This window comes from Alligator mississippiensis, chromosome 8 (genome assembly GCF_030867095.1).
Source record: "Alligator mississippiensis isolate rAllMis1 chromosome 8, rAllMis1, whole genome shotgun sequence".
NCBI classification, from domain to species: domain Eukaryota; kingdom Metazoa; phylum Chordata; order Crocodylia; family Alligatoridae; genus Alligator; species Alligator mississippiensis.
This window is the reverse complement of record NC_081831.1, coordinates 22,045,030-22,164,460: the sequence shown is the minus strand read 5'-3', so window position 1 is coordinate 22,164,460 and position 119,431 is coordinate 22,045,030. Positions and strand designations below refer to the sequence as shown.

Sequence of the window (119,431 nt, the reverse complement as noted above, 5' to 3'; positions counted from 1 at the left end):
TGTCCTTGCATGTGCGAGTGCATATGTGTGAGTGTATGTGTGTGTGTGTCTGTGTGGTGGGAGGGGAGCAGAGATAGCCCCAGGGCTTCCCCCTGCAGGCTGAGGTGGGTGGAGGGAGGGAAGCAGGGGGACCCCACAGGAGCACAGGGCAGATGCTCCGGGCTGTGGCTGCTGGCAGGAGGCTCAGGTCTTGGTTGGGGGGGTGGGAATGATGCGTGGCAGGCTCCTGCAGCCTCTCCTGCCCCCCTAGCCCTGCCTGGCTGGGTGCGGGTTGTGTTAGTTCAGCAATGGGTTAGACAAACCAGTCTGGGAACCTAAGGTGCCCCCAGGGAGGGGGAAAATGAAGCCCATGTCTGTTCAGCCAGAATCAGGGGTGTCAGGGTTCCCTCTGAATCCCCCGTGGGAACAGCAGTCCCAGGGTCTTGGGGCACACGCTCCCTGCTCTTGGCCCGGACACAGTCGGGGCCTTTGGAGCTCTCTGCACAGTGAGTACACGCACATGCATGTCCACACATGCTCCTGCCCAAACACATGCATGCACTGGGGCTGCTTCTCTCCCGCCCTCCCTGACTCACACCGCTCTCCCCCTCCAAGCTTTCCACCGGCCGGCAGCCCCGGGGTTTCAGCAAGAGTTAAAATCAGTGCTGCAGGCTGCGTGGGGGGACATGGCCTGACCGCATCCGCCTGAGTCATCCTGAGGAGGAGGAGGGGGTTGGGGGGGCTGGGGGGAACTGGGGTCTCTGGAGCCCTAATGGCTCCAGCTCCAGCACATTTGCCACCCCCCAGTCGATGCTTCCCAGATGTGCTGAATCCTGCCTGGGGCTACTGAGTGTGTTGGAGGAGGGGGAGCTGAGCAGGGCCTGTAGGAGATGGGGCTGGTGTCTGGGAGCTGGCCGGGAGCCAGGTAGGGGGCTGGCTGGGGTGGGGGGTGCTGGATCTGAGCTCCGGAAGGGGCCCGTCCATCCCGGCTGCCTTCTCAGCGGCTGCAGCTTGATTGAAACCAGGAGGGAGCTGCAGGGCAAGCGCAGCAAGCATGGGGCAGGGATTCATGGAAGGAGGGGCCTGGTGGGGTGGGGAGGGGGGCGCACTGCAGGCTCCAGCCAGACTGAGGGCTGGGGCCTGGCTTCTCCTTTCTGCATCAGTTCCTCCAGGCTTCCGCAGCCAGAAGCAGAAATCCCAAAATAGCCTGGGGGGCGGGGGGCACGGGGGAACGGGAGCAGGGATATCTGGCTGCCTGGGGAACCCCCTGGTCCTGCAGAGCTCCCCCCCCAGCCCCAGGCACCTGGAAGAGGACTGCAGGTGTGAGAGGGAGCAGCGCCCCCTGGTGCCTACGAGGGAGCCCTGCACCCCCGTGTACCCTGCACCTGACTGGGAGGTGTAGGACCCCCAGTCCGGAGCACCCAGGGTTACACCCCCCACCCCAGCATTTCCTGGCTGGGGGGAGGCTGCAGTGGCTCTTTAGGTTCCTCGGGGGTCCCAGGCGCAGGACCCCTGGGTTCCAGGCCCTGCCCAGCTGGAGCGGGGGTGGGAACCTGGATTGTCCCCCCTCCAAGAGGGTGCCCACCCCAGCAGGCTGGAGGTTGGTCTTGGAGGTGATATCTCCTCTCCCTTCCCGTGCTCTGCAGAGACAGTGAGCAGGGCGGCCGGCCGGCCAGTGGGGCCTGGGCCCATTTGCACTTTTAGATGTTGGTGACATTCAGATTGGGAGCACGTGTGCAAGAGCAGGTGGGAGCATGCATGCTGGGGGGGTGGGGTGTGCATGCTCATCTCCCCCTGCATGCCCGGCTGTGTCATGTGCATGAGTGGGGGCACAAGTCTGAGTGTATAAGGGCTACACGTGTGTGTAAGGAGCATGTGCACATGCCAGAGCAAAAGGGCACAGGTGCTCCCGTGTGTGCACAACGCCTGCCACCTACCCCTGTCCCCTGCACACCCAGCTGCCTGCTAGAATGGTACCATCTGCCCTCCTCCGTGTGATTATGGTACATTCCAACAGCCCCGCAGCTCTCGGTGGTACACCCGACACCTCCTAAGGATGGTATGTCTCAACTCTCCCTGTGTTGTATGTGAAAATGGTTCCTCCCAGTCCTCCTCAAAAGAATGGTACGTCCCATTTGCCCCCTCTACTCTTGGCACACTTGGTACATCCCACTCCCTCCCTAGGGTACAGCCCTTCAGTCCCCCTTTCCCCTGGACGCACATGGTACATTCCAAGCCCCGCCCCGAGGAGTCGAGAGCCGCCCAACTGTCAGCCCGTAGGCAGGGAGGCATTTGGTACGCGCCGTTTCCCCCTGGCGTGTGAGGTTGGTACGTCCCAACGGCAGTCCGACCAGGTATGTTCCAAAGCTCCTTATAGACCTTTTGGGGACGTGGTACAGCCCACCCCGTCCCTAGGAAGAGGATGGTACATCCCAACTGCTTTTCCCCTGGGCACCCCCGTTCTCCCGCCCTCAGTGGTACGTTCCACCTCGCTCGGCCACCCCAACCCCGACCGCACCATCATCCTTCACCCCCCTCCCACTTGGGTCCTCGTAGTACCTCCTTCTCCCTATGAGATTGGTTCCGCCCATCTGCCCCCCACCCCGCGCGTGGAACAGTCCTGGAGCCGCTCTCCCCCCACCCTCATGGAACAGCTCCCCCCCCTCAAGGCAGTGGTAGTGCGCTCTCCACCCCCCACGCGTGGAATAGCCCCCCCCGTAATGGTATCGCCTGCCTCCTCCGCACGCGTGGAACAGCCCACCCCCCCACCCAGTAGTGGTATCACCCCCGCGCGTGGAACAGTCTCCCCCGGCAGTGGTAGCGCCCGCCCCCCCCGCGCGCCGGATGGTCGGCGCCGCCCCTCCCCCCGGCGCTGGTTTCCGCGCGAAATCGCCGCCCGCGCCCGGCCTCGGCTCCCGCGCCCCCGCCCCGAGCCCGATGCCGGCCCGGGCCGCCCCGCCGCCGCCCGCGCCCGCGCTCGCGCTGCCCGCCGCGCTCCGCCGCCGGTGAGTGCCGGGCCCCGAATCGGGACCCCCGCGCTCAGGACCCGGGCCCGGCCTCTGCGCCCAGGATCGGGTCCCCCGGGGTCTGGTCCCCCGCCCTGACTCCTGCATCGTGCCCCCGGGGCCGGGACGCACCCCCAGGATCAGGCCCTTCGCTTCAGCAGGGTCACCCCTGCCTCGGGGTCACCCCCGCCAGGCGCCTGGCCCCACGTGCTGCCCCGGGGCTGTGTCGGGGTGTGCTTTGTCGGCCTGGCTGGCCGCGGGGTGCAGCCCTGGCACAGGGGCACGTCCTGGAGCTGTGGGAGGGGGTAGCCTGGTCCCAACTGCTTTGAGCTGTGCCCCCTGCCCCCCCAGCCGTTTGGGACAGGAAGTGGTGCCGTGTCCCATCACCTGGTGGCAGGGCTGGGGGGGGGGAGCTGCAGCTGCGCTGGACACTCTCGCCATCCTGGCATGGGCGGGGGGGCAGACATGGCGCCACGGCCACCCCCACCCAGCAGGACCCTGCTCACAGGCACTCCCGCCAACCGTGCCTGTGATCATCCCCCCAGCAGCTGCCTTTGTCTTGGTGCTGGGGCAGCCCGCGGGGCCCCTCAGCTTGGCAGCCGGGCCACCTTGAGCCCCTCATTTCCCCAGGCTGCAGTGGGGGGAGGGGCAGGGGGCTGAGGACAGTCCCAGATGTCCTGTCCTCCCTCACCGCGCACGAGGAGCTGGCCTCAGAGTTCGGCTGCACTTGGTTTGGAGTTAGCTTGGCGCTGTCTCCCAGCCCAGAGGCCTGAATCGCACAGCCGGGGCCATGCCAGGGACAGACTGGGGCCCTCTGCATCCAGCCACAGGGCAGGGTGAGCGCCAGCCCGGGTGGGCCGTCCAACTGGCAAGGCTGGTGGTGGCAGCAGCGGCACCGGGAGCTGCACGTGGCGCGTGCTTCCTGTAAGGCTGCTTTGCCTCACTGCCATTGTCCAGCCGGCACCGCTGAACGGGAGCAGCAGGGGCATCTCTGCTGCCTCCCCATGCTCGACCACGGAGCAGCCCCCAGGCAGCCTTGGCAAGTCAGACCAGGGCTGCCTGGGCCCCATCACACCTCTTCCGGCCAGGCAGTCCTGCAACCCTGGCACTGAGCACAGCCCCCATCCTCCTCGGGTTCCCTGCATGGCTCCTCTCCTGGTGAAGAGGGTGGGACATAGGACCTGCTGTCTCCCCCTGCCCCCCCCACCCACTGGGGCCAGGCGTCTGTGGTGGGCTGTGCTGCTTGGCCCATCTGCAGAGCTGCTGGCAGGGCAGGGGCAGGGGCAGGGGCCGGGAGCAGGCGCGGTGGGGAGTGCGCGGGAACGGGGAGCCCACGTGGCCTCAGTGGCTGCCGGCACACACCCGCTCCCTGTGGGCCGTCTGCCAACTGGGCCCCTGGGCAGTCAGGCAAGGGCCCAGGGCGTCACCGCTGTGCAGAGGAGGTGGTATCGTGTGAGCCTTCCAAGGAGGGAACACGGGAGCTCATCCGAGGGCAGCAGGGAGCGCCATGGCGCCTGAGTGAGGAGAGATTGGGGCGCCAGCATCCCCGCTGCTGGGCCCGCCTGTGAGAGCAGTCAAGGCTCCTCCCCTTTGGCCTGTCCCTGCCGGGCTCTGCGGGGCAGACCTTGTTCCCCACATGCCCTGGATGGACTGCATCACAGCACAGCGAGTGGCGCTGGCCCCTCGCGTCCTGTCCTCTGCCAGACAGAGGTGCTCCATGGTGCTCTCCCCATATGGAGGCAAAGCCTGGGCAGGCCAGGGCCTGGGCCTCTTCCTGCCTTCCCTCGCAGGAGCCTTGTGAGTTTGTGTCCCCCTGCAGCCACTGCCTAGTCTCCTTGTTTGTCCCTGCCAGGCACAGCCACAGCCTGTGACCTCATTGTGTGTGCCCTTAGTACCCATCCCTAGCACATAAGGGAGTTCCACCCAGGCCCAGGCACTGGCACTGTCCTGTACTCATCCTGGTGCTCCTTGTCTGGCCTTTGCTGCGGCTGCAGTGGGATCTCAGTCTCTCTGATGGCAGCCCCAGACTTGCAGGCCCTTGGCCCTGACCATGGGGGTTTGTGGAGCTGCAGTAGGGTAGGAAGTGTGTGTTGTAGCCGGGAGCTGTCCTAGAGGGACCAAAAAGTCCCATGGTGTTGCACTAGCTTGTGTTGGCCTCTTCTGGCCAGGGCAACCCCCTCAGGAGGGAGATGGGCTAAAGTTCGTTTTTTAAGTGAGCAAATGCTGTGGAAGCCCGAGCCCTCAGGCCATGTTGCAAGTTTTCCTTTCGTGTCCAAGAGTGGGACCTGGGGTTTCCACAAAGAAGCCCAGTCTCCATGCTTGTCACCCTGGCTTGTTTACAGAGCATCACTTCCTGCATCTCCCAAGTGATCAGGACCCGTCATGCAGTTGGAAGCAGCCTCAGTCCTGTTTTCTATCAGTCTCCAGTGGGACTTAGGAGCTCCCCATGTGGCATCAGTCCAGTCTGGGCTGCCAGCACTGGCAGGGCACAGGCCTCTGTGGGAGGTGTTCCCTATCCCTTTTCCTGCTAGTGTGCCTGGGAAATCTGCCCTGGTACTTCCAGCTGGTTTGCAGAGAAGCATGAGATTGTTACCTGGGGGAGTGAAACACCTGGGGTTGTGACAGCAGCTTATCTGTCTTGCAGGCTTCAGGACCTAGAGAAGGATGAAGATGGCTTAAGTGAGAAGGTAGGGCTCTGCTGTCATCCCTATGCTTTCCTGCCTGACAGGAGCCTTAGTCCCATTCACACCTACTTCTGTGAATATGACTACAAGCTGTCCTGAGATTTCATTGCGTTCTCTGCAGGGGCTTTCAGTCCTGTGCCCACAACTGTTCTGTGCTGCAAGCTGCTAGTCATGCAGCAACAGATGGGCAGGATGGGGATCATGGGGCAACCTGTGACTTCCCTCAGGTGCCCCAGGAGACCTGTGGGGGGCAGAGGTGACTGTGATGGCTTATTCCCAGCAAAGTATTCTCTTCCTCTGTGTCCCTGCAGGAATGTGTGCGTGAGAAGTTGAGCCTGGTCCATGGCTTCTTGCAGGCAGATGTGCAGAACCAGTTGCATGACCTTGAGACCCAACTGCTCCAAAAGGAGCTCTCGGAGGTGGGCAGTAGCTGCGTGGCCACAGGACATGGGTTGGGGAAGGTCTGGGGCAGGTCATGCTGAGTGCACTTTGCCTTGCTTTGCAGGAGGGCTACCTGGCCCTGGTGAAGGCCGTGCTGCGCCGGGAGCTTTCAGTAGGGAATGGGGACACTGCAGTGCTCGGCCAGAAGTCCAATGGGTGCTCGGAGAACGGCACCTATGGCAGTGATGAGGACTCCGAGCGGGCTGGCCCTGAGGGGGAGGAGGACAGTGCCATGGAGCTGGAGGAAGCCACAGCTCCCTCCTCTTCCTCCTTCTCCTTGGGGCCTGCAGCAAAGGCTCGCAAGGCACGGAGGAGCAAATCCAACGGCGAGAGCAAAAGTAACTCCTGAGCTGCCCCTGCCCCTACCCCTGCCCCTGCCACTCTCCCCCATCACCCCACCTCCCTGCACGGTGCCAATGACACGCCCTTTCCTTTGCCAGAGTCCCCCGGCAGTGCCAGGGTCACACGGAGCTCTGGCCGGCAGCCCACCATCCTGGCCATGTTTGCCAAAGGGTCAGTACATTGTGTGCACACCATCCCCCCATGGAATATCCTCTCCTCCTCCCCCCCCCCCCCAAAAAAAAAACAAAAACAAAAAAACCTTTCCTTTCTCTTCCCCATGTGGTTTTGCCTGGCTGCCCAGGGTGTTCAGAGTCCCTGTGAAGGTGGCTAGGCTGGGTCCTGGCGGCATGGGGCTGCCTTCACCACATGGCCAGCTTTGTTAGAAGCCAACACCCTCCAGCCCAATCCTGCCTTTGCCCCCTGCAGATCCAACAAGCGCAAGTCAGATGAGGTGAATGGAGAGGTGAAGCAGGAGATGAGCACGGAGCAGGAGGAGGAAGAGGAGCCAGATGAAAAGGTGCACAGGGGAAGGGCTTGCTGGAGTTATGACAGAGGGTGGTTAGACTGCGGTGGAGACAGAGCTTCGGGCTGACCAGGTTACTGTGGGGGCCCCCCTGCTCTGACACTGCTTTCTCTCATCCTCTTCAGGAGCAGGATGAAAAAAGAGTTAAAATTGAAACCAAAGAAGGGTAAGAGCAGCTGATGGCCCCCTAGCATCCAAGCACCTGGCTGGTTTCTGCACTTGTGTTCAACCATCTCAGGCTCCATGCTGTGTGGTCCTGGACATGGGCACCTGGCTTTTACCATCTCTGGAAGCACAGCAGGAGTCTGGGCAGTGCCTGGGGCTGCCCATCCCTGCTGGACAGGGAGTGTGAACACTAGCCCTCAGGTCTGGGCCTGTGGGAGCAACTTGGCTTGGTTGTGTTTGACCCCCCACCTTCTGTCCTTGCCCCTGTGTTTTGTGCCCAGGTCTGAGATAAAAGATGAAGTGACTCAGGTTAAAACACTGCCGCCTGCTAGAGTAAGTAGGGGTGAATACACAGATCCTGTCTGTGCAGAGTGTGAGGGTTTGGGGTGACTGGTCCCCTGGGGGGCTGGCCTGGCTTGGCCTGGAGTGGCGGGGAGGACTCATACGTGATAGTGATGCTGAGGCTGTTGACTCATGACATCTTGTGTTGTCTCCCTGGCAGACCACACCCCCCAAGTGTGTTGACTGTCGGCAGTATCTAGATGACCCCGATCTCAAGTTCTTCCAGGGGGATCCCGCTGATGCAGTAAGAACCTTGTGGGTGGGCTCAAGCTTGTGGCCATGGGGCTGGGAGCTGGAGCTAAAAGTGGCATGTGCGTGCCTCCCTCCTTTCGCTTCAGCTGGAGGAGCCGGAGATGCTGACGGATGAGCGCTTGTCCATTTTCGATGCCAATGAGGACGGGTTTGAAAGTTATGAGGACCTGCCCCAGCACAAAGTCACCTCCTTCAGGTAAGCCCCATCCAAGTGCTGAGTTACAGCTGACGGATGCTGCATGCCCATGGAAGCAGCACCTGTGGGTGCTGGGCGTCAGTCCTCTCTGCCCTAGCTGGGGAAACACGTGGTGGTTCCAGGCTGGCCTGGGATGGGTCAGGGCAGGACTTGGCCTGGGGGATGGTTGGGATCTAGCATTGAGACATTGTTGGCTATAACATGGTTGGGGCATTGGATTGGAGTGCTATGGGAAAACAGCCTGTTCTCTTGCCATCCAACACAGTGTCTATGATAAGAAAGGGCATTTGTGCCCGTTCGACACGGGGTTGATTGAGCGCAACATCGAGCTGTATTTCAGTGGCGTTGTGAAGCCCATCTATGACGACAACCCCTGCCTGGATGGTGAGCACCCTTCATGGGACGCCCCTGCGCATGCATCTCCGGGGTCCAACCAGAGCCTTGAGGCCTTCATGGCTGCATCCCATTAGCCTGGGCTCCTGGCAGGGATGGTGGTACTACCTTTGGTGAAGCAGTTTGGGGGGGCTGAGATGGGGCAGTCTCTAAAGCAGTGGGGCTCTGGCTGGGCCAGCATTTGTGGCACACAGACCTGTGCTGAATGTTGGCTGCTCTCTGAGTGGCTGCAGTCAGAATTGGCTCAGGCCCTCTGATCCCTTAATCCTCCTGTTCCCTGGTGCCAGTGGGACAGGGGACACGGGGGGGGGGGGGGGGGATCATCCCTTCCCTGCTCACCAAGGCTCCCCATTCCCTTGTGCAGGTGGCGTGAGAGCCAAGAAGCTGGGCCCCATCAACGCCTGGTGGATCACGGGCTTCGATGGAGGAGAGAAGGCTTTGATCGGCTTCACAACAGGTAGGTGTGTGAGGAGCTAGCCAGCGAGGCCTGTCCTTTGCCCCTGGCACTGCGGCCAGCCCACGGGCCGTCACTGATGCCCTGCGTGCTGTCCCTGTGCTCAGCCTTTGCAGACTACATCCTGATGGAGCCCAGCGAGGAGTATGCACCCACCTTTGCCCTGATGCAGGAGAAAATCTACATGAGCAAGATCGTGGTGGAGTTCCTGCAGAACAACCCTGACGTCAGTTATGAGGACCTGCTCAACAAGATCGAGGTGTGGCCCTGGCCCTCGCCGGCCCCCTTGCACCAGACTACCTAGACCCTAGTTGCCCCAGCCCTTCCCACTCTTGCCCTTCTGCTGCTGGAGCAGGGTTTGGCCTCAGGGAACAAACTGCCAGCCCAAGCATCTGTGGTTACTCACAGTGGTCATAGACCAAGCCAGGGGTAGGAGGGGAGTTGGGGGCCTCAGATGTCCAGCTGCAAGGTAGCCAGTGACGCTCCCCCTACCTCCTTCCTATGTTCCTGCAGACCACGGTGCCCCCAGCTGGGCTGAATTTCAACCGCTTCACGGAGGACTCGCTGCTGCGGCACGCGCAGTTTGTGGTGGAGCAGGTGGAAAGCTACGATGAGGCAGGGGACAGTGACGAGCCACCTGTCCTTATCACGCCTTGTATGCGAGACCTTATCAAGCTGGCTGGGGTCACGCTGGGGAAGAGGTGGGATATAGCTGGGGAGAAGCTGAGCAGGGGTGGGCTGGGACATCCCCATGCTGTGCAACGAATGGAACTCCTCGCTGTCGTCCTGTGAGCTGGGGCCAGGAGTGGGAGCTGAAACCCCCTCCTGCCCCAGTTGCTGCCCCTAACCTAGCTTTTGGTGGCAGGCGGGCTGCACGGAGGCAGGCCATCCGGCATCCCACCAAGATTGACAAAGACAAGGGTCCTACCAAGGCCACCACCACCAAGCTGGTCTACCTCATCTTCGACACCTTCTTCTCGGAGCAGATTGAGAAGAACGAGAAGGAGGATGACAAGGAGAATGCCATGAAGCGCCGGCGCTGCGGCGTCTGTGAGGTACCGGGCTGGGGCCACAGTAAGGCACCTTTCTTTCCCCCCCCGAGCTGGGAGCCAGTCACCTGGCAAAGGGAAAGACGCAGTGCCACTCTGGGCTTTGTGCCACATGTGAGCTCTTCCCTGTCCAGAGCCGCAGGCTCCCCAGGCCCCTCTGGCCCCAACTGTCCCCTTTGCTGCCAGCATGATCCCACGGCCCCCTACTCAGCCACCCCCTTCTCCCCAGGTCTGCCAGCAGCCGGAGTGTGGGAAGTGCAAGGCCTGCCAGAACATGGTGAAATTTGGTGGGAGTGGGCGGAGCAAGCAGGCCTGCCTGCAGCGGAGGTGAGCAGAGCCTGGGGCAGAGTAGTGGGGCAGGAGAATGCAGGACTCCTTGGGCTTGGGCTTGGGCTTGGTCTTGGTCTGCCTGGGAGCTGGCAGCTAGGACCTAGCTGAGCACCTTGGTCCCATGCAGCCAGCTCCAGTAGCTGCTGGGGAGGGTGGAAGAGACAAGCTCAGCTGTGTTCTGGGGATGAGGGAGGGGGAGGGCTGCTCCTGGACAGAGTTAGGGGGGTCCTCACTGTGGGTCACTAGCTGTCCCACTGCCCTCCCAGGTGCCCCAACCTGGCTGTGCGGGAGGCCGATGAAGACGAAGAGGTGGACGACAACATACCTGAGATGCCATCGCCTAAGAAGATGCTGCAGGGCAGGAAGAAGAAACAAAACAAAAGCCGCATCTCCTGGGTGGGGGAGCCCATCAAGGTGAGAGGAAGGGGGAAGAAGGGCTGGCCTCTGCCTTCCTGCTGCCACAGGGCTTATGGGGTGGTACCTCAGTGTGATCAGGTGGTGATAGCTGCAGCAGTGTGACTGCAGCACTGGGTCCCATCTGTGGTCGGGTGGCACTGCTGAGGACTGGGACCATGGTGGCCATGAGCATGTACTGGTTGCTCTGGCATCTTCCTGACTTCGAGCCTCTGCCTGCAGAGTGATGCCAAGAAGGACTATTACCAGAAGGTGTGCATTGACTTGGAGACCCTGGAGGTGGGCGACTGCGTCTCCGTGAGCCCTGACGACCCCACCAAGCCCCTGTACCTTGCCAGGTCTGTCAGGGCCAGGCTGAGGGAGGGGCCTGGGTGGCATCGGGACAACTTATGGGTCTCCTGTCCGTGGGGTGGAGTGGGCTCCCCTTCTGCTGCTGTTGCCATAAATCCCAGAGGCCTTGGAATGGTTCCAGGCCTGTTATGCTGAACATGGCATGCACCTTCGGGGAGTGCCCTGAAGGTCTTGTCCCAGACAGTCCAGGGCGAGTGGGCACAGGGGAAATGAGCTGCCCACAGTCTTCCAGTTGGGCAGCATCACTTCCCCTGTGCTGCCTTTTGGCCCAGGGTCTCTGAGCTTCATGAGGGTGCCTGGGCCCTTCCCTCTTCTTGATAGTATCAAGATGGCACTAACTTGGCCCCTGCACCTCCCCCCATCCCCTGCAGGGTGACGGCACTGTGGGAGGACAGCAGTGGGCAGATGTTCCATGCCCACTGGTTCTGTCGAGGCAGCGATACTGTACTGGGAGCGACCTCGGACCCGCTGGAGCTCTTCCTAGTAGACGAGTGTGAGGACATGCAGCTCTCCTACATCCATGGCAAAGTGAACGTCATCTACAAGCAACCCTCGGAAAACTGGGCCAGGGAGGTGGGCATGGCACCCTCTGCTCCGGGTTGGGGAAGGGTGTGCTCTGGAGGGAGATGGGCTGGCTGAGCTCATGTCCTGGTGCTTTGAGCCCCAGAGAGGTAAGGGAAAGGATCCAGGAGTCACTGGCTCCAAGCCTCCCAGCAGATCAACAGCAGCTGGGGGTAAAGAAGCCAGGCATCCAGTGTCCCACTGCAGTTGCCTGTCCGCCGACTGTCTTGCTTTAATGAATGAATAAAACCTAAGTTGTGGCCAGTTGCTGCTGGGGAGCTCTGAAAGGGTTCCCTGATGCCACCATTGGGGCAAAAGCTGGCAGGTCCCGTGACCCTGCATGTCCCCGCAGGGGGGGCTGGACGTGGAGATCAAGATGGTGGAAGATGACGGCAGAACTTACTTCTACCAGATGTGGTACGACCAGGAGTACTCACGGTTTGAGTCCCCGCCCAAGACCCAGCCCTCTGAAGACAACAAGTACAAGTGAGGGCACAGGGTGGGGTGGAGCAGCTGGTAGGGGTGTCTGGAAGCCAGCTGGAACCCAAAGGTCTCTCCAGGGAGGTTGACATGGAGCCATGAGTTACCCAAGTCCCTCAGCACTGCCATCATGCATGTGTGTTGCTCAGCTTCAGGATGGCACCACAATGGGCTCTATGTGGGCATAGAGCCCTGGCCCTGTTGGCCCTGCACCTCTGGTTTCCAAGTGGGGTTGCCTGAGTGATTTGAGCACAGTGGCGGCATAGCGGATGTTGTGTTAGGAGCTGTACTTGCAGAAGGCGGTCGCTCCCCTGAACAAGCCCCAGACTCCTTCCACCCATCCATCTGCCCATGGCATCCTCTTTCCCCACCCCTCTGCTTGGTCCTGCCCTCTCCCGCTCAGCCTGTGGCCTCTGTCCACCAGATTCTGCATGAGCTGCACACGGCTGGACGAGGTACGTCAAAAGGAGATCCCCCGGACAGCTGAGCCCCAGGAGGAGCTGGATGGGAAGATGTTCTATGGTATAGCCAGCAAGAATGGCGTACAATACCGTGTGGGCGATGGCGTCTACCTGTTGCCTGATGCCTTCTCCTTCAGGTGGGTGACTGGGATAGGGGTAGGGGCTAAGCAGGGCAGGTCTTCCCTTGCCCGTAAAGTAGCCCATAAGAGAGCCAGGTGTGTGACCCAGACCAAGTCAGGTTGGTTGGGTTAGGCAGGAGGGGGTCTACATGGGGCTGTCCCTTGGGACAGGTGGGACAGCAATCCAGTCTCTCCCGCCCTAGGCCAGGGGTCCTTAACTCTGGCTCTGCTCCCCCTCCCCCAACCCAGCATGAAGCCGGCCAGCCCAGCCAAGCGCTCCAAGAAAGAGGCAGTGGATGAGGAGCTATACCCAGAGCATTACCGCAAGTACTCAGAATACATCAAGGGCAGCAACCAGGATGCGCCCGACCCCTTCCGTGTGGGCCGCATCAAGGAGATCTTCTGTCACATGCGAAGCAACGGCAAGCCCAATGAAGCAGATATCAAGCTGCGCCTCTACAAGTTCTACAGGTGAGTGAGCTCGTGGGTCAGACAGGAGCTGTAGAGGACCCCATGGGGAGCCAGGGCTGCCTCCAGCATGCCCAGGAGCAGAGGCCATGTGCCGCACAGGTGAATACCAGCCTTGGTTTAATTCATATTGGGGTGACATAGCCAAGCTTTTCTCTGGCTCGCTCCCTGCTGGCTTAAATCCACCACAGGGGCAGGAAAGCCAAGCTCTGTCCTCCAAGGAGCCTGACCGGGGGAAGGTGGAAGCACAGCCATGGTGCGAGGGGCATGGTCTTTCCCCCAGTCATCCTCCCCACCATCCTGGGCTAATATGTGATCCCTGCAGGCCCGAAAACACCCACAAGTCCATGAAGGCCAGCTACCACTCGGACATTAATCTGCTGTACTGGAGTGATGAGGAAGCCACAGTGGACTTCCGGGCAGTGCAGGGGCGCTGCACCGTGGTATACGGGGAGGACCTGCCCGAGAGCATCCAGGACTACTCGGCCAATGGCCTTGACCGCTTTTACTTTCTGGAGGTAATGTGCACGCAAGTCCAGGGACCATCACCGCTGGGGCTGTAGGAGAGCAGCTGTCCAGTATCATGCAGGGGCTGCCCTGAGCCTTGGGCCCCGCCACCCACCTGCTGCCCAACCTGGCTCAGGGTTTGGAAGCTTTGGTACCTATGAGCACCACATCCCAGCCGTGACTTGAGGGGCAGATGGTGCCAACCAGGCGAGTGCAGCTCTGGCCCCTACTTTCCTTCAGGCTTACAACGCGAAGACCAAGAGCTTTGAGGACCCCCCTAACCACGCCCGCAGCTCCGGGAACAAGGGCAAGGGCAAAGGGAAAGGCAAAGGTAGTTTCATGTTGTGGCTGCTCTGGGCTGTCTTGCTTCTTGGTCACAGCTGCCCCTGGCCTCTGCAGGGAATTTTGGGGGATGGGATGGAGCATTGGACTTGCCTGGGTGGATTTGAGTGAAGGTTTGTACCAGAACCTGCATCATCTCTCAGGAGCCTGGGACCAAACTTGCTCCTCCCCGAGGCAGGAAGCAGCTTCCCTCAGAGCAACACTGTGAGGGGCTAGCAAATCCCCATCGCAGCCCAAGCCCCTGATGCTGGCGCCTGCCCCAGGAAGCCATGTGTTGGCATCCGCTAGGCCCCCATTCATGCTGGCAACTCTGCCCTCCCTTATCTCAGCATCCTCTCTGCTGGTGGTCAGCCAGGCAGGGAAAGGGCATGACTCCAGGTGGCTTTGGGGCTGGAGATGAGACAAGGAGGCTGAGAGGTCCTTGGGTGAAGTGAGGGGTCGGAGGTCCACCTTTTCTGAGAGTCTCTCCCCTCCCCTTGCAGGTAAAGGCAAAGGCAAGTCACCGTCAGCCTCAGAGCAGAGTGAGCAGGAGCCAGCTGAGGCAAAGCTGCCCAAGCTGCGCACCCTTGATGTCTTCTCTGGTTGTGGGGGCCTCTCTGAGGGCTTCCACCAAGCGGGTGAGTGGTGGAGGACTGGGAGTGGCGGGAGGAATCTCTGCACATCCCACCCAGCCTGACCTCCATGCTGCCTCCAGGAGTCTCAGAGACACTGTGGGCCATCGAGATGTGGGAGCCAGCAGCCCAGGCCTTCCGCCTGAACAATCCGGGCAGCACAGTATTCACGGAGGACTGCAACGTGTTGCTGAAGCTGGTGATGGCCGGCGAGAAGACCAACACTCTGGGCCAGAAGCTGCCACAGAAAGGCGATGTGGAACTACTGTGTGGTGGCCCCCCCTGCCAGGGCTTCAGCGGCATGAACCGCTTCAACTCCCGCACCTACTCCAAGTTCAAGAATTCCCTTGTTGTCTCCTTCCTCAGGTGGGGGGGCACTGAGGCTCTCCTGGGGTGAGGTGGATGGGAGGAAGGAGTCTCCAAGCTCCAGCCCGAGAGAGGCTGGAAGGGGACAGATGTAGCATGTCCCTCGCAGTCCCAGCACAGCTGCCAGCAGTGCATCTGAGTCTGCAGCACGGGAAGGTCCATGTGACATGAGAGCTTGGCCTGGGGAGAGCCCCATGGCCCTAGCCCCTGCACATTGCACCCATGGCCTAGCACCGCCCTGGGGCCTCCTGTATAACAACTGAGCTGGACCCCTTGGTGTTGTAAGGGTCCCTGGCACTGTATGAGCCCAGAGGTGCTTGGGGGGTGGCAGGGTGTGGGGGCAGGTGAGGCTACTCACTGGTCATGGGTCCCGGCCCAGTCTCCCTGCTGCACTGTCCCTGCTCCCACCTGTCCCTACAGCTACTGTGACTACTACCGGCCCCGCTTCTTCCTGCTGGAGAATGTGCGCAACTTTGTTTCCTTCAAGCGCTCCATGGTGCTCAAGCTCACGCTACGCTGCCTCGTGCGCATGGGCTACCAGTGCACCTTCGGCGTGCTGCAGGTAGGAGTCTGGGGCCTGAGCAGCACTGGCAGGGCTCCATGAGGCTGCCCTGGGTAGAGGCTCTGTCAGGTTCGAGGCCCTTCTGCTTGGGGCGTAGGCTTGGGTGGAGATGTCATGTGTCCACTCAGGCACCTGCTTCCCTAGGGGGTGAGTGGGTGTGATGTGTAGGGGTGGAAGAGCCCAATGCCCTGCTGGAGCTGGCTCTGGATGCCCCCTCCCCACAGGCCGGCCAGTATGGTGTGGCCCAGACGCGCCGGAGAGCCATTGTCTTGGCTGCGGCCCCCGGAGAGAAGCTGCCTATGTTCCCTGAGCCACTGCATGTGTTTGCGCCCCGTGCCTGCCAGCTCAGTGTTGTGGTGGATGACAAGAAGTTTGTGAGCAATATCACCAGGTGAATGTGGGTAGCCATGGGGGCGGGTGGAGTGGGATGGGGCCCATGGAACCAGTGCAGATGCTCCTGATTTCCCTGGATATCCAGGGAAGGGCATGGCAGGTCCATAGCATGGCACCTTCCCCAAGTCAGAGTTGTGGGGCTGAGGGCAGTTAGGCCATGACTGGTTGCCTGACTGGCCCCTCAACCCCTCCGCCACAGGACGTACTCTGGCCCCTTCCGCACCATCACGGTCCGGGACACCATGTCTGACCTGCCCGAGATCAGGAACGGGGCCTCAGCACTAGAGATCTCATACAATGGGGAGCCCCAGTCCTGGTTCCAGCGGCAGATCCGGGGCTCTCAATATCAGCCCATCCTCAGGGACCACATCTGCAAGGTGAGGACTTTTTGGGTAGCTGTGGTTGTGGGGCAGTGTCTGGGGGTCACTCAGACCAGAAGCCCTGTGTGGGATGGTGCTGGGCAGCTAGTGTCAGGCTGCAGGGAGGTAACGGGGCTCGAACTCGCTGCTGCAGGACATGAGTGCACTGGTAGCAGCTCGAATGAGGCACATCCCCCTGGCACCTGGCTCAGACTGGCGTGACCTGCCCAACATCGAGGTACGGCTGTCGGACGGCACCAGCACCCGCAAGCTGCGCTACACGCACCACGAGAGGAAGAATGGGCGCAGCAGCACCGGCGCACTGCGGGGTGTCTGCTCCTGTGCCGAAGGTACTGGGGGTGGGCAAAAAGCAGACGGGGCTCTGGCCCCATGCCCATCTTGGCTTAGGGGCAGGTGCAGGAGGCCTATCTTGGCTTAGAGGCTGCTTGGCAGGGACAAGGGCTACTCCCTGGTTTTCTGCAGGTGTCTGTGCCCTCTGCCTTAGGTAGCCCAACCCAAGTATGTGCTGCTTTTCCACCTCCCAGGGAAGCCTTGTGACTCTGCGGACCGGCAGTTCAACACGCTCATCCCTTGGTGTCTGCCCCACACGGGCAACAGGCACAATCACTGGGCCGGGCTGTATGGGCGCCTTGAGTGGGATGGCTTCTTCAGCACCACGGTCACCAACCCCGAACCCATGGGCAAGCAGGTGCGTATGGTGGTACCTGGGCAAGCAAGGGTGGGAGAGACGGATGTAGTCCCTGTGGGGCTGAGAATTGCCCTTCCATGGCCCATGAATGCAGCAGGAGGCCTCCAGGCCTTGGCCCTTGCCCTGGGGTGACCACAGGGCAATTTGCACAGGGGCAGGTGCTGCTGGGCAAGGTGCAGTACCTCTCCTCCACAGCCCTGGCTCCAGGGCTGCCTGCCTTGTGGCTGACCCCTGTCTCCCATCCCCCCACAGGGCCGTGTGCTACACCCTGAGCAGCACCGCGTGGTGAGCGTGCGGGAGTGTGCACGGTCCCAGGGCTTTCCTGACACCTACAGACTGTTCGGGAACATCCTTGACAAGCACAGACAGGTGGGTGCCTCAGATTCTCCCTCCCCACGGTGTTGTGCCCCTGCCCCCTGCAAAGGTTGTCAGGGACACAGTTGCCGAGTGGCTACTGACACTAGGACAGCTGAGCTGCTGCTGCAGCAGCCTCAGGCACCAGAACTGCAGGCAGGGCAGGGTGTGGGTGAGCTCACAGTCCCACATTCCTCTTTACAGGTTGGTAATGCAGTGCCTCCACCACTAGCCAAGGCCATCGGACTGGAGATCAAGATGTGCCGGTTGGCCAAGATGAAAGAGGAAGCCATGGGTACATGCAGCACTGGGTTGAGGGGGAACACCCCTGGGCTTGGGTGGGTGGCCCCCGGGCTTGGGTGGGTGGCCATAAAACTTTGCAGCTGCTGTCCATGTTCTCTGAGGGCAGGACTGTAGCTTCCAGGTCTGCCCACAAAATTACAGGTCCCTTAGAAGCCCCAGACCAGAGGAAAGACTTTTCAAACTCCAGGCTTGAGGGGTTAGGGGGGCTGGCTGGCACCAGAGCCAGTCCCTGGTGGTGGCCATGCCCAGGCCTCACCTGCTGCCTCACTGGCCTGACCTCTTTCCACAGAGAGCAGCAAAGTGGAGAAGATGGAAATTGCGGACTGACACTTGCCCTCCCATCTCCTTCTCCAGCTCCAGGACTCCCAAACATGCACTGATTTTTGTTTCGTTTTGTTCTGTTCCTTGTTTTGGTCCGACATGCTGAGTCTGTTGTTCAGCTGTACCCGTGAGCAGTGTTCGTCTCCCCGGCCAAGCTCAAGGGCTGTCTGTGACAGTTGCGTTCTCAACTAATCATCATTTTAGTGATCAGCTGTGCAGTGCCCCCCCCGCCCCGCCTCCTGTGCATTCTGGATTTAAAGGATGATGTTTTTATTATGCCTTGTATTGAAAATAATCGACCACTTTATACAAGTGGAAATTAATACTTTATGTAGTTTTTATATGTTGTAATATTTCTTCAAATAAATCTCTCCTATAAATTACATGCTGGGGAGAGCTCTCTTCTTCTCTCCCCCCCTGGTTTTTCTCAGCATCTCCCAGCCCTGTGGAGGAGGCTGGGGCCTGACTCCAAGTTGGGGGGCAATGCTGGCTCTAGGCTGTGCTGCTGAAGACAGCTTCTGGGCTACAACCTCCTTTCTGGCCATAGTGGGTGCCATGGAGCTGCTAGCAGAAGGGATGTTCCTCCAGCTCTTGCAGGGTGCAGGGCAAAACCACCCCCAAGTCTCTATAAGAACATAACTGCTGTTTACTGGGTCAGACCACAGGTCCATCTTACCCAGTATCCTGTCATACAGCAAGCAAAGGCTGGAAGGTGGGGGTGAGCAGGTCTGACCAGGGTCTTTTTCCACTGTTGCTTTCTTGTAGCCTCCAGCATTAAGGTCCAGGAAGGTCTGATTCAGAGGCTGTGCCAGTTGCTCTTGGGTTCAATAGCGATCAATGCCCCTTTCCTCCAAGGATATCGCCCCTTGTGAAGCTCAGCTAAACTGTCAGCTTCTGCTGCATGTGTTGGCAACAAGTCCCACCCTTTCATGACATGTTGGGTGGAAAAGTACTTGTTAGTTTTAAACTTGCAAGCGGCTCGTTTCGCATTGTGACCCCTTGTTTCTGTCTGCTGAAGATGATCCCAGTACACCCCCCCCCCCCCCCAAGTGAGCAGGCCTAGCCTCCTGAGTCTGCCCTCACAACGCAGTCCCTCCAGACCTCTCATGCTTACTGCCCTTCTATCTCGTATTTGAGGTGCTGGGACAAGAACTGAGTGCACAGTGAACTTACGCAGGGATCCGATGACACTTCCCGTTCTAGGCACGATGCCCTCTTTCAGAACCCCTTAAAAAATCCTCTGCAGGGGTCAGGACTTGCCTGCACCTCGGGGTGGTTCCAGCTGTTGCCCCGGGCCTGGCTCTAGCTCTGCCCTGGGCTGCAGTTGCCTCCTGAGGTTCCCAGTAGCCCCGGCTCCTGGTTTGTGCTGGCTGGGCCCTGAGCCTGCCCCCACCCCCCTTTAACCCTTTCGTGCCGTGGAAAATAACATTCACGTGGGCTGAAGCTGGGGCGGAACCTGGCCTGACCACGAGGCCTGCCAACGCGCGGGGGAGAGAACTACAGCTCCCAGTATGCAGCGTGGCCCGGGTGCGGTGCTCCAGTTCCCAGAATGCATTGCGACCCCGGGGTCGGATGCTAGTAAGCGTGAGATCCTTCAGGACTACACTTCCCAGAGCGCACTGCGAGAATCCGGCAGTTCCTGCAGGCCCCTCAGCTCCCAAGGCTGCCGCGGTGATTCCTCCCCTATCTCCTTCCGGCCTCTCTAGGAGCGTGGGCAGTGCTCGCTGGTGAGGCCCTTCTGCTTCCGGTTTGTGGCGCGAGGCGTTCGGCGGCGGCTATTGCTGCTGCTGCTGCACAGGGCGCGCGATGCCGACGGGAGACTACGAGTGAGACGGGCGGGGTGCGGGCTGGGCCCGGGGTCCGGGGTTGGGCCTGGGGCGGAAATGAGGGAGGGGCTGGGGGTTGAGGGAGATGTGGGGGGTGCGGTGGCCTAGTATGGGGTGGGAGCGGGGAGGCCGGAGGATCGTGTCCGCGCGGCTCTAACTCTCGCTCCCGCAGCTCGAAGCCTAGCTGGGCCGACCAAGTGGAGGAGGAGGGAGGCGACGACGGTGAGAGGCTGCACCCGGGCTGGACTCCCCTCCCTTTCCCCCCGCACATTCTCCTCCCCCCGGCGCGGACCCCCCCACGGGGCTGTGGGCCGACTCCACCTCCCCCTCCCCCAGCAGACACCTTCGGTCATTGGGATCCCCGGCTCCTTTGCATCTGGCCTCGCAGTCTCCTAGTGCTGGTCAGGTTCCAGCCTAGCCCAAGGGCCCGTGTGTTGCTCTAAGGCCCATCGAGGAAGCTGGGTGCCTGCCCCTGCCCTGGCTCATGGCCCGTCCCTGTGACAGGGCAAGAACCCTTGCCCCCACAACACACAGCCCCCACCCCAGGCCCCTTATCTGATCTGGTGGTGGTCCCACAGTACAGGTGACCTGCTGGGGGGTGATAATCCCCTCCCCTCAGACCCACTCTCTGCTTCCCTCCAACTTATTTCCTGGGCAGCCTGCATTTTTGTAGCTTGTTGAGACCTGGGGGGGTAGGGGGGGTAGATCCTGTTACTAGGGCACCCCAAGCCCCACAGAGCTAAGAGTTCCTGTTATTGCAGTGGCACCCTGTAGGATCTCCAGGGATGGGGCATGAGCACACCTGGCGCTGGGTAGCATTGTGGCACCCTGGCCCTAGCCCATAAGAGTTCCCTGTTCCTTCCCCCAATAAGTGACTGACTAGCAAGGTCTAGCCCTGCTCCTCTTCCCCAGACAAATGCATCACCAGCGAGCTGCTCAAGGACATCCCCCTCACTGCGGTGCTGGGTGGGGACCTGGGTGCCAGTGTTGCTGAGGCAGAGGCCAAGGCCGAGTCAGAGCTGCTGAAAGATGGTAAGAGCCAGGCTGGCTGAGGAGTGGGGATTGGGCACTGCCCCAGGGAGCCCCATGGATCCAGTCATCTCACTGCCTGCCCTGTCCCCTTAGGTCCTCTTCCATCCCCAAAGGAGCTAATCAATGGGAACATCAAAACTATCACTGAGTACCGTGAGGAGGAGGATGGGCGCAAGGTGAAGGTGAGTGCTGGAGGGGTTAGGCTGGGGCTGTCTTGGGGACTTTTTCCCTGGCTGGGGCAAGATTCCCCCAGCCTGAGCCATGAGGGGCATGTTAGAAAGTGTGTGATGGGTCGTGGCCCTTGTGTCCACTGCTCCTGTATCCTGCATGTGGGGGCAGTCATGCTGGTGGGGCACTCCCTGTGTCCTTGGGGTGAATGCTACCCCCCTCATTTCTCATATGGTGAGTGATGGGGTCTTTCTCCCTCAGATCATCCGTACCTTCCGTATTGAGACTAGGAAGGCTTCTAAGGCCGTGGCCCGCCGCAAGGTGAGTGGGCTCCTTGCTGGGGCAAGAGGGGTTAAAATGGAGGGGGTGGGCATTGGAGGGTTGGAATGAGACGGGACTGGGCCTTTCACATACCCAAGCTGCTTGTCCTGCCTTGCTCCCTTTTCCCTCCCACATCTGTCCATGTCCATTTCCTCCCTTTTTGGTGGCATCTCTGCCCCCACGCCCAGGGCTGCTTCTGGTTTGGGTTGAGCCTGTTACATTTAACAGATGCCACCAGGGGGCACTTCTGCCCAGTCTCCCAGTTAGCTGGGTGGGATGAGGTGGAAGGATTTCCCAGCTTGACACCTCCCCTGCCTGCCTCTCCCAGAACTGGAAGAAGTTTGGCAACTCAGAATTTGATGCGCCTGGCCCCAGCATCGCCACAACAACTGTGAGCGACGATGTCTTCATGACTTTCATCACTAGCAAGGAGGTGAGTAAGGGTTGGGGTGGGGTCCTAGGGCAGGGGGAGGGACCATGGGCATCCAGCTGCTCTGGTGGGGGCTTGGGAGCTCCCTGCAGAGGAGTAGTTCCAATGCTGATTCCCCCACGCCTGCTGCAGGACCTGAACTGCCAAGAGGAGGAAGACCCCATGAACAAGCTGAAGGGCCAGAAGATTGTATCATGCCGCATCTGCAAGGGCGACCATTGGACCACACGTTGCCCCTACAAAGACACACTGGGGCCTATGCAGAAGGAACTGGCTGAGCAGCTGGGGCTGTCCACTGGCGAGAAGGAGAAGCTGCCTGGAGGTTTGGGGGTGGGGGCAGTGGGGTTTAGGGGTTCGGGTCCCAGAGGCTCTGGGCTCTTCTAACTTTGCTTCCCTGCCCTTGTAGAGCCAGAGCCAGTGCAGGCAGCACAGAGCAAGACGGGGAAGTATGTCCCACCCAGCCTGAGGGATGGGGCCTGCCGCCGTGGGGAGTCCATGCAACCCAACCGCAGGGGTAAGTCCTGGTAATCAGACCTATGGGCCCCTCCTGGCCCTGACTCGGATGCCTGGGTCCTGCTTCCTGCCTCGGTTTGAGCTCCATCCTGGCAGTTCTTTGCCCAGCAGGGAAACTCTGTCCTGGGGGCTCATTCCCATCGCCTGGGCCTGGCCCTGACTCTCCTCTCTTTGCAGCTGATGACAATGCCACCATCCGTGTCACTAACCTGTCTGAAGACACACGCGAGACGGATCTGCAGGAGCTGTTCCGCCCTTTCGGCTCCATTTCCAGGATCTATCTGGCTAAGGACAAGGCCACTGGGCAGTCCAAGGTGCAGCAAGAGGCCCTCTGGGGTGGTAGGGAAGGGCTTGGCTCAGTTCAGCTCTAACCATGGGCTTTTCACCCAGGGCTTTGCCTTCATCAGCTTCCACCGGCGGGAGGATGCCGCCCGTGCCATTGCCGGTGTCTCTGGCTTTGGCTACGACCACTTGATCCTCAACGTGGAATGGGCTAAGTGAGTCTGGGTTCTGCTGGGGGGTGGGGAGAAGGTGCCCATGGGGAAAGCTGGAGTTAAGGCTGCTAGGGCTGCTCCTCACTGTCTCTCTATCCCCACAGGCCATCCACCAATTGAGCTGGTGCCACACAGGCCCTGGCCAACGGCGCCTCTGGAGGAGACGCTGATCACTAATAAAGGTTTATCCCAGTCTGGCACCACGTGGCTCCTCTCCTTCCTCCACCCACCCACGCACACCCCAGCTCAGGCTGACTCAGCGTGGCAGCACGGGGCAGGCGCATGGGCTGTGTGGATCAGCCATTTACCCTGGAAATGGGAAGAGCTGCTGCATCTAGATGGTGGGAGGCGGAGAGTGCTGAGACACACAGAGCAACACCAGGTAGCTGCTCAGTTGCTGCTTTAATGCCTGGCTCTGAGTGCTGCCTGCCCTTCCCTCTTGGTCTCATGGCCCCTGGCTGAGCGGTGGCTGCAGTGGAGCCCTGGGCCAAGAGAGCTGTACACTCAGGGCATACGCCATCCCTGTTTGCTTACGGGTCCTTCCTGCCCCCCTGCAGCTCCAGAGCTTCCCCCTGGGGGGGACCATGGGGGCACTGGGCACAACAGCGGCGCAGGCTGTTAGCCAGAGGGGCGTAGAGCAATGGGTGGGCACAAATGTGGAATGTGACCAGCACTTTGCTGAGCTGCAGGGCAGCATGCACCTGCTGTGAGAACCTACAGTCCTCCCTGGCTGGTGCCCACAGCCGGCGCCACAGGTTGAGGTTGCGCAGGACATGGTAAGGCAAGTAGGAAACAGCATAGAGCCCCGCACCTACACCCACCAGCACCCATGCCTGCCGCCTCTCCCCCTGTGCCAGCCCTGGGCTACGTAGCACAGCACGAGCCACAGCCCCACAACAGAACAGTGTCAGCAGCCCAGGCAAGCCACAGCCAACCCCTGCCAACACCAGGCTGTAGGGCAGGTAAGAAGGCAGGAGCAGGAATGGGGCTGTGCCCAGGCACTCAGTGGTGTTGCCTGGGTGCAGCTGTAGTCCTGAGAAGTGCAATGTGGGTGCTGAGAGCATGGCTGCCAGCAGCCACACAGCCCCACTGAGCAGGTGGGCGCGGTGCAGGCCTAAGCGGCCACGGGTTGCCAACGGGTGCACCAAGGCAGCATAGCGCAGCAGGCTGAGGCAGGCTACAAGGAAGATGCCACCATAGAGAGTACAGGTGAAGAGGAAGCGTTCAAGCTTGCAGAGGACTGAGCCGTACCGCCAGTGTTTGGGTGGGTAGTAGTAGGCAGCCAGTGCAGGCAGCGCCAGGGCATACAGCAGGTCGCCAGTGGCCAGGTGGCATGCAAAGATGGTGCCTGCATGCCAGGGCTGTGCCTGCCTGGCCAGTCCATGTAATGCTGCTCCGTTGCCCACCACAGCTACCACGAACTCCAGCACCAGCACTGGCCACAGCTGCTCCTGAAAGTCACTGAAGCTGGAGAGGCTGCAGTTGCCCTTAGTGGGGCCTTTGGCCACAGCTGCCATGCTGTCTGGGGGAGTAGGGGATGGGGTTAGGGAGGCCCAGAACAGGGCCATATCATGTGCTTCTGCACCCTGCCAGGGTGCAGCAGGGAAAAGAGGGGGGTGGGGGGCCTGCACAGGGGCCCTGGGGCACTTTGGTGTGACCCGCTGCTGGGAAACTTGCTCCTTTCCCTGGGGAATAGGACAGAAGCCTCAGTTGCTGCAGGTAAGTTGCTGTCCCAGGGCCATGTGGGGATGGGGTGGCCCATGTTTTCTCCCCAGGATCTCAGCTCCTAACCCATGGGCCCAAAACTACCCCAGGGCTGAGCCTACAGCAGGATACGGGTCTCCACCCCCACCCAATTAACAGCCCCTTACCTGGCACTGCAGATCTTGGCCTGGGCACTTTGATCAGTGCAGCTGCCCGCTGCAAGGAAAGGAAGAGGCCCCTGGAGCAGGAAGTGACTCCTCCTCCCTCTGCTGCAACCACAGGGCGGAAGAACAGGGCTTATGCACTATGCCAGCCCCGCCATGCTACTGCAGGGGGGAGGCTTTCAGCTCCCCACTTCTGGGAGCTGCAGGCTTGTGGAGCTCTCAGGAGCTGTAGCCCCACACTCAAGCAGATGCAGACCATGGACATTGCTGCAAGTGGTGTATTGTGCATACAACAAAGTGGGGTGCTTTCTCCCCCCACCTCCATGAACAGAGGTCATGCTAATGTCGTCCCCGTCCGGGCTGTCCAGGCCTCCGCCAAGCGCTTTTCCCACGTTGGCCCAGCAGTCCTGTCCTCAGCTTCACACTGGGGAGCTTGGGGCCCTGCTGCCCCAAATGCCTGGGTCTTTTCTGCTTTGGCCGCCCCTGGGAGTCCTGCTGCGGCCAGGGCCCTGGAGGCCTCTTCCTCTTAGCCTTGGGGCCAGCTCTGCCTGGCGGGGTTGTGGATAGGTGCCCTGGGGGGCTAGGGCGGAGTCTCTTATTGGGCCTGTGGGGCCGCAAGAGCCCCTGCTTCCTCTTGGCACTTTTTGGGAACAGCTCTAGAGAGAAAGAAAATTGGCTAGTCAATGCAGGGCTGAGATGGTCAGGGCTGAGGCCCTTCTTTCGCTGTCTAGGCACAGATGCATCAGTGCGTTTACTTTGGACTGAAGTCACTGCACCTGCTCAGTCACTTTAGTGTCATCAGCTGCATCTAGGGCAGTACTCTCAGTCCTGGGGGCAGTGTAGTGTAAGGCAGCTCTCACCTTTGTCGGGTTCCTCACCCACAGCCTCCCGATAGTACTCAGCATCATCATCTGATGTCCCAGCCCTATCTGGGTCCTCCGATATCCCAGGATCCTCTGCATCACTGTCACTGTCCTGCGCCTGCTGCTGTTGCTTTTTCTTCATCCCTTCCAGGCTCTTCTTCCTGCAACCAAAGGGTATGAGGCTCAGCCTCTGTCCAGGCCCTACTCCTGCTCCCTCCCCAGAGTCCCACCCCACCTGTTCTCCTCCCGCTGCTGCTGCTTGCGGTCCACATCAGCCTCCTGCTTGCGGCGCCGCTCAGCCTTCAGCCGCAACTTCTCCTCCCTGCGGGCGAGCATCTCCTGCACCTCAGCTTCTGTCTTGTGCACTGAGGAAAGGAAGGGGGGGCAGAGGTAGGTGAGACCCACATTCAGCCCTGCGGGGCAGAGGGAAGTGAGGTGTGGAAGGTGCACTCACCAAAGCTGTGGTAGAGCACATTGCCTTGGCCCAGCCCCTCCTCCACCTTAACGAGCTGCAGGGTCAGGCGTGGGCCGATCTGTGGGGAGGGAGCAGAAGCCATCAGATGAGGGGCCCCACAGCCTTTATCCCAATGCTGCCAGCCCCTGCCCCCCCAACATGGAGTCCCCAGGGCTGCATGGCCAGATCAGAACATTTACTTTGAAGATCACAGTTAGGTCAAGAGTTCTGCTTATCACAGCTGGCCATGCAGATGGCCCTTATTTCCCCCTCCCTGCCAACCTCAGTGAGGCGCACAGCACTCTGCTGTGCTTTCATGTTCCCACGTCCAGCGTAGGCCTGGGGTAGCTCCAGGATGTTATGAGCCCCATCCTGCTCAGCCTCGCTCTCTGACAGGTTCACATCCCTACAAGTGGGGAAAGAATGAGGACCGTGAAGCATTATTGGGTTGCCTGCACCTCCACAGGACCCCAGCATCCTGGCTCCCAGCCCCTCCACCTGCCTCTAACTGCTCCCGTCTTGTAGAGGTGCAGCCCTGTGAGGCACGCAGAGAGCAGAGGCTGTGGGAACTACCCAGGGCACAGGTGACAGCAGCTAGGCCTGGCAGCAACTTGGTAGGTTTATTGTACCAGCAGGGACCCCATGGCCCCCCTCCCCCCAGGTGCACTCACTTTACCAGCAGTTCACTAATGTCCTCCAGTCTGCTCAAGTTGGGAAACCGCTCCTGCAGCAGCTTCTTCATACCCTTGCTCACCCCCACAGGCACAACCTTCAGGCTGCTGCAGGGAGAGTGGTAGTGAGTCAGTGCTGGGTCCCAGGCAGAGTAGGGCCCTGCCTATGGGACACTGCAGTCTCCCACCCCCCACAATACCAAGTGGATGAGAAGGTGCCCCCTTCCCCCCTCCATCATGATATGAGACCAAGGCCATGTCCCATCCCCTCTACCCCAACTCCCACAACTGGAAGGCATCAGAGCGTTTACTGGACAAATCACAGATGCATCAGCAGACTATACTCTCATCACTGCCTCCAGCTGAGCAAAGTCCCCAGGCTTGAGGTCATAGGGCAGCCCCAATACCTACTAGTGTCGGACATCCAGGAGCTGTGTGTCGGTATTGTAGCTAACCAGCACACATCGCTTAATGGTGTTGAGGCTGACCTAGGGGCAGAGCCAGCTGTAAGCCACAGAAATGAGGACCCCATGCCTCCCCCGGCCATGCTCCACACCCCTTGGCCCCAGCACTCACCTTGTGGACATTGATGGAGGGAAACATGTTCTGGAGCATGGTGGCCATGAGCTTGACATGGATCTGCGGAAGCCCAAAGTTGTTGAGCACCAGCAGTGGGTGGTGGGTAAACTGCTGCTCGTGCATGCGATGCCGCTTCAGTGATGACACTACGTCCTTGATCAGTGAGTACTGAGAAGGGGAGTGGGGAGGCTTAGTAGTGCCAACAGGGGCAGCAGAGACTCCTGGACAGCTGCAAACGCCTGGGAGTTGCTGGGATAGTTCCCCTCCCGCCCAAGCCAGGAGAGACCATAGTAGCTGCAACTCCTCACCCACCTGAGTGACTCTGAATGTCAGGGTTGGGCCCCCGGGGAGCCGGAATAGCTTCTGCGAGGAAAGGAGACACGGGCAACGATAGTGGGAAAATACTATGCCCGGGCCCACTTGCTACAGGTCGCACAGGGCCCTGGGCATGTGGGCGACAGCTCCTGCCCCAAATGCATCAGTGCGTTTACTTTGGAACCAGCATCAAGGAACATGCTCAGCAAGGCTGGGATCGTCATCTGTGCTGGGCAGCACACGGAGGCGGCACTGCCTGCCCAGAGGTGGGTCACAGATGCCCAACCCGATGCAGATGCCTTCCCCATGAGCTGAGTGTGTGTCCCAACTTGGAGCAGGGAGCTCTGCCCCTGACATAGCCCAGGGTGGGGCCAGGCCAGGCCAGGCCAGGCCAGGCCGAGGTCTCCCAGCCTGCCCCCCCCCCCGCACTCACGAAGTTGATGCTGCTGGGAGACTTGGTGAAGACCAGGAAGTGCGTCACGCCCAGGGGCCCCGCCACGGCCACGAAGTCCTTCAGCGCGTTCTTCTTGCGCACCTGCGGGGACGCCCAGTGAGACCCGAGTGACCCGCGCGCCGGCGCGCCCCGCCCGCTCGCCCGCCCCGGGGCCCGCGCACCTTGAGGGCCCGGGCTGTGTACGGCTCCATGGCGCGCCGCACGTCCAGCACGAGCTGCCGCAGGCTCCGGCCCACGCGGCCGCGGTGGAAGACGAAGGAGTGCGGGACGGCGGCAAAGTCCTCCTGCGCCCGCTGCCGCGCGGCCGCGCACTCCGCCTTCTGGCTCCGGGTCTGGGGGCGCGGGGAGTCAGTGCCACGTGGGGCCGGGCCCCCCCAGGACCCTCTCCCCAGACCCCCCCCCCTCGAGGCCCCCCCCAATGTATCCTTAGGGCCCACCGGGGATCCCGGCCCCCACCTTGCCGGCCCGCCCCATGCTGCCGCCGCACGCTGTCCTCTGCCCCCGTGCGGGACGCGGGCACTTCCGGCCGTGCGCCGGCTTTAGCGCTCCGCGCACTTCCGGTGGTGTTTTCGCCTTGGTGCTCCGGGAATTTCCCTGGAGGCGGCTGCGGCGAGGCCCGGGATTAGGGGCGGGGCTTCGCGGTGGTCGTGGTGTCTAGCGCCTGCCGGGGCCGGAGCGGGCTCGGCGGGTGCTGCGGGAGATCACGCTGGCCCCGCGGCTCCACCCCTGCCGCCGCCAGTGCACGCCCGACGGGTGGGGCTGGCGCAGGGTGTGGGGCTCTGTTGCCCCCTTGTTGCTGGGGGTAAGGTCCAGAGCTGGGCCTGGGCCCCTCGTGCGTTCTCCCGCAACCGGGCGGCCTCGGGGTCTGCCCTGGCCTGGCACTGCCTTCTCTGGAGCAGGAGACACGACACAGCACAGCGTGGCACAGCAAGGCTTTATTGGGCATCTTGGGGCAGGCGGGGCGCGTCTGGGGTCCCCACCCCTGAGGCTCAGCAGCCTCGTGGGGTGTGCGGGGACAGGGGTCCAGCCACCCTAGGTGCTGCAGCCCACAGTTTTCATGTGGTTGGAGAAGTCATCCAAGGCTCCTGCCAGCGCCTGGTGTCCAACCTCCCCCTGCTGCGGCCAGGCCAGGATGTAGCTTTTCTTGCCCAGGACATAAGTGAAGCTGTAGCAGAGGGAGGTAGAAGAGGCTCAGCTGTGCTCTGCGTGTGGCTGGAGACTTGACCCCCCTCCCCTGCCCTGGTGATGAACGGGCCACTCATGCATTTGTACCAAGCATGTGCAAGCCTGGCATGTGCTGGGACAGGGACCTCCTGGCATTACAAGGCTGGAGCTCCTTCTCAAGTTTTTGGGGCCTGGGGCCAAGTATGGGGGTGGCCCCTGCCCTGTTCTAGCTTGGATGCTGGTGCTTGTAGGAGTGAGAGGGGCACAGGCTCCCTATGCAGCTCATATTCCCTCCCTGCCTCCAGCTCCCCCCACCCAAGGGGCTCCAAGATGAACCTGTCCTGTGTGAGCCACAGGTCTGAGTCCGATGTCATGACCAGGTACTGCTCCCCATCCTGTAGGCCCAGCAGCTCCTCACAGGCCGCGTGCAAGACAAAGCGCCGGGGCTGGCCACTCGCGTCCATGTCCGTGCCTGGGAGAGGAACCCCCGTGCCCACCACATGATGCAGGTTGGTACAGGAACTGGCACAACCAAGCGTGAAGCGTGTGGAGGCAAAGGGCTGCTCCCCATTGAGGGGCCTGGCTCAACCCTCTCCCCACAAAGCCCTGCTGCCTGCCTGGGGAGTGCCTCTCCTTGCCCCCTGTGGCACAGCACCCCTGGTGCTTCTCCAGGACATTGCAGACAGCCCTGCCTGCCAGGGAAGGGTGCACCCTGCTCTGCCCCCTACCCCCTGGGACTCTAGCAGCCCTGTCGGCCCCGCACACACCCATCTTGATGACATCTAGCACCCTCATGGTGTAGTACACGTAGCTGTCCTTGGCTGTGTGCTGCTCCAGCTGCACCTTGTAGGCTGTGGGCAGGCATGTGGGGAGTTGGTATCACAGCTTGCCCCCCACCCCTGCTCCAGGCCCCTGCAGCTCCCCCCTAGCAAGGAACATATGCAGCACAAGACCTTGCAGAGGCTGTCATCCCCACCACTCCCCACAGTATAGCTGTTGCCCCTACCCTCCCCCCACCCAAGCCCAAGACACACCATTGTCAACCCTGGCGTAGCAGGCTGCCTCCATGAGGTCCTGTTGGCTGACTCCACTGCTAGAATGCAGCTGTGGTCAGTTCTCTAGGGATGGAAAAAAGGGGGAACGGGTCAGCATAGAAGGGCTGAGCCACTGCAACGCATGGGGGCCCATCTCGGGGCACTGGGCAAGCATTACCTTCAGCACACTTGCAGACCTCCTTCTGGCAGATCTTCTTCAGCTGCCCACTCTGTGCTGGCAGGTTGTAGAAGCGGCTGCAGCGCCGTGCTGAGGAGCACGAGGAAGGCAATGGCAAGGGCACTCCTTGCCTCTGCCCCTGCCCTGCAGCACCTGGTCCTGGGGTCTCTGTTCCCTGTCCCCCCTGCAGCCACAGTGACACCTGGGCTGCATGTCCTGGGGCACTCAGTCCAGACCAGGTGGATTCTCACAGGTCTGGCTGAGTTTAGGAACTGGGGCAATACTGAATGCAGGTGCCTGGAGAAGGGCTGTTAGCTGGCCTGGGGGATGGTAGCCAGACCCCATTAGTGCCCCCAGCCCCTCCCACACCCCGGGTGCTCACAGGGTTCATAGTACTCACAGGCGGTGACAGCAGCCGGCTGCAGCAGCCCCACCTCCACATGCTGGTGGATGCGGAACCAGATTTCAACCTCTTCTTCACTGGACATCTGTAGAGAGATGGACAGATATGCAGGGAGTCCAGCTCTGCCTCCATCGTTGAGCTCTGCTCCATGCCCCTGCTGCCTCTCTGGTTGCTTAAGATGTCACATGGCAGCAGGTCACAGGGCAGAGCCCCCCTCCTGTCCTGGCCTGTGCTGAGCAGAGCAGCAGGCAAGGGGGCCATGCTGGAGTGTGGTTGGAGCAGCACCCCAGGGCCCCTATTCACAATGGCTGGGAGGGGAGACACTAGGGTGCCTGGGGCTGGCTCAGGGGTGCTGCCAGTAGAGGGGGGGTGGGGTGACACCTCACCTCACTGAAGTAGAGGATGACGGAGCTGTTGCTGAGCGTAGACTTGGTCTCATAGAGGAAGATGTATTGCTCCACCACATTGGTAAGCTATGGGTAGCAGCAGTCACAGAACCGGCCATGGTGCAGGGCAGCTCCCAGAACTGGGCCAAGGCCCGAGAGCATCAGAGACCCCTCCCTCCCCCGCTGGGAGCTCCAGGTAAGTTAGACCCCACAACAAAAAACAAAGCCTGTCACTGTCAAAGCCAGTCACTGTCTGGCAGGGACCTCTCAGCTTGAGGCCAGTGCAGCAGGGGGTAAAGGTCACTAGCAGAGAGTGTCCTGCCAGCCCCACTTCCACCCACCCCCACCTGCCCTTCCTAGATGGCCTTAGCCCTCAGGTACCTTTTTGAGGTCGTCCAGGTCGGGGTAGAAGCCAGTGAGCATGGAGATGTCCACGATGGTCATTGTGGCATTTCGCCCCCCCTGCGCCCTGGGAATAGGCTGTCTCAGCTAATGGGCAGGGTCTTGGGCTGGGGAGGCCTCTCCACTCTGTGCCCCCTACAGAAGGCGGGGCAGGGGGCCCTCTGGCAGGGACACCAGGGCAGGGGGCAGGGGTTTCCACCAAGACAGGTGCTGGGACATCTGCAACATCTCTGGGCGGTGAATACAGCCCCCTACCCCCAACCCCTCCACCAACTGGGCATGGTGTCCAGGCCTCAGAGGCTGGTGGGGGGAGGATGGGGGTGTTACCTGGCACGGATCCTGAGCCAGAAGGTGTCTATAAAGTTCCGCTTCTTCTTGTCTGTAAACCCCTGGGGTCAGTGTGGCTGCAGGAGGCAAAGGCATGGTGCCCGGTGGGGGGGACTGAGGGGCACATGGGTCCTGGCCATACCTTTGGGGGTGTCCTGAACAGCCACGTCCAGGTGGAAGGCCTGGCAGGTGCCTTCCCTCTCCGTGGGAAGTGTGTAGTAAACCGTCAGCATCTGGAGGAGGCCGTGGTATGTGTCCAAGAGCTACCCCCTGGTCCCACACCAGGTAGGACCCAGCAGTCCTGGATCACCCCTGCCCTAGAGCACGAGGTCCTTCCAGAGCTAGGTGAGAACCCCTGTGTCCTGGCTGCCTGCTCTAGGCTGGGAATAGCTTCATCATCCTGCCCTGGGCCTCCCCCCTCCCCTGCTAGGAGCCCCCAGCCACTCTGCACTCACCGTCACCGTGCCAATGCCCATCCCATTGGCGCTGATTTCCAGGGTGTTCTGGGCCAAGAACTGCAAGGGAGGGGCTGGTGATGAGTGGGGGGTGGGGGTCTGATCCAGCCCAGCATCACTGGGTGGGGAAGGGGGCCACTGACCTTCTTGGTGCTGGTGCGGCTCAGGTAGGCATTGGAGGCATCGATGGCCCAGTGCTCGGTCACATGCTGCTTGGGAGCACTCACCTGCACCCTCAGCTCCATAGCGGGCTGGGGGGGTAGTGCCAGCTGGTACCCAGCCAGTGCCTGCATCCCCACTACTGTGGTCTGAGGGGCGGGAGAGACCATCGCTGCAGCGTCTGGGCCCTGCTGCCCTTTGCTGGCCTGACTAGGGCCTGGTCCATCCTGCCCCAGCCCTGTTGCCCCCAGCAGGGCCTTGGTGTGGCAGGGGGGGCTCCAGGCACCCAGGAGCAACTGAGATCCAGCCAGCACACTGTGAGTGTCCCTGAGCAGCCCTGGGGGGCAGAGGGCTCTCACCTGGGTGCTCTCATATCCACCACCATAGGCGCGGGCCTGAACCAGCCAGCGGGCAATGCCGTGGGCCTCCTCCAGCTGCCCCAGCTTCACCTTCTGCAGGAGGGCATAGGCAGTGGCCTCCACAGTTGTCAGGGAGTCAGAGTCCTGCTCATTTGTGGGCCAGTGTGTCCAGTCTGACGGCCAGAGGCAGTCACACTTGGCCCATGGGCAGTCACACTCATGCCTATCTCTGACGTGTATGCATGGACCTGCGTGTGCCATCACACACGTGGCCCCTTGTGCATGTTCACACCCCCCGCATGATTATACCTGGTCGTGTTCCCATGCATGCCAGCGCCTGCCTCTGGCATGCCTGCACACTTGCTTGTTTGCAGGTACAGCCCCTTGCATACACTGATGCCAGCGCAGGCGCACCCGTCCTCTTGTGCATGCAGTTACACACACACCTGCTCCCGTGCCCTCCCGTGCATTTGTGCACACTCTTGTGCACTTGCATACACTGTCCCTTGCACATGCATGTGCAGCACATGCACTCACTGCGGGAAGCAAATAAGTCCAGGACATCATTGGCCTTGGAGCTGTTTACCAAGGTCAGGGCGTAGGAGCTGATGGCAACGCTGTAGGCCTGGGTCAGGCTGCCCAGGTGCTTTTCCAGGAAGCACTGGGCTCGCTGCAGGCTGGAGGACAAACCCTTGAGTGGGGCAGAGGGGCAGCATTGGGGGAGAGAGTGCAGCCGCCACAGGCATCCTGAGGAGCCAGATACCTGCCCCCCAGCACCCCAGGCAGACGCTTGCTGGGAGCTGGCCCAGCCCCACAGCACAGAGCAGGGGATCCTGCAGGTGCTCACATACATGCACATGCCCAGCACACATCAGCTCAGCCTCCTTGAGTGCGATGAGGATAAAGGCAGTGAGGGAAGTTTGCTGCTCAGAGCCCAAGTATCCGCCCTGCCAAGGAAGAGAAGGGTGGGATGCTGGAGCCAGCAGCCGAGACCTGAGGGGGACCCCACCCAGGCACCACCCACTGCTGGTAGGAGCGGAGATGGTCAGGGATCAGGTCTCTGCTGGGGGCTGGGTGGTGTGGATGGCCCCCCCAGCCATGGATAGGAGGTGTAAGCCCAGAGGAGGGTTGTTAACTCTGTAACCTAATGAAGGCAGCAAGTGCTGTGTTATGGTTTGGCATAGCCAAGAGAGTGTAATGGGACTACATTAGTTTAACTGTCAAAGTATATTTTGATCTGTCATGTGAACCACAGTGGTTGCTTGACAGGTTGTTAGAGGTAGTTATATATTTTTATAGAGAGAGAGAGAGAAAATATATATTTTTGCAAACAAACAAAAATTTTGTCAGCTGTGGCCTCCTTCCTGCATGGTCTCCTGCTCTCCTGGTGGGGGAGGGGGTCATTTCCCACCCACTGCTAGCCGTGTCCCCATCCAGTGGGAGCTGGATACCTGCATCGCTGGGGTGTAGATGGGGGCGTTCTCAAAGAAGTGGCCTTCAGAGCCCTGCTTCTTGCGGATGAGCCAGGCAGCGCTGGAGCACAGGGCCTGGAGGTCTATGGTGTTCACCAGCAGGTGGGCCATGGTGAACACCTTGAGGATGTAGGCAGTGAGCCTGCCAGGATGGAGAGTAGTGTGAGGAGTAGGGCAGCACTGTCTGCCCCAGCTGACCTGGGGCTGGGGCTGCTATTGTGCCTACCAGGTGCTGCCAGTGCTGCCTCTGTAGGGGAAGTAGGAGCCATCCGACTCGCGGTACTGCATTTGCCTGGCATAGCCTGTGGGAGCCCAAGGAAGCCCTGGTCAAGGGCCAGCTGGGGGCACAGGAGCAGGGCCATCCCCCACCACCATCATCACTGCACACCATGTAGGATGTGCTGGATGGTGCAGTCCCGGTGATCCACCCCGATACGGTGCCACTGCCTCATGGCATCCAGGTAGTGGGTGAGGAGGATGTTGGGCGTCACTCTGAAGATGTTCTGCTCCACACAGCCGTTGGGCAGCACCACCAGCTGCTGCAGCACATCACCCCCCAGCTCCAGCCCCCCTACCAGCGTCTCCCCAAGGAGGTTGCCTGTGGGGAGAAGCAGACAGCACTGGGCATGGCCCCCATACCCCTGCCCCAGCCCCTTCCCCTTCCCCTGTCTCAAGCTGGCCATGGGTGGGTCTCTCTGCACCAGCCGCTGTTGCTTGTGTTGGCATTGAGCCCGCTGGGTCAGCACTAGCCAGGTCCAGCCACACTTGGGAGGACAGAGTCCAGGCTCAGGCACACGTGGGGACTCATGTAAGAGGCCCCGAGGGTGGGGGATAAGAGCAGCACCAGCATGAGAGCCTGGGGGGGTGTTTGCCTGGTGAGTGTGTGCACGTGAATGTGTGCAAACAGGCCCACATGTGCACTGAGCTGCAGTGTTTGTGTGTGTGTGCAAGGATATGCATGCAGGGGGACTGGCCTGGTGGCCACATGCTATCCGATGTGTCCACCTGGAGCTGAGCCTGCAGCAACTATTCCTCCACCGTCTGCACACACCTTGCACACTGAGGAAGACCTCAGCCTCTGTGTCGGGCACCAAGTTGTCTAAGTGGCGGCCTTGGATGAGCTCCACCTGGGGTTTCCCTGCCAAGAGATGCTGGTTGCTACCTCCAGGGGGGCAGGGAGACTCCCACTGCTGGCTTCCCTACCCCACTTCCCCCAGAGACCTCCGCTGCTGGCTTCCCCTGGTACGCTCCCAGGGGGGCCCTACTGGGAGCCAGGCACCTGCTGCCCAGGCCAGGGACCAGCTACAAAGGGCTCCAAGGCCAGGCTGAGCTGAGGGGGAGGGGGTTTTCCTGGGGCTGGTCGTAGACTATGGGGCCTGCAAGAGCTCCTGGTTGCCCAGGGTGTGGCAAGGCAGGGCCTGGCACCCTTAGATGGACAGACAGAGCGAGCAGATCGATGGATGGGGTGAGCACCAACCTCTCGGGTCCAGGATGATGCTGCGCTGGAGTCGCTGCTGTTCTCCCCCTGGTTGCAGGTTGGAAGACAGGAGCAGAAGGCAGAGATCAGGACCCAGGGGCAGAATTTGAGGGGGCTGGGGCAGGGGATGGGGACAGGCACCTGCACAGTGAAGATCTTCCTCACAGAGTCGTACAGGCCATGGGTCAACACGGATGCCCGCACCTCGACCATGACACTGCCCAGTGCCAGTGGTACCACCACAAAGTGCACAACTTGGACAGCACCTTGCGGCACCCACACTAGCTGTCGGGCTGACTTCTCGGGTTGTGCCGCACTGCACAGCCCCTCCTGGAATGGGAACTCCACGCGTACCTGCAGGGCCCAGGCCAGCCATGTCAGCCAGGCCGCAAGGTAGCCAGGCTGGTGTCCTCCACCAAGCTCTGTGCCCTCCTGGCCATGAGCTCACCCGCACTTTCTCAGACAGGTAGTTGTAGAGTACAGCCCGCAGCTCCAACTGTTCATTGCGGATGGCAGCTGGAGGTAGCCGCAGGTCCACGAAGAACGGCAACTTCACCAGCACCGTGTAGGGTGCTGAGACGTAAATCCCTGCCGGGATGAGCAGCAGAGCAGGGACCACAAGCACCAGGATGCATGAGTGCCTGCTTTACAGTGCCCCCCACCCCAGCCCTGCCAGTGCCCCTCACTCCAACCCTGAAGCTCCCTGCCCACCCCCCAACCTCCCCTCACCAGCCCTGCTGGTGTCTCTCACTCCTGAGCTGCAGCCCCTGAAGGTCCCAGTATCTCTGTCTTTCCTCATGCTGACAGCCAGGATGTGCCAGGTGGTGATGGAGTGAGGCAATTTGGTTTTGATCTGGTGCTTCACAATGCTGATGGGGCAGGGGGGGTCATAAGCCAAGTCCATCCAGGCCCTGCGTGGGGCTGCGCCAGGGGCTGGTCTCAAAGCCCCCCCACCCTGCCAAATCCAGGCTTCCAGGGGTGCCCTCAGCCCTCCCCCCCCAGCTCTTACCCAGAGCTGTCAGTGGTGTTTGGCAGGACCTCCTGCACCCAGAGCCAGCTCTCGGGGAAGAAGCTGCACACCATCATATTCATCTCCTCAGAGCAATCTTCCTCCCAGCACTCCTCCTCGTCCTCGTAGTCAGCAGCTGGGGGTACAGCAGAGCTGGTGGCAGAGGCCCTGCCCTGCTCCCTGGCTGGCACAGCTCCCTACTCCCTGCTGACTGGGATCCCTACAAGCCCTGCCCGCCGCCCCCCACGCCAAGTGTGCCCGTTACATTTCCCAAGCAACAGCTGGGCCCTCTCCTCCTGGCTCAGGTCCTGGCTGAGGCGGCAGCAGTCAAGGAAGGCAGCGCGGCAAGAAGGGCCTTGGTGCACACGGTGCACACGCTTCTCACATGTGTGTCCCATGGGGCTCTCCTGCATCCCGGCCATGCAGCACTGCCGCTCCAGTGGCATCTCATACCCCTCCACTGCAGGGGGGCAGCAGTGTCAGGTCGAGGCACCCAGGCATGTGGGTGCCAGCCCCCGCCCATGTTCCAGAAGGGGCATGGGGAGCACCTGGGCCAGGCCAGGGCTGTCCTAGTCAAGCGCCAGCATGGGCTGGAGCATGAGCCAACCTCCAGCACTGAATGGTCCCTGCCCCCAGCTGACCCCAGGTCCCAGGGTGGGGCTTTGCAGCCTCTGCGCCTACTCCCCACCTTTGGTCTTCCTTTCTAGCTTCTTCAAGGATCGGTGACGGCGATGGCTCTGCTGGGGACACAGCAGCTCTGCCAGGGGAGAGGCAGTGGTGAGGGGATAGGGGGACACAGCCGCTGCCCCCTTCCCCATGGCCTCGCTGGGACCCCAAGCTTGAGCAGCAGGATCTGGACCCACTGCAGGTCAGACCAAGTTGAACCAGATTCCTGGGTTCCATTGGGGTCCCCTGGGGACAGGCTCAGCCCCCCCATCCCCATCTCAGCCAGTGCTACCCATGCATCCTGCCCCCACAGATGGTACCAGTCCTGGCCACAGTTCTGATGCCAATGTTGGTGACCATGTCCAGGCCAGCATCCGTGAACACCCCCACATGGTTCTGGCCACTGCCCGCACTGCAGGCGATGTCATATCGCTCCACCATGTCCCAGATCTGGGGATGTGGGACATGCATGGGCTTGGACATGGATGCATGCTGGGGAAAATACTCAGGTATCTGGGGAGGGGCAGGGGGGGACTCACCTTCTTCTGTGTCAGCTTGTTCTTCTTGCCCAGGGTCAACAGGGCCTGGTCCACAGCCACCAGCCCCACCAGGGCCCTGGCATCACCCGTCACCATCAGCCTCAGCTCACCATCCGGGCGGAATGAGCGCAGCATATCCATCAGGTCTGTGGGGCCCACGCGGAGCTGGAGGGAGTGCAGGGTGAAACCGAGCCCCCTGGTGCCCCCCCAAGGCCTCCCCCACAGTACTCACAGTGCCCATGCAGCTGTCCTTGATCCCCAGCCACATAGCGTCGGCCACAATCTCTCCACTTGCCAGGTAATAGAAGGCCACGACACGGAAGGATGGCAGCATCGATGGCTCCACCTGCAGCCCCCACCCCGTGACAGTGCTGCCCTGGCTGCACGGCTGCACCCAGGCACCCACAATCTGCCCCTTGCTCAGCACCTGGGGGAGGTGGAAGAGAGGGGAGGGTGGAAGGGCAGAGAGTTAACAGATCTGCCTGTTGAGGGAGGAAGCGATAGATAGATAGATAGATAGATAGATAGATAGATAGATAGATAGATAGATAGATAGATAGATGAAGGGAGTACATGGAGATGGGTAGGTAGATGGGAGGGGAATGGCAGGGTAGATGGATACCAAGGATCTAAGGGAGGGACAAGTGGAGGGATTGAAGGAGGGGGCCTAAGGTCATGGACGGAGGGGCAGACACACGGGGCCTGCACAGTGGGGACTGGCAGGCAGGAAGTAGGCATGGGGAGGCTGCTTGCCCAGTCGGGGGGACAGACAATGAGGGGGCACCCCCGCCCTGGCCCACAGCCTCACCAGGATGGTGAACTGCTTGATATTGTTGTTTGGTTGCCCGATCTGGAGCAAGAGCTGCAGGGTAGAGCCAACACTGGGAGGCTGCAAGTCTGCCTGGATGTGCAACAGGTTCCCCGAGCCACTCTGGGTCTGGTAGGCATGTGCCGTCATGGTAACCCGGGCCTGCTGGTCTGGAATGAGCCCCGCCTCACATGTCTGCACCTGTGGCAAGGAGCAGAGCAAATTCCTGGGTGCCAGCAGGGGAGAGCCCAGTGTTTGGGGGGGGGGGCAGGGGCTGCGGGTCAGGAGTGAGGGGCACTGGCAGGGCTCTGTGTGGGGGGGGGGCTGCCCCTAGACCCAGCAACCACCCCACCCCCTTACCCCCCAGTACCTCTATCTCCAGGACTTTCTGGCCAGCAGCTGTGTTGAGGTTCAGGAAGGCCAGCCCTTCCTCTGTTGTCCTGCTCTGCTGGGCCCCACTGCAGATGCACACGCCCACAGCTGGCGACTCATCCACATTGGTGACATAAACCTGGGGAGGGTGGAGGTGACCCCAAGCTCCTGCTAACAGGCTGCAGCCCCCACACTCTGAGCCAAGCCTGCTGGGCCTCTCCCCTGCACCCAGCACCCACCCAGCTTCTGTCTCTCCCCACTGGAGATGTCCCCGTGAAGCTAGGAGCAGCCGCACACTGCTCCTTGTCCACAGGCATGAGGCCTGGTGCTCCCACAGGCTGGAAACCCTAGCTCTGGGTAGCCAGGGCCAAGCCAAGCATGTACCCTGATGCTGAAGGGCATCCCTGGCTTGAAGAACCCTGGCATGCGGAAGAACTGGATGCGGTAGGGCGTGCGTGCAATCCTGACGCCTGACTTCTCAGCCAGCGCCGTGTCCCCACCTGCAGAGGTGGAAGCACTATCAGTGCACATCAGTGCCTGCCGCCTGAGGGGAAAGGGGGCTCAGGTGGAATGGATATGGCCCTGGCGTGGTTTGTGCTAGGGGGTAGATGGATGAATGGGTGGATGAGTGAGTAGATGGAGAGGTGGGTAGATTGATGGATACGTGGGTAGGTGGGAGGATGGATGTCTGGGTGGGTAGATGGATAGATAAGTGGGTGGGTGCATAAGAGGGGAGAACAGCAGGGTAGATGGATACCGAGCATCTAGGGAGAGGGACAAGTGGAAGGATTGAGGGAGGGGGTATAAACCATGGAGAGAAAGACAGATGGATGGGGCCTGCACAGTGGGGATAGGCAGGCAAGAAGTGGGCACGGATGGGGGAGTAGGGGAGTGCTGCTTGCCCTGACAGGGGGATAGACAGACAGACACAGTGAGGAGGCTATCCTGGGCTCAGTGTTCAGGCCTCCTGCTCCCTGGAAGATCCCCATCAGGAACCAGGAGGCCTGGAGGCTGCCACCCGCGGGATCTGTCCCTCTCTGTGGCTGCTTACCTGCAGAGAAAACAGTGACATTAATGAAAATGATGGCGTCGACAAGCTCCTCAGGGTTCTTGAAGGCATTGTGAAGCACGTCCAGCATCAGGGTTGCAGTCCCCATCCCCTGTGTGATCTGTGGGGAGAGGCACTGTGCTGGGCCCGGGCAGCACCTGCCACAGGGCCCAATCCCAGCCAGAGCCTGGTGGTGCCTGAGTACCCCCGCCCCCACCCTGCCCCTCCCCAGGTGAGGACTCACATCAACTCTCTGCAGTGATTCCTGCAGGAAGTTTCTTTGCGTCTCTGTGCGGATCCCAAAGATGGCCAGGGCATAGCCATCCACGGGCTCGTTGAACATGAACCAAGGCATAGAGAGGGTGATGGCATGAGGGCAACTGCTTCACCCCAGAGGCAGCTGCATTTCCAGGTGGGCAGAGCTAGGAACACTGCCCCACCTGCTGTCCATGATGCTCTCCAGGTATGTCCAAGGCACAGCGGGATCCCCTGGGGCTTGCAGGGGCTGGTATACTTGACCAGGCTGCTCCGCCAGGTTCTGTGCCCATGGGTGGGGACAGGCCAGGCTGGACTGAGTGCCACTCACCTGGCATTGATAGTGAAGGTCAGCACTTCCCTGTCTCTTTTCCCATCCAGGTAGAGGAACTTTCTGTCTGGGACCAGCTCCACATCAAAGGCTGGCAGCACTGTGGGGAGAGGCAGCGTCAGTGGCCAGAGCTGCCCAGGGAAGCTGTGTGGCTCGAGCACTTAGGACCAGTGTGGAGAGGGGCAGGCCACACACCATACTCCTTGACCTCAAACTCAGTGCTGTAGGGCTGCTGAGGTGATTGCTGGAACCAGGCCACGATCTTCCAGGTGCCAGTTCTGCAGGGGCAGAGAAGAGCAGGCGTGGAGCTGCTTCTGCCAAGGACAGAGGACAGACTCTGCCAAGCCCCTCTATCCCCCACCACCCCATGTAGCTCCCCCAGCTGCTGCCCCCTCCCCACCCATGTCAGAGGCCCTGGGGCTGGCAGCACCTACGTGCTCTGCTCAGGAATCCAGAAGGTGGCAGTGTAGAAGCCTTTCACCATTTGCCAGGAGTTGCTGGTCAGGGTGATGCCCTCGGGGTTCTGTGAGGAGGAGCTTGCTGAGGGGTGCCTTGGCTCCAGCACAGGCTGTGAGTAGGGAATCTGGCCTCTTGTGCCCTGAGGAATCCCTGTTGGGCTGAGCCTGCATGACTAGGCCATGCTGGCAGTATCAGTGGGATCACCAGCTCCATACCTGGATAGCAATCACACAGGTTGTCTCCAGTGGGTCCATCATATGGTTGACAGACAGGATCCGGTATCTCACTGTAAGGAAAGGCACAGAGGTGGGCAGAGTTGCTCCCCTGCCCACGCCTGCCCCCACTCCAGTGCCACCTGCCCATACCACTCTGCCCAGGGGTGTAGATGGCCTTGTCAGTCTGGAAGAAGAGATACCCAGTGTGTGGGGACACCAGGATGGTCTTCTCCAGGAGGAAGAGGCTGGACTGGGCCTGAACCACCACGTACTGCTTCTCCGCTGGGTCAGACGAGATGTAGTTGGCCGGGACCTGGAGCACAGCAGAGCTGGGAGGGTGGGGACAGAGCTGTGCTTTGTCCCCCAGGGGCAGGAGCAGGGGCAGGAAGCCGTGGGTCTGTCCCTGGCAGTGTTCCCTTCCCACCATATCATTCATCTGGGGGTCTGTGCCATGCAGCAAAGGCACAGCTGCAATGGCTGCCCCCACCCCCAACTGCCTCCTGCAGCGCAGCACCCCCTGGTGATATCTCAGGTCATGGCCTGCCCAGGAGAGCACCCCCTGCTGCCCCACTGGCCCCTTGACAATGTCCTAGCAGGGAGCAGGGGTGGTGGCCCAGCTATCCGCACCTGCACCATGGCCTTGGCTAGGAAGCTGCCAGTCAAGGAGAGCGTTGCGGCCGCCTCACTCAGCAGCTGCCTCCGTGCAGGGAAGTCAAAGATCCGGATGGTGAGAGCCACATCTTGCAGCAGGCCCCCATCTGGGTCCTGGGCTTGGACCACAACCATCTCGTGGCTGCCAGTGCGCAGCACATTGGGGGCTACCAGCAGGTACCTGCAGGGTGGGGGCACTCAGCCGGACACCTCATGCCTCAGTCTGGTACCCAGCTCTGCCCCTGGCTACTCTCAGGGCCTTGGGTGCATCCTTTTGCCTCCCCATGTCATGCAGGGCAGGTAAGTGCAGGGACAGGGCTGTCAATTGGCCCTATTACTCTGCCAGGCCCTTATTCCCCACCACTGCCAGGCTTGAGCTCACAGCTCTGGGACCAACAAGCTGCAGGTGCTGGTATATGCCCCCCACCCCAGCCCCCTCCATCCCCCTCCCTACACTCACAGGGGCCTGCCCTGGGCCAGCTGTGGCCCCAGCAGCAGCAGCAGCAGTAGGCCAAGGACGTGCAGTGCTCCGGTGCCCATGCTCCCAACTGCGAGACTGGTGGAGCAAACAGTGCTGCCCTTGTGTGGGGTTACCCTGGGTTAATGGTTAACCCGGGGGATGAGTGTGACTGCCCGGAAAGGCAGCAATCCCTAGTTCATGCCAGCCCCTTTGGGGTGGTGCCAGCAAGGGGTGGGGGGCTGCTCAAGGAGCCCCTGTCCTAGGCCCAGCTCTGTGCTATTCTAGACCTGTCCCGGGCTGTTCTACATTCCCTGCATATGAACACCATGGGACCACAGTCCAGCTGGAGGAGACCCAAGAATCGAGGCAGTGAGGGACAGCAATACCAGGCCCACTGCAGTGCAGAGATTGGCCCCCACTGAGCAGAGACTAGGCTGCAGCCAGAACCAGGCCTGCCCCCCTCACATTTGGGTTCAGCATTAGTGTTTGTGCCCCAGACCAAATGAGTCTTTACCCCTTTCTCCCAGCCCGTGTCTGCTAGCTCTCCAACCCTGGGTGATGGTGCCCCTTCCCCGCACATGCCCTGGGGCTTGACTCAGCCCTTTGCAAGGGGAAGATTCCTCAGTGGCATAGGGGGCATGTGTGCATGGAAGATGTGAGGGCACAGCAACAAGCATTGGCAGCGCTGGCCCTGGCTCTAGGTCTGTCTGGATGGTGTCAGCTGGGTCAAGTGGGTGAGATGTAGCCACTGCATGTGTTTGCAAACAGGCCAAAGTTCAGGTCAATAACATGCACGCATGCACTCACATACATGCCCACATGCATTTACATACATGCACGCTCCATACTCTGGAGGACCTAACTTCCCACCACTGAAAGCGACAATATTTTGGAGAAAACATGGAATCTAGGACTGGTTTTATTGGGTTTACAGAGTGCCTTGATCTTGCCGCCCCTCCCCTCTGCCACCCTCAAAATGGAGGAGCTGGTTCTGGAGAAGTGGGAGATCTCTGGATTGTGAGCTGGGGGTGTCTCAGTGTATCAGAAGCCAAAGCAGCTCCAGGAAGATCTTTGGCTCACTGCTCAGTAAAAGAGCAGGGTCAACACAGATGCAGCTGTTGTCTGTGTTTTGGGCTCAGGGAACCCTGAAGATGGGGGCCACACACCAGGAGGGCAATGCTTTTGGTGCCAGCAGCTGCTCATGAGGCAGGAGCATGCTGTGGGTGATGGATGGTTTTGTGTCAGCAGGTCTAGGTCACTTTCAATCAAGAGTTATACAGGAGTCAGCTGAGGAGTGATTGGGGGCTCCCTGGGCTGGTGCTGGGAAGGAGCTGCCCAGCACCGCAGCCAGGAGAGCAAGCTGGGGTCAGGCAGGGACCACCTGGGGTCGGCAGCAGCCACAGGCGAGACACTGGAGGAAGCGGAGGCCAGGGCCAAGGAGGCGGCCGCCGCAGCTGAAGAGCAGGTGGTGGGAGGCATGGACAGACAGGGTCCCCGAGGGGTCCACACGCTTCAGAGCCACCAGCACCTTGTAGCCTCGGTTCGTCTGTGTGCGGAGGGGCGGGCGGGCAGCCCCCAGCACCCGCACCACGGCCTGCAGGCACAGACCATCAACACTGCCCCAAATGCCCATCTGTCTATCCCCACCAGTACATATCCCACTGTCTGTCCAGGAAATTCCCCCTCCCAGTGTCTATCTGGTCTGGACCATGCTGTTGGGGGAGCTAGCCATGCAAGGGAGTTAGGGGCTGCAGATGAGGTAGGGGTGCTAAATGTGGGTACCTGTAGCCCCCACGCTTTATGGAGGGGCCCCTAGCTCTGTGAAGGAGGCTGGAGGGGTCTTGGGACACAGGGCAGGGTAATGAACCCCTCCACCCCCAGGTTTTCAGGCTTCTGGGGCTGCCCTGGGCCCCACGCACCTCAACTACATCCTCAGGGCTCTGGCCCAGGGCGGCGAAGAGGCGGCGGGTGGCTGGCACGTAGGCATCCCGAAAGGCGCCCAGCGTGGTGGGGTCAGTGTCCGGAAAGTCACGGTGCGAGGCCTCGTCCAGCAGCTGCTGCTCAAAGGCTGTGTGCACTGGGCCGGGCTCCACTAGGGACACACTGTGGGCACAAGCAACGTTCATGGAGGTGTTGGACTCCAGTGCCTCCTGCAGCCACCCCCCACCCCACCCACCTGGAAAAGCCCCTGAGCTGTACAATGCCATTCCCCGCAGGGCTCCAAGCAGGACCCAGGGGCACCTCTGTGGAAGAAGGCAGAGGCTGAGAATCCAGGGCAGCCCCACAGCCTCTGGTGCTGCCCCACTATTCCCCCTGCCCCTCCTCCCCCCGCCCACTCACTGGATGTTGAAGTGCAGCAGCTGTATGGCCAGGCTCTCACAGAAGCCCTCCACAGCGAACTTGGAGGCCGCATAGATGTCATTGAAGATGACGCCTGTAAAGGGCAGAGGGGCTGAGCCAGGGGCAGGGGGCAGCTGGGGGACTGGGAGGTAGCTGGGGTTGATAATGATTGAGGGGAGCAGCTGGGGAGTCACAGCACCCTGCTGCCTCCCTGCTCCCCTCTGGGGACAGCTCTGCCCAACTGCTCTGTGCCCGCCACACCCAGCTAGGTGGGGTTCCCCTGCCCCCTGCCCCTGGCCCTCACCCTGCAGGCCCATGACGCTGCTGATGACCACAATGTGCCCAGTGCGGCGCTGCTTCATGCCGGGCAGCACAGCTCGCACCAGACGCACGGTGCCCAGGAAGTTGGTATCCAGGACACGCTGCATCTCAGCCACTGAGAGCCCCTCGAGTGGCCCCGCCAGCCCCACGCCTGCATTGCTCACTGTCGGGCAGGCAGCTCAGGACCCAGCCCCCACAACCTGCCCGCCTGGGTCCCCTCCTGCCCCTGCGGCACAGCACCCCTAGGGACCCCTTGCCCCTTGTCCCACAGCGCCCCTAGAAGGTCTCCCTACCACCCCACAGTGTCCCCTACAGGTGCCCTCCCCTTTCCTCAGTCCCACAGCACCCCTTAGGGCCCCCCTGCCTGTCCCCTCCCCCATACCACAGCGCCCCCTAGTCCCCCCTGGCCCCCACCACAGTGCCCACTACAGGTGTCCTTCCACTTCCCCCTGTACCACAGTGTCCCCCAGAAGTCTCCCCTCCCTCTTCTGCACAATGTCCCCCAGCAGTTTTTCTACCCCTCCTGTACCTCAGTGCCCCTAGGGAGCCCTCTGCTCCCCCTATCACAGCGCCCCCTACAGGTGCCCCCCTCCCCCCTGTACCACAGCGTCCCCCAGGGGTCCCCTTCCCAGCAGCGCAACACCCCGCAGGGGTCCCCCTGCCCCCCCACCACAGTGTCCTTTACAAGTGCCCCCCTCTCCCGTGTACCACAGCGCCCCCCAGGGGTTCCCTACCCCCCTACAGCGCCCCTCAGGGGTCCCCCTGCCCCCCACCACAGTGCCCCTTACAGGTGCCCCCCTCCCCACTGTACCACAGTTCCCCCCCCAGGGGTCCCCTACCCCCCTAAAGCGCCCCACAGGGGTCCCCCTGCCCCCCCACCACAGCGCCCCCTACAGGTGCCCCCCTCCCCCCTGTACCACAGCTGCCTCCCGGGGACGCCTCTCCCGGCAGCGCAGCCCAGGCCCCCCCAACTGGCGCCCCCGGCGGCCTCCGGCCTCACCCAGCACGTCGGGGCCGCCGGGGAGGCCGCGCAGGCACTCAGCCACCGACTCGTCGCTGCACACGTCCAGGCGGCGGATGCTGAGGGTCCGGCCCAGCGCCGCCCCCGCCGCCCTCTCCAGCGGCTCCCGCCGGCCCACGTCCCGCATCGTGGCGATGACTGGAGGCGGAGCGGCAGCCTCAACCCCCGCCCCTCCCCGCCCGGGCACGGCACAGGTCGCGACGCCCGGAGAGGCTTTGCAGCCGCTACCCTCGAGCTCGGCCGGGCGGGACGGGCGGATCCCCCTTGCCCCCCGGGACCCTCCGCCCCTCACCCTGGAAGCGCTGACGGGGGTCGGCGGCCAGGCGCGCCGCGAGGTGCAGGCCGATGCCCGAGGAGCAGCCAGTGATGAGCACCGTCCTGTGCCCCGCGGCCATGGCTGCCCCCGCCCCAGCTAGCCCGGGGATTAGGGCCCACGTGGGAAAAGATCCGGATCAGGATCAGGACCGCGATCAGTGCCAGCCCGAACAGGGCGGGCGGGGGTGGGGCGGGACCCGAGGGGGCGCCCGGCCCGGGGTCTCGGTGCGGAGGGGCTGCAGCTGTGCGGCCCGGCGGGCAGCGGGAGGGGCCGCCGGCCGCGGGCCGAGCCCGTGACTCACCGATGAGGCAATGGATGAGTCAGGCGGCCCCGGGGGGCCCCGCAGCTGGTCCAGGGGCCCAGCCAGGCCCCCCGTCCCTCCCCCACCCCGCCCCACACCCGCACCTCCCCCCCCAGTCGCAGCCGGGAGGTGCTCGAGGGGGCCCCGGGGTCCAGGCAGAGGGAGCCGGAGGAGGGTCGGTGCCCCGGGCTGGGTCCCAGCCCCTGCGCTTGGGGTCCGGGAGGGTGGGCTGCACCTGCCCGCGTTGAGCAAACGCTGCCGCCGGCCCGGAGCCATGAGCCGCAGCTGCTGCCGGAGCGGGACCGGGGGGGTGTCGGGGCCCGCGGGGAGGGGCCGGGCCGAGCCGCATCGCTCGCATTCCCCGGCCCGGCGGCGCCGCCCCGACTCGCCCCGCACACCCGGGGGGCGGCACCGGGGCACCGGGGCGGGGCGGGGGGGCGGGCGCTGTGGCCTCCCCAGCGCACCCGTCCAGACCAGCCGCGGCCCGAGCATGGAGCGGCGCCCGCGCCCCGCCGCGCCCCCCCCGCTGCTGCTGCCGCTGCTGCTGCTGCTGCCCCGGCCCCCCCCGGCGCGGGCAGGTAGCGGGGAGTCCCGGGGGGGGGGGCGGGCGGGCAGGGGGTCCCGGGCGGGGATCCCGCTCCTGGCGGCGCCGACACCGATACCTCCCGCGCCTTCTCCCGCACCCACGCGCAACACGAGCACGTGCCCCCTCCCACCCACCTCACGTGGGATCCAGGCATCCGACGCCGCCAGGTGCGACCCACCTGGGCCGGGAGTGGCGGCTTCAGCACCACGGACAGAGCGGAGCGGCGCCGCCCGCACCTGGCCCTGGCCCGGGGAGCAGGAAGGAAAGGGGCGGAGGGGGGGAGGGGCGCGATCCCCCCGGCTCCTAGTCACAGAGCCCCTGTTCCCTCCGGGGCCCCTCACTCCTGACCTGCAGACCCCTGCCCCCCAGCCCCGTGGCGCCCCTCACCCCCGACCTGCAGCCCCCTGCCCCCTCCCGGCCGCGCTCTGCCCTTCACTCCCCACCTGCAGCTTTCCCCCAGCCCTGCGGTGCCCCTCACTCTCGACCTGCAGCCCCCTGCCCCCCCAGCTCCGCGGTGCCCCTCACTTTCAACCTGCAGCCCCCTGCCCCCTCTCCCCGTGAGCCGTGGGAATCCTGCCCCCAGCCGAGACCGCTGGGAGCGTGGCAGGAAGCGGGAGCCCCGGCGGGGTCAGGGAGCCTGGGAGCGGACTGGACGGGGGGGCGGGGGGTGACTCTGGTCCAGCCCCTCCCGCCCCCGCCTGCACCGACAGGCCCCGCCCGGGGCTCCGTTGCCCCTGAGGTGCCCCCACCCCTCCCCCCTCCCGCACCTGGAAGCTCCGGATTAACCCCCGCGATGCCGAGGGCTCCTGCTTCCCCCACTCTCCCCCAAGGCTTCGGGCAGCGGCAGAGCCGGGCCAGGGCGGAGGAACGGGGTGGGGGGGTGGGGAAACTGAGGCCCTGCGCGGGGAGGCAGCCGGGCGCGCTGGCACTGACCCCTGGCTCCGGGCCGCGGGGCAGGGGCGCCCGTGGACGTGCTGCAGGCGCTGGGGCTCCAGGATGGCAGGGACGGGGTCTCCATCGCCGCGGGCATCTGCACCCAGCGCCCCGGCGACCCCGACAGCGACTTCGCTTTCCGCGTGGACAACCGCACCCACCTCAGCGCCCCCACGCGGCAACTCTTCCCCGGTACCGGCCGGGGCCGCGGGGCGGGAATGACGGGCACCGGGATGGGGGCGGGGGGGGGGTTGTGGGTCGGGAGTGAGGGGCACCGGGAAGGGGGCCGGGGGACTGCGGGGCGGGAGTCAGGGCGCGCTGAGCCGGCCTGTCTTGCCCTGCCCCTGGCCAGATGACCCCTTCCCCGAGGACTTCTCCATCCTGGCCACGGTGCGGCCGCGGCGGGGCAATCAGGCCTTCCTGCTCTCTGTGTACGACACGCGGGGAGTGCAGCAGCTGGGCGTGGAGCTCGGCCGCTCCCCCGTCTTCCTCTACGAGGACCAGCACGGGCAGCCCGAGCCCCCGCAGTACCCGCTCTTCCGCCAGGTCGACCTGGCCGACGGCAGGTGAGCGACTGGGAATCCAGGCGTCCGGGCCCCCCGCCCCCCCAGCCCAACAGACTCTCGTCCCCTCCCAGAGGCAGGATGGAGCCCAGGTGTCCTACCACCCTCACCCCCTATCCCATCTCCCCTCCCAGACCTGGAATCTCTGGAATCCAACAGGTTGACCTGGCCCAGGGCAGATGAGGGCTGGGCAAGCAGAGAACTCAGGTGTCCAGGCCCCCTGCCTGGGCTTTGACCCCCAGCTCCTTCCCAGAGCCGAGCTAGAACCCAGGCATCCTGTTCCCCTGCAGGTGGCATCGGGTGGCACTGAGCGTGGAGGGCCAGGTTGTGACGCTGTGGCTGGACTGCATGCCCGCGGCAACACTGCCCCTGGCACGGGGCCTACGGCCCGTGGTCAGCACTGAGGGCATCACAGTCTTCGGGGCACGGCTGATGGATGAGGAGGTCTTCCAGGTGTGGAGCCTGGGCAGGGGAGAGGGTGTCTGTGTGCCCCTGTTCATGGGCATGCAGGAGAGGCCATGTGCAATGTGTGTGAATGCGTGTGCAAGTATGTGATGCATATGTGAGTGTGTGTGCAAGTCTGTAATGCATGTACAAGAGCATGTATGAGCATGCCAGGGTGTGTGAGCATGTGTGCAAACATGCAATGTATGTGAGCATGTGTGCAAGAGTGTGGTGCATGTCTGAGTGTGTGTGCAAGCATGTGATACATGTGCAAGTGTGTGATGCTTGTGCAAGCACATGTGCAAGCATGCCTGGGGTCTGTGAGTGTGTGTGTAAGCATGTGATGCGAGTGTGTGTGGAAGCATGCAATACATGCGCAAGGTGTTCAAGTGTGTTTGCAAGCATGCCTGGGTGTGCATGCCGCCCTCCACCTGCACCCTCCAGGGCTCCGCCGCCCCCCACATTCCTTCCTGCTGATGCTGCTCAGGCAAATGTCAGGGGTCACTGGGAGAGAGAGGCCCTTTCACAGGGCCACGGGGGCATCCACCCCCACCCCTGGGAACAAGGGCCCTTTGTTGGGGCTCCACCCAGCTGGGGCATCTGGGGGGCCAAATCAGGCTGGGCCAGGCTGGCCTGGGCTGGGCTGGGCCAGGCCAGGAGCCAGGCAGGGAAGGCGATCTCCCTGGGAAAGCAATGGCGGGGGGGGGGCATCAGGGCTCTACATATGTGTCCTGGCATGACCCCATCCCTGTGCCATGACTCACCCAGTGCCAGCTGTGCCCAGCTGATGCCAGCTTCCCCCCACCCCGCCCCCACCCCTGCACAGACACCTGCCCCTTCCTGTTTGCCTGGCAAGCAAGGGACTGGGCCAAGCCAGGTCAGCCCAGGGGTGGGGGGGAAGGGGGGGAGGTGTCCAGAGGCAGTATTTGAGACAAAGGATGAGGATCAGGATGGTTTCACTCCCAGACAGCAGTGCCTGTGCAACTCCATCAGCCCTATCTACATGGATACACTTGTCCCTGCCTATGCACACACGTGTACAAGCCTCTCCTTTCTCCCTCCACAGGGCGATGTGCAGCAGCTGCTGATTGTGCCAGATCCGGCAGCCGCTCAGGTGTACTGCGAACGCTACATGCCTGGCTGCAATGTGCCACTGGCCTACCCACTGCAGGCACCCTTCCCGGAGCAGGTAGGTGGAAGACAGACCCACCTCCAGCGGGGCAGGGGCTGGGGGCAGCATGGGTCCATCTGTCTGTTCCTCATGCTCTCCTTGCCCCTCTCCAGCAGAGTAGGCCAGAGCCAACCAGCACTCCACGACGGAAGGGAAAGAAGGGCAAAGGCAAAGGTAAAGGCCAGGGCCGGCGCAAGGGCAAAGGCAAGAAGAAGAGGAACAAGGAGCAGCTGGAAGTGCCCACGCCCCTCATGGCACTAGGCCAGGTACCGGATCCCACCCTGATCCCTGGAGCCCATGGCTGAACCTCAGCCCCCAAGGTCAGGGGAGCCCCTGGCCCAGCCCCGGCGCCGGCACCCAGCCCAGGCTGCAGCTGACGGCTGTGAACCGGGCTGGGGGCCAGAGCATGGTTGGCCCCAGGGCGATGAGTCATGGTGGGAAAGGGGGGGCGGCCGGTGCCTGCCCAGGACCATTGCTTGGGTCCCCTGATCCCAGCCCTGCCTGGGAAACCCCAACCACACTGGGCCCTCTGCCAGCCCCTCCCCACAGCCAGCTGCTGACTCCTGCACCCATTCCCTACCCCTCTGCCTTCTCCAGCACCCAGGCCAGAGCCCCCTGCCCAGCCTGTAATGCCCCGTAGCAGGAAACAGCTGCCCCACACAGCTCCGCCAGCCTGTGGCACCCACATAGGACTGGAGTCAGGCGTGGGCTAATCACAGCACCATCTGGGACCTGACACAGCTGTGCATAGCCCCAATGCCTCCCTGCTCCCCCCATCCCTGGGTTCCATGCTGGCTCTCGGCAGGCACCTGATACATTCTTCTGTCTCCGTGTCTCCAAGGATGAGTCACTTGTGGCCCCATCAGAGGATGAACGCAGTACTCCAGTGCCCACTACCAATCCTGACCCCACTGTGACCACCAGCCCTGGCCACACCAACCCCCATGAGGTACCACAGGCACCAGTGAGCATCACCCCCACCCCCATGCCCCTGGCCTGATGACCCCCAATGAACAGCCTTTCCCCGCAGGACCTGGTGCTTGGGCGTGACGGGAACCCCAGCGCCACTGGCTCATGGCCACAGGAGTATGAGGAGTATGAGGAGGCCACAGAGCCCCTGGGACGTGGCCGCTTTGGCCCTGCAGAACCTGATGACACCATGGTCTGGACCATGCAGGTACTACCCACCTGGGGCTGCCAGACTAGGGGACACAGGCAGGGAGCCCACAGGCCATACAAGAGCATAGCATCTGTGGGCCATACACTAGCATTGCACCTGTGGGGTGCGTAGCTGGGGCTTCAAGGGTGTGAGGCATGGGACCTGTGCTCTCCCTCCAACCCCACACCGCCCCTCATGTCTTCCAGAAAGGCAGTCTGAAGGGCAAGAAGGGGGAGCCGGGTGCTGTGGAGCCTGTGAGTATGGGATGGGACCAGCATGGTGGGCATGGGGCTGGGCCTTGGGGGATGCACCTCCACTCCCACTGTGGCTCTAATGGGCTCCTTTTCTCCCTCTCCACAGGGCCAGCAGTTTGAGGGGCCACCTGGACCTCCAGGCCCTTCAGTAAGGAGCAGGCAGTACTGGAGGATTTATTGTCCACTTGCCCCTGCAGGCATGGGACAGGCTGGATTTGGGGGGCAGACGGGGGGTGGAGGCTGCAGCAGTCGGGGTCAAGTTGGGTTTGTGAGCATCTGGGAGGGGCTGGGGGGTTTCTGCTGGGGTCTGACTCTCTTCTATGCCTTCCCAGGGTGAAATGGGCCCTGCAGGGCCCCCAGGGCCTCCAGGGTTTCCAGGGGACCCTGGCGACTGGGTAAGGATGCCACGGCACAGGGAGGTAGGGATGTGGAGGCGGTCTCTCTGCAGCTGCAGCCCTGGGCCCTGCTGTGCTGGGGGCTGCAGGGGCTGAGGAATGAGCGGCTCACTCCCTGTCAGTACACGTCCGCCTGGCAGCAAAGGGAAGCAAGGGGAGGGGGCTGAGGGGCTGCAAGCCCCAACTTGATGCTCCATGATTGACGGCCGCCCCCTCCTTCACAGGGTCCCGCTGGGAGGCCAGGGCTGCCAGGAGCCGACGGGGCGCGAGGGCCACCAGGCACAATGATCATGCTGCCGGTGGGTATGGGTACAGTGGGGGAAGGCAGGTGGGGCAGGAAAGGGTTGGGGACCTCCAGCTGCTTTGCAGGGCTGTGAATTGCAGCTAGAGGTGTGGAGGTGCAAGGGGAGGTGGTCAGCTCTGAAGGGTGTGAGGGGTTCCAGTTCTGGGGGTCAACTCTGGAGGTCACAAGGGGCTGCAGCTTTGTGGGGTCATGGGGACATCATGGGGGACAGCTTAGGGGGAGATTACAGGGGGATGTTTTGGGGGGTCACAGGGGCCTGCAGCTTTGGAGGGTTATGGGAGCCAGCTCTGGGGGTTCACAGGGGATCAACTCTGTGAGTGTAGAGAGGTTGCAGCTCTGGGGGGGTGTCCAGTTCTGGGGGGGTCACAGGAAGTCAGCTCTGGGGGTCACAGAGGGATCAGCTTAGGGGGGTCATAGGTCAGCTTTGGTGGTCATGGGAGGTCAGCTCTGGGGGTTGTGGGGGGTGCAGCCCTGGGCCCCTCACTCACTGCCCTCCCCACCTCCCTCTGCCCCGCTAGTTCCAGTTCGGTGGTGACACCCACAAAGGCCCAGCAGTCTCGTTCCAGGAGGCGCAGGCCCAGGCCATCCTGCAGCAGGCCAAAGTGAGTCCCCCCCTAGGCCCCCTGACCCCCAGCTGTTCCCCAGCCCCTGCCTCACCCCGCTCCCTCTCCTCTTCCCACAGCTGGCCATGAAGGGCCCCCCTGGCCCCATGGGCCTCACTGGACGCCCTGGACCCTTGGTGAGTAGCTGCATGGGAGGGGTGGAGCTGGAGAGGTGGGGGCTGGAGAGGGCTGGGCTGATCAGGCCTGGTCACCGTGCTGTGTCCCCAGGGTCTCCCAGGCTATCCGGGGCTGAAGGGCGATGCGGGTGACATGGGGCTGCCGGTAAGTCCTGGGGTAGGATGTGGGTGTTGGGGGTTGCCCAGGGGAGCTGGGCTGAGTCGGGCAGGGTGGGGGGTACAGCTGAGCACTGGAAGGGTAGGGGACCAGGTCCAGGGGGACGGGGGGCATGGGCTGAGCAGCCAGGTGCTGGGGCAGCAAAGAGGATGGGGGGGGGCAGGTCCAGGCTGGGGGTCATGGGGGTGCAGCCGGATGCTGGAGGAGGCAGGTGTCAGCCCCTCTGCTGTCTCCACAGGGTCCACGGGGGATCCAAGGCCTGATGGGGCCACCAGGGAGGCTAGGCAAGAGGGTAAGTGTCGGGCCCTGTCCCCTCCCCACCACAGTGTGCACACCTGGTGCCTCCTGGCTTCCCTGACCCACCTTGTCTTGCAGGGCCGTTCTGGGGCCGATGGTGCCAGGGGCCTTCCAGGTGACACAGGACCTAAGGTGGGGCCGGGCAGTGGGCGGAGGGAGCCTGGACACCTGGGTTCTCCCTAGCTCTGGGAGGGCAATGGGGCCTGGGGGCCTGGAGCAGGGGGGCTGGGAACCCAGACACCTAGGTTCTCTACTAGCTGTGTGGGTGGAGTGGGGTCTGGGAGCCCCAATGCCTGGGTTCTCTGCCAGCTCTGAGAAGCAGTGGGAGTCCAGATGCCTGGGTTCTTTTCCTGCTGTGGGAGGGGGTCTAGGAGCTTAGAGCTGGGGCTAATGGGAGCCTGGATGCCTGAGGTCTATCCCAGCTCTGGGATGGGGTGTGGGGCAAAAGTGGAGCCAGGGCAAGTGGGCATCTCTGCCTCCTCCAGGGCTCCTGCCTCTCTCTCTCTCCCTCTCCCCACCCTGTCTTTGCCCCCACCAGTGCCTGCAGCATCTGAAGCTGGTCCCTTCTGTCCCCACAGGGTGACCGGGGCTTTGATGGGCTCCCGGGGCTGCCAGGTGAAAAGGGCCACAAGGCAAGTGTGAGCTTACACCCCCTTCCTTGCATGCCCCCCCCCCCATGCTCCCCCTCACTTTTGGCTCTCCCCCACAGGGCGAAGTTGGGAAGCCGGGGTCACCGGGCCCCCCTGGGGAGATGGGCCCCAAGGTAAGTGCTGGGTTGGGGTTGGGGGAAGGAGGAGGACTCTGGTACAGAGAGTTCACTGAGCATGGCTCTGTCTCCTGCAGGGTACAGATGGCCTACCAGGGCCCCGGGGGCAGCCAGGGGAGCCCGTGAGTACCAAGGGATGGGGGAGGGGGTAGGAGCTCAGATGCCTGGGTACTTGCTCCCTCTGGGGCAGGGGGCTGGGAGCCTAGATGCCTGGGTTTAGCAGCAGACTGCCCTGCTCTTTGTTGGTATGAGCCCCTTATGCTTCCCCCCATGCCTCAGTTTCTCGGTGGTGGTGGGTCACATTTGTTGTGGGGATGGGACAATGTCACCCCAGTGGTAACATGTCTATTTTGGCCCCAGGGCATGAGAGGCCTGGCAGGATCGCGAGGTGTCCCCGGCTCCCCAGGACCGCCGGTAGGACCCCTGTCTGTCCCTCTGTCTGTCGGTCCCTCTGCCTGCCCTGCGCACTGCTCTGATGCTCTCCTCTCTCCCCCTACCCCCCGCAGGGTCCAAGCGGCATCGATGGAGCTACCGGGCCCAAAGGCAACCAGGTGCAAGCCCACAGCTGGGGTGGGGGACTAACTGTGAGGGGAGCTGGAACCCCACAGCCAGGAGACAGAGGGCTCCTGACTTGGGGTTGAGAGGCAGGAGCCACAGATGCAGGGGATGAAGGAGGGCACTGGGAGGAGGGCACAGAAGTGACTGTGATAGGGAGGGCTGTGTGGGGGCAGTCTGGGGCTGCATGCACAGGTGTGTGCGTGTTCAAGGGCATAGGCTTGCGTGTGGCTGGTGCAGGCATGTGCCCACACTTACCGGCACCTGCTTTGTACCCCCAGGGCATCATGGGCGAGCCAGGCCCCCCTGGGCAGCAGGGGAACCCAGGACCCCAGGTATGGCTGTCTGTTTATCCATTTGTCTTTCTGTCTGTTTGCGCATCCGCCTGTCCATCTGCCCCAGTGACCTGCTCTATTTTGTCTGCTAGGGCCTGCCCGGCCCCCAGGGGCCCGTGGGGCTGCCAGGGGAGAAGGTGAGTGGGAGGGGCTTGTCCTGGGCTCTTCCCCTTTCCCCCATACCCTGTGGGGCTCAGCACCCCCTGCCCTGGCAATGGAGGGGTTGGGGGGGTCTTGGGTGCACACTGACCCATCCTGTCTCCCCACAGGGTGTGCTGGGCAAGCCAGGCATCCCAGGCGTGGCTGGGGCCGATGGACCCCCTGTGAGTACTGGGGCATGGGGGCAGGGCAGGGCAGAGAGGGTCTCACCCTGTAAGGGCCAGATACAGGCACCACCAGCTCCCTGCATCCCTGTGCACATGCATGGTTGCATGCATGCACATGCCAATGTGCACAGGCCCATGCCAGCACAACTTGTGTGCCCCTGTGTGGCTGTACATGCAAACATGCCCAAGCACAGACAGGTTCTCCATGTATGCCTGCACACTCCCATGTTCGTATATGCCTACACACATACACCCATGCGTGCACTGTCTCCTGCTTTGGATCACCTCCATCAGGAACCTGGTGAGAGGACAGGGCTTGGGTGAAGGGGGCAGGGGCAGGGGGCTGTGACCCTAGTCCCACCACTGTTTCTTCTTCCAGGGTCACCCAGGCAAAGAGGGGCCAACTGGGGACAAGGGCCTCCAGGTAGGGCCGCCCAGTGAAGCAGGGGCATGGGCACAGCCACGGCTCCACCTGGTCTGGGAATGGGGGGGACTGCTGGGGCGGTGGTCAGAGGTGGTGAGGGTCTGGGGGCAGTGCCTGGGGGGGTGGGGTGCCTTGGTGAGGGAGTGGCATGTGGGGGTTCTAACACTGTCTCCGTCCCAGGGCCCACCTGGCACTGCAGGTCCTGTCGGCTACCCCGGCCCTCGAGGAGTCAAGGTGGGTGCAGACTGTAGCTTCCCCTAGACATCTCGCCCCAAGGTATCCTGGTGCCCCTCGGCTCCACTCCCACACATCCTCTGAGCCTGCCCTGGGCTTTGAGGGGCCCTACCAGCCCCTCACACCTGCACCGAATGAGTCAGGGGTCAGTCCCATTCCCTCCCCTGGGGCTACCGGGCCCTGTCCTATGCCCCTGTCCCAGAGGTTGTTCTGTTCCGAACCTTTCATGTCTTTGCAGGGGACCTTTGGAGCAAGAGGCCTGAAGGGCAGCAAAGGGGAAAAGGTAAGCAGGGTCTGGAGGCTCTGGGTCAAGAATGAGGGGCACCAGCAGGGCAGGGGGGGACCCTGCTGACCCCTGTTTCTGTGCAGGGAGAAGATGGATTCCCTGGCTTCAAGGGCGATATGGGCACCAAGGGTGACAGGGTAAGTGTCAGAGGTTGTGGAGGGGTGTGGAAGGAGCTAGGCAGGGCAGGAAGGGTGATCCCTACTGCTCCTGCCCAGCCCCAGCCCCATCTTTGCCATTCCAGGGTGACCAGGGGCCTCTGGGGCTGCGAGGGGAGGATGGCCCCGAGGGGCTGAAGGGGCAGATGGGCACTGCAGGGGAGCCAGGGCCACCTGGCCTGGCCGGAGAGAAGGTGAGCGAGTCTGTCTGTCCCTCTGTCCTTCCATCACTCCACATGCCCTCGTGCTGAGCTGGACTGCGCTCTCTCTGCAGGGCAAGCTGGGTGTCCCAGGCCTGCCAGGCTACCCCGGGCGCCAGGGCCCCAAGGTGAGCTGTAGGGGATGAGGGAGGGAGGGGGGGTCTTTGCCCCAATGCATGTTGGGAGGTGGTCATGTGGGTGGTTGCACTGGCCACCAACCTGACCTATGACCTTTGACCTGTGCTCACCTCACAGGGCTCCACCGGCTTCCAGGGCTCTGTGGGGCTGGCCGGCGAGAAAGGCAAAAGGGTGAGTACATGTCCAGGGTCCTGTACATGTTTGTGCGTGGTGTGTGGTGCATGCATGTGCATGGCATGTGGCGAACATGTACAGTGCAGGCATTTGAATAGCACATGCACATGGCATGTGACACATTCACTGGGTGCCTACACGCCTGGGCATGTCTGGAGGTGCAGTGCATGTGCACATAGTTCCTAGGCATGTATGCAAATGTATGTCCACATGTGTGTTCATGTGCACTGTGACTCAGTGTGGAGGTGTGTGCATGTTCCAGGCCATACATGGCCACACAGTAGCCCCATGCGCCACACACTGATACCAGGATCCCTGCAGGGCAAGGCTGGCCAGGCCGGGCAGACAGGACCACGTGGATCCCCGGTGAGCAGCTCCCCCATCCCATCCTCTGTGAGCCCCCAAAGACCAGACTCATCGGCCCCTGGGGGCCCGTTTCCATGGCAAACCACCTTCAGCCCCTGGGGACCCCTGTTTCCACGGCAACCTGCCCCAATCAGATACCAGGGCCCCATGCCCTGCCCCAAGCCACACCCTGCCCCCCACCCCACCCCACCCCAAGCCCAGCCATATCCTGTGGCGATAGGGCCTTTGTCCCCCTACTCTTCCCAGGGACTGGTGGCTCATTCCCTCCTCCCTGCTAGGGCCTACCTGGAGAGCGGGGCCAGCCAGGGAGCACAGGGAAGCCAGGCCCAAAGGTATGTCTGTTGTCTATCCGACCCTCTGTCTGTCTGTCTGCAGCCCATCCCCCCTCACCCCCTTCCAAAGCCCCACATCAGGGCCAGGTCCCTGCCCTGGTTCCCCCCTCTCCCCCTTCCCCTCCCCAGCACCAAGGTCGGGGGCAGTGCCCCCCACCCCTCACCAGATCTGTGCTGCCTCAGCCGGCACCTCTGCCCACAGGGAGAATCTGGCCACGATGGGGCTCCTGGCACTGCAGGGGAGAAGGTGAGTGGGGGGTGGCTGGGGGGCTGCAGGGCTGGGAGTAGAGGCTGGGGGGCCTCTCCCCCTGGGGGGCTCCAGGGCTGGCGGATGGTATCTGAGGAGCTGGAACAGGGTAGAAGGCTTTGGGGCTGGAGGTGGGGTCTGAGGGGGCTGCAGGGTGGGGGGTGGGTGGGGTCTGGGAGGGTCTGGGGCAGGTTGGGGGGTCTGAGGAAGATGGGGGTTGGGGCAGGGTGGGGGACTGTAGAGCTGGGGGTAGGGGCTGGGGCTTTAGGGCTGGGGGGCAGGTTCCTCTGGGTCTCATGGCTGCTTCCCCCCACGACAGGGCCCCCAGGGGCCACAAGGCTCCAGTGGCTTCCCAGGTCCCAAGGGGCCTCCAGTAAGTACACACGTGTGAGGGCATGTCCATGCATGTGCCCATGCACCAGGGCAGGGCCACAGCATGAGGATATGCCCCCCTCCCTCTCCTGAGCAGAGTCAGGGCTGGGGTCCCTGTGTAGCCCCTGGGGGTCCTGCTGCCCCTCTCAATTTGCTTTGCCTTTGACAGGGCCCCCCTGGCAAAGACGGGCTGCCGGGACACCCAGGACAGCGTGGAGAGCCAGTGAGTGCCCCCTGCCTCTGCCCCCTGCCCAACTAAGGGCCAGAGGTCACTCCACATTGACCCTCGCCCCTCCCTGTCCCACAGGGTTTCCATGGCAAGACCGGCCCCCCTGGCCCCACAGGGGTCGTGGGACCTCAGGTGAGTGAACCCCCCTTCCTTGCCCTCCCATCCTTGCCCCCCAGCTGCTTCCCCCAGCTCACCACAACCTGTCTGCACCCCCAGGGTCACTCAGGGGAAACTGGCCCCATGGGGGAGAGGGGGCACCCAGGCCCCCCTGGTTCCCCTGGGGAGCAGGGGCTGCCAGGCGCTGCTGGCAGAGAAGGCACCAAGGTAAGTGCCTGGGGCCAGCAGCCCGGACACATGGGTTCTCTCCTTGCTCTGGGAGGGCAGTGAGGTTTGGGTGGGTTGGAGCAGGGGGATCTGGAAGCCCAGACACCTGGGTTCTCTGCTGCTCTGGGAGGATGGTAGGCCTGCGGGAGGAGTCCTCTGCTCCCCCACTCTGACATTTCTGTCTCACAGGGAGACCCTGGCCCAGCCGGCACCCCTGGAAGGAGTGGGCCGCCTGGTGTCCATGGCTTCCCTGGCGCCCGTGGTGCCTCTGGCGAGATAGTGAGTGTAGCCAGGGCCTGGAGACATGGCCCCCACCCCTGACACACTCCCCCTGGGGGGAATGTGGCTCAGAGCAGGACCACCTGCCTCTCTTCCCATCTGTAACCATCCTGTCTCTTCTTCCTGCAGGGTCCAGCTGGCCTGAAGGGTGGGGAAGGCCCCCCTGGCCCTCCTGGGCCCACAGTGAGTGCTGGAACCAGTCCCCCCACCCCGACCTCAGAGCTGGGAGGGGCAGGATGGGATGGGGGAGTTGGGCAGGGAGTCCCGGGATGGGGGGTTGTCTCTGCCCTAACCCCTGCACTTCTCCCCCAGGGCTCCCCTGGTGAGCGCGGTCCCTCAGGCCCTGCCGGGGGCATCGGGCTGCCAGGACGGGGCGGGGCACAGGGCCCTCCCGGCCCTGCTGGTGAGAAGGGATCCCCGGTAAGTGCTGGCTCATGGCAGGGCAGGGAATGGGGCCAGGATGCCTGGGTTCTCTCCATCTGTGCCCAGGTTCCCACAGGGTGTGGGGAGGGGTGACAGGTGGGGAGCCAGGGCCATGCCCCCTGACACTGCCCCTTCCCCCACAGGGCGAGAGGGGCCCCCTGGGCTCAGCTGGACATGATGGGATCCAGGGCCCCGTGGGGCTGCCAGGTGCAGCTGGCCCCCCGGGCCCTGCCGGGGAGGACGGAGACAAGGTAGGGGGAGTGGGGAGCAGGGAGGTGGTTGTAGGTCTATGGGGGTCTTGTGGAGTTGGTGATCTCCATGGAAACTGCCTGGCTGTGGTGTATTGTGGTAGTGATATAGGCATCCCTGGTGATGCTCTCCCTTGCGATGGCTGCCCTGGTAAGAGCAGGTTTCCTTGGCCATGGACTGTGTCTCCAGCATTGATCTGTTTGCCTGTGGGGATGTGTATTCTTGGTGATGGTTCCCCTGGTTACAGTCAGCTGGAGGTTGGCTGATTGCCTTGGTGATGGGGGTTTCCCCAGTGGCAGGTCCTTAGTGATGAATGGTGGTTGCCCTGGCAACAGTTCCCTAGGGATGGGAGTTTCTCTGGGGATGGCAAGGTTTCCATGGTGACAGCTCCCTGGGAAGGGGGGGGGGCGGGAGTTGTTCAGGGGTTTCCCTGGTGATGGCTTTTCCCTGGTTACAGTTCCCTGGCAACAGGCTCTGGTTTCCCCAGTGACCAGGGTCTCACCAGGTCTCTCTGCCCTGCAGGGTGAGATGGGGCTGCCAGGGCAAAAAGGCAGCAAGGGGGACAAGGGGGAGCCGGTGAGTATGGGGGCCTAGGGGGCATCAGCTAGTGCTGGGCTTCCCCCCACCCCAGGGACAAGGAGGGGGTGGGGGGGGGTCAAGGAGTGGGGGGGGGTTGTGCCTACCTGGTTCTGATGCTGCTTCCCCCCTCCAGGGCCCACCGGGGCCGATGGGGATTCAGGGGCCCATTGGGCATCCAGGCCCCGCGGTGAGTATCCAGAGAGCCCTCCAGGCCCCCCAAAGCCTGCCTGACACCCCCCACCCTGCAACAAGCCCTTCTGACCCCAGGCCCCCTATGTGACGCCCCAGCCAGCACCCACCCACTGTTCCCCAGTGCCTGCCCAGCCAGGAGCCCCGTCCCCTTCCTCATGCCCTGGGGACATGTCTGGTTCTCCCTGCCCCCAGCTGACACTTACCTGTCCCCCATCCTCCAGGGCCTGGATGGGGAGCCTGGGCGCCGTGGGCAGCAGGGGATGTTCGGGCAGAAGGGAGATGAGGGTGCACGGGGCCTCCCTGGTGTGAGCGGGCCTGATGGACTGCAGGTAGGAATGAAGGGGGCAGGGGACTGAGAGTTTGGAGTGAGGGGTACCGGCAGGAGTGGGGGGCTGTGTGGAAGGAGTGAGGGGTACCACCAGACGAATCTGGGACAGGGCAGTGGGTGAGGGAGACCGGGGTCCAGGGGCAGGGGGGGTGACATGAACTCTGCCTCCTACTAACCTGCCCCCCCGCCCCACTCACCCCTGCTTCCTCCTCAGGGCCTGCCAGGCCCTCCTGGTGAGAAGGGCGAGAGCGGAGACGTTGGCCCCATGGTATGACCCCCACGACCCCTCCCCCACTTTCCCCCATGACCCCCACTACTCTGATATGCTCTGCTCTCCTCCCTGCAGGGTCCCCCCGGAGCTGCAGGTCCCCGAGGGCCACAGGGCCCCAGCGGCGGGGAGGTGAGTGCTGCTGATACTGAGGGGCAGCCTGGGGAAGGCTTGGGGGTTTGGAGAGGGGTTGAGGGGGCAGGGAGGTTCTGACAGGCAACAGGCGGGGCTGTTCCTAGCACCTGGGCTGGACAGCCTTGGGGTCTAGGCACATGGCCCCCTGGCTGGGGGGAGGGTCCAGCCACAGTAACCTCCCCCCATGTCTTGTCATTGCAGGGCCCCCAGGGGCAGTTGGGTGGAGTGGGGCAACCGGGTGCCGTTGGGGAGAAGGTGAGTGTGGAGGAGGCAGGGGGCATATGCCCTATAACCCCCACAGAGCCAGCTGCATCCTGTGTCCCCACCAGCACTCCTCTGGCCTGTGGTCCACCCCATGCAGCTGGGGGGGCCATGCCCATGTATCCCCTTTCTGGGGCCCTGACACCAGCCTGGTCTCACTGCAGGGGGAGCCGGGTGAAGCAGGGGACCCAGGGCCTGCAGGGGAGCCAGGACACCCCGTAAGTATCCAGTGGGGGGAGGGAGGGGGTGACACCGTGCCACAGTCATCGGTGGGGGCTGGTGCAGGTCAGGGCAGGTCCTGGCACCACCCTTCCCCTCCACCCCACCTGGCGGTGACATCCCCTCCCTGGCAGGGCACCAAAGGGGATGTTGGTGAGAAGGGCGATGCAGGGCCATCGGGTGCAGCTGGAGCGCCAGGCAAGAGGGGACCCCCTGGTGATGATGGGGCCAAGGGCGATCTGGTGAGTACAAGGGAGGGTGTAGCAGGGCATTGAAGGCTGCAGGGGGGATCTAGGGACCAAAGGTGAGTCACCATCACATACACTGGCCCCTTGCACACCCTCACATGCTCATGTTAGGTTGGGACGGAGGACCAAGATGAGCACTCACTGGCATGAGTGCTCCACCCTTGCACTCACACTTGTGCCCTGCCCCCACCCCCCGCAGGGCCCCATTGGCTTCCCCGGAGATCCTGGCCCCCCAGGAGACCCTGGTGTGTCGGTGAGTTTGCTTCCCACCCCTAGGTACAGGGGCTGGGGGTGGTGGGGCTTCTGCAGTGCTGGATTCATCAACATTGTCCCCTGAGAGAGAGGGACAGGGAGCCTGGGGACCGGATGCCTGGGTTCTCTCCAGCCGGGGAAGTGGGTGGCCAGGGGGTGCTGTGGGGTTGGAGCAGTGGGGCTGAGAGCCCAGAAACCTAGGTTCTCTACCTTTCTCTGAGGCGGATGTTAAGATCGGGGGAGGGGGCTGGGGCCTGGACATCTGAGTTCTCTCCAGCTCTGGGCAGGGGTATCTGTGGGAGTTGGAGCAAGAGGATCAGGCAGGCTGGACAACTGGGTTCTACCTCTGCTCTGGGTGGGGGTATCTGGGGGCTTGGAGGTGGGGGATCAGGCAGCTTGGATGCCTGGGTTCTCTCTCTGCTCTGTGGGGGGAGGGGGAGGATGGTAGAGGTACTAACTTGTCTCTGTCACAGGGCCTGGACGGAGCCCCTGGGGACAAGGGTGATGGCGGAAACCCCGGTGCCCTGGTAAGTAATGGGTGATGCGGGCTGGGCTGACCCCCCTTGCCCCACCCAGACCCCAGCACTGCCCCTGCCTCCAATCTCCTGTGTGCCCCCCCAGCTCTTGTTGACACTGCTTTGGTCTCTTGCAGGGCCCACCTGGCGCCTCGGGGGAACCTGGCCCCCCTGGCCCCCCAGGACGGAGGGTGAGTGGGGGTGGGTGCAGGGGGGCCTTGGGTGGGGGTGCAGAGGGTGGGGGGCACCATGGGGGATTCAGGGCAGCGCTGATCACTATCTTTGTCTAGGGGCCAGCAGGGCCAATGGGGCGCGAGGGCCGTCAGGGCGACAAGGGAACCAAGGTGAGCAGTGATCGCCCCCCCTCCCCCCCAGGGCAGCACTGAGACCCCTGTGCTTGTGACATGGCCACCCTGAGCCAGCTGGGCAGACCTCTGCATCAGAGGGTGGGGGGGAACAGCCCCTGTGCCTCCAACCCTGAGCCAGCCCATGCCCTGGCTTAGGGCAGGATTGGGGCCACAGGAGGGGAACAGCCCCCACACCTGCCCCCCAGCCTGACAATGCTCTGACACAGCTTGTCTCCCCCCAGGGGGAGCCAGGCACAGAGGGGCCACCTGGAAAGATGGGGCCCGTGGGAGCGCAGGGCCCCCCAGGCCGACTTGGCCCCGATGGCCTGCATGGGATCCCAGGCCCTGCCGTGAGTGACAGCAGTGGGGGAGCAGGGCGGTGGGGGTGGGGAAGATGGTGCTGGGTAGCTTTCAGCCCACATGAGCCAGCTGCTGGCTCTGTGCATGTGGGCACCAATGTGTGAGGTCTGGTAGGGCACATGCATGCATACTTGCGCAAGGTGTACTCTGGTATGTGTGCACACTTGTGCGAGATGTGCTCTGGCCCATGTGTGCCTGTTCATGCTCCAGCACTTCAGAGTCTATGTGAGCACATGCAACACCTCTGCATGCTGCAGCCTGCTCCCTGCAGTGACCCTGGCAAGGGGGTGGGGAGCAGAGGCAGAATCTGGGGTCCCCATCCTACTCCCCACCTCCACACCAACACTGTGTCTCCCCCAGGGCGAGCAGGGCCTGCTGGGTGCACCAGGGCAGGCGGGGCCACCAGGGCCCTTGGTGAGTGTGTGATGGGGACAGGGCTAGGGTTGGGCTGGGCTGGGCTGAGTTAGGAACAGGGCTGGGCTGGGCTAGGCTGAGGTGACCCCCCACTCTCTCCCCCTTGCCCTGCAGGGCCCTGTGGGGCTGCCAGGACTCAAGGGTGACCCCGGGCACAAGGGCGACAAGGTGAGTTCCCCTGCTGTGACCCCCTGGATACCCCACCACCACAACCCCCATGATCCCAGTCCCATCCCTTCAGAGCCCTGGAGACTGGGGGGGTGGGTTCTGACGCTGGCACCTCTTGCCCCCCAGGGCCATGCAGGACTCATTGGGCTCATTGGTCCCCCTGGAGAGATGGGCGAGAAGGGGGACCGGGGGCTGCCTGGTATCCAGGGCCCCATGGGGCCCAAAGGGAATCCCGTGAGTATAGGGTGGGAGGGCTGGGCAGGGACTCAGGGGTAGGGGCTGATTTCCAGCAGCTGCAGGGAGGTGTGTGTGGCAGAGGGGCTGGGTGAGGACCCAGGGGATGGCAGGTCTGAGAGGGGCAGGGACTAGTTCCTGGGAGTTGTGTGGGGGCTGGGCTGCAGGGAGGCACTGAGTGGAGGGACCCAGTGTTTGGAGGTAGGGGCTGGTTTGGGGAGCCTGGGGGATACAGGGGCTGGTTTGCAGGGGAGACAGCAAGCGTGGCAGCGGGGGGAGGGGGGGGGGCACAGTTGACCCCATCTTGTCCCTGCAGGGCATGACCGGTCCCCTGGGTCCCCCTGGACCCCCTGGACCACCCGGACTCTCGGTGAGTATGTGCTGGACTGTGAGGGGGCCACATAGGTCTGATGCGGCCAACAGGGTCGTGAGGGTGCACACACCTGCATATGCACACCCCAGGCACATGCACACACTTCTTCTGTGTGCACACACACCACTGGCACACTTGTCCAAGCAGCTGGTCTTTCTGCCTGTACGGATTGTGGGGGGCAGGTTGAAGCCTGGGGGTCAGCCTTGAATCAGTCTGCCCAGGCACTCCCTGACCCCTCCCCTTCTCTCTGTAGGGGCCGGTGGGCCAGAAGGGCTCCAAGGGCTCCCCAGTGAGTATGGCCAGGTGGGGGCATTGGGATGGGGTGGGGGGCACTGTCTGCTGCCATCCCAGAGAGGGTAGAGACCCAAGGCATCTATCTAGACTCCCGCCTGCATGGAGCCCTCCTCCTTTTGCAGGGGGCGCTGGGCCCCAGAGGAGACACAGGACCTCCTGGCCCCCCAGGGCCACCGGTGAGTGAGCACAAGGGGGGAGGGAGGGGAATGGCGCTGCCCCTGCCTCATCTGACCTGATGCCCATTCTACCCCAGGGCCCCTCAATGGAGCTGCTGGAGCCACTGGCGCTGGCGGGAGGCCGGAGGCACCGTCGGGGAGCACCAGGCCTGTCCCCCAAGTCTACTGAGGGCCTGGAGGAGGTTCATGCGGTGCTGAGCTCCCTGCAGGCTGAGGTGGAGCAGCTACGGCGCCCGCATGGGACCCCTGATAGTCCTGGCCGTGCCTGTGCTGAGCTGCGGCTCTCCCACCCTCATCTGCCTGACGGTGACAGCCAGGGGGCAGGGATCTTGGAGTCTGGGCTCTGGCTGCCAGTGGGGGCTCAGAAACTGGGAGGAGTTGGCTGGGGTTACTGTGGGGCATCTGGGGGGCACTGGGGGAAGGGCTGGGAACCCTGGAGTCTGGGCCAGCTCTGTCGGAAGCAGAGAAGCAGTGAGGTGGGGCCAAATGGAGCCAGCTCCTCTGGGTCTGGGGGGCTCTGGGGAGAGGATTGGGTTCAGCCTGGAGAGGGTGGAAGCTGGTCCATCCATCTGTCAGTTCCCCCCTCTGTGGTCTTGGAGCAGGAGGGTGGCTGTGACCCATGCAGCAGCCCCTCCTGGACCCTTCCCTGCCCCCTCAGGTGAGTACTGGATCGACCCCAACCAGGGCTGCTCCCGAGATGCCTTCAGGGTCTTCTGTAACTTCACCGCCGGTGGCGAGACCTGTCTCTTCCCCGACAAGAAATTTGAGGCTGTGAGTGCAGGGAGAAGGGGGCATGGGGCTGCAGTTCGAGAGTGAGGGCACCAGCAGGCCTGTTGCTGCCAGAGGCTGTGGAGAGCTGGAGCCAGGGCCTGGTGCCCCCCAGCTTCCCCATTCCTCCCTTCCCAGGTCCGACTGGCTGCCTGGAGCAGGGAGAAGCCAGAGTCCTGGTTCAGCTCCTTCAAGCGGGGCCAGAAGGTAGGTGGGGGTTCTGGGGGATCGTCCTGAGCTGGGGGACAGAGGGGCTCTGTGGCCATGCCCTGACACCCACCTGGCCCCCCATCCCCCCCTCCTGCAGTTCTCATATGTGGATGTGGATGGGCACATAGTGCCAGTGCCTCAGGTCACCTTCCTGAGGCTGCTGAGCGCCAGTGCCTACCAGACCTTTGCACTCACCTGCCAAAACGCAGCTGCCTGGTTTGATGCCAGTGCCAGCAGCTTCACCCGGGCCTTGCGACTGCGTGGTGCCAACGGTGAGGAGCTTGGACACAGCCACCCTAGCGCACCCATCCATGCCCTTGCTGACGGCTGCCAGGTGAGATAGGCATCCCAGGGCTCCCAACAGCCCCTGCCCTCACCCTGTCCTTGCCCTTACTCTTGCCTTCTGTCACCTCTGCCACCTGCCCCTGCTCCTCTGATTTCTGCCCCCTGCTCCTCTAATACTTGCCCACTGCCCCTGTCCCCTGCCCCTCTCTGACCTGCTTGCTCCCCTTCTGATCTCTGACCCCTGCCTTCTGACTCCTGGCCCATGTGTCCACAGGTGCGTCGGGGACAGGCACGCACCGTGCTGGAGGTGCGGGGGCCCCATGTGGAGTGGCTGCCGCTGGCTGATGTGGCCGTCACCGACTTTGGGGGTGCAGGGCAGAAGTTTGGCTTTGAGCTGGGCCCTGTCTGCTTCGTGGGCTGAGCCGCTGCAGGAAGGGGGACAGCTCCGGGCCCCTCCGTCCCCAGAACCCCCCTGCCTGCCCACCTGGGCGCTCTCAGGACTCAATGCCCTCCCAGGGCAGCTGTGGACAGAGCGGGGCACCCCCCCCCCAGACTGAATGAGGTGTGGACTGCCCCCCTCCCACTCCCCTATGGTGCTATGAGGCTCCAGGAGGAGCCGCCCTAGTGACGCACTGGAGACATGGCCAGGATCAGGACCTGGACTTGGGTCTGGACCCAGCCTGGCGCAGATGCCCCCTCCCCGGCCCCCAAGACCATCTGTCTGTCCGTCCAGCCTGCTGGGGCAGGCAGGGGGCAGAGGGGGCCTGGGGCAGGTGCTTGGGGCCTGTGTATGGCCCAGGGGGTGAGTGAAGCCACACACATTTGCACACACCCTCATACATGCACAAACACACATGCACATGCACACCCCCCAGGTGCATGCCCACACACTTGTGCATGCAAGCATTAGGCACACGCATCCAGGCACATGCATACCCACCCACCTGCATGCACAGCCATTCACGCACGTGTGGACACCTCCTCCCATGTGCAGGTGTGCATACACACACATACACATTCAATTTGTTCACACCCCCCCAGGTGCAAGAGCAGGCACAAGTGCACAACCCGCAGGTGCACGTGCACACACGTGTGTGCACACGCCGGCGGGTACACAGGCACACACCCACACACATGCACTCACGTATGCACACACCCACAAGGTGCTTGCACACACACGCGCAGACAAGCGCACACACACCCCCGTGCACACGCACCCAGGTACATGCACACCCACCCCCCGGGCAGCCCCGGCCCGGCCCCTCCCCCTCGCGGAGACTGTACCAATAAACGAGTTGTATCGACACCCCCGGAGCCCGCCCTCATGCCCCCGCGTTGCCATGGGAACTGGCTGTCTCGTGCATCCAGCCCCCCCGTTTCCTACGTTGCGCGCCGCTGGTTTCCATGGGAACGAGCCGTACCCCCCACCCCTTCCCCCGGCATCCAGCCCTGGGGGCGGCGATGGGGCGCACCGTGAGCCCGACATACCCCCCCCATCCCGCTTGCCCCCCGGCGGCGCTTGACTGGCAGGTGCTGGGCGGGGGCGGGTGGCGCGGCGGCAATTGGCGCTCGGGGCCCCCGCCCTGCACGTGGAACCTCTGGGGGGGGTAGGTCCCCCAGGCAGCCCCCCCACCCCGGCACAGGAGGATCGGGGTCCCCCGGGGGTCCCAGGCGGCAGCGGCTCAGACCCCACCGGGCACGTCTAACCGAAGGGGAGTCCCCCACTGGGGTCCAGAGATCTCCGCGGGGGAGGCGGGAAACGCAGCCCGGCCCCGGGGCAGATCCCAGGCGTCCGAGCCCCGCGCCCCCCCCACCCCCCGGGGACCCCGGCGTCCGGGGGCGGGGCTGTGGGCCGGGCCGCCCCCGCGCACGCTCGCTGCGCCCGGCCCGGCCCGGCCCAGCCCAGCCCAGCCCTGCCTGGGCCGTGGGCGCACAGCGGGTCCCGGGCGCCGCGAGCCCGGAGCCCGGAGCCGCCGCGGGGAGCCGCAGCCTCGGGCCGGGCCGGGCCGGGCCGCGGGGCGCTGGGGCCGCGGCGGCAGAGCAGCCCGGGGCGGGCGGGGTCGGGCTCCGCACCGCAGGATGCGCCTCCTGCCCGGCCTCTTCCTGCTGCTCGCGGCCGCGTCCCGAGCCGCCCAGGTGAGCGGGGCCGGGCGGGCGGGGACCCCTCGGCTACTGGGGTGGCTCCTGCCCCCGTGCCCGCTCCGGGCTGGGACTGGGCAGGGCCCGGGTCGCCAGCTGGACCCAGCGAGGGGCAGCGGCTGCGTCCGGGCGGGTCCCTGGCACTGGGCTTTGGCTGGGGAGCGGGGGACAGGGGCTGTGCCATGGCAGCCCCCTGCGCCTGGCTGTCGAGAGCGGTGGGGAGGCTGCTTGGCCCCAGGGCTGGGGAGCCAGGACACCTGCTTAGGGTAGCTGTGGTCCAGAGTGGTTAGAGTGAGGGGGGCTGGGATGCTGGGGTCCTGCCCTCGCCCTCCCTGGCCACTGAGGGTGCAGGCCCCCAGTCTGACCCATCCTGCCCACGAGGCCTGGGCACTTCCGCAGGGAAGAGGTCCCAGCTGGCCTGGGGCAGTCGGTGCTGCTGCCCTGCAGGGCCTAGCCCTTGGGCTCCTGCCTGGCAACCCCCAGATTCTGCAGCTGAGGTTGAGCTGCCCCAGCCCCATTGCTGGGCTGGGGGACAAGTGGATGCTGCTTGCTGCTGGGGGCAGAGGAGCACAGGGCCATTGGGGCATCTCGGGACACAGGCAGGGCCATGATTTGTACTCTCGGTGTGATAGAGGGGGAGGGGGTCTTGGCTGTGCCCCTTGGTGCCCCTCAGTGCTGCAGGTCCTGCCAGGGCCCTCCTAAGCCCCATCTGCTGCCTGCTGTCCTGGCCATGCTCAGAGCTTGCTGTGGGGCCCACATCTCCCGGCCTGGCCCCATGCAGCAATGAGTGCTAGGGCAAGGGGCAAGGTCCTGCTGGGTTCTGCTGTGGCTCTGGGCAACAGTGGGCCCTCCTGGCTGTCATGCTGCTCAGGTCTGGTGTTGGCTGGGCCAACCCAGTGGGGTGAGAAAGGTGATGGGGTCATGGTTCAGGTCCCAGAGTCCAACAGGGCCCTGCAACCAGCTCTCCAGGCACCCGCCTTTGCACTCCCCCGGCCATCCAGGTCCTCCACAGTGCAGCCCCCTGGGCTCAGACTTGGGAGCAGGCTCCTGTATGGGGGAGAGAGTGCAAGGGGGCCTGGCAGCTCCTTGGGGATCCCTAGGCTGGGAGCCATGTCAGGGTGCAGCAGGAGGTTGGGGGGGGGGGGGGGGAGCGGTAGGTGATGGAGGTGGCAGCAGGGCTTTGTCCAGCACCAAGCTCTACTGAAGGCTCTATCCCAGCCCAGCATTACTCACAATTAGCAGAGCAGCTTTCTATGAGGCAGCTCTGCCTGATGAATATGTATGAGGCGCTCCAGAAAGGGAGCGCTCCTGGAAGGCAACAGTGGCTGGTGTGTGGGTGCAAGGTGTGTACAGGTACAAGGCATGTGCAGGATGGGTGTGATGAGCCACTGTGCTGCCCTAGTGTTTTACAGTGACCGGACATGGGGCAGTGCAGGGCTAGTCATGGCCCTGGGGCTGGGTGGGTAGGAGCCTGCTATATCCCTGGCACCAGGGGCAGCATTCTGAGACTGGACCTGGGTCCTGTCACCACGCAAAGCTCCCAGGCTCTGGGGCCAGCTGGGCTGGAGCAAGTTCAGGGCCCCAGGGGCAGCCTGCTCCCCTTACCCCTCCCATCGGGTCCATAGCAGGGAAAGGTGATGACACCTGAGTCCCTGGCTGGAAGGAGGGCTGGCTCAGTAGGTGCAGCCTGCAACATGTGTGTATCAGGGCAAGGGGCATGAGTTTCAGCTCTCTTGGCTGTGCAAGATGGTCTGCATCACATGCAGGATGCCCCAGGATCATGCAGGATGCCTCCTGGACTCTGGCCCAGCCCCTCCCCTCCCCTCTCTAGGGCCAGGCCTGGCTCTTAGGGCCATGCACACAAGCTTGTGTGGTGCTGTGTCTGCCTGGGTGAATGTGTTTGGTGTGCATGGTGGTTGCATGCACTGGCATGTGTATGCCATGTGAGCATGCATACACCTGCTCTCTCTCATGATTTCTCATGATGCTCTGTTCCTCTGCTTCTGTCAGCCTGATGAGTCTTGGGGGTAGGATGGGGGTGATCCATGATCTGCACAAATGTGTTGGCCCCCAGATGGTGCCCACCTGTGCTGTGACCCTGCAGAGCTGCTGTTCTCAGTGAAGGTGAAGGACCTGGTCTGGGACCAGCTCCCTGCTCTGGCTTGGAGCCCTGGAACCTGGAACAGGGGTGAGGCTAACATGGTCTGGAGTCACTGTGCAACTCCCAGGAGACAGGCTTGGGTGCAGAGAACTCAGAGGCCCCGGGGTAGCTGCAGTATCAGCCCAGGGGCCCATCTGCCCTGGTGTCAGGCCTCCAGCCAAGCATCTGAAGCTACTTCAGAGCAGGGGCCCCAAGGCCTGCAGAAGTAGTCCTGGGCTCAGGGTGGAACAGGGCACGGAGTGGTGTGTGCTACCATGGGGACATTTCTGCTGCCCCAGGTCACATATGCATCTGCTGCATGCATGCGTGCACACACATTTGCCTGCATGTGCATGCCTGACCAGGCCCTTCCCACACCATCAGGCCTTCTGGTGCCCCCAGGGAGCCACTGCCTCCCTTCTGGCTCTGGTTATGATGGAGTCTCATTGCCCAGCACCGACCAAGTGCCAGAAAAGGAGCCCGAATTAAGAGCAATTTGTATGCAGTGATTACTTTGGGAATCTGGCTGGAATAAAGAGGTGGAAGGTGGGCAAGGTGGGGGCGGGGGTGGCTGTGGGAATAGGCCTTGCTGGGGGCTCTGGGCTGGACATGGCAGGGTTCAGTCTCCGTCTGTCATCTTGTCATGTGCACACAGCCAAGTGCCCCCCAGTTCTGTGTGCGACATACCTGTGCTGCCTGCAAATTCTGCCTGGGCATGTGTGTCCAGTCTGTGTACCTGTGGCCTGTGCTGCTTGTAGATTGTGCCCATGTGTGTCTGCAACATATATGGCACATACCCTTCCTGACCAGGGTGCCATGCTCATGGCCTGTGCACATGCGCCATATGTAGCACATGCCTTCCTCTGCCAGGGTGCTGTGCTCACAGCCTCTGTGTGTGCTCATACGTGACACATGCCTTCCTTTGCCAGGACACTGTGCTTATGGCCTGTGTGTATGCTCATATGTAGCACATGCCTTTCCAGCTGGACACTGTGCTCACGGCCTGTGCTGCTTGTAGATTGTGCCCGTTTGTGCCCATGTCATACATGGCACACACCTTCCTGGCCAGGTGCTGTGCTCACAGCCTATGTATGTGCGTCATACGTAGTACGTACCTTCCCTGCCTAGGGCGCTGGGGCTAGGACGCCTCGGTTCCGCCGCTACTGGGCTGTGGGAGAAGGTCTAGACTCGTAGGGCGCTAGTTTGCGGCCGGGCCAGGGCGGGTTCCGCAAGTCCTCGGCCCCTGCCCCGTGGCTCTGCCTCTCCCCGGGTGGCAGGATCCGCGCGAGGGGCCTGCAGTGCCCGCTCGTGCCCACAAGGTGGCGCTGCAGGACCGCAGCTCCGCGCCTCACGCGTGTTGGGGCGCTACTGGGGGGAGGCGCTGCCCTGGGGCGTCCGGGCTCGATCTTGAGAGTGGGGTGGGGGGGGGATGCTGGGCCCTGCGCCGGCTACGGGGCCCTGTGAGGTCGGCCCAGCGGGGGCCCTGTGCGCAGCGGCTGGAGCTCTCCAGGGTGCTGGCCCCGCGTCGCCCGGACTCCTGGGCTCTCTCGGGCGGGCGAAGGGGCTGCCTCACGCGGCCACCAGGGAGCGCTGCCCCCGCCTCGGGCCAGACCTGCGGCCCGGGTGGTCCCGACGCATTGGCTGGGGTGTAGGGGAGGGGTGTGATCTTGGGGCTTTATCCCCACCCCACCCCTGGCCAGTGCCGCCTTCTGGGACTGTCGGGGGCTGCAGGTCGGGAGTGAGGGGCACCGCTCGGTTGTGGGGGGGCGGGCTGGGGGCTGCAGGGCGGGAGTGAGGGGCACCGCTAGGTTGTGGGGGGGTGGGCTGGGGACTGCAGGTCGGGAGTGAGGGGCACCGCTCGGTTGTGGGGGGGCGGGCTGGGGGCTGCAGGGCGGGAGTGAGGGGCACCGCTAGGTTGTGGGGGGGTGGGCTGGGGACTGCAGGTCGGGAGTGAGGGGCACCGCTCGGTTGTGGGGGGGGCGGGCTGGGGGCTGCAGGTCGGGAGTGAGGGGCACCGCTAGGGTGTGGGGGGGGCGGGCTGGGGGCTGCAGGTCGGGAGTGAGGGGCACCGCTCGGTTGTGGGGGGGGCGGGCTGGGGGCTGCAGGTCGGGAGTGAGGGGCACCGCTAGGGTGTGGGGGGGCGGGCTGGGGACTGCAGGTCGGGAGTGAGGGGCACCGCTAGGGTGTGGGGGGGGCGGGCTGGGGGCTGCAGGGCGGGAGTGAGGGGCACCGCTAGGGTGTGGGGGGGGCGTGCTGGGGGCTGCAGGGCGGGAGTGAGGGGCACCGCTAGGGTGTGGGGGGGGCGGGCTGGGGGCTGCAGGGCGGGTGTGAGGGGCACCGCTAGGTTGTGGGGAGGCGGGCTGGGGGCTGCAGGGCGGGTGTGAGGGGCACCGCCGGCTGCCGATATGGGACGCCCAGGGCGGTGTCCGCCGGCTCCGCCCCCGCTCCTGCCGCCCCTCCCCGCGGCGCCGGGTCTGGCCCCCGGCCGGGAGCGACGTCACGGCGGAGCCGGCGCTTATAAGGGCGGGCGCGGAGCGGCGGCTCCTCTCGCTCGGCTCCTGCGGCGGGGCCGGGCCGGGCCGGGCCGGGCGGGGGATGCGGCGGGGGCGCCATGTCGGTGCCGCTGCTGAAGATCGGCGCCGTGCTCAGCACCATGGCCATGGTCACCAACTGGATGTCGCAGACGCTGCCCGCGCTCGTGGGGCTCAACGGCACCGCGGTCTCCCGCGCCGGCACCTCCGAGCGGATCGTGAGTCCCGCGCCCGGGGGGGCGGCCCGGCCGGGGATGCCGCAGCCCGGGCAGAGCCCGCCCCTCCCGCAGCCTGGGGCTCCCGGCAGGGGCAAGGCGAGCTCCGGGCGGTGGCGCGATGCGGCCCCCCAGGACGCCTGGGTTCTCGGCCGTGGGCAGAGCAGGGAGGGAACGTCCTGCCCCCAGCCGGGGGGTGGGGGGGCACCGGGAGCACCACCACCGCCAGGAGGGGCACGGCCCCTCCCCCCCTGCGCCTGTCCGTGTGGGCGGCGGGCGCCGCTGCCAGGTGCGGGGCCTGGGCACCCGGTGCCCGCTCGCTGGCCCCTCGCCCTGTGGCCAGCAGGCGCAGGCCCGAGGTCTTCCCCACCCAGCTGGATCCCACCGACCTCTCTGCTGCCTGGTCTCTAGGGGCTGAGTATGGGGCCAGTGTACTGCGTGTGGGGGAGTCTGGACTCCTGGGTTCCGGCCCCCCGGGGCTGCTGGAGGTTTAGTCTGAGCAGCCGGGCCCAAGGCAGTGTCCATGGGGGATGTGAGCTCCTGTTGGGAGGATTCCCCAGCTCTTGGATGAGGCAAGAAGGGGGTAGGGGTTAAGCTGACCCAGCTGAGGGGGTCCCCATGTACCTGAGCCCTAGTTGAGCATGGAGGCTCCAGCAAGGGGAAGAACTCGAGCATCTGGGCTCACACCTTGCCCTAGCTGCCGGAATCAATCCTCCCCCCCAGACTGGGGCTCTTCCTGCTGGACTGCAGCCTGGCAGCTCCAGCAGCCTGGTTGTTCCTGTTCACAGCCTCTCCCCACCTGGCCCTGGGGTGCATATCCCACTTCACCCCTGGCCACAAGCTCAATGGGCACTTTGACCCATGCCCCCAGAACCCTTCTCAGACCCCAGCAGAACCTCCAACATGGGGCATTTCACTGCATCATTGTGGGGTTATTGCCCCTCCAGCAGGAGCTGCAGCCTGAGGGATGCTCAGGGGCAGCAGGACCAGCAGGGGCAGGGCTGGGGCTGAGTCCAGCACCTGGGGAAGTCCCTGGTCAGAGCCAGGGACCAGGATTCCCTGTCCAGCTTGGCACTGTCCAGCTCAGTGCTGTGACCTCCCCAAGCCCTGCTTCACCTCAGGCAGGGCCTTGCCTCTGCTGTGAGCCCAGGCCATTCACAGCCCCATGGGTGAAGCTGGGAGGCTGGCTCCTGCCCCGGCTCTGGCAGGGGATGGGTTCTGGTGCACGGAGCAGGGAACCAAGATGCCTGGGTCCTGCATCCACCCCTAGTGCTGCCCTGCAACCACGCCAGCAGCCGGCGTGGGCCATGCTGTGCTTTCCCACTGCCTACGCATGTGCAGGCCCTGGGGATGCTGCTTTCCTGAGTGAGTACATGACAGGGCCCATGGGCCAGGAGGATCCCTGGCTGCTTGTGCGGCTGGGTGGCAGCCTTCCTTAGGATGCCCCAGCTCAGTTATCATGCAGGTGGTATAATCTCTCAGCTGGGACATGAAGTGGCCTGCCCATGCAGCAACCCCCAGCTCAGACACTTGCTGTCTCTGCGTGGCACCAGCAAAACCCCCAGCAAGGGCTGGGCAGGATGGGAGAGCTCCCCCCCAGTCTCTAGTGGAGCCTGGTCCTGCCAGGGGGAGGGGGTGTGAGGGCACCAGGCAGGAGTAGCAGCATCTGTGGGAGACCATCCGTGGGAGACCCTCTCTGCTGGGAAGGGGGAGGTAATCCCAGGCGGCTGTGGTCCAGGGGCCAGGCCTGTCCCCATCTGTTGGCAGGAGCCATGGCTGAGGGAGCAGCCAGATGTGATGGGAAGCCCCAGGGAAAGCAGCTATAAATAGAAGGGGAGGGAGGGCACAGTGAGGCCCCTTTTGCTCTCTGGGCTCGATCTCCACCTGCTTCCTGCCTCTTCCTTGGCTTTGCTCTGGCTCTTGCAGAGGATCAGCAGCTCACTCTGTGTTCAGGAACCAGAAAGGCATCTCCCCAGCCATGCACACTGTATTTTGTCACAGGCAACATGCGCTTCACCCTAGACACAGCTTCTGGGAAAGGGGAGCGGAGGAGTGAGACTTGCATACAAGGAAATATGGTACAAGTAGGCTCTGTCACTTAAACTTGGACAGGGCAAAAGCCAAGGTAGAGGCTGCCTAGAGGTCTCCAGGGAGCAGGATGATGAGCTGGGCTCTGCTTCCCACTGCTGCTGTTCAGGAACTTGCTGCAAAGATGGGTCTTTTCCCCCTTCATTAGCCTTTCCCAAGTGAGGCACATAGCTCTTCCCATGGGGTGAGAGAAACACAGTAGGAACTCTGTGGCTTCCAGCCCCAGCCTTCAGGTCAGAACCGCCCAGCCCTGTGAGGCCTCATTCATTGCTCTTAGAGCCTCACCAGCCAGGATCAGGGCCCTGCTGCTTCAGGTGCTGCATAGGCAGGCACCACCCCTGGGAGCAGGTGGCCTGGTCCCCGGCACATCCCGTGAAGGTGGCAAAAGGGCTACAACAGGCGCGGGGGAGAAGGGAGCTGAGGGCAGACTCTGCAGAGCTCAGGAGGAGTCTAGAAGCTGAAAGCCCTGGGAAGAGGGTGCTGGGTCAGGCTGGGGTCAGCGCAGTCTCTGCCAGGCAAGGTGGCAGCCATAAACAGCACTTGGGGAACTCAAGGTGCTGCCTGGTGGGGGACACAGCAGGCTGTGGGGGTGAGGTTGGAAGCAGGGCAGCACCCGGAGTTCCCCAAGAGCCGCCTGTGGCTGCAGCCTGGCTTTCTCAGAGCTAGTCATCACCTCCTCACACTTTCCCACCCAGGCCTGCCCCTGTCTCAAGGGCTGCCCTGCTCCCCGCCGTTCCCCCCACCCCCACAGGATCAGGGTCCCTGTGGGCAAATGTAGGTGCTTCTGTGTAAGAGCTCCTAGGTGCTGGGCGGGTGGGGCTGGGAGCTGCTGGGCAGCCGACTCCACGAGGCCTGCGTCTCCTTCCCTGTGGTGGACACCAGGTGGAGTGAGTAGGCAATGCCCCCATGCCCTAGTACCCTGTGGCCTCCTGAGCTACCCAGTGCTGGTGACAAACTGTGGCCAGGTGCAGATCATAGTGAGTGGAGTTTAACTCTATCCTGGCCCCCAAGGTACCTGGGCACCAGAGGGATAAAAGCTCTTCTGCTGCCATTGCCTATGTCAGGAACTTCCTCTTGCCACCGCAGCCCTAGAACTGGGCCTGTGGGTGCAGTGTTTGCCTCAGGCCTAGCTGGCAGACAGGCAGGGGGGCAGAAATCTTGCCTGTGCCAGTCATGGAGCAGGGCTGGGTTCTGCAGAGGCAAGCAATGCCCTTCCCCCTGCTCTCCCTCCTGCAGTGAGGCTCTGCTGTTTGCCCACCAGCTACTAAATATTTCTCCAGCTCTTGCATTTGCTGCTTCCGTGTGGGTACCTGGCAGGTGGGTGGGAGGGTGCCAGTCAGGACACATGGCACGTGTCTCTCAGGTTCCAACTGTGGGCACTGGCAGGGCTGCCTGCAGGGGCGGCAAGGCAATGCCTGGATTCCCCGATGCACCTGCAGTGCTGCAGCTCTTCCTGAGGGCTGCTGAAGCCAGAGCCAAACCCTGGCATGCTGTTCCTGCCCCTAACCATGTTTCTCCTGCCTTCTCCCCACCCCCATCCTCACAGACACTGTTCCAGAGCCCTGACGAGGGCTGGCAGGTTTACACCTCAGCACAGGCCCCCGATGGCAAATGCCTGTGCACGGCTGTCATCCCGGTGCAGGGCACCTGCTCCCGAGACCTGCGCAGCCGCCAGCTCCGGCAGCTCATGGAGAAGGTAAGAGCCCTGGCCCCGCCTGTGTGTCCAGGGCTTGGCCTCCACTCTGGACCAGCAGCAGTAGCTGGGGCATCCCTGGCCTTGGAAACGCCCCTGGCTCAGTCTGGCCCCCTGGATGGCTCCTTGTTGCCAGAATTGCTTCCTCAGCTGCCTGGAAGAGGCCAGGATGGAGTCCCCCTCTCTCCCCTTCCCAGTGACATGCAGGTGGGGTCTTTTTAGTACTTAATGGAGCATCTATGGGGACAGGCACTGTAGATCCACCTGCGTAGTTATTAGTCGCATCAAACTCTATCTGAGCAGGGATGTTCCCTCTCACTGGCTACGACCCTGCAAATCCAGTGTGTGGGAGGTGGGGACAGCCAGGACCACCAAATGCAAGTCCACGGGGGCAGCTGGCAGGGAGCTCCAGGTCTGGCCAGGTGGTGACTGATGTGCATAGCCACAGACCCTGGTGCTGTGGGAGCTGGAACTGCTGTGGCACCCAGCACAATGATTTCCCTTGGCCTTTGGCTGCTCTGGGCAGTGGCAGTTACAGCTGTCCTTACTCCACCGGGAGCCAGGTTCACCTCTAGCAAGAGCCCTCCAGCCCCAGCTGGGCTCAGTCCCACTGAACCACTCAGTCATTCTCATACAGGCAGCAGAGGAGGTGACTTGTCTGCTGCTGCAGGAGGTCAAATGGTAGCGTAGAGGTACAGGCAGCCAGAGAGCACAGCAGGGTGGAGGAGGGGGGTGCAGGGCGGCAGCAGAACCAGCCGTGGGGCAGACGGAGCTGCCTCTGCTCCTCCACTGCTGGTAGGGGGAACCACCATTGCCTTCTCCCCGCTCTGGAATTGCTGCCTGAGGGAAACAACTGTATTTTTATTGCCAGTGTTTTTGCAAAGCACCCTGTCAGAGGCTGCGCAGTGGGGCATGGATAGGGCTCAGATTCAGGGCCTTCCTTGCTGCCCAAATCAGCCCACTCCCCCAAACATGCCTCTACCCTGCTGCTGTGTGAGTAGAGTCGGGGGGGAGCCAATTCTCAGAGGTCAAGGAAACCTCTGGTGCCCTAATGTCCTTCCTCTCCCATAAGGACATGCATATGCCATGCAACACACATGTCCAGAAGGGAATGGCCCAGTTGTATTGAGCACTGCCCAGGTGTGTGCAAGAGGCAGCCCCTGCCCCAGGGAGCAGCAGGGTGGAGAAAGCAGGCAGGGAAATAGCAAGCAGGTGCCAGGAGAGGCAGGGACAGGTCTGCCCCAGACCCAGCTGCCTGCCACCATCCTCTGTTTGGCCTCTGCAGCAGGGCCAAGCCCAGCCCAGCTCACCACCAGGTAAACCTCAATTAACCAAGCCCCCTCAGCCTCCAGCCAGTCAGGAGGGACAGACACGGTGCCCAGAGCATGTGGGCACATATCATCTAGGTGTTGGCAGCTGTGCATGGTCCCACTCCTGTCTCTGCTGCTGCCCCATCACAGAGCTCCATGAAGCTGGGGAGGGCAGCAGATGCAGCCATGAGACATAGCCACTGCTTTTCCAGGCCAAGAAGGGGCTTCCAGCCTGGCATCTGCTCTGCTCCATCCTCCTTTCCTTAAGGACAGGAGCCTGGATAGGGCCTCATTTATTAAAGCGGGAGCAGTGGGGACAGAAGCAGGACTCATGGAGATGGATTCAGGGAGATCTGGATGGAGAAACTGCCAGTGACCTTCCTGGGGAGGGAGGTGGGGAGCAAGGCACTAATGAGGCAGCTCTGGAACTAGCTCATTAAATCAGAGCTCTGTCATATTCCAAGGCCTGCTAATAGCACTGGGGCGTGGGTGGCTTGGCCTCCCCCCCACCTCCCCCTGCTCCCTTTGCCAGGCAGAATCCGTGCAGTGGGTTGCTGCCAGGCTGGTCCTGTATGCTGAGAGCTGCTGAGCTTGGGCTTCTGTGGCCCTGGATGAGGACAAGCTGTGCTAGGAACAATAGGGCTGGGGCTGGGAGATGGGAGCAGAGTGGGGGCCAAGCTGGCACCAGCCTCTGGGAAGAAGGGGGTGGTGTTGGACTCTACTCTCACTTCTGGGCTCTGCCTTTACCCCAGGTGCAGAACATCTCCCAGTCCATGGAGGTGCTGGACCTGCGGACCTACCGTGACCTGCAGTATGTGCGCAACACAGAGTCACTCATGAAGGGGCTGGACTCCCGGCTGAAGGTGGCCACTGAGAGCCAGAAGAGTCTCAATGCAAAGAGCTTCCAGGTAGCTCTGGGAGCTTGCCCCAAGCTGCCCCCTCCCTGGTGCCCGGGGGCTCAGAGTGGCCAGTGCCTGGATGCTTGGCACCACTGCCCTCGGGGCAGTGGGGCTTGGTGTAAACTCTGGGGTGCCAGGAGCAGCTGCAGTACAGCCCTGGTGTCAGGCAAGGGCCCAGAGTCCCCAGCAGCTGTGAACATCCTGGTCAGCAGCAGGGACCAGTGTTGCCCTGTGCTGGGCACAGCACAGACACAGAACAAAGAGTAGCAGCCCCTGCCTCAAAGTTGTCCCAGTCTCAACAGCTTTCCAGAGACTTGTTGCTTCCATGGTGCAGAGCCCCAGCCCAAGGTAAAAGTCACTGGCCCCAGTCTGGTCCCCCTTATTCCCTCTGCCTCTCCATGAGACTGGGGCTGTGCCAGCTCTGACCCCATTAGGGCACCAGGGATGCAAAAGCTGCTAAGCTGAAACCAGCACTGCCCACCTGGACCAAGGGCTGAGACGGGGCAGAGAAAAGGCAGCCAGGGATCCTGGCCCCTGCCCCTGCACTTCACGCCCATCCAGATCCCCAGCCTGGCTTGGGGATCCTGTGGCCAACAGCATTGGGCTGTGTCCCACCCAGGTCCAGGTGCTGCCCAACAGGTGACAGCTGCCAACTGTGGTGATTGACACCACTTGTGTGGGACCCTCCAGACACCCCCCCTTCCTCCCCTAGCCCTGAGCATGGAGTCCAGCCCACCCCCCACCCCCAAACGCACAGCTTCTCCCTGATGGATGAAGCTCTCCAAAGCTGCCTGTCTTGAGTGCTGAAACCAGGCCAAAGGAAGTGGGGTGGGGGCAGGGGGAGCCGGAGTGGTAGTAGGGCCACGTCGCTGACAGCTGCAGGGACGAGGCATTGATTAAACGTCCAAGCTGTAGTGAATGCCGCAGCTGGTTTAATCACAGCGGCAGGTGCCTGGCCCCAGAGATGGGAATGCAATCCCATCAAGCGCAGGAGTTATGGCCTAAGGATGTCTGCTGGGAAATCGCAGAGAGAGAGAGCAGGCGAGGGTGGGGGCTGGGAGTCATGCTGGGGATGGCTCTGGCTCCATGGCTGGAGCTGCCCTTTGTGCTGGGTGAACCAGGGAGGATCGGGAGCGGGATATGTGCTCAGTGTCATGGCTGATTGCTCCATGTGAGCACTGCCATGAGCTGGCAGCTCCCCCCATCCCAGCCTGGCCCCACAACAGGCTCCTGGCACCCCTGCCCTCTGCAAGGCCTGGGTTCTCACTCCCCTGAGGCAGCCATCATAAAAGATGCAGCAGCAATTACCAGCCAGCTTTGAAGAGCCTGGTGGGAGGTCTTCCGCACCACAAGCCTTCCCTGGGATAGAGCTCCAGCCTTTGAAGCTGAGGCTGTGGCAAGAGGTGCAGTAAAGGGCATGGGGATAACAGGCGGCCAGGATGCAGCTGGGCTGGGACAGTGGCTGCTTCACATGGTGTCTGTGCAGCAGGCTGCTCAGTGGGGTTGGGCATGGGTCCCGGCCGCAGGCTGAGCTGTGGCTGTGTACAGCTTCCAGACTTGGATGCTGCCTGAACAGAGGCAGCCAACTAGGGGGGTGGGGGGTGCACGTGTGTGTATACATGTAGATACCAGCTTGAGATACCAGTGTGCACACCCTCCCAGGTGCCTGAGGGTGGGAAGGGGAACACAGGCTGGAGCCAGGCAGTGACGCTGTGCCCCTTCCTTCTGTGCTGGCAGGAGCTGAAGGACAAGATGACGGAGCTGCTGCCACTGATCCCAGTGCTGGACCAGTACAAAGCAGACACACGCACCATTGTGCAGCTGAAAGAGGAGGTGCGGAACCTGTCAGGCAGCCTGCTGGCCATCCAGGAGGAGATGGGCGCCTATGACTATGAGGAGCTGCAGCAGCGCGTAATGGTGCTGGAGGCCCGACTGCATGCTTGTATGCAGAAGCTGGGTATGTGCCCTCTTCCTCCCCCCGTGCATGTGACTGTGCCTACCTGGGGCTGCCCCTGCCTGCCAGCCCCTGCTACTCCCCAGGCCTGGCTCATGCATGTTCTGGTGCATCTTGAGCCCTGTGTGCACCCATTTCATGTGCATAGGGTCTTTCCAGTGACTCGGGTCCCTGCAGTGGTGGTGTTAATTTCACTGTTGCTGCCCACCAGGTATTTGAGAGGGGCTGGGAGCCAGGACTTCTGGATTCTATCCCCAGCTGCAATGCTCCCTGCAAGTCAAGGCAACTTGTGACCCAGTGAAATAGGTCTGGGCAACCTCAGGCTGGCACCTGCTTACAACAAATTGGAAGTTGGTAGATGGGCAGTGACTGCAGTGCCCCTCCCTTTGAGCTCACTTTAGCTATCTCCTGCATGGGGGCTCTGTGAGCTCCACCCCCTGCCCCCCAAACTGCAGATGGTGTTCTGTTGCCTGCCTGGGGAAGCTGCCATGCTCTGCCCTCCTGCAACTCTATCTCCCTGCCCCCAGCCTGGTGCAGCCACTTCTGTTCCTAGGCACAATGATGGTGGAATCAGTGGTGTGCCGTGAAAGGAAACAGGCGGCTGCCTGGTGTCAGCTTCGATTAGCCCCAGGATGAGTGATCTCCATCTTGGCAGTGCCTGGTTCTTTATCATAGAGCTGGCAATGCTGAGCAGGGCTGGGCCAGCAGCTGAAAACAGTCTGAACCCCAGGGGGTGCTGGGGAAAGGGATGAATGTGTACCCCCCACCCTCCCTCTTTGGAGCTCTCCTGGTTTGGGGGCTCTTGTAGCTCTGGCCTCCCAGTATCACATTTGGAAAAAGAGGAGCAAGTGCTCAGTGGGAACACAGGTACATGCAGGTGAACCTGTCTTTTGCCACACATGCCCCCATGTGGAACAGCCACACACCCTACTGAGAGCAGGGTGGGGGCCTGCCAGCACCTGTTTGTGTGCTTGTCCAGATACCCATCACCCACTTTGCTCCTGGCCTGCTGGGGTGGGAGCTGATGCCTACCCCTTGAGGGTGCTTGGGAGTGGCTGTAGCCTCTGCCTGGCTGTGGGGGCTCCATGGGGTCCTGCTTCCATCACAGCCTTGAGGGAGGCATCCTTGCCATGAGCAGCCTCTCTTCTCTGCTGTAACTGGTCTCTCTTCTCTCTTTGCCCAGGTTGTGGGAAGCTCACGGGTGTCAGCAACCCCATCACTATTCGGGCCTCAGGGTCACGCTTTGGGTCCTGGATGACAGACACCATGGCTCCCAGTGCTGACAGCAGGGTGAGTGCTACAGGGGTAAGCTGTGGGGAGCTCTGGGGGCTACCCGGCCTTCACATCACCCCTAGGGTTACCCACTGAAGCCACATTCCCCATGGTCCACCACACCCTTCCTCTGGCAATTTGAGGGCCTGGCCACAAAAATGGCTCATTCCTGGGGTTGTGAGAGCTCAGAGCAGCCCCCAAAAGTCTAACTTTTGCAAAGCCCAGAACTGGCATCAGGATCTTGCTTGTGCATCTCCTTACAGGGGCACCTTCCCCTCCCTCCCTGCCCTATAGAAAGCAGCTGTGACTGCTACCCAAGGCACTGAGGCTCATCAGGGTAGGAGGCTGCTGAGGGGTTCTCACTGGGACATCCCCCAGCTGCAAAATCCCCAGTGCTGGGTCCCTCTGTCACAACATGGCTTTTCATTAGAAATTAGCCTGACACTGGTGTGTGGGGCACATGGGGGATGAAGAGAAAGAGAAACAAGTCTAATCCAACATGGAGAAACATTCTTCAGGAGCTGGCACATCCATTGCTGATGTTCAGCTTCCTGTGTCATAAGCTCAGCAGAGGCAGAGGGAGGCTGGGATTGCTGCAGTGGGGTCAAAGGACATGTGATAAATGCCAGCACACTAGCTGCCAGGAGCATCCTCCATGTATAGGTCTTAGTCTGGAGGGAGAAATTTGGGGCCAGAGCCACAGCTCCTCATGCTCCCCATTAAGTTTTGCATTTGTCATTTCCAGAAACCCCTACCCCTCTAACCCTGTGCAGCTGACAGGGCCCCAGTGACTGGTCACAGGTAGGGACTTCCCGACAAGGGAGTGCTCACTAGCAGATTGGGGGCCAGGTCTTCAGCTGGCCTAATTCCGTTGGATTTAGGATGATTTATATGCCAACTAAAAAGCCTCTGGGTTAGAAACAGCATCTTTCAGAGGGGACAGGGAACTGGGTTTTGCTGCAGGCTGCCAGGCCATGGAGCATGGAGTTAAAAGGTGTCTGGGGTGTTTCTCCATGAGCCGTGGGGCTGGGGTTTGGCTGTCTGTGGTGCGTTGTCTGAGGAGCCTTGTGGGCATTCTGGGGCCCTGTGGGGCAGGGGCTGCCCCTTCCCCTGGGTCTGTGCAGCGCTTGGCATAGGGGACCCCAATCCAGGCTCAGGCCTAGGCCCAGGCCCCTTATCTCTCTGGCACCCCAGGGGAATGCTTGCCCTGCATGGACAACTAGGAGCAGCGCAGGTGATTAGCAAGGGCAGGGGATGGATGGCGGCACCAGGCATCACTTCCAATGGCACATCGTTATTTATGGCCCGGGCAACAGCAGGCACTGATGGATGGGCTGTCGCCCTCGGCACTGGGAGAAATTGGATTTTTTAAAGCCTTGAGAGGAAGTAAGGAGCCGTTGGCTCAGACACCATCAGCCTTTTATTTATCACCAGGCTGAGCTAGAGCCCTGGGTGCAGGGGAAGGAGGGGCTGTTACCCTGAGCCAGTGACCCTCCCTCCTTCACCTTGCACCAGGAAATGGGTCCCCTCTGTGCCAGAGGACTCCTCCAGGTTTTCCCTGCTGCCAGCATCTGGAGGCTGCCTGAGAATCTCAGCCTGTGTCCTCTAGAGGGACCAGGCTGGGCCCTGGCAAGGACTGGAGCATTTGACTGAGCAGGGAAAAAGCTTCTTGTCTTCTCAGCCAGTGTCGGGAGTTTGCCTGGACTCTGCAGTGGCTGCTGATGCCTCCCCTCTGCAGTCACAACATTTGCCTCCCCAGGGAGGCAGCTGCATACTCTTCCCTGGCTGGGGCTGGCTCCTCTGTGCATCTCCCATCCCTCTTCCCCCATAGGGCTGAACTCAGAAGCTCCTCTACAAAGCAGGCAGGGCCCCACGCACAGACTTTGCTGCAGGGCATGTGCTTGCCTGCTGCGGGGGGACCCAGCAACTTGAAGCCTGTGGGGGGAGGAACATGCACTCACTCCCTTTTCATTCTCCTTTGAAGCAATTAAGCCAATGTGTTGGACTAGCTGACACTGAGCACTGGGGCTGCTGTTGGCTTTGAATCTCAAGCCTGAGGGATGAACTGTGCATTGACTCCGGCTTTTGAGTGGGGCTGGGATGCTGCAGCCCCAAGCAACAGCATGGCATGTGGAGGGGCCATCGCTGCCTGCAGCAGGTGGAGGATGCTGTTAGCAAAGCTGGCCCCCAAGCCCTGCTCAGGGTGCAGTGCCCCGCACATACAACTGGAGCCCCCCTCCCCAGAGGTTTGCAAGGTCTCCATGGTGTCTCTGCCCCTGGGCTGTCTCAGGGCCTGGGGAAGTCCCTGAGTGGGGCAGGCAGTGAGGGGGTTCTGCCTGCCTGCCTCTAACCTCTGTGCGGCTCTCGCCCACCCAGGTCTGGTACATGGATGGCTACTACAAGGGGCGACGCGTGCTCGAGTTCCGCACGCTGAACGACTTTGTGACGGGGCAGAACTTCGTGCAGCACCTGCTGCCACACCCCTGGGCCGGGACGGGCCATGTGGTGTTCAACGGCTCACTTTACTACAACAAATACCAGAGCAATGTGGCAGTGAAGTACCACTTCCGTTCCCGCAGCATCCTGGTGCAGCGCAGCCTCAGTGGTGCTGGCTACAACAACACCTTCCCCTACTCATGGGGTGGCTTCTCTGACATCGACTTCATGGTGGATGAGAACGGGCTCTGGGCCGTCTACACCACCAACCAGAATGCCGGCAACATCGTGGTGAGCCGCGTGGACCCACACACGCTAGAGGTCCTGCGCAGCTGGGACACTGGCTACCCCAAGCGCAGTGCCGGCGAGGCCTTCATGATCTGTGGCACCCTCTATGTCACCAACTCCCACCTGGCTGGTGCCAAGATCTATTTTGCCTACTACACGAACACTTCCAGCTATGAATACACGGACATCCCCTTCCACAACCAGTACTCCCACATCTCCATGCTGGACTACAACCCACGGGAGCGGGTGCTGTACACCTGGAACAACGGCCACCAGGTCCTGTACAATGTCACCCTCTTCCACGTCATAAAGACTTCGGGTGAGCTCTGAACACCCCCCCACTCCCCGTCGTCATCGGTTATTTTTACACGCCGGCCTCAGCCCCGCTTTCAACAGCGTGGGGCCCTGAGGCTCCTCGTCCCTTTCTTCCTGTGGTGAATGGCGCATGGATCTCTGCTGCTGCTGCTGCTGCTGCTTCGTCCGAGCTGACTGCGGTTCGTTATTTTCGGTTTCATTTTGGTTCGGTGGCAAATAAACACAGACTGAGCGGTCTTTGAGGCGTGTGGTGGAACACAGGCTTCTTTCACGTGGTTCTTGGTGAGTTGCTCTTGGCTTGTGTGCGAGTAGGGACAGGGGTGGGGAGGGGGGTGATTCTTCATGCTTGGGGTGACATTTCCTGCCCTGGAGGTCAGAAATCCAGGAGACGCACCAGTGAGAAGCCTGAGAGGGGGGCACTTAGCTGCTCCCCGCTGCTGTCCTGTTCAGGATGAATGCAACACGGCTAAGAGCACAGACAACGAGAAGGGGGGGACCTTCCTATCATCACCGTGTTCGGCTACAGTCATGGGTGGTGCAAGCAAACGGCCTGAATCCACTCCAGGCAGCCTCCGGCGCTCTGCATCCCTGGAGCAAAGGCAAGCAGTGGGTGAGACTCACGGTCGTGTTTGGAAACAACCGTGGCTATTAAACACCTGCCACTGACCTGGAGCCTCAGCTGCGTCTGTGTTGTTTTAATAGCAAGCCTGAAGGTGTTCATTGTGGCGCCAGGTACTGTATGGGGTAGTATAGGTGTGAGAACCTTGTGTGTGTAGCGTGTTCACCCAGCACCACATGTCCTTGGCCTCATGTCTCCCTCTGACCCCCATGCCACTGCTCTTGTCCCCAGGGGGGCAGCATGGAAGAGGGATTGGAGCAGCACTGGGGTTAGCTTTGTGGATGCTGGGTGTTCTGAACAGCATGGGAGGGCGCAGAGAGTGGGGGTCTCCTGGGCAGAGAAAGGGGCTGGGGCTGGGGACTCCAGCATCAGATCTTGGCTGTGGTGTCTGTTCTCTATCCCTTTGTGCCTCGAGCCCTGGATCAAAGTATAAGGCCCCCTGCCTTGCTGTGGTTATAGCCCTGCTTGGGGAAAAGGGCTCTGCTCATTTCAGAGGCAGCAGCTGACACTCAGCTGAAGGGGGGGGCAGGCCCCAGCTATGTGCATAGGGGGCACTGACCCCACAAGGAGGTGGGGCTGTGCAGAGAGGCAGTCTGTGCCCTTTGGATGCCCCCGGGCATGGTGAGGAGGGGGTGCTTCCGCCAAGATGTCACTCCTTCGACTTCCTATCTCAATTAGCTCCGGGAGCCTGCTCTTGCCTCCCGGAGCAATTATGCTCTGTTAATTTATTTGCAGCCATTTAATGGAATCTTCTCGCTTCGGTTTCATTTAATGGGGACGTGTGAGGGAGCCCTTGGCAGGAGGGGGTGGGCAGCAGCGTCACCAAGAGCCAGCTTCGGTTGCGAGGGGAGCAGCCCGGACGCCTGGGTTCTCTCCCCAGCAGAAGGGGGGCGGTGCTGGGCGCCGGGACACCTGTTCTCTGCCCAGCTCTGCGAGGGGAGAGGCGTCCGGCGGGTTCCGAGCACTGGAGCTGGGAGCCAGGACTCCTGGGCTCGGTCCCCGGGTCCGAGACCTCCCCAGCTTGGGAGGGACAGGAGGTCCCGGCCCGAAATCAAGGCGGGCGTGTGGGTGGAGCTGTCGGCCTGGGCCACGGGCATGGTTGCTGGGGGCTGCCTCTACTCCTGCTGCGGGGTCCTGGAGCCGGGCGGGCCCGGGGGCAGGTCTCCGGCCCTGCGCTGCGGGGCTGGCACCGGTTCTCCCGCCCGCAGGCTCGGGTTCGGGCTGCGGGCGGGGGCAGGAGCCGAGACGAAGCTGCGGGCGGGGCCCCGGGCCCGGGCGGCGGGTGCTGCGGGGTAGCGGCGGCGCTTCCCCGGACTCGGAGCTGCCCGCCGGCGGGGCCGGGCCGGGGTCCGCTCGCGGGGGCAGCAGAGGGCTCCGGGCCCGCACTCGCCGCGCCCGGCTCAGCCCGGCGGCGGCGGCGGCGCTGGTGGGAGCGAGGCGGGGAATAATTAAAGACGAAGTTTAATCATTTACAAAGCCATGAGCGCGGCAGCAGGGGCCGGGGAGCGGTCCTGTCGCAGGGGACGACAGGGAGACGCCGGTGGAGGCTGCGGGGATCGATGCCGCCCGGTCGATGGAGCCGGGGGGAGGCGCGGGGGGCTTCCCCGGGAGCTGGTGGCCGAAGCCCGGCCAGGCCCTTGTCCCTCCGGTCGCCCCTGCTGCCCCCCCTCCCCCGCCCCCCACGCCCTGCCTCGGTGCAGGTGGCGCAGAAGCTGCTCTCGAGGGGGCCGGGACAGCCATATCTCCCGCTTCCCCTCCCCGCCGGTGCTGCCCGGCTCTCCCAGGCCGGGGGAGCTGGACGCGGTGCCCGGAGCGCGGAGCCGCCCACGAACTCGGGGACCCGTTGCTGAACCGGAGCCGGGTGCGGGCCCACGAGGGACAGGACAGCACGCGTGGGCGGGGGGGGGTTGCTTCTGGCCCCGGGAGCGCGCACACTCACAGCCCTGCATACCCCGCACATGCACCCGGTCACTACCGCAGTGCGCGGGAGGCGGCCTGGCACGCTCGTTTCACGGGCGCACACACGCACATACACCCGCACCCGCACATTTGTGCACACGCGCACCCCATGAAGCCGAGGGGGGGGGTGTGCGGAGCCCCCCATCCCAGCTCTGCAGCCCGGTGCTGGCAGCAGCAAGCCCAGTTTGGGGGGACCCCAGCGTCACTATGGCAACAACGCACCCCAGCGGCCGCGGGTCCCCGTGCGGTCCCCGGGACAATCCCTCCCCCCAACGCATCAGAGTCACCTCCCCGGTCCGACCCACCTGGCCCAGTTGCCCCTAGGTAACCTCCCCCCGGGACCCTGCTGACCCCGGCCCCAGGGGTGGATGCGAGAACAGACGTGTGGGCAGATGGAAAGACAGATGGATGGGCAGACCAGCTGACAGCTGAACAGATGGAAGGACAGATGAACAGACGGGGGTGGCTGGACAGACAGACAGATGGACGGACTGATGGATGGGTGGCTGGATGGACTGGCATGCAGATGGACAGACAGATGGAAGGGGGGAAGCGCGGGTGGACAAACAGATGGACAGACAGATAAGTGGCTGGACCAATGAACTGCTGGACAGACAGACACATGGAAGGCCAGACAGAGAGATGGACAGACAGATGAATGGACAGGCACATAGGCAAATGGATGGATGGATGGGTGGAAGTAAGGACAGATGGATGGATAGACAGACAAATGGATGGACAGATGGGCAGATAGAAAAACAGATGGGTGGAAGGCTGAATGGCCGAATGGATGGCTGGGTAGATGGAGTAGCTAGGTTTGTATGGGGAAAGAGAGAGGTCTGAATGGGGCTGGTGGGCCGTGAGGTCTGTATGGGGCTGGCCGGATGGCATGGACGATCAGTCTGAATGGCTGGATGGACCGTGTGACAGCGTGAATGGATGGAAGAATGGGGCTGTGCCAATGCTCCTGCTGGGACCAAAGCTGGAGGGTCCTGGGTAGAGGGTCTTGTCCCTCTGATGCTGCACTGGGGGCAGGAAGGACTTTCACCCCTGGTCAGGCTGGTATAGATGGGGTAGGGGGTCCCCTTCCTCTGCAGCAGGGGCACAGCCTCTGCCTGGGATCACTTTAGTGTCTATGACCCCTCCCCTAACCTTGCAGCAGCAGGACAATGGCAGGCGCCACTCCCCTGCTATCCCTGGGGTGGGGGTGATGCCTGGTGCTTTGTCAGGGGTGATTGTCATGTTGCTCAGTGGTCAGACAATGGGATTGTGATGGTTTGGACAGGGCTGATCATGATCATTGATCACCCATCTAGAGTGAGACTGTCTCCCCAGCATGTTCAGGCAGTGCCCAGAGTGCTCTTTCTTTCATGCGTTGCTGGACTACAGACATGAACAGAGCGATTCTTCCCTAACAAAGCACTCGCAGGCTGTTCTGGCCCCACTGGATTCCTGCTGGAAAGCGCTGGGCCTCTCTTGTGACTCCGCACCAATGTTTGCATAGCTAATACTGCACAGTGCCCCTGCGGCACTTTTAAAAGGAGCTCACAGCTCCCCCAGGGCACTGCAGCACCCGGCTGAGAATCACAGGGGTAATGAGCTAGAGGAGCTGTGATTTGTACTGGGCAGGGAACCTGCCTCCACCATGCAGGGCTTTATGGGCCTACCACCCAAAGGCATTGCCAGGAGCCAAGGGCACTCCATCACCTGACGCAGGTAGTAATCCTGCTGGAAAACCAGCGGCCGCCTACCCACCCTCCCCTCCCCCGCAAAACCCACGCATGCTGCAGACGGGGTTTTTCCAGCTGATTGTAATTCTTGCAAAGGCTCCGACCGACCAAGCAGGTGACGAATTGGTTCTTTGCTCATAGTCCCCGCGGGGGCTGGGGCGGGGGAGGCTGGCAAGCGCAGCATGGAAATGTGATGCAGAAGCAGCCTTCTCCAGGCGGGGCCCTGGCCTGGACAGGGCTGAGCTGGCAGGGACAGGGGTGCAGAAGCCCAGAGAGCAAAACCCCCTCTCCTTCCTGCTGCCCCTGCAGATATGTCAGGGTGTGTGTATGTGTGCGTGTGTGTGTGTCTGTCTACACACACACTCCTTCCTTCTGCCCTCCCCCCCCCCCCCCGAGCCTCCCATCAGTGTCAAGGCTTCTGTGTGTTTGGCTGTTTGTACATATACAAAACACACACGTGCACACACACACATTCTTTTCTGTCCCCCAAACACCAATATCAAGGCACACGTGTGTGTGTGTGTGTGTGTGTGTGTGTATCTGTCTGTCTACCCATATACACATGCTACTTCCTGCCTCCCCCCACCAATGTCAGGGCTTGTGTTTGTTTGTATGCGTCTGTCTGTACCACCCCCCACACACACACATGTAGTCAGTTAACTGAGGGCAGTCTCTTCCCTTCAGTCCTGGCCCCAGGTCCCTTTGCAGACTACCTGGGAAAGGCTAGGCAGGGCTGTGGACTCAGGGCAGTCTTCCTCTGATTCTCCACACTACCACAGTCCCTGGCTGGCTCCAATGGGGCTGGTGCCTTCCCCTCTGTCCCCCTACCCCAGTGCCAGGCACTGCTCAGCCCCTGGGGAGGAGTGCGTGATATACATTGCTGGGGCAGGGCACAGCAAGGGTTAATGTTTTGAGTGGGGTGAGGAGTGTTGAGGCCCAAAGGAACATAGTAACACAAGTCTGCACTCACACACCAAATTGTGCTTGAACTGAGGCAGGAATACAGGTATCCTGGGTCCCTGTCCTCACCCCAGTGCCCACTCAGGCCCATGGGAACCTGTGACCCCCTCTTCCTCCTGCCCGCCCACCCTACCCCCTGCCCTCCGTGAGCTGCCAGTGTTTCAGGCACTGGGAAATCAGCTTGGCCAGCACTGCAACCCCCCATTAATACCTCACCTTGTCATTAAACATCGGCAGAGCCGCCCCCGCCACCACCCGCGCCCGGATCCAGCACTAATCATGTTTACAGCAGAGACGAATGGTTATGTTCGCAGCTGCTGCTCCCTTCACGGCCCGCCGGGGACTCCCCCCTTCACGGAGGCAGCAGGAGCCTGATAATTGAGGCTGATTTATGGAGGGGGAGAAGGAGCGGCTGTGCAGGGCTGTCACTGCTAGACAGGCCCTGTCACGGCAGGTGCTGGAGCTCAGCCCAGTGCCCTCCAGGGCCTATAATGTCCCCCCTATCCCAAGGAGCCCTTCTCACTCAGTTATGACTGCCCCATGCCTGCCACGGTCTGCCTTGAGGGCTGTATGCAATGGTGCATGTATCGGTGCTGCTTGCACACATATGCACACACATGCACATACATAGTCATAGAGAAGTAGGGCTGGAAGTGCCCTCCATAGGTCATCTAGTCCAACCCCCTGCCTGAGGCAGGATCACCCCTATCCAAATCATCCCATACAACCAGAATCTACACTCTGCAAAAGACAACCCTCAACCCTGACACAACGTGTACATACATGCCATGCCTTGCAGTCAGCCCCTGCATGTGCAGCTGCCCCATATGGTCCCTGGCTTGGTGGGAACAGCATGGGCCTGCCAAGATGGATCCACAGCCACAAGGCAGATGTGGTGTACACAGGCCCTTGGGGAGGGCCCAGTACCAGCATCACTCCACAGCGCTGGCAACTGGCCTCAGGCTTCCTGCTGGTATCCTCCCATGGCACTGCAGTGCTGTGGGTCTCAGGCAGTCACAAGCTCCATGGGCAGGGACATTCCTCCTGTGTGTTTGTGCAGTACCTGGTGCACCAAGGACCCACTGGAGCTGCTGGTACCATGTCCCAACCTCCGGCCTCACAAAGCTTGCTTGCCCTGTCTTTCCCAGCCCACCGGGCTCAGCAGAACCTGTTCCAGAGACAACTTTGGTTGCCAGCTGCCAGGCTCAGGAGGGCACTAGGGCCTGACATGTACATCTAGCATGCTGCAGTCAACAGGCTGGAGACAGCCAAGGGCTCAGCTGTGCTTGAGGGCAAGCTGGGGACTGAGAGTAGCCTGGGACCAAGCCAGGGTCTGTGAACCTTGTGACCAGTCTGGGGCTTGGCTCTGTGCCCCCTGGGCTGGAGGGGACTCCATGAGGCACTCAGCCGACTGCAGAGCTAGAGGAAGGTGTAGGAGGAAGTGGCATTATCTCCACCTCACACTAGGTTCCCCTAGAGACCTGCACCCCCAGAGTAGGGAGACCCTGCGGAGGGTGCCCCACAGAAATGGGGGCGCGCCTTCCTGAGGGTGCCTGGCCAGGAGGAGCCAGAGGCAATGGAAGCCACAGCTTTAATATTTAACATGTGAGATTAAAGCTGAATCCAGGGGGATCTGCTTTATGCCAGTGTCTCACAAAAGGAGCAATGAAGAAAATGCAGCCCAGGCAGACAGGGATTTATTTATGAGTTTCAGCTGAAATTCGCTCTGCGCGGGGCTGGCAGGGAGTGGTGAAGAATACAGATGAGGGGCCTGAGCCCAGCACAGTGGCTGCCAAACCCTGGGGGGGAGGGGGGCTGAGGGAGGTGGGGAGGTAACTGCTTGCTCCCCTCCCCCTCCCAAGTGCTGGCATTTCTTATTTCATCCTATTTGGATGATGCCAGCAATGTTTATTCTCCAAGGAAATTAAGGCTGCCCAGGGGCCTGGGGGGCTCTCTCCACTGTGCCAGCTGTAGAAGAGTCTTGCGGCTCCGTTTGGGAGTCCAGTGAGCAGCAGCTGTGATCCCGTGTGGGGTCTCTGCCTGGCTGTCTCTGCCAGGCACTAGGCCCAGGACCCACACACCAGAGCCCCAATCCAGGTCTGGTGTGACTGAGGCACACGCAAGGTGACGGGGGTTTACTTGGGAATGTGCAGACCAGTCCATAAGGGGTCTTATAGCATCCCAAAGGGCTGCCTGCTGGGAGGGCTTGTGATTAGGAGTCAACTGGGACTCAAGATACCTGGGCATCCTTGGCTCTGCTGCAGACTTGCCATATGTCAGCACCTGAACCCCTTAGGGCCTCGGCTTTCCCCTCCAGGAGATGGGCCTTGCTGGTCTGACTTCTCGAGCGGAGGCTGGGCACATAGCACCCAGGCCACTGGGGACCTTCCTAGGCAGAAGCCTCTAGGGCTGTCCTGGAGCACAGGGTCTTCCACATGGCACTGCCAGTGCCAAGCCCTCCTAGCCAGGCTCATACCATATTTTCTCACATACAGTGTACCTGAGAATAACATACGCACCTTGTCTTTGAAAGGCAGAATGAAGGGGAAGATCTTTCCTGTAGTAAGTAACCGAGTAGTAGCAGGAAAGCACAGAGCCTCAGAGGATCCTGTACAGCCTTTATGTGTGCTTGTGCCTAGTATGTGACAGAAACTGCTCTGACCACAGTGTCTCACATACAGTAGGCACTCCAATTTCCAGCCAGTTTTTTGGGAAAAGGTGGGTGTTGTAGGTGAGACAAATACAGTATCCAGCACTGCTGCTGCGGTGCTCAAGTCTCCAAGCTCTGCCTCAATGCACCAGGAGCAGCACAAACACAAGAGCCCTAATTCTCTCTGTGTCTCCCTCTGAGACATGCTCCCCTGGGGGAGCAGCAGACAGGCAGGGGAGCTTCCTGTCCCCCACCCCATGGTGCTGTGATCTGTGTACACCAACCTGCCTTTGAGGCCTAGGGGCTGACACAGCTCAGGCCTCCTAGGACTGGCTGCAGTGGGAGCAGGGCCCCAGCCAGGGGTGGGAGAGGATGTTTTTTTCCCTTTCTTCTCCTGTTTCATGCCCTGGTCTTCAGCACTGCATCCCCTCCCCTTCCCTCCCTCCAGGCACCACCCTGAGCCTCTGCTAATCCCAGTGCTTTACTGAGGAGCCACGGCCATCTGGGCCACAAGCATGTTGTCACTTCCAATCAGCTCTCACAGCCTCCGGAGCAGCAAAGTGGCTGGCTGCTAGGAGCTCTCTGCCAGCATGGGGCACAGTGGGGCCTCCATCTATCCTGTTGGGGGACCCCAGTCTCCTGGGGATGGGGGCCAGCACCTCAGAGCCAGTCAGCCACAGGCAGGGAAGCTGCCAGTCAGCCTCCTGAGGCCTGGGTCACCCGGTACTGCTAGACCCAGATTCAGATGGACCCAGCTGGGCCCCATCTCCCAGTACTTTTCCCTTAGCACTGGGCAGCAGCTGGGCTAAGGGAGGGGATGTCCCCCTGCAGAGGCCCAGACCAGCATTTGGCCTCAGCCCCAATCAGGAGCTCTCCAATTACCCCGATCAGGGCATCTGGTAAAGCCACAGTAGCAGGAACCATCCTGCCCTGGGAGACACCCATAAGCTAGACCCAGAGACAAGCAAGAAGCCTGAGAAGCTCTGAATGCCCCAGTTTGAGTCTCGAAACATGGGGACACAGATGTCTGGGGCAGGGCTAGCCAATGGCAGAGGCAAAGGGGGCAGCACTGACCTGCTGCGTCACAAACATTCACTAAACACCCGCCCCCTGATCAGGGAAATCAATTTCCCTTCATCTCTAATGAATGAGCTGAGGCTAATGAAATCATCACGTTCCCCTGCAGACCAGGGATTCCAGAGTCCGACCTGACTGTGCAGCCCTATTTGAAAATTAAACTGATAAATAATAAATGCTGGCTCTTAACGAGATCATTTGAAAAGCGGGCGGGTTTTATTCTTTGGGGGGGGAGGGGTTTAAAGAAAAATAATTTGAAAGTTTCTTCTTTCTTGCTTCAGCACAAAGGTAGTGCTGAGTAATCGATGCCTTTTATTAGCAAAGCGAGGTGCTCATTAATATTCATCAGTTTATTGTTCAGAAATGGGCTGGCATGAAAATGCCCCTTTCCCCTGCGAACCTCCCCTCTGAAGCCCACTCAAAGTTTCAGGAATTAAATTTATTAGGAGCATAAATTGATAATGGTCTAGTGTGCTACGCAGATGGAATATATAGTGCTAATGTAATTTTCCAAACCAGTGATGAGCATGTCTGAGGGATTTTTTTATGGCAAAGTTATACAGTCTAATATATTGCAGAATACAAAAATATATTAAATATGTATATGAAACACATTAAAAAATAAGATGACAGATTGTCCTTTGCCGTGTTATGTACTGCAACACCGGTGTCTGGTAGCAGAGCATGACTGAGATGCAGGCTGGCATGTGTATATATACACACATGTGCACACATGCTCCCTCGCACTTCCTGTAAGGAAGGTCACTCCTCAAAGCACATGGAGGGGCCAGGAGGTGCAGGCAGGAGGGAAGTTCCCACCTCCCCTTTCAAGGTGGCCCTGCCCCAGGCAAAGACCAGAGCCAGCAGCGAGGTGGAGCCCTGGCCTAAGGGAGCCCATGCCCTTCCTGGCTCTGCCACCACCCAGTTCCCTGGCCTTGGGCAAGTCTCTGGTGCTAAACTCCAGGGCAGAGCGGGTAGCACCTGGCACAGCATGGCCCAGACTGCAAGACAGACTCTCCAGCTGTTTTGGATTGGGTGGGGCTGGGACACAACCCAGCCCCAGGCCCCACCTCAGCCCCTTCACAGGCACCCAAGTATTGTGCATATGTGGGGTGGGAGGCAGGGCCACAGGGGCTGAGTGAGGAGCATTGCAGGGAGCACAGCATGTTAATACACCTTCCCAGCATAGCTTCCATCTGTGACACACCCTGGAGAGGATCCCCCCCATTGGGGACGCAGGCTTTATGCCATGGGGGGGTCACCCAGTGTCCCCCATCCACCCTCTCCATCCCACGGGGGATTCCATCCAAGAAGCCTGGTAGAGGCAGATAGGCTGCTCCGGGGGAGGGGAGGAGAGTATCAAACCTGCCTCAGTGGCTCCGGGAAGGAGAGGAAAGCAAGGAGATGAATGGAGCTCTAATCTGCGTAATGGGGTCTAATTTGTTTTCAAAAGCTGCTTCTCTCCTGACCCGGGGAATTGGCACTGCGTGAAATACACCCCTGGCATGTGAATGAGCTGGCTGCTCCACCAGGCAGGGAGCCTGTCTGACAAAGGGCCCACATTAAATCAACATCCTGATAGTGGGAGAATTAAAATGTCAAGATAAGGCATGTTTATTGTTGGGTTGGGCAGTGACAGCACAAGTGCCAGCACCTGGTCCTGTTCCATCTCGCAGCAGCTCCCCTGGCACAGGACAGCCCTGAGCACAAGGCGAGGCCTGAGCCATGCACACAGCACTGGCAGGGCAGTCCAGCCTCCAGCCCTGCTAGGCTCAGATGAGGGTGACTCCCCTCCAGACCCTGCACTAACATGAGCATAAGGGAAGGATGCACAGCAGGAGACCCCCTCTGCTCCATCTCCCTCCCAACCCCAAAACCCCACCTGGGTCCAGCAGGGCTTGCAGTTTCCACAAGGATTAGAATCATGAACAAGTGGGGCTGGCAGGGACCTTCGGAGGTCACATTTAATCCAGTCTCCTACCTGAGGCAGGATCAGCCCTGTCCAAAACAGCCCAGACAAACCCATCGTCCAACCTCTGAGCAAAATGACACAGTCACCCCTGACACAACACAGACATCACACCCAACACTGCCACAGGGAAAACGGGACTGCAGCAGCCAACATCTTGCTGCTGCAAAAGTTGTTAAAATACATTCAAGAGATCCCAGGTAGAGGCTGTTCCCCTGTTACAGAGAAAGACCCCCCCACAACCCCTCCTAGACCAAACTGACCACGGGGTAAAATTCCTTCCTGACCCCACATGTGGCATCAGTCTGACCCTGAGCAGAGGGGCAAGACCCTCTAGCCAGGACCCTCAGAGTTTGAGTCCCAGGAGGAGCACTGGCACAGCCCAGTCCCCATCCCCAACCTAGGCTGCAGCCAATGCCCAGTGCCTCCAAGGAAGAACTGCCTTGGCCAAGGCTGTGAGGGCACAAACTCCCTGCTAGGGATCATACCCAACCAAAGGATAGCCACAATTCAGAGATAAAAACACCCAACTTTAATAACAAGGGGAAAGTTATTCCTGCCATGTGACTGAGGAAAACACAACACAAAATAAAGGTTGAAACAAACTGTTAATGTTGTGCGCTCCCACCTGGCTGATGCTGACAGCTCAGTCCCCACCTGGTTCCAGTGGAAGGCAGGAATGCCCACTATCTCAGCTATATACCAAAACTCAGGGGCATCAAAACCCCAGGCCTCTGGGCTTGGGCTTGCACATAGGATGTCCGCCAAAGGATTTGGAAGTATCTGAAGTCCCAGGCTGGGGTAGAGGACACTTGCTGGTAGTAGGCCCACATGTGGGTCTTAGATGATTCAAATGGATTTGGACCTGATCTGGCTAATTTGACCTGGGACAAGGAAAATTTTCCTTAAAAAAAAAAATAAAATTGCTCCTCATCCCTGGAGGTCTCAGCCTCTCGTGGGCTAAAATCAAGTGCAGTCGCTGCATTGGTCTGCTACCTGAGCCAAAATGGATATAAATTGCAGTGTGCAGTGAAGGGTGCACCCTGGTTCAAATGCGGATAGGACTCCCTATGAAAGCCTCATAGTTAGCTTCCCACTGGCCAGTTTCCAGTGGGAGGATCTCAGCTACACGCTGGCTTTATGGAAATGGGGGACTCCCTCCCTAGCTTGCTCCTGCAGCCATTGGCTGAAGGCAAGCAAGACTTGGGGGTATCCAAACCCCAAGCCTCAAGGCTTGGACCTGCACGTAGGATGCCTGCTGATGGATTTGGAAGTATCTGGTGAAGGATACTTGCCAGTTGCAGTGCTACATATGGTGTTTGAATGATTGAGCTTTGCTTAATCAAAAGGATTCAGAACTGATCTGGCTAATTTGACTTGGAACAAACAAAATTTTCCAAAATAGAAAAGAGAAAAAAATTGCTCCTCATCTCTGGAGGTCTGTTTCTCTGCTGGCCTCAGCAGGCTGCCCCTGCCCTGCTGCTCCAGGCTTTATAGCAGCAGTCCCCATGTGATGGACTCCCTGTCTCCACTCTCTGGGGCTTCACACCAGCAGCATTGTGGACTCCAGCAGGCTGGAAGCTGTAGGCCCTCACACAGGCACCTGTGCTCCCTGCTCCCCTCTCTTGTATCTCTTCCCTCTAAAAAGAGCTGGAGTTCTCCAGAAACCATCCCAAGGGCAGAGAACAAGGAGCCAGGCTACATCCAGCCCCTCTTCCATCCAGTCATTAACCCTTTCCCCATGAACTAAACCCATCCAAAAACACTTTCAACAGGGAACATCCAAGCAAACAACACAGCTGCAATCTCACCCCCCCCCCCCGGGCATTAAGGGACAGGCCTGAGGACCTGCCAAAGGGTTGTGGCAGAGGTAGGAATCAAACCCAGGCAGATTGTGGAAGGTCACAAGGCCTCAACCACCAAACCAATCCCTCCAGGCTCTGCCTGGGAGTTGAAACATGTTAGGCTCTGAGGCCCAGTCTCCACCAGGGATTAACCTTGAATCTAGTCATCAGCTCAGCTGCCCTGATGCAGACTCCTCAGCCTAGACAGCCAGGTCCTCCCTGCTGGGGCAGTTGAACTCAGCTGGAACTGAGGTCTTTGCCCTGGCACACAGAAACAAACCCAGGACTCCAGTCCATCTACCCTGGGAGACCCAAACACAGCCCCCAGACCCTGCTGTACCCTCTTGCAAGCACTGGGAGAACGAGATGCCCCAGTGCCAGCCTTGCCCTGCATTGGCCTATGCTAAGAGCTTGGGCTCCAGAACATGGGGCTGACTCCTCCCCCATCCTGAGCCCGTGGGTGGGATGAGCCTATATCAGGGGCTCAGCTGGGTCCTGCAGCCTTGACCAGCTCAGTGGATTTGTAGTGTGAGGCCTGGGTTGCTCCAGGCTGCCCACCTGGGAAGATGCAGCATCGGCAGAGCAGCTGTCCCCCCTTCAAGAGGAGGAAAAGCCTGGGTGGGTTCTGGGGACAGCATGGGGTGGGGCAGGAGAGGTGTCTGGGGGGTTGCAACAGGCTGTGCTCACAGCGGTCTGCTCCTCTCACTGCAGCCACGAGGATGCGGGAAGTGTTGGAGATCCGTGCCAGGCACCCCACCAAGATCCCGGTAAGGGTCCTATTCTTCCTGGCTACCCTGGAGCTGGTCCCCTTCCTGCATACATGTGGGAACCCTGGGACCAGAACTGGCCTGAGCCTCTATGCACAGGTTTCCCCCCCCCCCAGCTGCTAAGTAGGGGAGCCTGTATTGTCCCTAGCCCAGCTCTGTGGCCCCTCCAGCACTCAAGAGCCTAGCTGTGGGGTTGCATCCACTCCTAGCCTGGCCCTTGCCCAAAGATGTTTAGCATGACAGTGGTCCAGCAGGGGCTTGGGGCTGGTATGAGTTGTGCAGTCTCTAACTCACTGTGCAAAGTCCCAGCTTCTAGACTGCTGTAACTGCAGAAGGCTGCATGCATATACAAGCTCCCAGTGGGGCAGAGAGAGCTGAAAATATGCCCCACTCCTGCTGCCCCATGGCTCAGACAAGAATGACCCACCTGAGCCCAGTGCCTGCCCTGACCTGCCTCTTCTCCCTGTGCCAGGTGGTAGTGGAGCGGTACCAGAAAGAGAAGCACCTGCCACTCCTAGATCGCACCAAGTTCCTGGTTTCCCAGGACCTGTCCCTGTCCCAGTTCTTGGTCACCCTGCGGTAAGGAGTGAGCTACACTGGGCGGAGGTTGGAGAAGCAGGGCCTGGTGCTCTCTGCCCCTGACATGAGTCCTGTTGGCCTCATTCACAAGCCAAAAGCTCCCCTGACTGGGGCTTGTGCAATTCACCAGTGCAAGGCACAGGTGTGCTCATGCTGCCTACTCTGGAACCTGCAACCAGGCTCATGCTGCACCATGCCCCTCACAGCACTTTGCACTTCACAGCTTCCCAGCCCTACCTCTGAAGTCTGCAGTGGCTCCTACAAACTCACATGCTGCCTAGCTCTGGCTTCTCCCCTGCCTGCCATGTGAATGAGGGAGCCCAGACAGGCTGATTAGAGGCAGGCAATTAGCAGTGATGCAAACAAGCTGTTTGGTGGCAACAGCAGAGGCTCTGCCTGGTAATTAGCAGCATTACACCTTATCAAAGGAGCCCTCTCCAGGAACACTCAGCTCTTATTAGGCCTGTATCCCAGCCCTTTGGTCCCCAACCAGCACTGCTATCTGATCTCTTAATTCACCTAGGCCTTGGAGGCCACCCTCACCATGTGGAAGAGGCATTTCCCAGAGCAGCTCCTGGGGGGCAGGAAGAGAATGGGTTTGATGGAGAGTGAATGCCAAGCAAAGGTGAGACCTATGCCCTGTCCCTCTGCTTTTAGTGACAGCCAGGCTGATAAAGCTGTTGAGGCAGGGGCACAGCTCCTGGAGGGCTGCAAGCCCTCTGTGTGCTCACCCGAGGGAGCAGAGCATAGTTCCTTGCAGGGTAGGAGCTTCAGGCACTGGGAGCTGCTGCAGGATCCAAGAAACTAGGGTTCTCTCTTCTGCTTTGCTACTGACTGTGTGCAATCTCTGGTGTACCCCATGGTCCCCATGTATTTTTGGGGGTGCTCTTCCCAGCCTCCAATGCTTTCAGCCCTGCAGCTTGAGCTGCTATAGCCTTGTGAAACCTGGGAAGTGCCCAGCCCACTTAGAGGGGGTGCTGGGCAGAGATGAGCAGCCCCCTGCACCACCCATGTGCTGAGACTGGAAGTCTAGCCATGGCCTTGGCTGCTTCCTGGAGCAGAGCAGGTTGCACTGCTATAATACCCATGTGTAGTTCATGGGCAAGTCCTGCCTTGGCAGTGAGGGGGGTGCATGTATGACTGGTGGTCCCCCATTCCCAGTTGCCAGGGGACTCCAGGCCCCTCCTCTCACAGGGTGGCCACTTTCTCTCCCCAACAGCACCCGCATGTCCCTGACTTCCACCCAGGCCTTCTACCTGCTGGTGAACAACCGTGGCCTGCCCAGCCTGAGCACAACCCTGGGGGAGGTATACCGTGACAGCCAGGATGACGATGGCTTCCTCTACATGACCTATGCCTCCCAGGACATGTTTGGTGCCTCTGCAGCAGTGCAGCCCTAAACTTACTTGCTGCCCCTGGGGACAGCCTTGCCCTGGGACTACTAACCAGTTGTGGGGGGAGGGAGGGCACATTTAAACTATGGCATGAGCTCAGTAGCTGCCTGGGTTTGCTTCTCTGCCAGGGCTCAAGTCTCTGTGGAAGCCTGTTTGTAAGGGGGGGGGCTGAGACACTGGACTGCTGTGTCCCTCTGAATGATCTACCTTGGCCTTGTCAAAGGGGTTGGCCCCTTCCTCTCTGTTCTGCTGCTGCCCAGGAAATTCACTGCTGTTTTCCTCCTCCTTTTTTTAACATGTCTCTTCCTACAAGAGGCTTTGTATGAAGGCTCCTCAGAGCCATGAATTTATTTTCACTGTTCTTTTTAAGCCTTGAACTCCTGAGACTAATGGCTTGGAATAAAGAAATAAAAATACTCCATGGTTTGTTCTACTCCCTCATTGTTGCTTGCCTGGAGATAGAAGAGGTAGGTGGGCAAGAGCTCTGCCTGGCTAGGGCAGCATACCTCTTGGGAGGGATTGATTGCTTCTGGCAGCTAATGGGGGCAGCAGTGAGTGGGGGAGAAGCTAACCTGGGGTGCAGAGGGGATTGGCCTGTAGCAGCAGGGTTGGGGGAGTGCAGAGCTGCTCTGCCCAGTGGACCCTGCTCCCTCCCATCATGGGCACCAGGTTCTGTGCTGGGGGTGGGACTCCTCATGCCAGAGTGGTGGGTGTATGTGGAAACATGGCCAAGCCAGACTGGTGTGCAGCACTGGTGCCAGTGAGGGTAGAAAGCCCAGGGCCTGAGAGCAGCACCCCAGAGCTGGGTGCTGTGGGACTGCAGTGGGCCCCTGGGGCCAGGTCCACATTGCCCTAAGGACTCCCCAGAATACCATGTCAAACCCTCACCCATGATAGCACAGCCTGACCCAGAAGCAGCTGCAACCTACCACAGACAACCTACCGCTTGGTGAGAGGGCAGCAGGATGGGCCCTATGAGGAGAGACTGAAGGACCTGAACCTGTTCAGCCTCAGCAAGAGGAGGCTGAGGGGGGACCTGGTGGCTGCCTACAAGCTCATCAGGGGAGATCAACAGCAAATAGGCAGAGCCCTTTTCTCCCCAGCACCACCTGGGGTGATGAGGAACAATGGTCATAAGCTGATGAAGAATAGGTTTAAGTTAGAGATCAGAAGGCAATATTTTACAGTTAGGGTGGCCAAAATCTGGAACCCAACTTCCCAGGGAAGTGGTCCTCGCCCCTACCTTGGGCAAATTTAAGAGGAGGTTGGACGATCACCTGTCTGGGGTCTTGTGAACCCAGCATTCATTCCTGCCTGTGGCAGGGGTCAGGCTAGATGATCTGTTCAGGTCCCTCCTGACCCTAGCTACTATGAAACTATGACAGGAACTGGAGCAGGGTCTGCCACCACCCTGGCTCTGCAACACGGGAGAAGCAACACAGACCAAAGAGAGGGCCCACAGAGGGTGACAGTGCCTCACCCTGCAGAGAAAAGCTCCTCAGGCAGGTGGTTGGCCAGAGGCAGGAGGTCAGTCCCCCTGAACTCACAGTGGCTGCTGTTCAAAACAAAGGAGCCTGAACAGAGCTTCAGGCCTGTGCCTTCTGGCACAGGATGAGCCACCCACCCAGCCCCAGGTGTCTGGGCCCAGTGGTGGCAGGGGGCAAGAGAGGCTCTGGCCTGGGCTGGGGGTGCTGTCAGCTGAGAGCTTGGCCAGGTTGCACCTAAGAGGGCCCACAGCAGCCTGTCTCACACCGCTGGCCCACATCCCAACCCCTGCCTTGCTCGCAGCCCAGCTGGAGACTGAGCAGACCACCCACCCTAGGGTGGGGGCAGCTCCCACCCAGGAACCATCTCCCTCTCCACCCTCCCCTGCCCTCCAGCACAGCCAGACCCAGACCTGACACCAGCAGATGCCAGCTCCAGGGTTTTCGTGCTGTGGATCCCCCACTCCCAACCTGGCCCCCCCAACACATGCTCCATTACCCCCAAGGGTGCTGAAGGGGGCGGGAAGGTGATTTTAGCTGCAACAAGACACTCGTTCCACAAAGTTTACAGCCCCATTAACTCTGCTGTCCTTGGCTGGGAACAGACGGGCAGCTGGGAAGGGACCAGATGGGAGAGACATTTTGCCTCTAAATTAAAGGTCATGCTAGTGACAGAAGCCATCTCAAACCACCTCTCCTTCCCCACTTGTCCTGGGCCTCCACCTTCTGTCGGTCTCTGGCCCTGTTCAACATGGCTTTCAGGTGTAGGGTTGGGGGGGCCAGGAGCAGGGGCATAAACCTGTGAGTGTCCCAGGGCAGCTGATAGGGTCCCAGCCTGCCCCGGGTGAGTGCAGGGGACAGAACCAGCCTCCCAGGCTCTGCGGAGATGGTTGGGCCTTATAGTGCTGGGCCCTGCACAGTACCCCCCCACCCCCCCAACTGAGATCAGGCCCCACACAACCCCCAATTGAGATTCAGCCCAACACAGAGCCCAGCAGCCTGAGCAGCCAGGTTCCTCTGTGGAGAGGGGTGGTGCTGGAGCAGAGGAAGCAGCTGGAGCTTGGGGTTCCAGCCAGCCCCTGCCCCCGGCGCTCCCTGGCACCCCGAGATGCCTGCTCCTGCTCCATGGACACCTGGGCACAGCCCCTTCTAGTTTGTGCTAGCAGGATCGGGCCCCTCTGGCCTGGCTCGTGAGGGCCTCAGTTCATGGGCCAGTACCAGAGTGGCTAAGACTGCCAGACTGGGCTATGGCACTGCAGGAGGCCAACGCTGAGCAGCCATTGTTTGTCTAGAAGCAGCCCAGCAGGCCTGTGTCTTGGGTCGAGTGCCCTGCCCGGCTCAGGCTGCACCTGGCCCACGGTCAAGCCTTGCAGTTTCCTAGCCTGTGTATGGCTGCCACCTCCACCCTTGGCCAGGGCACCACACCCTTGCTCCCTGCCAGTGTCCTGCACCTGGAGCCCAACCCAGATTGGGCAATGAAGCTCCCAGGGTAGAATAGGAAAATTGCCTGCTCCTGCCCTCTTCACAGGAGATGATTGCACACAGCACCCCTGCTGCCCTTGTGGGGAGCATTTTCCAAACTTTCAGCCACAGAAATGGACCCAGAGCTGGGAGGTGCTTGGATGCCTCAGCTGTGCACTATTACTGGGTGCAGAAGTAGGGTGCCTCAAGAACCCCACCACCATGAATATCATGTACCTCCTGAAGCTGGGGGGGCATGGCGAGCTCCCGCAGAAAGTGTCGGCGGTGTCGGCAGTGGGGGCATGGCAGCGGGGAGCTCCTGCAGGCAGCCGCAGCAGGGGTGGTGGCGGGGGTGAGCCAAGCAGGGAGCTCCTGCAAGTGGCCGGAGCAGTGTGTGTGTGTGGGGAGGGAGGGAGTGCGGAGCAGTGAAAAATAGAGGACATAAAGGCGTCCAGTTTCATATCAATAGAGGACAGAGGACCAGAAAACTGGACTTCTTTATAAAACCAGACAAATGGCTACCCTATGCATAACTGCTGCACCACTCTTGTGCACAAAATCACAGACCCCTTCAGGATCTAGGCTGCTTGGTGCCTGATGCATTTAGCATCAAGGGGGTTTGGCTTCCACCTCCCTTTGGGTCCATTCAGGCTCCCGGCCTCAGTCCCCACACCAGGGCCTGCAGTTGGCATCTCCTGACTTAGCCAAGCAAAGCTCAGGGCAGTGAGGCCCAACGTGTCCAACCCCAGTGGGCCTATGGACCCACACACCTGGAGTCAGCTGACAACCTGCGAGTGGTAGGCCAGGTCAGGCCCATGTACTCTGCTTTGCAATCTACTGACTGCACCCAAGGCGCACTTGCTGTGGGGCAGGATTTTACCTCTAGCTCCTCATTAAGATGCTCTTCACAGCTGTTTTGTGTGTGCACCAGAGGGTAAATCCCTCTCCGTGGCTCCCATCAGACAGAAGAATGGACGTATCTGCTCTGTAAATTGTTCTTTCATCTCCAGAGATGTTTGTGTTTGAGGCTGCTCCTGATTCCATTCACTTGCTTTTGTCTAGCCCTGAATAGACATTTTCCACGAGAGCCACGGCAATGAATCCATCTCCAGATTTAGGTGATTAAACCTCACTTAATCCTGCCTTCCCATGGTGATGCTTTCCCCCATGCAGTAGCCTGGCGCTTGTCATGTGAAGTTTCTGCCTTTCATTCTATTTGGCTCAGCTGCTGCCACAAGGAGGGTGCATCTGGAGGCTTCATCACCATCCCTGGAATCTTGCAGGATTGAGGAAGGAGCTAAATGCCATCAATTGTCGGCCTTGTGGTGTCAAGTACCCTGTGAAATGCTTCCAAGCTGCCAGGGTCCTTCCAAACCTTCCCTGCAGCTTGCACCTCCTTCCTGTGCCGTGTTTGCAGCAGGGCTGACAAGCTTGCCTGGTTCAGGGGGAATTCAGGTTTTGTTAGGTTTTGGATATTGTATGGTGCTTCCTTCATTACTATTATAATCACCCCAAGAGGCCATGATGAGCTCTGAGCCATGCTGTCCTGGGAGCTGCATAGACACCCATTGGAGATTCTGGACTGGCCCAGACAGAGGAGCGAGGCCTTCGTCCCAGATCCCAGAGTGACTGAACTGGGCCAGAAACAGACCTCCAGTCTCCCCGCCCCTAGTACGCTATCAGATCCTTGCTACTTACAGAGGTTTCCATGGCAGATGCACAATGCACCCCCCGGCCATATTCCCCTGATGGGTCGCACACATCTCTGTTCATCCCCCAGCTTGTGGCCAGTCCATATTCTGCCCTTGCTTCCCTCATGCCTTGACTGGAGAGCCCAAACCACATGGAAGCTTTGCTGGCTGGGCCGTCTGCCTCTCAGGCTGAGGCTGGGTAGTGCCAGAGCTCGGCCACTGACCGGGTGATGTGCCCTCTACTTCCACCTCCCTTCCACCCACCCATGATTCAGCACAACAGTGATCTGACTTTGTATAACCCACACCAGGGATGCTCCACATTGGAGCTCTTACTCTGCATCCAACCATTCACCTTCAGGGCCAGAGGAGATTACAGTGTGGCCAGACCACAGGCCAGCACCCACATCCTGTGAGGCATGTGTTGCATCTCTGAGCTGGGAGCCTTGGGCTGCAGGGCCTGTGCTCAAATCTAGCTGCCAGAGCCAAAGGGGACTCACAGGGGAGACAATTCTGCACACTCCCTGGCCCAAGTTGCACCTGCCTTCAGCCAGGCATGGGCCAAAGCCCAGAAGCTGTCACAGCCCCCCACGATCTTTGCATGCAATCCCACATGCTGGCCCATCCCTGGCCACTATGAACATAGGGGGTGCAGCTTCTGGTCAGCACCACACAGGGAGCACCTCTGTGGGCCCTCCAATCTCAATCTCTCCCCAAGGGAGCGCAGCGCCTGGCAACCTTATTTCCCTCCCGTGCCACATGCAGGGCCACAGACAAGACCATATGTGGCTTCTGTCATTCAGCACTTAAGTCCTGGCTGCATTGATTCAGACCCCATTTTGGATGTACCTGGAGCCCTCCTTCCAGCACCAGGATCCGACTCCACCAGCGGAGCAAGAGCAGCCTGGAGTGACTCACCTTCCCTTCTGCAGGCAATTAAAGCCAGCTCGGCAGATAACGAGCTTCAGGGGCTGTCAGTGCCTGTAGCTGAGGTGAGACACAGATTTAAAGAGGATTCATCACTTCCACTTCAAACAAACCCAGCCCAAAGCACTGAGAATCTATTTAAAATGGAGCTTAATTGAGCAAGGGAGATGATGGACAGATGCAGGGACAGCAACTGACTGCTTGTCAGCACAGCCTTCCCAGGCCCCAGGCATCAAGGCCCTTCCATGGCTTCTGTTCCCACCCCACACAGCACCTGGCACCCACTGACGTAGCTCTGGGCAACCCTGTGGTCAGAGCAGCCTGGGTGCAGAGGTTCCTTTCAGGTCACATGTGAAAATAACTGGTCAACTTGGGGAAGAGCTTGAAGCACCAAATGCTAAAGCAGGGAGCCAGGATGCCTGGGGTCTTCGGTCAACCCTTGGGAAGGGAGTGGGGCTGAGTGGGCTAGGGTGGAGGGGTCTGGGTCAGGATGCCTGGGTTCTCTCCTAGCCCTGGGTAGTGCTGGTTCTTCTGGTTAGAGCAAGAGCTAGAATGGGAGACAGACCCAGGAGGGAGGTGCCAAGCACAAAACGTGCAGGGCAAGCTCTGGTCCTGGTCAGGCACAGGAACAGAGGCTAAGCCTTACTAAGAGCGTGGGCTCTTCTGACAGCCTCAACCTCACCCTGGGGACTGAGTACTGGAAAATCCAGCATGGAGGAACTAAGCAATTCTCCATTCACCTGGGCAGTATATGACAGTGCCAGTTATAGAGGCCAAAAGCCCTAAGAGCCAGTTCAGGCCTCAACTGCTCATTCACCCTTCCTTTTACAAGTGGAGGGAGCAGCAGGTGATGGGAGAAGAGAGGCACACGGGGGGTATCTGGGGCATTTGAGGCAGCACAGTCTGGTGAATCATGTACCACACTCTGGCAAGGAGTTCTGGGGCCAGCCCCACTGCCGCTGTCTACCACATCCATCTCCCATCTGAGGGCTTGTCTCTGACAGAGGGGCCCTGGGTCATCATCAGAGTGAGTGTGAATAGATGCCACAGCAGTGCAACTGCATGCTGTCCCAGCCACCGCCTAGGCAAGCATCAACCTTTCATCAAAGTTAACACGGCGAACTTTTCTAATCGGAGCTCATTATTAATAGAAGCCTTCTAGGAATCTGGGATTATCTCTGAATGCTTATTAATGATTAATGGCAGGCTGTCTCTCAAACTAAAGGCTCTGGACATGATTGAGAGAGAGCTGTATCCTCACCATTCACTGTATTTTGTTGCTGCTGTTAGTATTGATTGAGAAATGAGGAGACAGGCATGAAAAACAAGTCATCAGGACAAGAAAGAAAGGAACAAAGGGAGGAAGAAAGGCAGTAGGGCTGCAAAGCAGACAGGAGCTGCACATCAGAGCCGTGTTCTCTCCCTCACTCAGTTCCAGGCTAAGCAGCACTCCCAGCCCCATTAACGATGCTGCTAATTCTGTTCTTACCCGTCCCCCAGCATTAGCAGCCAGGTTTAGCAGTTTTGCAGAAAGGCACATTCATTCCTCCAGGACAGTCTGGGAGCTTAGATGCCATCCCTGGAGGTGGGACACCTGGTGCCTGACATACCTGCGCTCATGAAGCAGGGCTTTGCTCTCTGCAGACATCCCTGCCTCGAATAGTTCAGCTTAATCATCAGCACAAAAACCAGGCTGTGAGGACGGTCTCTGCACTGCTGCCTCTGCTTTTGCATGATGAACCCATGTGCATAGATGGCTGCGGCCTGCTGGACACCCCAACAACCACAGCCTGGGCCAGAGACTCGGCGCTCTGAGGTTTTCTTGAAGGCTGTGTATAAGGACAACTAGAGCAATCCAAGGAGGCAGGTGCAGCCAGGACTCCCAGGTATTATTCCTAACCCTAGGCAAGGTGTAGCATCTCTTGGGCTCAAGTAGGGTGGGTGTGGGAGCCAGGACTTCTGGGATCCATCCCCCACTGTGGGAGGGGAATTGAGTCTTATGGTTGCAGGGCAGGAGTTGGGACTCCTGGTTCTAGTTCTAGTTCTGGGAGAGAGTGGTAGAATAAGAAAGGCATTTCTAATACAACCAGGCTCCTAGAGACAGCACTGGCTGATATTTTCCTAGCCCTTGTTCAGCAACAATAGCACATATATATATGTGTGTGTGTGTGTAATATATATATAAATATATATATATATATATATATATATACATCATGCTATTTCAATCCAGAGTCCTCGGCAATGAGCCAGGTTCAGACACAGGAGGATTCAGAGGGAGCCAGAGGTCAAGTTGTCATAATGTCATCGAATCTGGGGAGCTTGGGAAATATCTGTGCACCAAGACAGTGGCACGGAGCAAACGTGACAGAGGCCAACACAGGAAGGATGAGAAACAAGCAGCAGAAAATGGGCTGGAATCAACGATTGTTGCAAACAATTACTGCAGAGAAGGGCAGATGGAAACGCAGCATGGGCTAGTCAGAGCTGGATGTGAATGGGGAGGGACTGCAGCAGGTCCATGGGGACTAGTGGAGGACAGGCAGGAGGAGAGGACAGAAGAGAAGGAAGAGAACAAGCATGAACAGGAGAAGAACTGGGAAGCAGAGCAGGAGCTGAACTCGTGTGCAGTAAAAGAGACGCCAAGACTCAAGTCGTCCGTCTGTCCATGCTCATCCTTCCAAATGCCCTGTCCAGGGCAGCAATTAAGAGGCAGCGAGAAATGCCTATAGCAGAGTCTGGCTGCAGGTTACACTGGGGTGCACAGGCCTAGTGCCACAGGAATGGATGTCACTAGGATCATACCCACGCGTGCGTGCGTGCGTGCGTGTTGCGGAGGCGGGGGGGGAGTCAGTTTAACAGGAGTCATCTCAGCCTCATCCAGAGAGGGAGCCTCTCCTCCACCCCTTCAGAAGGACGTGACGCTGCTTCAGCCACAAGGAAGATAAAAGGGACAGAGGGGTAGGCGGCTGCATGACTTGGAGCAACCCTTGCATTTCCAGGGCAGGGCAGGGGAGGGGAGAACAGACATCTGCTTCATTCTGCTGAAAGAGACTCTTCATCTATTGCAAGGTTTGCAAAACGCCTGGCAAATAAGAGCAGATGGTTTTGTAAACACAAAAGGGAGCAAGAGCAGCCAGCACCAGCCCCAGCAAACACCTCTCTGTGCCAGGCTAGGCTCAGTGGCAGGGGAGGGGCAAGGGAGAGAGGGAGGGGAACTAATTCATCCCCAGGAGCTAAATTATAGCCACGTCTGACCTCAGCTCAGCTCCAGCGACTTTCACCGCCCACAGCTTAATTTCTAGCCTCACCTGCCGCGGGAGAGGTAAACACTGCGTGACCCTGGAGTCTTGGGTAATTCATAGATTTCCACCCCCCTAAAAAAATCAGAACAGTTTTGTTCAAATTAAGATTTCCCCGGAGAAGCAGAACCTGGCTCCTGCCTCGCAGATTTACAGCTGCTGGAGATGGATAAAACGCTTCCTTTACGCCAAGTGCTCCCACTAGGAATCCTTGATGTTTGGGTAATTTTGTTCTCCGTGCACCAGGGGCCCCTTCGCTGATGGCTCCGTTCTTTCTTACAGCACTTTGCATAATAAACAAGCAAGGAAGAGGAGGAGGGATGCTGGCAGTTATTTATTTTCACCCCTCATTCTGGACCCAAGCCACAGAGGCTTCCAGCTGAATGCATCTCATCCAGGGTGACACGAACCAGCCCAACTGCTTGTCAGTAGCTCCCAGACAAGGGGGGAGTCCCTTGGACTGGCCAGAGATATCCCTGCCCCAGAGCCCCCAGTGAAGACCTGCACAGAACAGAAAGAAAGGGACTATTATTTATTACCTTGATTTGATAGAGTCAGAACCAAGTCCCAGAGGGAAAGAAAGAGTTTTGCCCAAGGTCACGCCCAACAGGCAGCTGTACAGAGTGTGAGAGTCGCTTGGTCTCCTGACACTTGGCCACCCCCAACCCCTGGGCCAGGCCAGCTCTCCCTGACTACAGCTGGCCTTGTAGGCATCTTGCATGCTCAGATTCCACATGTGTTCTTGGACCAGACCACTAAGCTTGGCACCAGCAAAGCTTTCTACGTCCTTGAGGGGCTGACTCCACCAGCCTAGAAGCATGCAGCTCCTTCCCTAGGGAACAGCAGCCCTGTTGGGTTGCAGCAGGAAGCCCGTTTCTGTGAGACAATCCAGAGCATAAGACAAGAGACCCCCTGATGTGGAGGGGTTTGCCCCTAGAGCATGCACTCAGAGGGGACATCACAGGCCCCAGGCCAATGCTCCAGAACAAACGCCTACAGAAATTCTCTTCCTTGTGCAGTGAAACCCACCCAACCGAAGCACTGCACTGCACATGCCAGTTCCCTGGAAAGAGGAACAAAAAAAGGACATGGCCTTGCATGATGGAGGTGACTCTCATTGCCTAAGGCCCCACCAGAAGGAGCCTGGACACCACTGTGATCAGGAGGATAAACCCATGTGTAAAGCACAGAACTGGGTTTCAAACCTTCGGTGGACTGATGGAGCGATTAATGCTGCCACAGAGGCAGCTTCAGCAGAAACAAGGTGTTGACCCCGCACCTGCAAAGTCTCTACATTGGCAAGCACAATCAGCCCAGGCATCCGTCTGCTTCCCAAGGCTGAGTATGCCTTGGGCCTGCATAAAAGGTGCAGCACTGCAGCCTTCCCCTTCCACCCAGGAAAGGGGCTGAGTGGAGACAGAAACACCTGCCACAGTCATGGAGATGCAGCCTGGAGTAGAGGGGCCACATCCTGCTCAATGGAGCAGCTCATTGTGCATAAGCAGCACATTCCCGGGATGTAATAATAGCCCCTCAGGTCATTAACATGGAAATGTATTCCTGCTCCCCGGTAGCGAGATACTCGTGCAGATTGGAAGCAGCTTGCTGAGATTTGCTTCTGAATGCGTGGACATTAAAACCTCCCATTACAGTGTTGATGATTCCTTCCCTTTTGATGAATAGCCTGCCATAAATAGACTCTGATTAATTGCGGCTGCACTTGGAGGGCTGGAAATGCATCATTTGCTGCTATGGATGGGGATAATGGTCATCATTTGCCTTTGAGTGCTGTTCCATTTGGTGGGAAGGGGGCTCCAGCTCAGCCCAGGAAGCCAGGTGGCTGCGGCAAAGTTTTTGCTGCCAGCTCCTTGTTCCCTCGCAGCTTCTGACAAAGGACACAGGCGCCTCATTGCAAACTCTCTCCCTGAGCTAATTGCTTGCTATTTCCTCTGCCTGGTCGTTCTGGATCATTTATCCTTTCCAATTAGCGGGGAACAGCCAGTATGAGGTAGAAAGGGATCATGCGTCCTCACAGGGACAGAGGATTCTGGGAGCAAAGCTCCACAGGGCTGGGAAGTGGGGAAGACCTGGTATCCTGCCCCCTTCCCCCCATACACACATGCCTGGTATAAATTGGAACTGCTCTGGCCCAGTTGCACCAATGGAGGATGCAGTCCCGTTGGCCTGCTACTCCTGAACATGGAGGAAAGGGGATCCAAGAAGTTCCAGTGTTAGCCAAGGGGGCAGGAGCCACATGCATAGTTCCCAGCTCTACCACTGACTAACTGTGATACTTTGGGCAAGTAACCAAATCACCCCCTGCCTCAGTTTGTCCATCTGTGAAATGGGGCTAACAGCATTTCCCTTCCTCTAGGGTAGGGTGTGCCTGGGGACAAGCCAAATAAGAATCTTGGGGTGCCAATATACAGCAGTGATGAACTGTGATGATGCCTTCTCTAGACAGCACAGTGGACTTACTCCATCAGAAGACCTGTCCTGAACTGTTACAGCCATGACTGGATGCGAGAGAAAAGATGGCAACAGAAATGGGATTTTGGGGAAGGCTGGAGCATCAGGGCACAGGGGCCCGCGATGGGCTGAGCCAGAGCTGTTCAAGCTGACTTATGCACATCTCTGTGGGGTTTTGTTTTGGCATAGCTGAGTGCATCCCACTTCACACAAGCACAGCTGAGTGCTGAGCGTGGCTCCCCGCTCTCTGCTTCCCTGACACCCCCCAGCAGGCAGCCAGAAGCAGGGTGGTGGGCCCCTTGCTGCAAAGAGGACACTTGGAATGCACTTGCCATCTGTGTGCCCTCTGCCTCATGCAGACTGGGCCAACAGCTCCTTCACCTGCTGGGTTTATTTATCTCCTGTTTGTTTACTGAGCTGAAATTCTCATCGCCTGATTTCGCAGGGTTTGCATTTGGTGTATTAATAGCCTCTCGCATGCCTGGGAGACTGTGCAGAGACGCCATGAAACTGCTGATGGTACCAGACTGCACCATGCTGCTTGGCAGGGGGAACGGACCCACGGATGGCTGTCTGGGGAGGGCTGATAGGGTCTGCAATCCTGTACTGGCTCCACAGGATAACAGGGTGATGATAAAGCACTGTGTAGGGGAAAACCAGTTCTAGCACCTCACGACTCCAGACTAGTGAAGCTAACACAGCCCATGAACACCAACAGGCACTGTGGTCTTTGCTTATTTGTTGTAGGGGGAATAAGGAAGTGACAGGTTTCTGTCGAGAGAAAATGCTAAGAATATAAATGATCCAGAGAAATGCTAGTGTCAGAGATATGGGGAGTGCACGCCTAGGCAGAGCCCTGTGCAGAAGCAGGCCCATCTATCTTCCAGGCATTATTGACCCAAGAGAAAGCAACAACACGGTGATTTCTGGGGCCTCTTGGCTCTGGAGACTTCCTATCATTTGTCTTGCACACACTACTCTGAGGGTTGAATCAGACCAATGCAGAAATGCCAGCCCAGGGCTCAGGTCCCCTGTATATCCCACAGAACCAAGGCTGGCCTAGGGAATGACACTGGATTTCAGCCTGGGCTTGCATGTGCAGTTGTCCAGTACAAGAGATTCATTTCACACATGTGAGAGCAACACAGTCCAAGCAGAGGAGCAGTAGAGAGGTGCTCTTAATGGATGCATGGATCTGAAAGCCAGGAGGAACCATCAGTTTGTCTAAGCTGGTCTAGAATTTCACCCAGGGATTCCAGCACAGAGCCCAGAACTTCTGGGCTCCCATATATCTGTGGAAGAGACATCCCCTCTGGATACAGAGATCCCAGGAAGTGGAAAGTCTGCTGCATCCTTCCATAAGCTGCTCCAGTGGTTAATTACCTTTGTGGCTATTAAAGAAAGTGCCCCTTTTTTCCAGCCGGAGTTTGGCTTCCAGCCATTGGACTTGGTCTGCTTTGGGACTGGGGTGGGGGTGCTGCAAGATGTGGTCAAGGTTATTGACATCAAAAGCAAAGACAACCTGGCTTCCTGTGCCCCATACATCCAGACCATCCTGGTTATGTGTTCTCCATCACCTCTCCCAGTGCTTGGGGAGAAATGAAAGGCCAATCACTGCTGTCAAGGTAGCAGAGACCAGGTATGGGGGAGGCAGGTCAGGACCCCATGGCAGCCTGTAGGAGCAGGGGGAAGGGCAAGGAAAGAGATGCAGCAGAAGGGTAGAGCCCACACAGGGAAGGGGAGGCTATAGTAGGGGATGCTCCATACTGAGAAAAGTTAGAGAGCCCAGAGGTAAGCCTCAGAAATGACAGGGGCCTGGAAGGATTGGAGATGCAGAACCAGCTTGGCCTGGCCTGGAGAAGACGGAAACAGGCTTGGCCTGAGAGCAGCTATGAAGCCCTCATGATGGGAGGGGGACATACCTTCTAGAAAGAGAGGTGAAGTGCTTTGTGGTCCATAGTGTCCCCGGTGAGTTGCTGCAGTGGGCTAAGCAGCCTGATGGTACAAAATCTGTGCCCCTGTTTCCAGCTTGTGTCAGCTAGATCAGTGCTTCTCAAACTATCTGATGTGGCAGACCGGCAATTTGTTTTCCAGTGGGCCAGGGACTGGTGCCCGGTTCAGCCAGTGGCAGCAACTGCATGTAACAGCGCTACACAAATGCGCGACCAGCTGTTTCTTTCTCTTTCCTCACCTTGCACAACGTGACATCACCTGGAGTGCTGGAACATACGAACTGTGGTGCTGTGACATATCAATGTTATGCTTCTGAAAATATATCTCTTTCTTTCTTGGCAACTCGCTGTGGACCGGCAACCAGTGGCTTGCAGACTGGCACCGGTCCATGGACCACCAGTTTGAGAAGCACTGAGCTAGATGAACAGCTCATGTGAGAAATCCCAGGGAGGGGCTTTGTGCAGCATTGCCAAAGTGGGGACCTTACCCAGCCCAGCTCGCTGTCTCCAGGAACACACGTGGCAGCCTAGATTTACCGTGGCAGAATGAAGCAGGCAGGCAATGCTGCAACCTGCTCCAAAGGGAACGATCCCTCCCAATATGTTTTCAGCGCTGCAGATTTTGAAATACTTGTTCGGAGGCAGCAGGTTTAATGGGCCAATTGAAAACCATAAAAACAGGCACTAATTGGCTTAGTGAAAAGTAAAACAGCCAGAGCCCTGACGACGGCAGCTCTGTGGTGCCCATCACTCTTGTCAATTTGCCGGGGCTGATGGGGAGGTGTAATATGTGGAGTGCACGGTGATTAATCATTACCAGCAGTGCTTGTAAAATGAAAAAAATATATAAAAAACAGCCCACCAGGCAGGTCTGTGAGAAGCAGAGGAATTTCATGACTTATTTATCTGTAACAAATGCAGAAGAGATGGCTCCCTGCTGCCCAGCTGCTGGGGAGAGGGGTCCCGTCTGCTGCCCTGTCCCTGATGGTCTCTCTATCAGCAGCTCAGTTCCCTGGATGGACCCATTCCTAGGTTTTAAACCCACACAGGCCTGAGCACCTCTCACAGCCTCATCAGCAAAGCGTGTGCATGTCGGGGGGGCGGGGCAGTCTCTTCTCCCCAGCCACACAGCATCAGGGAGCATGGTACATCATGAAGAGAATGGATCAGACCAGAACAGCTGCCAAAAGCCAGGTCCACTACCCTCCACCCTCGCACTTCCTCTAGCCTTTAGCCCACAAGCCTGGATGCAGGGTACAAGCCAAAGTACTGCGGAAGCCCTGGCATCCTGGGCTCCTACTTGCATCCCCTGGCAGCAAAAGGGCATCATGGGGCAGTGGCTGAGACTCCAATCCTTGTGTATGGGAGTGAAAAACTTAAAGAGTATCTAAGAGCTGAGCTGGCAAGTCTGACAGCCCTGCCCAGCAGACCCCTAGCACCGCCTCTCAGTGCCACCTGAAGAGGCTGTCAACAGAGCTGTGTACATTTAGCACAGCCTGGGCACCCTGTCTCCACCCAGTACCCTCCAATCTCCTGAAAATATGGGCAGAGGTCCCATCACAAGGGAGAAGGGCCTTATGTGGCCAAAGAGAAGCCCAGCTGTGACCCAGGCTCCCCGTCACGTCCAACTCTCCAAGTCCCAGACCTTTTTTCAGTACCAGTGACCTAAATACCAGCCCGCTGGTGATATAAATAAAGTATGCCCTGGCATCCATTATAGAGCAGCTGGCAGGCGCAGGCCTCACATGGCCTCTTCTGGGTGGGGTCGAGCTGGGGCAGGGCCAGGGGCATCATCCCTAAGCCACATTCTCCAGCCCCAATTCCCTACTCAGGTCTCTTGGCAGATGAGAGCTTCCAAACCCGCCCCCCCACCCCAATAACTCACCTGTTTGCTACAAGCTTCCCCCTGCCATGCTGTGGCTGGGGACTGTAGGCAGAGGACAGGCACAGGGCGTCAGGGTCATGTGGCATTGACTGAGATGCTGAAACCTGCCTACCCACTTCCGGGCAGCCCTCTGGGGATCTCCCCACAGTTCTGCTGCCCATTTCCAGGGCCTGGCTTCATGTGAGCCATGTCACTCTGCCCCAAAAAGCCTTTCCTCTGAACAGAGGTGGTCAAGGGGAAGGAAAGACATGGGGGCACAGGAGGACAAAACAGCCCTGGTCATGGCAGTTCTAGCCCCAAGCATCACCCAGGGGCCGCAGTGCCACAGAGAGCTCTCAGAACCAAGCAAAAGTACATGTATACTATAACAACCATGCATGTAGGTGCAGCTGCCTTGTGGGTAGGAAATGCCCCAGAGGGCTCATGCAGCCTTGCACAGAAAACAGGCAACACTGAAGGCAGCTGAAAGGAGATGCGCCTCCAACTTAGCAGGCAGCAGCTCATTTATCCCCATTACCACTGCTGGATGCAGCCTATGCCAGGATCAATGCAACCGACAACAGGAGCCAGCACTCTCCTTCCCCTTCCACAGCAAGTGGCAGACACAAGGGGCATACTGGACATGCCCAGAGCACATGTCAGTGGGAGAAGGTGACCTTGCACTAGCACCAGCTCACTCATTTGCACCAGTGCAGAGGATGGAAAACCCCATGCCTCTGACCTGTGCTGCCCTCACGTGGGTGTACAAGCACTGCCAGGCCGTTGCTCACTAAGCACAAGGCAGGCAGTTGTGCTGCTTTTGTGCAAACAGTGCAATGCACCAGCGCAGGTCACAGAGGAGCTCAGGTGAGGTCTGTGCCAGTGCCGATCCAGCCCTGCAGGGCAGACCAAGCTGCAGCTCCTGCAGCTGAGGCCTGCAAACTCCCAAGTGGACTGCAATCTCTCCTTCCTATTGTCAGTCCCCCATTGGGCAGCAGAGAAAACTGTGGCCTCCAGCACTTCCCTCCTTCAGCAACAAGGTGCTACAGAAACACCTCAGGCAGAGACAGCAAGACAGATGGAAAATAACTCCAGGGTTTTCTTGTCTCAGTCCCTGCCCAGCCAGGCTGTGAAGGAGCTTTTTGACTTCCCTGGTAGCCCCACAAGGACAGGCCAGGGCAGCCCCATTGCTCAATCTGACTGGACCAGCGAACCTGAGAGCAGCAGTGAATGAAAGGGGTTGGTGCCCTTCTGCCCTATCCCTGCCCAAAAAACCCTCCCTGCCACACACAATCACTAGGCCAGGACTGGAGGCTAAAAGGTAAGTGCAGCCAGGGCCTCACCCCACTCCCATGCAGCCCCACACACCTGAGGCCTCCCCTGAAGTGCTACAGAGGAACCAGCACAAGACACAGCTCCCTCCCGGTCAGGCCGAGCCAACTCCTTCCTAATGCAGGGCAGCTCAGATTTAAAGGGGGAGCGCATAAGAATAATTAGTGACACCGTTCACCAGGGTAAAGCCTAGTGCTGCAAAGGTGCCCTCCAAAGCAAGCCAGCTGCTCATGCATACGGCTGCCCAGATCCCCAATGCCAGACAGGATGCAGGGCAGAAGCTGCAAATTAGATGTGGCGGGAGCTTAGCACTGTCTGTCCCACTTCCTGCAGGCCCATTTGCCCTGCCCAAAACACCCGTGTCATTGACAGACTGCAGCTTTTCCCTTAGCTTCCTGCCTTTTGCTGTCCCTTAGTATCACTGTACTTTCTAAGTGGTGGCCGCCTTCCACCCCAGACAGGTGCACAGGGGAAGTGCTGTCACTGAGATGTGTGAGCAGAGACTCTGTGCTGGGCACTGCCCAGGGGAAATGGTCTGCATCTTGCTGAGAATGCAATTCAATCTAGCCTGTTAGCGCGGAGGCCAAACCATCTTGTTTCACCCACTAGCAGGGAGGTTTAGCTCTGTCCAGCTGAAGGGCAGAAAGCTGGGCCTAACCTGCTGGCCTGTTCAAGGGCTTGGACCACATTGCACCCTCAAGATCCAGACACAAACCATGCCAGTAGCCAAACATGTAGCATGGCATGACCTGACAGCTGTGTAACTGGCCACATGCTCTGCCCCCAACACTGCCTCCCAGCTGGAGAGAATATCCCCATGTCTGGCACCCCAGATGGCAGCCAGACACTTGGAGCTGGCAAGGACACAAAGCACCCACTGGATTGCTCCATTCCCTGCTAGCTGCCTATGGAATGCGGAGCTGGCAAGAGCAGACAGGCTGCGTAGGCAACCTAATGGCTTGTTTGTGTTTGCAGCGCAGTGCCTCCAAGGGAAGGGAAGCCGTCCATCTGCAGGCAGGGGCGTCTGTAGCTCCTGCTTCATGATCTGAAAACACATCCGTGCTACCACATTTATCCTCACAACACGCCCCTGCAGCAGGGAAGCAGCAAGATCCAGAGCAGGGAGATGGAGGCAACATGAGGGGAAGGAATATTTCAGTGAGGTTGTGCAGGGAATCAGCATGCAGCTGGGTACAGAACCCAGGAGCCCTAGCTCCCTGTTTTAACCTCTAGCTGTCACTCTCCTCCAAAAACCGGGTCTCAGCCATCAGTGGCAGCACCACGGACAGAACCCAGCATCCCAATCACAGCCTGGCACTGCTGCAAA

At 60.7% G+C, this 119,431-nt stretch overlaps 11 protein-coding genes and 1 long non-coding RNA gene across 21 annotated transcripts; 5 read left to right on the top strand and 7 right to left on the bottom strand.

The window, feature by feature from the left end:
* The first annotated feature begins 2,872 nt into the window (after positions 1–2,872).
* DNMT1 (DNA methyltransferase 1) lies at positions 2,873–18,219 on the top strand. 2 transcript variants are annotated; one of them, XM_059732216.1, is made up of 34 exons: positions 2,873–2,984; positions 5,629–5,671; positions 5,980–6,087; positions 6,174–6,447; positions 6,550–6,622; positions 6,878–6,968; positions 7,100–7,140; positions 7,421–7,472; positions 7,642–7,725; positions 7,820–7,929; positions 8,195–8,313; positions 8,687–8,779; positions 8,884–9,035; positions 9,290–9,477; positions 9,642–9,831; positions 10,055–10,152; positions 10,422–10,569; positions 10,792–10,907; positions 11,292–11,493; positions 11,834–11,967; positions 12,386–12,559; positions 12,791–13,012; positions 13,335–13,527; positions 13,757–13,847; positions 14,341–14,475; positions 14,553–14,835; positions 15,256–15,397; positions 15,622–15,788; positions 15,990–16,167; positions 16,304–16,499; positions 16,695–16,858; positions 17,111–17,227; positions 17,417–17,507; positions 17,805–17,932. In XM_059732216.1, the coding sequence occupies exons 1-34, from the start codon at positions 2,917–2,919 to the stop codon at positions 17,840–17,842; spliced, it is 4,575 nt and encodes a 1,524-aa protein (XP_059588199.1). In that variant the 5' UTR covers positions 2,873–2,916; the 3' UTR covers positions 17,843–17,932. The 2 variants fall into 2 exon arrangements, with proteins under 2 accessions (XP_059588199.1, XP_059588198.1); XM_059732215.1 differs by lacking the exon at positions 17,417–17,507 and having other exon boundaries at positions 17,805–18,219.
* LOC132252107 (uncharacterized) lies at positions 18,140–19,472 on the bottom strand. The gene is made up of 2 exons (XR_009463858.1): positions 19,010–19,472; positions 18,140–18,760 (listed from the first exon to the last, which is right to left on the bottom strand). It is a non-coding gene; the product is annotated as an uncharacterized LOC132252107 (long non-coding RNA).
* A 77-nt stretch (positions 19,473–19,549) lies between these two features.
* Positions 19,550–22,820, top strand: EIF3G (eukaryotic translation initiation factor 3 subunit G). Its single transcript, XM_014601209.3, has 11 exons — positions 19,550–19,662; positions 19,835–19,884; positions 20,575–20,694; positions 20,788–20,876; positions 21,124–21,183; positions 21,512–21,616; positions 21,746–21,935; positions 22,020–22,127; positions 22,304–22,440; positions 22,517–22,623; positions 22,725–22,820. Exons 1-11 carry the CDS (start codon positions 19,643–19,645, stop codon positions 22,738–22,740), a joined length of 1,002 nt encoding a protein of 333 aa, XP_014456695.1. The 5' UTR covers positions 19,550–19,642; the 3' UTR covers positions 22,741–22,820.
* A 185-nt stretch (positions 22,821–23,005) lies between these two features.
* On the bottom strand, positions 23,006–24,666 carry P2RY11 (purinergic receptor P2Y11). The gene is made up of 2 exons (XM_059732219.1): positions 24,492–24,666; positions 23,006–24,142 (listed from the first exon to the last, which is right to left on the bottom strand). The coding sequence occupies exon 2, from the start codon at positions 24,135–24,137 to the stop codon at positions 23,151–23,153; it is 987 nt and encodes a 328-aa protein (XP_059588202.1). The 5' UTR covers positions 24,138–24,142; positions 24,492–24,666; the 3' UTR covers positions 23,006–23,150.
* An 82-nt stretch (positions 24,667–24,748) lies between these two features.
* PPAN (peter pan homolog) lies at positions 24,749–28,387 on the bottom strand. 2 transcript variants are annotated; one of them, XM_059732217.1, is made up of 12 exons: positions 28,281–28,387; positions 27,986–28,156; positions 27,804–27,905; positions 27,368–27,418; positions 27,053–27,223; positions 26,888–26,964; positions 26,477–26,584; positions 26,088–26,211; positions 25,806–25,884; positions 25,587–25,716; positions 25,349–25,512; positions 24,749–25,144 (listed from the first exon to the last, which is right to left on the bottom strand). In XM_059732217.1, exons 1-12 carry the CDS (start codon positions 28,296–28,298, stop codon positions 24,828–24,830), a joined length of 1,512 nt encoding a protein of 503 aa, XP_059588200.1. In that variant the 5' UTR covers positions 28,299–28,387; the 3' UTR covers positions 24,749–24,827. The 2 variants fall into 2 exon arrangements, with proteins under 2 accessions (XP_059588200.1, XP_059588201.1); XM_059732218.1 differs by lacking the exon at positions 27,368–27,418.
* A 357-nt stretch (positions 28,388–28,744) lies between these two features.
* Positions 28,745–34,733, bottom strand: LOC106738385 (venom factor). Its single transcript, XM_059732988.1, has 17 exons — positions 34,552–34,733; positions 34,390–34,465; positions 34,143–34,305; positions 33,543–33,638; positions 33,278–33,368; positions 32,317–32,864; positions 32,174–32,233; positions 31,861–31,951; positions 31,719–31,770; positions 31,371–31,458; positions 30,990–31,076; positions 30,601–30,688; positions 30,201–30,290; positions 30,023–30,106; positions 29,756–29,839; positions 29,325–29,460; positions 28,745–28,989 (listed from the first exon to the last, which is right to left on the bottom strand). Exons 1-14 carry the CDS (start codon positions 34,613–34,615, stop codon positions 30,099–30,101), a joined length of 1,602 nt encoding a protein of 533 aa, XP_059588971.1. The 5' UTR covers positions 34,616–34,733; the 3' UTR covers positions 28,745–28,989; positions 29,325–29,460; positions 29,756–29,839; positions 30,023–30,098.
* LOC102569827 (A.superbus venom factor 1-like) lies at positions 34,675–40,437 on the bottom strand. The gene is made up of 17 exons (XM_059732987.1): positions 40,327–40,437; positions 40,086–40,203; positions 39,792–39,798; positions 39,419–39,578; positions 39,033–39,173; positions 38,663–38,863; positions 38,087–38,281; positions 37,855–38,019; positions 37,636–37,765; positions 37,338–37,406; positions 36,915–37,109; positions 36,650–36,785; positions 36,370–36,509; positions 36,089–36,228; positions 35,782–35,994; positions 35,641–35,688; positions 34,675–34,761 (listed from the first exon to the last, which is right to left on the bottom strand). Exons 1-17 carry the CDS (start codon positions 40,435–40,437, stop codon positions 34,735–34,737), a joined length of 2,196 nt encoding a protein of 731 aa, XP_059588970.1. The 3' UTR covers positions 34,675–34,734.
* Positions 40,090–43,282, bottom strand: LOC106739352 (complement C3). Its single transcript, XM_014601208.3, has 8 exons — positions 42,454–43,282; positions 41,970–42,174; positions 41,493–41,655; positions 41,343–41,413; positions 41,103–41,191; positions 40,864–40,946; positions 40,327–40,768; positions 40,090–40,203 (listed from the first exon to the last, which is right to left on the bottom strand). The coding sequence occupies exons 1-7, from the start codon at positions 42,531–42,533 to the stop codon at positions 40,665–40,667; spliced, it is 795 nt and encodes a 264-aa protein (XP_014456694.1). The 5' UTR covers positions 42,534–43,282; the 3' UTR covers positions 40,090–40,203; positions 40,327–40,664.
* A 72-nt stretch (positions 43,283–43,354) lies between these two features.
* RDH8 (retinol dehydrogenase 8) lies at positions 43,355–47,675 on the bottom strand. 4 transcript variants are annotated; one of them, XM_019495176.2, is made up of 7 exons: positions 46,988–47,152; positions 46,428–46,547; positions 46,115–46,273; positions 45,098–45,277; positions 44,794–44,887; positions 44,373–44,556; positions 43,355–44,047 (listed from the first exon to the last, which is right to left on the bottom strand). In XM_019495176.2, the coding sequence occupies exons 2-7, from the start codon at positions 46,528–46,530 to the stop codon at positions 43,820–43,822; spliced, it is 948 nt and encodes a 315-aa protein (XP_019350721.1). In that variant the 5' UTR covers positions 46,531–46,547; positions 46,988–47,152; the 3' UTR covers positions 43,355–43,819. The 4 variants fall into 4 exon arrangements, with proteins under 4 accessions (XP_019350721.1, XP_014456689.2, XP_019350723.1 ...); XM_014601203.3 differs by lacking the exons at positions 46,428–46,547; positions 46,988–47,152 and adding an exon at positions 47,473–47,675; XM_019495178.2 differs by lacking the exon at positions 46,428–46,547.
* Positions 47,198–68,100, top strand: COL5A3 (collagen type V alpha 3 chain). Of its 4 annotated transcripts, none has more exons than XM_059732212.1 (67): positions 47,202–47,330; positions 48,296–48,463; positions 48,624–48,837; positions 49,125–49,287; positions 50,345–50,467; positions 50,566–50,715; positions 51,291–51,398; positions 51,480–51,626; positions 51,815–51,862; positions 51,969–52,010; positions 52,195–52,257; positions 52,482–52,556; positions 53,080–53,163; positions 53,244–53,300; positions 53,392–53,445; positions 53,696–53,749; positions 53,833–53,886; positions 54,333–54,386; positions 54,464–54,517; positions 54,598–54,642; positions 54,881–54,934; positions 55,027–55,071; positions 55,357–55,410; positions 55,503–55,547; positions 55,680–55,733; positions 56,116–56,160; positions 56,341–56,394; positions 56,633–56,677; positions 56,764–56,817; positions 56,922–57,029; positions 57,110–57,163; positions 57,291–57,344; positions 57,669–57,713; positions 57,992–58,045; positions 58,248–58,292; positions 58,612–58,665; positions 58,834–58,887; positions 58,972–59,025; positions 59,110–59,217; positions 59,407–59,496; positions 59,626–59,679; positions 59,809–59,916; positions 60,063–60,170; positions 60,691–60,744; positions 60,881–60,934; positions 61,161–61,268; positions 61,482–61,535; positions 61,614–61,667; positions 61,872–61,925; positions 62,096–62,149; positions 62,285–62,392; positions 62,598–62,651; positions 63,124–63,177; positions 63,303–63,356; positions 63,456–63,509; positions 63,755–63,862; positions 64,233–64,286; positions 64,401–64,454; positions 64,581–64,688; positions 65,005–65,058; positions 65,315–65,350; positions 65,478–65,531; positions 65,609–65,837; positions 66,190–66,302; positions 66,438–66,506; positions 66,607–66,843; positions 67,069–68,100. In XM_059732212.1, exons 1-67 carry the CDS (start codon positions 47,243–47,245, stop codon positions 67,213–67,215), a joined length of 5,304 nt encoding a protein of 1,767 aa, XP_059588195.1. In that variant the 5' UTR covers positions 47,202–47,242; the 3' UTR covers positions 67,216–68,100. The 4 variants fall into 4 exon arrangements, with proteins under 4 accessions (XP_059588197.1, XP_059588195.1, XP_059588194.1 ...); XM_059732211.1 differs by having other exon boundaries at positions 50,563–50,715; XM_059732213.1 differs by lacking the exon at positions 63,755–63,862 and having other exon boundaries at positions 50,563–50,715.
* A 639-nt stretch (positions 68,101–68,739) lies between these two features.
* On the top strand, positions 68,740–86,746 carry OLFM2 (olfactomedin 2). Of its 2 annotated transcripts, none has more exons than XM_019485687.2 (6): positions 68,740–68,930; positions 77,454–77,603; positions 79,663–79,818; positions 81,547–81,766; positions 82,947–83,053; positions 85,412–86,746. In XM_019485687.2, exons 1-6 carry the CDS (start codon positions 68,874–68,876, stop codon positions 86,087–86,089), a joined length of 1,368 nt encoding a protein of 455 aa, XP_019341232.1. In that variant the 5' UTR covers positions 68,740–68,873; the 3' UTR covers positions 86,090–86,746. The 2 variants fall into 2 exon arrangements, with proteins under 2 accessions (XP_019341232.1, XP_019341231.1); XM_019485686.2 differs by lacking the exon at positions 68,740–68,930 and adding an exon at positions 73,631–73,822.
* A 12,627-nt stretch (positions 86,747–99,373) lies between these two features.
* On the top strand, positions 99,374–102,038 carry LOC102563937 (microtubule-associated proteins 1A/1B light chain 3C). The gene is made up of 4 exons (XM_006277053.4): positions 99,374–99,500; positions 99,594–99,649; positions 100,122–100,228; positions 101,448–102,038. The coding sequence occupies exons 1-4, from the start codon at positions 99,449–99,451 to the stop codon at positions 101,626–101,628; spliced, it is 396 nt and encodes a 131-aa protein (XP_006277115.1). The 5' UTR covers positions 99,374–99,448; the 3' UTR covers positions 101,629–102,038.
* Positions 102,039–119,431: the final 17,393 nt, after the last annotated feature.

Coding starts and splice junctions, on each gene's coding strand:
- DNMT1 (XM_059732215.1), top strand. CDS start 2,917: ATGCCGGCCCGGGCCGCCCCGCCGCCGCCCGCGCCCGCGCTCGCGCTG. Junction 11,494..11,833: donor CGGAAAACTGGGCCAGGGAG/GTGGGCATGGCA, acceptor ATGTCCCCGCAG/GGGGGGCTGGACGTGGAGAT. Junction 14,836..15,255: donor CTTGTTGTCTCCTTCCTCAG/GTGGGGGGGCAC, acceptor CTGTCCCTACAG/CTACTGTGACTACTACCGGC.
- EIF3G (XM_014601209.3), top strand. CDS start 19,643: ATGCCGACGGGAGACTACGA. Junction 20,877..21,123: donor AGGATGGGCGCAAGGTGAAG/GTGAGTGCTGGA, acceptor TTTCTCCCTCAG/ATCATCCGTACCTTCCGTAT. Junction 22,441..22,516: donor AGGCCACTGGGCAGTCCAAG/GTGCAGCAAGAG, acceptor CTTTTCACCCAG/GGCTTTGCCTTCATCAGCTT.
- P2RY11 (XM_059732219.1), bottom strand. CDS start 24,137: ATGGCAGCTGTGGCCAAAGGCCCCACTAAGGGCAACTGCAGCCTCTCC.
- PPAN (XM_059732217.1), bottom strand. Junction 27,224..27,367: donor TGACATTCAGAGTCACTCAG/GTGGGTGAGGAG, acceptor TCCCCTTCTCAG/TACTCACTGATCAAGGACGT. Junction 26,212..26,476: donor ATTAGTGAACTGCTGGTAAA/GTGAGTGCACCT, acceptor CCCCACTTGTAG/GGATGTGAACCTGTCAGAGA.
- LOC106738385 (XM_059732988.1), bottom strand. CDS start 34,615: ATGAGGCAGTGGCACCGTATCGGGGTGGATCACCGGGACTGCACCATC. Junction 33,369..33,542: donor TGTGTGCTGGGCATGTGCAT/GTATGTGAGCAC, acceptor TTTGTCCTCCAG/CCTGCAGCGAGCCCAGTGCT. Junction 30,689..30,989: donor TCATCCTCTACTTCAGTGAG/GTGAGGTGTCAC, acceptor ATCTCTCTACAG/ATGTCCAGTGAAGAAGAGGT.
- LOC102569827 (XM_059732987.1), bottom strand. CDS start 40,437: ATGCCTTGGTTCATGTTCAACGAGCCCGTGGATGGCTATGCCCTGGCC. Junction 38,864..39,032: donor AGAAAGTCCTGGAGATAGAG/GTACTGGGGGGT, acceptor TCCTTGCCACAG/GTGCAGACATGTGAGGCGGG. Junction 36,786..36,914: donor CCAGCTGTTGCTTGGGAAAT/GTAACGGGCACA, acceptor CTGTACCCCCAG/CTGCTGACTACGAGGACGAG.
- LOC106739352 (XM_014601208.3), bottom strand. CDS start 42,533: ATGGGCACCGGAGCACTGCACGTCCTTGGCCTACTGCTGCTGCTGCTG. Junction 41,414..41,492: donor CTACACCCCTGGGCAGAGTG/GTATGGGCAGGT, acceptor CTTTCCTTACAG/TGAGATACCGGATCCTGTCT. Junction 41,192..41,342: donor CCTGTGTGATTGCTATCCAG/GTATGGAGCTGG, acceptor TCCTCCTCACAG/AACCCCGAGGGCATCACCCT.
- RDH8 (XM_019495176.2), bottom strand. CDS start 46,530: ATGGCCGCGGGGCACAGGACGGTGCTCATCACTGGCTGCTCCTCGGGC. Junction 45,278..46,114: donor CGGCGGCCCCGACGTGCTGG/GTGAGGCCGGAG, acceptor CCTGCCCGACAG/TGAGCAATGCAGGCGTGGGG. Junction 44,888..45,097: donor CAGCGTCATGGGCCTGCAGG/GTGAGGGCCAGG, acceptor TGCCCTTTACAG/GCGTCATCTTCAATGACATC.
- COL5A3 (XM_059732211.1), top strand. CDS start 47,243: ATGGAGCGGCGCCCGCGCCCCGCCGCGCCCCCCCCGCTGCTGCTGCCG. Junction 50,716..51,290: donor CCCTCATGGCACTAGGCCAG/GTACCGGATCCC, acceptor CGTGTCTCCAAG/GATGAGTCACTTGTGGCCCC. Junction 53,887..54,332: donor CAGGTGACACAGGACCTAAG/GTGGGGCCGGGC, acceptor CTGTCCCCACAG/GGTGACCGGGGCTTTGATGG.
- OLFM2 (XM_019485686.2), top strand. CDS start 73,685: ATGTCGGTGCCGCTGCTGAAGATCGGCGCCGTGCTCAGCACCATGGCC. Junction 81,767..82,946: donor TGCTTGTATGCAGAAGCTGG/GTATGTGCCCTC, acceptor CTCTTTGCCCAG/GTTGTGGGAAGCTCACGGGT. Junction 83,054..85,411: donor CTCCCAGTGCTGACAGCAGG/GTGAGTGCTACA, acceptor TCGCCCACCCAG/GTCTGGTACATGGATGGCTA.
- LOC102563937 (XM_006277053.4), top strand. CDS start 99,449: ATGCAGCATCGGCAGAGCAGCTGTCCCCCCTTCAAGAGGAGGAAAAGC. Junction 99,501..99,593: donor CAAGAGGAGGAAAAGCCTGG/GTGGGTTCTGGG, acceptor CTCTCACTGCAG/CCACGAGGATGCGGGAAGTG. Junction 100,229..101,447: donor CAGTTCTTGGTCACCCTGCG/GTAAGGAGTGAG, acceptor TCTCCCCAACAG/CACCCGCATGTCCCTGACTT.